This window comes from Lycorma delicatula, chromosome 1 (assembly GCF_047948215.1).
Source record: "Lycorma delicatula isolate Av1 chromosome 1, ASM4794821v1, whole genome shotgun sequence".
NCBI classification, from domain to species: Eukaryota; Metazoa; Arthropoda; class Insecta; order Hemiptera; family Fulgoridae; genus Lycorma; species Lycorma delicatula.
Genome location: NC_134455.1, coordinates 397,819,652 through 397,944,626, shown reverse-complemented (window position 1 = coordinate 397,944,626; position 124,975 = coordinate 397,819,652). Strand labels below are relative to the sequence as shown.

Genomic DNA, 124,975 nt, shown 5'->3' with positions numbered 1-124,975 from the left:
TTCTCTCAGAGTGATTCCCCTTCAGTCCTTTCTCTGCTAGAGCCTTCCGCCCTAGCAGGAATGCACGTTCGATGACCGTAATGTTTGAATGAGCAATGCACTCCCCTTTCTGGAAGGAGTCGCATGTGCTGGCAGTGACATAATTTTAAGATTTAAGGAGGAGTATAGGTTGGTGAGACAGAATTAAAAAACTTTCTTTACTCGGGCTGTTTTTGTTACTGCATCTCGGCTGGATTCATGTCAGGTCAGATTTCAGTTCGTGGTAGTGTGTCAATCATCATTGTTCTTTCCTCTTGTCTTCTTTAGCCTGCCTTTCTCCAAAACCTGCTGTAAATAATTTAGAAATGGTAAACCTTGAATTGAACTGTGGCCCTGAAAAGGACGACAGCTTCCTTAAGCCGTTAATGATTGGTGATGTACGTTACATGTACGGGTTTGCTCCATAAACCAAAGCTATGTCATCATCATCCACAAGGCCTAAACACTCAAGACAAGTGAAATTTAGGCTGGTTGGGTTTATTTTACTTTTGCAGATTTGTGCATCATGAAAATACAACCGAACAATTTGCTGATCTATCCAATTTTCATAACTAGTGCAGGAATTCTTGGTCAAGCATAAAATTCCTCAGGTTTGGGAAGTTCCTTATTTACTAGACTTGATTCCTTGTGATTTTTGGTTGTTCCCTAAACTGTAGATAATATTGAAGTGTCCTAATTTGGTAACTGGAAAGTCATAATGACAAATACCACAGTATAGCTGGTAGTAATTCTAAAAGAGGACTACAAAAAATGTTTCCAATAGTAAAACGACAGCTGGACATTAAATGTATGAAGTCACAAGTTCCCTGTTGCGAAGGAAACAAGAATTTGAAGTTTCTAGGTAAGTTTCTTTTATGGCTTATGATTCAGTACTTTTTGAACAGATCTCGTGTGCTACATCGTATGTCATAACCTTTCTTTTTCCCGTTTAGCCTTCGGTAATTGCCTTTTAGATAATACTTCAGAAGATGAATGAGAATGATATGTATGAGTGTAGTCTTGTACAGTCTCAGTTCAACCATTCCTGAGATGTTTGGTTAATTGAAACCTAACCACCAATGAACACCGGTATCCACGATCTAGTATTCAAATCCGTGTAAAAATAACTGACTTTACTAGGACTTGAACGCTGGAACTCTCGACTTCCAATTCAGTTGATTTGGGAAGACGTGTTCACCATTAGACCAACCCGATGGATTCTATGTCATAACCTCTTTTTTTTTCTTTTTTCCTGTTTAGCCTCCGGTTACTACCGTTTAGATAATTCTTCAGAGGATGATATGTATGAGTGTAAATGAAGTGTAGTCTTGTACATTCTCAGTTCGACCGTTCCTGAGATGTGTGGTTAATTTAAACCCAACCACCAATGAACACCGGTATCCACGATCTAGTATTCAAATCCGTGTAAAAATAACTGACTTTACTAGGACTTGAACGCTGGAACTCTCGACTTCCAATTCAATTGATTTGGGAAGACGTGTTCACCATTAGACCAACCCAGTGGATTCTATGTCATAACCTGTGTTGTTATAACCTTACAGTTGTTGATAACTGATGTTAGACCTCCTTAAATGACAAGCTTCATAACTATGATAAAATTAAGGTAAATAAATTATTTATATTAGATTAAATAAATTACCTTTCATCTAGTCTTCTTTCAGCACGTAAAAACAAATAAAAAAAAACACATTATTCAATAAGCCAAGGTTATATTTCATGGAATGAAATGAGTGAGGGTGCAACTGGAATTTTTCATTTCCTGAGAAATGCTGCGTTTTCCAGGGGTTTTTATTTTTGATTTTGTGATCCTTGTATTTTATTATGTTACTACAAATTAAACTACCACGATTAAATTTATGAAACTTGTGAGTATTAAATTAAATTAGTTGCTGTACTATTACAATCAGCTTAATATAAGATTCCTGGAAATATTTTTTAACAAGACAAAGTTTATGATGAATAACAACGCAGTTTTGCTTCTATCATTTTTTTTACATATCTTTTAAAGAATTTTTTCAAAATATATCTTTGTTTAATAAATTCCAATAAAACAGTACATTTTTCATTTAAATAAGAAATTAATTTTCCCTCTTCTATGAATTAAACAAATTATGCAATATTCTAAACAATTGATAGTTTTAGTTATAAGTAATTTATGAAAGAAATTATTATAATTAAAATTTTACTTGGTACAAAATTTTATAGTTTTTTAACAAATTATGATTATTTAAATTTACTTTAGTAAAATAATAATGTTTTCTCTTTACTGAAACAACAGCTTCTTGAGAAATTTTTTCTAGATGCTTACTCATTAATGTAAACATGTAAACATATAGTACTAAACACACAACCCTCATGCGTAGATGTGTAGAAAGATATTAATGCATACATTTTATGCAAAACACATAACCATGAAACCATGAGAGATTTCAGTATGAAACCACTAATATGTTCTAACGCTAAATAAACAATCTTTGCCAGAAAGAATATGAGTTGGAATCCATCAATTAGATGTCAAATGATGTTTCTTTTGCAGATGAGATATTTTTAAATACCACTATTTTGGATCCTTAATGACAAGATGTGCTAAGGGATGCAACATGTACATGTGGAAAAAAAGATACATGAAAATAAAAATGTAAAGAAAATTTGTTATATGTGAACACAGTGGTATACAGCACTCAGAAAAATCAAGGAACTGTCCAGGTTTCAAAATAGCCAGTGGCGACTCACGTATAGGCACTGTGGAAATGCAGCACCCTTATTTCCACTTGATATTAGTGATAACATTTAATATAACACTGATAAACATAATTTTTGTTTCCTAACATATGATACATGATTTTAATCTGTTTTTTGATTCTGAAAACGAATATGAACTCAGAATCTTTCTATCACCTACCACTTTTGACAAATTTTTAAATTTTAATTAAAGGATTTTTTTTATTTTTCAATGTATTGAAAACTTTTAAGCTCTTATATTGTATTTTGTTAACTCATTATTGTTTAACTTTGTTAACATAATTTATAAGCTATAAATAACAATACTAGACAAAGAATTATATCATAGTCACATATTAGGATATCATATCTAATACTGAAGAGTGAGCCTTCATGGACAAGATTAATCATGTCTGTGCAGGTCAAAACATGTAGCTGAAAACACAGCCATGTTGTTTGTATTAAGAACTGGATTTAGGAATGAATTAATTTTGTTCAGTTTTATTGCTGCCTTAAGTTTGTTAACAGTGCAGTGTCATAATACCTCGAAATTGTGTAATGATGTGGATGCTTTTTATTACGTATGTGGTGAGTTTACTGTAAAATCTATTACAAAAAAAAAACATTACACCTTTAATTAAAAAAGCTTATCATTTGTACTTTCAGTGTAAAATTGGTCAGGATAAGATGTGGCACCTCATATAGTATGCACTAATTGTTCTGTGTATTTAAGAGGTTGGCAGAAAGGAACACGGAAGGCTTTGCCATTTGGTATACCTATGATTTGGCGTGAATACTTTTGTTTAACAAGTGTGTCTGGAATTTCTAAAAAATCTAAACATACTGTAAAATATGCTTCATTGTAATCTGCAATCAGGCCTGTACCTCACAGTGAAATTATTCCAGTTCCTGAGCCACCCGTGAATGTATGTTTCAAAAGCAGCGATGAAGAATCAGGCTGTACTGAAGAAGACAACAATGATTTTGATTTTGAATTATCTATCGATAAGCCACATCTTATATCAAAAGATGAATTAAATGACACAGGGTTAGGGATTCAGATTTATCCAAAAATCAAGCTGAACTGTTAGGACCAAGACTGCAAGACTGGAATTTACTTCAAAAAAGTAAAAAAATTTCAGTCTTTTGAAGCCAACAAAAAGAATTTTCTCTGTACTTTATAAATGAAAATAATTTGGTTTATTGCACAAATATTGATGAGCTTATTTCACTTAGGGCAAATTCATAAACCTGAGGACTGGTGCCTTTTAATAGATTAGTCCAAGTATAGTTTAAAAGTGGTTCTACTACACAACGGTAACAAATATCCTTCGATACCGATCGCTTATAGTATTAATTTGAAAGAGATATACGATGTAATGAAAGACGTTCTTGAAAAAATAAATTATAAAAAAACATACCTGGAATATATATGGTGTTTGAAAGTTAAAGCTAGTTTGTTAGGCTACACTAAGTACATGTGTTTTCTTTGCGAATGGGACACCCGAGCTAGGGATAAACATTATGTTACCAAAGAGAGGAAGAAACAAGACAACTTAATTCCAAATGGGAAAAAATATTATTTATGAGCTTTTAGTTTAATCCAAAAAAATATTTTTACCCTCTCTCCATATCAAGCTAGGACTAATGAAAAATTTTGTAACGGCAATGAAGAAGGATAGTTCCGGATTTTTATATATCAGGAAGAAATTTTTGAATGTAAGCGAAGAAAAATTAAAGTAGGAATATTTATTGACCCTCAAATAAGATAGTCGGTCAAAGATGATGTATTTAACATGCTAGCTGATTAATTTGGGATGTTCCTGGGGCTATTTATAAAAAAACAAGCATAAATGAACTCATTCTAACACAGGTATGGCCATGCAAATTTATAAATTTTACAGATTTTAAATATATTTACCCTTAATTTTTTTTGAAATGTAATTTATTTCAAACTAATGGTGATAGAAAAATTGTATTTACAGATCTGTAATGTACGCAATACAGCAATTCAAGAAATGGTATCACTCTTAAAGAAATATTAAAATTTTTTTTGTCTATTGGTGTAATGAGTCTTTTTTTCTTTAATTCTTTCTTTATACTTGTACAATATGTAATCCTTAAGCTTATTGTTAATAGCCATCCTCCAGTTTATGAAAAAATACAAAAATCTTTGTATGGAACAGTTCCAGTGGTGTGGTGTTTGGCTGTTGTGTGTAGGCGCACATAGGAAACTGCACCCGAGGTTGCGTGGGAGTGAGAGCACTGTAGATCCTGCAGTGCCAACCCTGGCGTGCTGGTGGAAGGTATTTTTTTTTTTTACTCTGCATGTGTATGGAACGTTCCTTGTTCCTTCCCTTTTCTAGTTTAGTTGGTGGAAGGAATATGAAAACGGTTTAATTGTTTTTTCAGTAGTGATCAGAAGATAACAGAAAGTAAGGGCTTTTTGTTGCCAAATCTGTCCAAAAACACATTGGAAGGGCGAAAGAGAAGGTAATTAGTAAAAACTACTTATGTATTGGTTTCTGTGTACATAGAAATTTAAATTAAGGGCTACAGTGTTTTTAAGTGAACATTTTATTAAGTTATTATCTAATAATACTAAAAAATATTATCTTTTTGACATTTTATTATTTATTTGGTTAAACCAAACATGGTTTTTAATCGCAATGCGTTTAAAAACCATGTACCCTATTCTTGAAAGTGTAGAATTCAATTATTATCCTGCTTCTAACTATTCTATTTGATTCATTTTTTTTTTGTTTTTTTATTTTACAGAAAAGTTTAACTGTGGCCTTGAAAAGGCCCAGAAAAAAAAATTTTTTTATTTCTAGAAAAATTTTATATATTTACATGTAGAAATATTTTTTTTTCGAAATTCTTTGAATTGACTTCACCTTTCAGTTATTAACTTTTTTCAAATTTCTTTTAACTACTATCGGGACAACCGATAATCGCCTAAAGGCGTTGCCTCGGTTGGCCTTAAGTGACATGGCGTCGACTGCCTGTCCTAGCTCAGGTTCCTTACGGAACACCCTATCGGGGTCCTTCCTGGATCACGGCAGAATTCCGACCTCCTCTTCTGGATAGCCGAGATTCCCCTCCCCAGGAGGGCTACCCTTCCTACCATACTTGTGGTCCAAGTATGCTCCTCATGCATACCCTCCCAGTCCGCGCGCCCGCCCTGCATACCTTGAGGATCCTTGTTACGTCATTTGAAAGATTCGTTCACAGGGAACAGAGGTTGCAGAAATGCAAAGTCTAGTTTAATTTATCTAAGATTGTTCAAAATAATGCAAACAGCCTTTTTTTCCATCAAGAGAGAGATTTTGTGTTGAGGTGAGTGCTTCGTTTATATATTTATCTAGCTCTAAAATTCCTGCAACTGTTGGGTTTGAATTAGTTAAAATTGGCGTTACTTTTTTTACCAAAATCTTTTCATGCAGTTGAAATGCAGGATTTAATAATTTGTTGTTTGGTTTCAAACCTATAGCCTTGTTCAATGTGAATTCTTCAAACTTTCAGTGAACGTTTTATGTAAGTATTTGGGTATGATGCTACATGTTTAAAGTCTTGTTTTTTTAAAGCTTTCAATAAAATATTTTCAACATCCTTAAATCTATGTTGCAGAGTAGTAATAGAAGATTTAATTTTAGGTATTTGTCTTGTCATTGCTTGTGCCAATAAACAAATTGTTGAAATAGTGAGTCTTTTGAGAACTTATTTCAACAGTGGTAATTGCTGCGATTCGTTTGGTTCAGTCGCAATAGACGTAGGATTTAAATTGTCATGTATTTCTGAAATATAACATAAATGATAATTAGAAGGACCAGAATTTTTTTTCTCTCTAAACATCAACTCCAGCGGGTTTACTTTAATATGACAAGTTAGATTACTAGTCGCCCCAGCAACATAGAATATTGAACTAGATGTGAGTTCTTTTCTGCAGCTCATGCAGAAAAGAACTCACAAAACTCACAAAAGAACTCACTGCAGAAAAGAACATAAGTTTCTACTTATGTAAAAACTAATATTTAAAAAAATAGAATAAGTAAAAAAAACACTAAATAGACACGCAAAGATTATGCACCATGTATTTTGTCAGTCTACTAAGAGCAATCTTGAACAAGACGGTATGTGGTAAAAGAACGTCAATACTAAATGTTGTGCAATGTAGCTTCCCGCCCGAATGAAAAAAAAAGAATAAGATGTATAGAATGTGGTGTGCGTAACTGTTTAAAATTTCCTTCCCTTTTTAGCGATGAGGTTTGTTGATATATATGTTTGTTTTCGTTAAGGAATCGAATAAGAGATTAAATAAGGAGAATCGTTAGGTAGATTAAGAGAACAATAGATAGATTAGATAGATTAGATAGAATAGATTAGATAGAATAGATAGATTAGGTAGATTAGTGCATGCTAAGAATAATAATAACAGAACAGCCTACTAAGTTTACTAAACAACGTATTGAATAAAAAAAGATACAGATGTTTACACTAAGGAGTCGAATACGAGTTGAAAAAAGAATCGAACATAGTTGAAGTGCGTGTACGTTAAAATTGACAATTGTAAAGATATTTAGTAGGCATATATCAGAGTCTAGCAGAAGTATGAAAAGAGATGAACCGCTAAACATAGGTGAAGAGAAAGAGAGTGCATTAAACAATACTGGTAGTGGAGAACAAGAAGAAGAATCGGACGAACGATTCTTTTTCACGATTACTTTCTAAGACTCTAATCAAAAGAATCGTTTATCACACCACCAGTACATAATAATGTAAATTCTTTACGATTACTGATATTTTCTATGTCAGGGATACCAACTTTAACATCAGACAATTTCATTTATTCTATTAAATAGTTTTTTCGTTGTCATTTATCTTTTTCATTATTAACAATCCATGAACAAACTAACATCCACATAAACATGAGCAACATTACTGGTGAAAGAGCTGCATAACATTTCCTGGAACCACACTTTCATGGATTCAATGACAAATAGTTAAAAAAAAAGATGTATTGAGTAAAAATATCAGTACACAGTAAAAACATCAGTTTATATTTTTTTTATAAATTCTTTTATTATTATTTACAGATTTAACATAAATATTAAATCTTAATTTTCCAGTTTTATACAAATAAAATATCTAATTAATGTAATTCAAATATATTAATTTGTTACCAAGCTTTATGAAATTTTTACATAATTTGAAATGTACTATTCGATTGTTGTATCAAATTAATGATTTTGTGAAGATAATGATTATGTAATAAAAATAATTTTCCAAGATTTTGTTACAAATAATAATATGTATATTAGTAGAATATTGTGATTTTTATTTATTATATTACTTTCAGCTACTCTAACTTCAAGTTAAGAAATTTTTGAATTTTCTTTTCAGTTTCTTTTTCAATTATATCTTGTTTAATTTTTGAATATACAATACCAGAATTACTCTCTTCATATAATAGCTGAGAATAATTTTTTTTATCAGTTCTAAAGTTAGATACTTGTTTTTCTATAAATTTGTTATATTCTTCTAAGGTGCTGCATTTTGTATACAAGTCATTTTCATCAGTTTCATATAACAATTCATCATTTGCTTCTTCAAATTCTGGATTCAATAAATTTTCCAAAGATGTTTTTGATAAAACTTCACCCATTATATCATCGATTGAAGTTTTCATTTTACTTAATCTAGAAGTTATATTTTTTGATTTTAATTCTGCTACTCGATCACCCAATCTTATTCTTTGAGAATTATTCATTCTTTTGAAAATGTTACAAAATTTTTCCCTTTCTTCTTTGGTGATGCTATTTTTATACTGTGTGGCAAATTTTTGGAAAGAATCATCATTAAGTTTTAATATATTTACACTAGCATTATTATTACTACTATTAGTATTGTTATTATTATTACTATTATTATTATTATTAGTACTGTTTAAATTATTACTTCTTGGTGCTTTTGATTTATCTGAAAATGATGTGTCTGTTTTTTCTAAAAATTCTACTTTAGGTACTAATCCATCATAAAAGTATTTTTTATAATTTTTATATTTATGTTTATGGAATTGAGGAAACATTAATTTTTTTTTGTACAGCATTTGTAACTCATAAATAAGGGATGAATGAATATTACTTATAAATCTCTCTGCAGTTATATATTTAAAAGGTAGATATATTTTTTTGATATTTGTATATTTATTGACACGGTCAGAAGAATCATTTTTATCAATAATACTGTAATAATTAAATTCTGTCAAAATATTTGATTTCTCGCACAATTCATATAATGTTGTTATCTTACTTTTATCGAGTAGCTGAATAATTTTAATTTTGTTGTTCACCATCTTTATAATTTTTAAATATTTTTCTTGATTAATATCGTTTAATATTTCCATTATCATACTTACCAAGAGATCTATTTTAGTATTTTTTAATTTTATTTCAATAAAATTTTCTTTATTTCCTTGCAGTCTAACAGAGTCTGATTCCAATGAGTATGAAGGTAGCTTATTAGTAAATTCAGATTTTTCATTCTCTTTGAAGGGTTTGGATAATGCTTGATAAATACTTTTCTTTGCATCTTGGTTACTGAACAGTAATTTAATGGTTTAAAATTAATCATAAAACACAGTTTATAAATATAGCATATCATCTTAAAAATAATATGTTGAAATACATGATTATACAGTAAATAATTTTACAACTGTAACAATTATGTAATTTTTTTTATTAGTTATAAAATTGAACATAAATTGAGTTTCTGTAAGGGAAGAACATGCATAAATACTGTATTCCTTTTAAGCATGACTTTACTTTGAAATGATTGGAAAAAGAATTTAATCATGATTGTCAAATACCTTTTCATTTTTATAATGAAAAGGTATTTGACAATATGAATCAATTTATGCTGGGGGATATATAAGAGATTTGATGATTTCTATTGTGTTTAATTATGCCACTAGGTTTATTACCATTGTAACAAATTGATTTGAAGGAAAGACTGCCCTGTCAAAACAAACAAGAAAGTAAGGCAGGAATATCCCCATCATCACCTACATTATTTAATAATATATATTATATAAAGTACTATTTTATATAAATTCTGTTTAATAACCTAGTACAGAATAATATAAGACATAACTTACCATAACTTTTCATTAAAGTACTTTTGTGGGATTCCGCATCCTCAGTCATGACTGAAATAATTAAAATAATGAAAATTGTGTATTGATTTACAAGAGTGCTGCTATCTGTTGCAGTTTTTATAAGACAATTTCCCTCAAATACTGTCTGATGGTTTATCATATTAAAATTTTGTTTATATTTATATATGTAATGTTATATATGTTTGTTTGTCATATGTGCTCACATTTTATTTTATCTGCTATTGGTGCAGAACCAATGGTGGTGCAATGGTGGACCAATGGTGGTGCACCAAGCGGCTCTGCAAGGTACTCTCTCCTACTAGAAGCTGTCTGTTGTCATTTACAAATTATTTAATTTAATTTTTAAACGTAGATTATTTTTATTTATTTATTTATTATTTTTTAATTTAATCAATAAAAAAAGGGATTATTAGTTATATTTACCAGTAACAAAAAGGATTCACGTGGTCCGCTCTGCTCCATAGCAGCAGCTGGACTTTGTAACAACCGCAACCACACACGAACACTCACAAGACTTTTTTTCTGTGGCCTCCGGAACCACCGTAAGGTATTACTTCAGAGCATGACTGTGAATTAAGTGTAGTATTGTACAATCTCAGGTCGACCACTCCTGAGAAATGCGGTTAATTAAAACCCTCCCATAAAGAGACACCGGTAACCACGAACTAGTATTAAAATCCGTATAAAAGTGCCTTTACTAGGATTTGAACCTTGGAACTCTCGACTTCGAAATCAGCTGATTTGCTATGACGAGATAACCACTAGACCAGCCCGGTGGGCTTAACACACACAAGATTAAATAAAATGCTTAATATTCTTACAAACATGAGGATACGAATGCGTGGAGGGTCCAGGGGCTAGAGCCCCCTAGTTCGACAGTCAACTGAGCGAAGCGAGTCCTGACTGAATAATCTTTTCCATAAAAAAGGATGTTGCGTGGGTATGTGTTCACATTTTTATTTTAGCGGGCTATTGCCGCGGAGAGCGCGTTGTGTCCCGGGCGGCTGCGCTCAGCACACGAACGATTCATTCGTTCGAACGGTTCATACTTCCTTTATACGAACGTTTTTCTAAAATTATATTTGCGCTTTAGGAATAAAAAAGGAAAACATTGGGGTTGGAGCTATGTTAAAAAGTCACAACTCAAGAAACAACTAAAAATGTTCATGGTTTAAAGCTTTTCGTTGTAAGTAAAAGTTTTTATTGTTATTAGTAAGCAAAATTCATGAACGTTATTTTGTTACAGTTGGCAATTTGACAAAATCATGTTTAATGAAACATAAACCATGTAACACATTTTCGCGGCGGCTAGTGGGCACGCCTTTTTTCTAGTTTTCTAATATTTAATTTTATGTTATTTTTGTTCACTTCTAATATTTCTAAATCTGTGTTAATTGGTTATGAATTATTAAACAAATAAAATAGTTTAAATACAAATAAAGACACTAGAATGGTTAGACACAACATGTACCCAAGCATAAGGTATGGTTGGGTACATAACCGTAAAACATACCTATACCATAAAACAGTGATTCTCAACCTTTTTAGCTCCACGATCCCCAAAAAGTAAAAAAACGTATCATGAATATTTCGCAACCCTTCAACCACAACCCAATGAAACCTAGTAACTATTTAGCTGTGCAGATAGCGACTGGTATGAACATGCATGTATGAATGGTACAAACATGAACAATTTATAGATTCCAACTTGATGGGTGCGTGCTTCTTGTAATTTGGTCTGCTTGCATAATATTTGCTGTGAAATCGTCATGTTAGAACATGCATATGATACACTTGAATAAGACATGCTCTCAGCAGTATAAAAGGGCTAAGGCAGAGGTTCCCAAACTTATTTTTCTCATAGACCACTTTCAAAATTTTGCTGGTTCCGGTGGACCCCCTGCAGCTACATTTCTACCATATTTCCAGTCGACTGAAAATGTGAAGATTAGATCTAACTATGAAAATTTGCGTTACGGCTGAGTTCCACGAACTAACAGCTTCCGAAAAAAAAGTAAGAATCGATCGGTTAATTTTTGATTGACTGTGCTGTGAGTGGATGTCAAAAAAGTAAAGTAGGCTAATAAAAAAAAATGCTTCCATCCAACTTTACATTTTTGACATCTACTCACAGCACAAGAAAGCAATCAATTCTCACTTATTTTATTTAGAAAACTTCCCATTCAGAGTGGTAAAAAGCAAAAGAAAAATAGTATATTTTTTGTGTTACATTTATTCAAATATGTAATTATTATTGTTATCATATTGCAACGTAATATAATAAAATTGTCGTAATATAATTAAAATTAAACATTAATAACGTAATTTAACTTCTACAATGACAATCACAAAATAGTTACAATTTTAATGGGAGGGATGTACTTGATGGATTGACAGCAAATTATCAATATTTGGCTTCAGTTTTGTTAGGAATAAGCGCAAATCTCCCCGTTCTGTGATATTGAATCTGCTCCTTTTTTTTTTATAAAAGGTTTGTAACGTCACTAAAACTTTTTTCGACAAGATATGGCGAGGGAAACGCTATCAAAAGCTTTCTCGCAATTTCCCACAGTCCATGATATTTTTCTGGTATTTCTGCCTGCAGCCAAAATGTTTGAAACCCTTTTTTAAATTTCACCTTCAGCTCCACATTAGTGCTAAGCTCGAGTAGCTCCTGTTGTAATATCACATTCTCCACTTCCGTTTCATCAAATGGATTTATGATCCGTGGTGGTATTTCCATCTTCAAATCTGATTTTGAAGTCATCATGCAGGGCGATTAAATGTTGAAGGTACGTCTGAATATACTCATAAAGGCGTTCTACCTGTGACAAGTTTGAAAACTGGGAAAATACGCGCCGACTAATATTTTGCTTCATAAATTTCAATTTTCCAAGAAAAGCTAAAATTACACCCTTTGTTTTTATTAAATTGAGACTGTCCCCTTGTAATTGTAAATTAATGTCATTAAATTTTTTGAAAAAATCTGTCAAATACGCGATGTCAGCTTTCAAAGTGATCAGGTTTTCTTTTAAATCTGAATCTTTACCTTCCAGAAACTTTAAACCGATTCAAAAAGTTAGTAAAATCTTGTTAAACATGCACCTTTCGACAACCAGCGTACTTCAGTATGTAAGAGGAATCGTTGGAAGTCTTCATCATTTTCATCGCACAATTGGGCAAATAAACGCGTATTCAATGCATTGCTTCTTATCTTGTTAACAGCATTAATTACAAGTTGAAGCGATTGGTGAATTGCAGTTACCTCTGGTATAATTCTTTTAAGATGGCTTACAAACCCACGATATCGCGCGACCATGGTAGGAGCTCCATCTGTTGCCACCGAAATGACGTTTGTGAATGGAATTGATTTTTCGTTAAAAAAAAATCACTCAGGACATTAAATATTGATTCACCTTTAGTGTCCCTCTCCAAAGTTTTCGCGAATAGTAGCTCTTCATGAATTTCTTCGTCCGTAACAAATCGAACATATACCGATAATAATGCTTCATTACCAGGTAAAGTTGACTCGTCCAGTTGAATAGAAAAATGAGTTGTTTGCACATAATTACGCAAGAAACTTTCAATATCAGAGCTCATTTCATCAATACGTCTTTGTACAGTGTTGTTACTCAAAGAAATTCCTTTGAGTATGTCAAATAGAGATTTGTGCAGAACAGTTTTTAAAACCTCTTCAACAGCGGGTAAAATTAACTGTTCTCCAACGGTGTGCGGTTTTCCAGATTTCGCTAAAAGTAATGAAATATTGTACGATGCCCGGAAGCCATCATCGTTACTTTCAGACGTTGAAACGAACATACTGTGCACGGTAGGTCTCTTTTCATATTTTTCCTTCAATGTTTGAAAATATTTCAAATCTTTACCTATTTTATCAGGATGACACCTTCTTAGATGATCTTCGAGCTTCGATTGTTTCATAGAGTCATATAGGCAATCGCTTGTCCGCCTTTGATGGAAGAAATCCAAATTTTAAATAATCAACACTGTACAGTCGACATTTCTTCTTAGATTCAGCCGTGTTTCGTATCGGTTACCTACCGGTAAATAAAAAAAAAAAAACTTTGTTTTAGTAATCTCAAGGCGGTCTTACTTAACAGGATATGACTATTTTAACAGAATAGGATTAATTAATTATTGCAATGAAATAAAGTACCAGCGGCAAACTGATTCTAATTATTAAAAGCAATAAATCGGTAAGATCATCCATAATAAAGTTTTATGAAAATGGCTGAACCGATTTTAATGTGATGTAAAACATTTTTTCATTTATTATATTTTGATATATTTCTGTAAATTCTATAGAAAATACTTTTAAATAACCAATATTTTGATATCACAACTCTGCGATTTTAATCATTTATTTATTACTTTGATGCACGTTACGCGTATGTAAAGACAGGTACAATTTATGAAAATATACAACGTGTTACAGAATAAGGGTTACAACCGGGAAATGATATGTTCAGGATCAGTTTTTAAGTCGATTCCAATAGTTTTTTTTATATATCTGAAAAAAATTTACACCAAAAATTAATAAATCCTTAAACGGAAGAGATTTCTTTTAGGAATAAGCCTCGCCTTTGTACCTACAATTTTTTTGTAATTTGTGCATTTTTTGTTTACTGACGTGTACAATAAATCGTCAAATAAATAAATAAAATAAAAGTAAGTATAACAAAAAAGCAAGTAAGTACTTACTACTTTTTCCGACACTGGCAAACGCTAACATCTATTCGCTTTACTTTTCTTTTCGAAATTCCGGAAACAAATGAGTAACGTTTATCCTTGGCAATCGTATTTATATTAGTGAAGAATCAAACAAGTTCATGCAAGATTGCTAGCACACACACCACAAGTCGTATTTCGTCCCTTTGCACGTCTGAACAAGCGTTGCGGACGGCGCTTGGCGAGTCTCGACACGTTCGTTGTACTGAATATGGAATATGCAAGTTTTTACAAGTAACAGTCGCTGAGCTTCTCAAAACATTATCTGCCTAGACTGATACGTAAAGTCAAGCCGACATTTTAGTTCTTCACTATCGAAACCAGATGAATTTTCGTGGACCCCCGCTTACGAATTGTGAACCCCCATTTTTTTGTCACGCCAACATAGACCCCCGTCGAGTCTCCCGTGGACCCCTGGGGGTCCACCTGGACCACTTTGGGAATCAATGGGCTAAGAGATTACATAATGTCAGTTTAGTTTTGAATGAAAAGCGTGCATCTGGTGTCTATTTAAGTTTTTAAAAGTGTAGTTTCATCAAAAGTAATAACTGAGGTTTTGGTTTTTTGTGTGCGATAAAACAGTGTAACTTTTTTTTCTTTAGTTAGGTTCTTATGCAAAATGGATATATGTGTGAAAAAACCAAGTGAGCCATCTCAGCCAGTGATTTGATTGGTAAAAGGGCAAGATTACATAATGACAGTTATTTAAATTATGGTTTTACCTCATTGTATAGAAGGCCACAGTATGTTGTTTGCTTTCAAGTCCTTTCCGATAAAAGCATCAAACTTTCCATCAAACTTAATTCGGCTGTTAGAAACTAAACATCTGAGTAATAAAAGCAAGCTCTTGGAATTTTACAGAAAAAAAATTACATACTTTGAGAAATCAACAAGCTTCTATTTGTAAATCAAGCCAAAAGTACTCTTGAAGCATCTTATTTCGTAGCTAAGATGCTCAAAACACTATACAATCGCAGAAAACCTCATACTGCTTGCTGCAATTGATATGATCAGTGGTTTTAATAGGCGTGGAAGAGGCAAAAGATTGAAAAAAATTCCTCTTTATTACTACACAGTATCAAGGAAAATCGATGACATGGCTACCAATGTTCACGGTCACATAATTCAGCAAGAGGGTTCAAATGAATTTTTTAGTATTCAGTTTGATGAATCAACAAGATGTGGTAAATATTGTTCAGTTCTTATGTTTTAAGAAATATGAATGCAGTAGGGACAGATCAATTAAATAAAATATGTTGTTTTGTAAATAAATACCTGGTCATTCAACAGGGTAATATCTTTTCAATATTTTTTATGAAGCTACAAAAAATTATGACACAGACTGAACAAAATATATAGCACTATGTAGCGATGGTGTAAAGAAAAGAACAGCTTATTTCTGAAAAAATTAAAAGATTATCTTATACCAAGGGCAGAATGGATGCATTTTACTTCCTTTATCAACATGCTCTTACCAAAAGATTTTCTGGCAAATCTTTTGGTAAGTTTAAAAATTGTTAATTTTATTAAAAGTCAACTATTACTGAATAGACCGTTTTTCATCGTATAGTTCAAACGGAAGAAAATAAATAAATCTCTTCAGCTATCAAGATAGTTAACGCGGGGGAAAGTGTTAACATGGTTATCGGAATTGAGAGATGAATTGATAATATTTTCCAGGATAACAAAACACCATTCTCAATGATTTACAGTATAATTAAGTATTTATTGTTATTTGCTTACTTAGCTGATATATTTTCGCATTTAAATGGTCTGAATTTACAAGCACATAATAAAAACATTCAATAACAGACAAAGTTCATGCTTTCATTATAAAGCTTGATATCTGGATTATTCGCCTTCAAAGTAAAAATTTTGATATGTTTTCACTTACTTCTGATTATATTGAGAAAAATTTGAATGAAGATGACACTATTATTTACCGTAGTTTGGAGAGCATGAAGATGCATTTGTATGAGCTAAAAATTCAATGGGCAGTGTATTTCTGGAAGATAAAACTGATTTCTTGAAGAAAACATTGGTGCAGTTGCTACTAACCAGTTGAGATTTATGACCAGTTCATTGAAATGTCTGCCAATAAAACGTTACAATTACATCTTAAGATTTAGATACGTTTTGGGTTGCTTGTTTAAGTGAATTTGGTATTTTAATCACAGAAGCATTGAAAATATTAATTCCTTTCACCATATCTTATTTCTGTGAAAAGAAGTTTTTGTGAACGGTTGCATAAAAAATATTTTATATTTTTGCTTTGTGCGTTTCTAACACATACAGATAAAATTTTAAACGAAAAACAAATGCTTGCATCTCATAAATTTATTTTCTTTACATGTATACTTATAAATGTAAATAAAATGTTTATAATAAATGATTTTTTTTTCATAAAATGATTTCATTATTGTTTACGTGTAAAGTTGTAGGCTAATTTCACGACTCCCCCTTCATATCATCATGACCCCCAGTTTGAGAAACACTGCCATAAAAGTAATAAAAAATATATTAAAATAACCAAGAAGATCCAGAATTTATTAAAAGTAATTTTATTATAAGAAATATATTTCAACAAAACTTTTGAATTAAAAAATATTATACACAAAAAATACCTTAACATTTGGGATTTCCACTACCAGCAATTATGTAAGAAATACAGTGAGATCATTTTATTGTCTATAATACAGATACTCACACTTGTGCGATACAACTGGTAGTGTCTTATAGCAAGTGTTGGAAATGTGCACAATTTTCGTGAAGGCAAATCCAAATCCTTTGTACCATCTTTTTCGACACTCTTTGTAGAACATCAGAGCTAATGGAAACATCTAAAAAAATATGGTGTGAACCATTTGCACCGTATTTGCTGTTAAGCCATTACAAATTGTGCGTAACTACATTCCATGAATCAGATAAAATGTGAGTATCTCTGTATTTTAATCCAAAATTGAATTATAGTCTACAGTATCATGATGTGTACGATAAAAATGATATCACTATATATTTACAGGGTTTTCTAGAGTAAATTAGTAAATTACAGGTTTTGTAGAGTAAATTCACTCATACACAGTTTTAATATAGACACGGTATGTTGCTATTCTTGTTATATACAATCTAGTAATAAACAATTAACACTTAATAATACTAAACAGTTTAAATTCTTATAATGAAAATTTAAAATTCACATATGAAATAGATAATAATAGGAATGTTAATTATTTAATTGGGCAACCAAACTGAAACAAAAGTCAAAAAAGTGAAATAAAACTCAAAACTAATATTGACTTTTGTTTTAATAAATTTTTATTATATGATTTAAATTAATTTTAAACCTTATAAGTTTTATTATTTTACCTTTTTATTAAAGAAAATTCCAGGCGATGATAACACAGGCGTTTTTTCACCCCCAAACAAAAAAAAAATTGAAACAAAGTGCAAAGAAAAGATTTAATATAATATAATCATAATATATCAAATCACCCTTGGTCTCTTAAATTAATACTTATACAAATATTATTAATATAGCAATGTAAAATGTATAGCAGCTGAAAATGTTTATGATACTACTTCAATTAATAATATCTATAAAAAATAACTACCTAAACAAAATACCTTACAACAAATACATATTACGACACAAAAAAGTGAAAAAATATACATAAATATTTATACACTGATAATGTCTTTGAACACTAATTTAAAAAAAAAAAAAAAAATTAGGGTTCAAATACAGAGATAGAAGAACAATTGCTAACATGTACAGGAACCAAACAGCAACAGTAACAACTGAAGAACATAAGAAAGAAGCCGTAATAAGAAAGAGAGTCCGACAAGGATGTTCCCTATCTCCGTTACTTTTTAATCTTTACATGGAACTAGCAGTTAATGATGTTAAAGAGAAATTTAGATTCGGAGTAACAGTACAAGGTGAAAAGATAAAGATGCTACGATTTGCTGATGATATAGTAATTCTAGCCGAGAGTAAAAAGGATTTAGAAGAAACAATGAACGAGTCCTACGCAAGAACTATCGCGTGAAAATAAACAAGAACAAAACAAAAGTAATGAAATGTAGTAGAAATAACAAAGATGGACCACTGAGAAAAGATTATGGAGGTAGAAGAATTTTTTTATTTGGGAAGTAGAATTACTAAAGATGGACGAAGCAGGAGCGATATAAAATGTCGAATAGCACAAGCTAAACGAGCCTTCAGTAAGAAATATAATTTGTTTACATCAAAAATTAATTTAAATGTCAGGAAAAGATTTTTGAAAGTGTATGTTTGGAGTGTCGCTTTATATGTTAGTGAAATTTGGACGATCGGAGTATCTTAGAAGAAAAGATTAGAAGCTTTTGAAATGCAGTGCTATAAGAGCATGTTAAAAATCAGATGGGTGGATAAAGTGACAAATGAAGAGGTATTGCGGCAAATTGATGAAGAAAGAAGCATTTGGAAAAATATAGTTAAAAGAGACAGACTTATAGGCCACATACTAAGGCATCCTGGAATAGTAGCTTTAATATTGGAAGGACAGGTAGAAGGAAAAAATTGTGCAGGCAGGCAACATTTGGAATATGTAAAATAAATTGTTAGGGATGTGGGATGTAGGGGATACACTGAAATGAAACGACTAGCACTAGATAGGGAATCTTTGAGAGCTGCACCAAACCAGTCAAATGACTGAAGACAAAAAAAATGTCTTTGAAAATATTACTAAAATAAAGAAATATTTAAACCAGTGTACAAACCATCTGTGTGGAACTTATAAAAATAAATTTAATGATTGTGATGATATTTATATATATTTTTTTTGTCATCAGTCATTTAACTGGTTTGATGCAGCTCCCCAAGATTCCCTATCTAGTGCTAGTCGTTTCATTTTGGTACACCCCTACATCCTCATCCGTAATAATTTTGTTTAAATATTCCAAACGCTGTCTTTCTTTCATTTTCCTATTTAGCCTCTGGAAATTACCAATCAGGTATTACTTCAGAGGATGAATGACGATGATATGTATGACTGTAAATGATGTGTAATCATGTACAGTCTCAGTTTGACTATTCCTGAGATGTGTGCTAATTGAAACCCAATCACCAAAGAACACCGGTATCCACAATCTAGTATTTAAATCTGCATAAAAGTAACTGGCTTTACTAGGACTTGAACGCTGGAATTCAAAATCGGCTGATTTGGGAAGAGGTGTTCACCACTAGACCAACCCGATGGGTTTCCAAATGCGGCCTGCCTGCACAATTTTTCCCATCTACCTGTCCCTCCAATATTAAAATGACTATTCCAGGTTGCCTTAATATGTGGCCTATAAGTCTATATTTTCTTTTAACTATATTTCTTCAGATGCTTTCTTTATTGATTTGCCACCAACACCTCTTCATTTGTCACTTTATCCACCCATCTAATTTTTAACATTCTCCAGTAGCACTACACTTCAAAAGCTTCTAATCTTTGCTTCTCGGGTACTCCAATTGTCTAAGTTTCACTTCCATATAAAGCTATGCTCCAAACATATAAATTTAAAAAATGTTTTCCTGATGTTTAAATTAATTTTTGATGTAAACAAATTATATTTCTGACTGAAGGCTTGTTTTGCCTGTGCTATATTGCATTTTATATCGCTCCTGCTTCGTCCATCTTTAGTAATTCTACTTCCTCTGCTAACTTTGTAATCTTTTCTCTTCCTATTTTTAGATTCAGAGGTTCGTCTTCATTATTTCTACTACATTTCATTACTTTTGTTGTCTTGTTTATTTTTATGCAGTAGTTCTTGCATAATGCTTCATCCATGCCGTTCATTGTTTCTTCTAAATGTTTTTTATTCTCAGCTAGAATTATTATATCATCAGCAAATCATAGCATCTTTATTTTTTCACCTTGTACTGTTACTCCGTATCTAAACTGTTCTTTAATATTATTAACTGTTAGTTCTATGTAAAGATTAAAAAGTAATGGGGATAGAGAACATCCTTGTCAGACTCCCTTTTTTATTACGGCTTCTTTCTTATGTTCTTCAAATATTACTGTTTGGTTCTTGTAAATGTTAGCAATTATTCTTCTATCTTTGTATTTGAACCCTAATTTTTTAAAATGCTGAACATTTTATTCTAGTCTACATTATTGAATGCCAAGTATGTTGGTTTGTTTTTCTTTAATCTTCCTTCTATTATTAATCTGAGCATTAAAATTGTTTCCTTTATCCCTATACTTTTCCTGAAACCAAATTGGTCTTCTCCTAACACTTCTTCCACTCTCCTCTCAATTCTTCTGTATAGAATTCTAGTTAAGATTTTTGATGCATGACTAGTTAAGCTAATTGTTCTGTATTCTTCACATTTATCTGCTCCTGCTTTCTTTGGTATTATGACTAACACTCTTTTTGAAGTCTGATGGAACTTCCCTTTTTTCATAAATACTACACACCAGTTTGTATAATCTATCAATCGCTTCTTCACGTGCATTGCATGGTAATTCTACAGGTATTCCGTCTACTCCAGAAGCCTTATTGCTGTTCAAACCTTTTAATGCGCTCTTAAATTCAGATCTCTGTATTGTTTCTCTCCTTTCATCCACATCGACTTCCTGTTCTTCCTCTAACATCATTTTCTAATTCATTTCCTCTGTATAATATTCTACCCACCTATCTATATATTTATAGGAAAATATTTTTAAAATATTACATATATATATATATATATATATATATATATATATATATATATATATATAGGAAACACAAATAAATCCTTTAAAACTAGATTTCTTGAACATTATAAAAATTTAAATAATATGGAAGACCATCTAATAAACAATAAACATTTTATTTCTGATATAAATTCAAATTTAGAAATATTATAAATTAATAAGGATGACATAAAATTAAATATATTAAAAAACTATTTCATATATAAATAAAATCAAAATTCCAATTTGATAAACTACAGACATTGTTTGAGGGAGATGGTTCTATAAAAACCCCAATAGATAGCAGTACTCTTGTAACTAATATAAAACAGTTTTTTATTTTTAATTATTTATTATGCAATAACTGAAATAATTAGCTCATGACAGAGAAGATGTAGGCTCATGCAAAAGTACTTTAATGGTAAAATTAAGTAAGATATGTCTTATCTCAATATTCTGTACTAGGTGCTATAGAATTTAAATTCTATTATATTTAATGAAATGCATAATAAAAATAACATTAAAATAAAATGATATCACTGCGTTTCTGACATAATTGCTGGCAGTGGAAAGAACAAGGTGTATATATATATATAATGTTATAAATTGACATGCTATCAATTCACATGTCTTGATAGCAGAGTTATTTTTAAGAAATTTTAATTTAGCTAATAATGGTAACTATTAGTTTTGACTTACTACAAAGGTAATGTACCTAAATAATGATAATGAATCAATAGATTTGAAATGTATTTTTTATGTATGAGTTTGCTATTAATCTTGTGTGTTTATCATGGTTTTTGTTAGAAATTTTATTTATAATAATATATAGGCAATCTTATATATATAATTCAATTACTGCATTAAAAATATAGTAAGTTGTTATTAAAAACAAGATTGAAAATAATATAAGGATTATATATAAAGCATGTCACATAATTTGTTTTTTTACTCCAGTATTTTTTATACTTTTAACAAATGTAAACATCTGAGATAAAAACCAACAATAATCAGAGTTATTAACTCTAAGGTTAATGATTTTTATTCATTAGCTGCTCCTATTTATTATCACGAATAATATGAAGGAGTAATTTGTTAATCTGTACATCATCTCATGCTTAATAGGCTTGGTGATCTTTACAAAATTAAATATTAAATCAGAAAAAAGGGATACCACTTTTATTTTCATTGTTAGATTAGTATGAATTGTTGATCTTCAACATGGCTCTGCCACTTTCAGGAATGATTTGTATTTTATATCATGTTACCTATAACCGATTCTAATTGTATCTAACAAATGTAGAAATAACTATCATAACTATCATTTATGAACAATTTTTTTAAATAATTTTTTAAACATACCATTTAATTCTCAAAATTTGAATTGTTAAAAGATGTAAAGCTATAACTTTTTCTGGATCGACTTCATTGTCAGTGAATACATAAGGATAAACTGTCTGTAAAGAAAAGTTTTATATTATTTTTATTTTAAAAAAGGTTAACTGTACTCAAACCACCAAGTAGTATATTATATCCACTGTCTAGAATTCTAATCCAAATAAAATTAACTTACAGTTACTAAGATTTGAATTTCAGAATCTTCAATTTCAAAGATTTACTGTTAAACAACTGATTTGTGAATGATTTTACCAGTGGACCAACACTGGGTTGTTTTTAATAATAAATTAAATTGTTATTGCCGGTAAAAAAAATGTAATTCCTAACCAGGACTGAACCTAGAACCTTCAGGTGAAAGGCAGAGATACTACCACTCTACAAATGCATTAAATAAAAAAAATACTAAAAGTAATTAACAATTCCGAAGAAATATGTTAGGTGTGACTATGAAGAGTATATAAGATGTAATGTATGGTCTGTAACTATGAAAAATTGGATAGATGTAGTGTTGTTTCACTCACCTATGCAGACATTTTTCTAAACAAGAAACATTCTCAAACTTCTGCACTTTAATTAATTATAGTAATTTTTTATTGGGATATATGGGCATTAACTTCTGCAGTCATTAGTCCTGGTCAAATTCGTTGATTTGAATCACCATAAGGTACGTCATATGTAAGGGTATAAAGGGTCCTTACATTTTATTTAAAAACACAAACATTAACAGCACAGAAACATTTAAACACTAACACTGAGAACACTTACAGGGTGTAAAGGACCCTCATATAAAAAAAAATGAATATAAGACAAAACAAAAATAAAAAAGAATGTCTTAACACTACCAACATTATTCATATCTATAAAATTCTTTCCTTTCCCTTCTTTTTAAACATCCCCGCGGCAACTGAAACCATGTTAAGAGCAGCACATCCCCAGGATGCCGTGGTAGATGACTGCAGCTCTAAAAAATTTCACGTAGGACATAACCCATTGGTGTTCCCCCCCTCACATCATAGGAGCAATTCGACCACCTGTTCAGGATAGCCAAAGAACCCCTCATTGGGAAGGCTGCCCTTCTCGGTCATCACCTTTCTGGCTCCAGGCATGTCTTGCGCATACCCTTTACCCCATTCCCTCAGTCCACCCTCGAGTCCCATGCCATCATCAGATACGCCCTGACTTTCCCATTCTTGCATATAGGCGAGCCTGGGCGTCCCTAGGCAAGAGGGCTATCTTTCATCCCTATACATGCCACGCTTCAAGACTTCCTTTTGTATACATAGAATTATGCTACTCACTTAGAGTTTCTTTAACACAGATTGAATTTACTTATAGATTTTTTAGTAGTCCACTGGCGTGAAGATAAGCAACTATTTTTTCTTCATTTCCATTTTCCGAATCAGCAGCAATAATATTTCTTAGTCCAATCTCTTTCTGAGGTCCTCATATATGGTACACTCTTCCATTAGATGCTTGACTGTAACTGCTTTATTACAAACACTGCAAATTGGTCTGTCTTTGCCGGCTAAGAAATATGAATTTGTTATTCGCATGTGACCGACTGGTCACTGCCACTTGTTCTTGGTGAGTCAGCTTCACGTCGCTCTTCCATTTATATGGAGAAGTTTTAACCGAGTTTAGTATTTAATCTTCTCCAATCATTATTTCACCAGTTTCTTATTGTATTGGATAGACAATTTTTAATGCCTGTCACTCATACAGGAATTATATTCAAGTTATCACAGATTGTTGCCTTTCTGGCAGCTTCGTCTACCCCTTTCATTCCCTGCAGTACTGGTATGCCCTGGAGTCCATACAAATACATTGTTGTCCTCGTTGATTTAAAACTTACAAATTGGACAGGATTTTTGCAATAAGGATATACTTAATGTTCTTGTTTCGAATTGCTGTAAGTGCACTTAGAGAGAGTCTTAGTATATTAGCACTCTCTCTTTGCAATAGTGTTCAGAGTAGCGAAGAGCTTGCTGTGTGGCAATATGTTCTGCCATATCTGGCAGTTTCCAAAAACGGGCTTCTCTATTTACATATATGGAGCATCCAACACCATGTTTCGTTTAAGAACAGTCAGTATAAATTTTAATGTATTCTTTGTAACTACTGACGGTTGATGAAAATTCCTGTTTGATGATTACTGCTGGGTTCTTTTTTCACAAGAGAGATCCAGTCTTGAGTTTACTGCTGGTAAAAGCCATGGCGGTATTTCTCTTGTAGAAATTGGTAATGTCTGGTAAAGTAATTTCATATTTTCTTGTCAATCCGGCTGGTCTGGAATAGGTAGCATGATGTTCATATAATGCAGCCAAAGAATGATTGTTAAAAAATTTGTTATTTATATGAGTAAGGAAGACCCATATATTTGCTGCATATCTTAGCAATAGGATCTCTCTTCTGTAACGTAGGGGCATTATTCCGATTTCCGACATTAGACTAGTCGCCAGACTTGTACGGAATGTACCTGTGGCATATCTTATTTCGCTGTTATGTATTACGTCAACTTTCCTAAATGCGACTTTCCTAGTGGATGAATATACAATACATCCGTAGTCAAGCTTCGATTGAACCAATGCTTTATACAGTCCTCAGAAGTATTTCTTTATCTCAGCCCCAATTGAAGTTGGATAAACATTTAATAATGTTTAGGGGTTTTTTGTATTTAACAATCAAGTCCTGTATATGTAATCCCCAAATAAGGGATTTATCTACTAATAGACCTAAAAATCATACATTGTACTTGTTTAATATACGATGGTCAAAACAGGACTTTGGTAAGGAATTCCCTTTCTACAGAAGTGTACACAGCACGTTTTCTCTGGTGAAAATTTTAATCCAATATCTCTCGCAACTTCATTGTGGGCATTTATCGCTCGTTGCAATGTGTACTTCACCATAACTGTAGTGTTGCTGGCATACACAATTGCCAGATCATCGATATAGACACTTTGCTGATTTCTGCTGGAATGGCTAATATTATTTTATTGATGGTGATCATGAACAAGGTACTGCTCATTGGCAAGACCTGTCGTATGCCATTTTCCAATCTTTTTTCTGATGAATATTCATTGTTGACGCGTACTTGGAACGTACAGTCGTTAATATAGTTGGAGTAAAACTGGCAGATTTCCACAAATGCCCCATTCATGTTATTTGAAGCATTATTCCATGCTGCCAGGTCATATTGAATACCTTCTGCAGATCAAAGAAGACTCCGACACAATGTTTTCTTGTAAAAGAGCTGAAGAGCTGTTATATATGATTGTCTCTAAGTTGATCATTTGAAAAGTAGCAAAGTGGTATTGTCGAATATAAGCCAAATCGGTTCATAAATACAATTTTCTGAAATATCTCGACCCCAGCGCCACATAGCGAATCCAAACTAATTCAGAAACCTTCGCAGGCGTGCGCACAACAATTCACCAAAGTTTCATCCCAATTAGATGAATGGCATAGGAATGCATATGAACCAAAAAAATATATATGAACATTCATTTTCATTTTCATTTTCATATATATATATGAACACAGTTGAAAGTTTGATAAAACATTAACAAAATAAACATTATGGAACTTCACAAAATTTAGCCTTTCCTTTTTTCCCTTCTCCCTTTCCTTTTCATTTTTCTCCATTTTGCTTTTTCAGTTTTCATTTTTACCATATCCACTTTTCCTGTCTACCATTTCTCCCTTTCCTTCCCACATTTCTTTCTTATTTCCCTTTCTCCCTACCCCTTTCTTTTTTCTCCTTTCAGGTTTCCATTTCCTTTTCCCGGTTTTACTTTTCCCCGTTTTCCCATATTTTCCCCTTCTTCCTTTTTACTTTTTTCGATTTTTCTTTTCTCCCTTTTTCTCCTGCGTGTAAATTGGTACAGTAGTTTTTTGGTATATAGAGGTAACAGATAGTGCTGATTTTCAATAAATTGATGTTTTTACCTGTCACAGGTGTGACATCTTAGGTGTATAAATAGTAGGTATATAAAAACACACGTGTTTATACAAAAGTCAAAATTTCAAAGCAATCGGTGAAGAACTTTCGGAGATTTAAGATTTTGAACAAACAAACATTTATATATATATATATATATATATATATATATAAGATATAAACATACACACAAAATTTTTCATTAAGCCTTCTGAATTTTTAATAATTAATAATCAATATGAACCCTAATTACATCTATTTTTTATTTTATATTTAATTATGTATTTTATGGTGCTATTTTAGCCAAGATTTTACTATGGTTTCCCTTGATCCATCCAGCAAATGCTGAGGCAGTTCTGTTTTTTATTCATGTGGTAGCTTAACTATTAAAATCCAAGATGAACTGTACAATGTAATATTATGCATTAGTCGTTATAAAAAAATTTACTTATTTCTATCAGTGTTATGTATTTTTATCAATATTTACTATATTACAGAAATTTTAATAGTACAGTATTTTACCTCTATTCTTTTTGTCTACTTTGGATATGATGGGGTCTAGAGAACTGAGTGAATAGTTATGTTTGTATTCTACAGTTAACTATCAAGCTGGAATATAAATTGAACTTGTCAAGCGAGAAATCAATCAAATTTGTGTTTGTACATATGTTAGGCTAGTTAAATTTAAAATCAGATTCAATCCCAGAAAATAGGAGGTCTGTAAATAAAGTAATGAGACTGGTTCAGAAAAACCTTTTATTTACAACGTCAAAATAGTTCTCTTAGGAAGCCAAGCCATGCTTCAAACTGTTTTCAGACTCTTCATAGCAGTGTTTGAACTCACAAACCGGAATATCCTTCAGACGGTCAGTTACATGTTTTCTATGTTCCAAAATGGTGTCCTTTGAGATGTTTTTTTAAAGTCCGGAACAGGAAAAGTCGCAGAGAATCAAATCAGATGAATAAGGTGGTTAAGGAACTACAGGAATGTTTTTCTTTGCCAAAAACTCATTATTTGAGTTTGCTGTGTTACAAGGTGCATTGTCATGAGGCAACATCCAATTGTCTTTAATGGCTGGTCTTACGCGGTCAACTCTTTTCCGCAGTCTTTCAAGAATTTCTTGTTCAACATATTACAGTCTGTCCTGTAGGCAGACACTCTTTATGGACAATGCAGTTACTATCGAAGAAACATATTAGCATGGTTTTAATTTCTGATTTGCTCATTTTTGCTCTTTTGTGACGTGGTGAGTTTAAAGTGTGCCACTCCTTGCTCTGGCATTTAGTATCTGGGTTGTATTCAAATATCCAAGATTCATCACCAGTAATAACATTTTTTAGACTCAACTGATCATACCTACTGTTTTCGATTCTTCTCTTTTCAACTCTCGACTCCTTAAGAAAGATTGCTATGAATCGAATCGAATCGAATCGTAACTGAAAAAGATTTGGTTTCCTATCGCCTACACAATTCGTTGTTGAGAATCGTAAACAGAATCAGTTTCTCCCGTAAACCGATTCTAGATTCTTTCGTTCAGTATAAAAAATCGAATTGAACGAATGACTCGTTCACGATTTTTCCCATTACTATAACAACTAACTTTAAAAGTGCCTACTACATCTAACAACTTGAAAAGAACCCATGCAATTTATAAATAATAATTATCAAACAAATGTAATTTGTATTATGTAAAATTATACTTACACTAATGATTGATTCTTTACAATTACATGTTTCTAGATTCATATTTGATTTACGTAGTGTTCCATCTCGATGGTAGCAAAATCCTGGTGTATGAGTTTCAAACATGATTACTTTACTAGCCTTTTGGTTGCATCAGACAATAAAAAAAGACAAATTAAAAATCAAATATGAATTAACTTTTGGTTAAAAAATGAAATATAGATATTAAGTGTTGTAAAAATAATACTGAGTAAAAATAAAAACATATATATATATAATTTTAAATAGAGAACAAGACTAAAGGTAACTTAAATTAAAAATTAATAACAAACAGAATAAATTTCCGTGGTCAGTGTGTAATTGTTAGATGTTAAATTCTGTTGGAATGATCAAACTAGGCTGATTTTGATCAACTACATCAAATCATATTGTTTCACTTCAAATTTGTCAACACTAAGTTTGCCAACATTATTAACTACTTATGTATAGCTCTGTTAAATTCTAATTTTGAACTATTTTCAAAAGAACAAAGGATAACAACACTACCTGATAAATCATTATCCAGTAAATATTAATCATACATTATTATTTACAATATAGTTGACTGTAATGTAGTAAAATTTTGATTTTTTGGGGTTGGCATTTAAAATTGAACTCTATTTTTATTAAAAAATTAATTTAATCAAAAAATAATATCTTTTATCAAATACAACGACAAACTATTGTTGTCTAGTTTATAGAAAGAAGATCCCTGAACACTTCATTATTATTTTTATAAACAGTGCATACACAAAAGAATACAGTGCATACACAGAAGAAGGTAAACAAAAGAATTTAAAAATAAATGTACATCTATAATGCACTACCTTACCTTATATTAACATCGACTTACCTTATATTAGTTATGGGAAAGACTCTCCATGAACATCCAGACATATCTACACACGTCTTTCTTCTTGTTCTGAAAGACTCTTACAAATTGTTCATGTGAAGTTCCTAGAGGCTTTGAAGTTTCCTTGACAAACATTATATTTTTCATTACCTCAGTTAAATTAAAATTCTATGGGCTTAAATCTGAGAACCCACTGGGCTGGTCTAGTGAATAAATTATTGCAAATCAGCTGATTTCAAAGTCGAGAGTTGTAAGGTTCACAAATCATAGTAAAGGCAGTTACTTTTATATGGATTTGAATGCTAGATCATGGATATCAAGTGTTCTTTGGTGGTTGGGTTTCAATTAACCACATGACTCAGGAATGGTTGACTTGAGACTGTACAAGACTACACTTCATTTACATTCATATATATCCTCTGAAGTAATACATTATGGTTGTTCTGTAGGCTAAACAGAAAAAAGAGGACTTATATCTGAAGAATGAGGTAGCCACAAGCTCTTATTAATGATTTGATCTCTGAAAACCTCTTGCCGTAATTTAATGGACTGCCTGGTTGTACATGTGGTCATGCAGTCTTGTTAAATCCAAGGATTATTCATTTTATCTAAGTTAGCTCTCCTGTGATGTGATGAATGACTACACAATAATGAGCTGAATTTATTGTTTCAGCAGTGAATATTGAACCTGGTATTCTTCTCTTGGATATTGCAATTTATACCCCAATCTTCTGGTCATGTAGAGAAATTTCATGCCTAGAAACTGAATTGTTGCTGACCTAAATGTGAGTTCTGTGCATGCACATACCCTGATAAATGGAATCATGCCTCATGGTTGTTTAGAAAACATAGTCCAAAATCAGAATTGTCTCTAGAAACTATTGAAATTCGCTTTCCACAGATTGTGGAAATCCGACATTATATGAGATGAGATTTGAACTTCTTAGGAGCTGTCATGTGGTGCAGTTGTAATACCACAGATTTACTGTTTAATTAATTCTTGCATGAATTTGTTGGATTATGTTGCATAACAGCTGATATAACTTGCAATTTTTCTTCATCAAGTATGATTGAGTTCACTCATCAAAATTGAGTGAACTCCTATGAATGATTGAGTTCAACAATCCTACAACACTAATTTTCTTAATTAGTGCTCTTGCATTATGTTGATTAGGAACCGGTGTACCTTTTAATATACAGAAAAACAAATCTTTCACTATCTGTGTATATTCATTCACCAGACTCATGGAAGTGTATTCAGTAAGAAATATTCACTGTTCAAAAAAGTTAACACCGTTCTGAATGCAAATGGAAAGATACAATCTCAATCATATAAAGACAACAAACACACAATTAACTACAAAGAAAGAGACACATCTTGTATCAAATTTATCAGCTTAACTGGCTTATGGAAGCAAACTGCACAAACATCTTTGCAAAAAAATGTTACTTGCCCTGAATACAATTACTCAATACAATCATGTTTATATAGATGTAAAATTATCTTTTTTATAAATTTACATAATAAAGTATGGGAACCAATAAATAATTTTTGAACAGTTATTTAAAAATAATGTTGAAAAATTAAGTTAGCAAATAAAAAAAAATGAGTTTTCACAAACACACTCCTAACCTCAAAACGATTTATTTTTTGTTATGACATGATCACAAGTCCCCTTACAGAGAGAGGGGGCTACTCAATTTAAATGTAAAGGGTAAAGTTGAGATAAATAACTTTAATTGAATTGAAAAACAAAAAATCTTATTTCAGGATATTATAACCGTAACCAAAATGAAGCCGATTTAATATTTTTTCACAATTAATTTTCAAAGTGATCTTCAGTACATCTCAGTAATGATGTTATAATAAATGAACTGTTTTGAGGTAGGAGAGAATTTGCTAAGTTTTTACTTATTTTTTTTTTTTTTTTTTTTAGTGTCTTATAGTTGACAAGTTATTTACAAGGTACTGTTAACTATATTTAAAAACAGCTGTGAAAAATATTAACTGATCATTTTGGTTAGGGTTGTCATAGTCTGTTGTTTGGTCTTAAAAATGATTTTTGCTATCCTACACTTTCTATTTAAAATATTTGAGTTTCCCCTCTCCCCACCACCATACAGGGAATTAGCATACTGAAAAATAGATCATAGTATAATTTCAGAAATTTCATTTTTTTGTGTTTAACAATTGAAAAGTTTTTTAATGGTTCCCGTACTTTATTATTTATTAAAAAAATTGATTTTTCTATTAATTTTTCTTTGAGGTGGATTTTTATGTTAACTTACATTTATTAGAAAATAATATTATGTAATAAATTTTAGTGAGTGTAAATTACATCTCCTGAAACCTGATGAATTCTGAAACCTTGGCATCTAAGGGGGAGCAGTTGCTTGCAACTGTTGGGATTGTGAAGAAACATTAAACGGCTTCCTGAGTCTTTAAGTGGGTACAGCGATGCAAATGATTTCATGTAAAAAATAAGAAATAACACTGCTCAACAAAATTCTTTGTTAAATGAGAGTGAATGACTGATTCTTATAGTATTTTTTATGTTGATTTCACAAATCAGGCTCAGTTTTTTTGTAATTGAAATTTCTTTTGAAACAAAAAAATTTATGGTAATCATAATATTGCAATACATTACATGTGCTTTGTACTCTCCTAAAATCTATTTCTTTTGGATTTTCTGCTGTAATTTGCTGTAGGTAGATCCCTCTTTAGATTCCAAAGTCAGCTAAACTTTATGGGTTCCATTTTCTGTGGTATTGTATTTCCATTGTATCTCCTGGTGAAAGCATTCTCAATGTTCATCACTGATAGCGCCGAGATAGAGAAAAAATCCAAATATGAATGAAAGAAGTGGATCTTGAGTGACATGTTACACCCAAGTTCTTTGTAGTTTTGAAGGAGTTCACTCACAAATTCTCTGTAGTTATTGTGCCTTATGGTTTCCAAGGAAGTTGTTCAAAATTATTTCCATACAGAACTTCCAAGTCATTCAAACATTTTTCAAACACCGGATCACTCAGTTTTCTTACTTGTGGTCTAACAAACATACCTTTCTTTATTTTAGCATCGCTTATATTAGGGAATTTGATTTTTAGAAACTAAACCTTGCACCATTATGATCCATTGCTTTAACAACATTTTTGAATAAACCTTGCTTAATGCGTAGTGGAGGAAGATAACATTTTTCTACTTTTACTAATGCCCAATTAACAACATTCTTCTCTCCTTACCTCTCTCTTTGGTCACTGCTCTTTTATGTAATGGTTTTTCCTACCCTTGCTGTCCAATTCACACAAAGGGCAACAGAACTTAGTGTGTCTGTGTTGCAGTCCAAGTAATATCGCTATTACTTTCAGATCTCCACAAATATGCTATAAATATTTTTCATATTGAATCCTGTTCAATACAAGTTCCATATTTTTATAAGAATTCTTCATGTGAATAGTGTGTGCTAATGGTATTGATGGGTATTTATTTCCAGTGTAAAGTAGAACAGCTTTCAAACTAAGCTTGGACGAGTCAATAAAATGTCACCATTCATCAGGATAGTGCATATCCCCCATAGCTTCCAGTAAAGAGTCCACATCATTACACTTTACTAAGTTTTCATACCGAGAGAAGAAATGTTTAAATTCTGACTGTCTGTCATGGAAAGCACTTATTTTAGTGTTTGGTTGTAAAAGAATCCATATCCTTTCAGTCTCGATGCCAGTATTTGTGCTTGATTCTTTGATAAATTTATATCATTTAATTCTGACTGATTAATTAAATGGGGTTCATTATATCTATGTTCTAAACTGTGTGAATCTCTTTCTTAAGTCAGCACAAGATTCTACATTTTCATTTTCATCTAAGTTCCATGTTTCTGGTGGTACTGGAATTGGAATCTTGTCTTGTTTTATCTGTTATCCCAGACATATTTATTACACAAAAATAACAGTCTGTAGTATGATCCTTCAGTTCTCTCCATACCATTGGAATTGCAAATGACTTGTGACAAGATCCATTTAGCCAATCTGTCAACAATGTTACACAAGAAGCACAGCAAATAAGAGGAGCTCAAAATTTGTTCTGATCACCTAATTTACATTCAAATACAGTTTATACTACGTTTTTATCAGTGAAGTTATATTTCTTTTCTAAGACTTCAATGTTACTTCACCACAGATGTAGTAGAAATTTTTTGAATGATTAATGCAACTGCATTAAAATGCAGAGAGCATTAAAAGATTTAAATGGCAGAAAGGCTCCTGGAATAGATGGAATACCTGTAGAATTACTGCACAGTGCAGGTGAGGAAGCGATTGATAGATTATACAAACTGGTGTGTAATATTTATGAAAAAGGGTAATTTCCGTCAGACTTCAAAAAAAGTGTTATAGTCATGATACCAAAGAAAGCAGGGGCAGATAAATGTGAAGAATACAGAACAATTAGTTTAACTAGTCATGCATAAAAAATCTTAACTAGAATTCTATACAGGAGAATTGAGAGGAGAGTGGAAGAAGTGTTAGGAGAAGATCAATTTGGTTTCAAAACTTTATTATCAAGACGCTTACCAAATATTAATCTGCTCGTGGATCCGAACTTTAGATATAAATTTTTATATAAAAATAATAAAATGTTGGACAGGGGAAGAACGAAGGAGAAATTGCCATTTTTTCTAAGGATATTTTTTGTTTAGTTTTACAAGTAAAATTTGAAAAAGTATAAGTATAGTCAGCCAACCATTTTAGAAACAGCCTGTATATTGTACTAATACAAAGAAAGAATTAAAGAAAAAGGGCTCATTATATTAAATGTTATCGATAATATCAAGTGGAAATAGGAGGTGCTGCAGTTCCACAGTGCCTATATGTGAGCCACCAATGATAACACAAACAATTACAACTTTTTGGTTAGTTTTTTTTTTTTTACAACATCAATTGTAATAAAACGCCCATGATGATGATGAGGTAGAGTGTGTATACGAAGAGATTCATGAAGCAATTAAACACGTAAAAGGAGATGAAAATTTAATAATAGTTGGAGATTGGAATGCAAGCATTGGAAAAGGCAAGGAAGTTAATATAGTAGGGGAATACGGGCTGGGCAAAAGGAATGAAAGAGGGGACCGACTTATAGAGTTTAGCATGAAGTATAATTTAGTAATTGCCAACACCCAATTTAAAAATCATAATAGAAGAATATACACTTGGAAAAAGCCAGGCGATACTGCAAGGTATCAGATAGATTATATCATGGTTAAGCTAAGATTTAGAAATCAACTCGTTGACTGCAAAACTTACCCTGGAGCAGACATTGATAGCGACCATAATTTGGTGATAATGAAATGTAGATTGGGGTTTAAAAACCTGAATAAAAGGCGTCAGATGAATCGGTAGAATTTAGAGAAGCTTGAGGAAGAGGAGGTAAAGAAGATTTTTGAGGAGGACATCGCAAGAGGTCTGAGTAAAAAAGATAAGGTAGAAAATGTAGAAGAAGAATGGGAGAATGTTAAAAAGGAAATTCTTAAATCAGCAGAAGCAAACTTAGGTGGAATAAAGAGAACTGGTAGAAAACCTTGGGTTTCAGACGATACATTGCAGCTGATGGATGAACGTAGAAAATATAAGAATGCTAGTGATGAAGAAAGTAAAAGGAACTATCGGCAATTAAGAAATGCTATAAACAGGAAGTGCAAACTGGCGAAAGAAGAGTGGATTAAAGAAAAGTGTTCAGAAGTGGAAAGAGAAATGTACATTGGTAAAATAGGCGGAGCATACAGGAAAGTTAAGGAAAATTTTGGAGTATATAAATTAAAATCTAATAATGTGTTAAACAAAGATGGTTCACCAATATATAATACGAAAGGTAAAGTCGACGATAGATGGGTGGAATATATTGAAGAGTTATACGGAGGAAATGAATTAGAAAATGATGTTATAGAGGAAGAAGAGGAAGTTGAGGAGGATGAAATGGGAGAAACAATACTGAGATCTGAATTTAAGAGACCATTAAAAGATTTAAATGGCAGAAAGGCTCCTGGAATAGACGGAATACCTGTAGAATTACTGCGCAGTGCAGGTGAGGAAGCGATTGAGAGATTATACAAACTGGTGTGTAATATTTATGAAAAAGGAGAATTTCCATCAGACTTCAAAAAAAGTGTTATAGTCATGCATCAAAAATCTTAACTAGAATTCTATACAGAAGAATTGAGAGGAGAGTGGAAGAAGTGTTAGGAGAAGACCAATTGGTTTCAGGAAAAGTATAGGGACAAGGGAAACAATTTTAGGCCTCAGATTAATAGTAGAAGGAAGATTAAAGAAAAACAAACCAACATACTTGGCGTTTATAGACCTAGATTCATTCGATAACGTAGACTGGAATAAAATGTTCAGCATTTAAAAAAAATTAGGGTTCAAATACAGAGATAGAAGAACAATTGCTAACATGTACAGGAACCAAACAGCAACAGTAACAATTGAAGAACATAAGAAAGAAGCCATAATAAGAAAGGGAGTCCGACAAGGATGTTTCCTATCTCCGTTACTTTTTAATCTTTACATGGAACTAGCAGTTAATGATGTTAAAGAACAATTTAGATTCGGAGTAACAGTACAAGGTGAAAAGATAAAGATGCTACGATTTGCTGATGATATAGTAATTCTAGCCGAGAGTAAAAAGGATTTAGAAGAAACAATGAACGGCATAGATGAAGTCCTACGCAAGAACTATCGCATGAAAATAAACAAGAACAAAACAAAAGTAATGAAATGTAGTAGAAATAACAAAGATGGACCACTGAATGTGAAAATAGGAGGAGAAAAGATTACGGAGGTAGAAGAATTTTATTATTTGGGAAGTAGAATTACTAAAGATGGATGAAGCAGGAGTGATATAAAATGCCAAATAGCACAGGTGAAACGAGCCTTCAGTCAGAAATATAATTTGTTTACATCAAAAATGTATCTAAATGTCAGGAAAAGATTTTTGAAAGTGTATGTTTGGAGTGTCGCTTTATATGGAAGTGAAACTTGGACGATCGGAGTATCTGAGAAGAAAAGATTAGAAGCTTTTGAAATGTGGTGCTATAGGAGAATGTTAAAAATCAGATGGGTGGATAAAGTGACAAATGAAGAGGTATTGCGGCAAATAGATGAAGAAAGAAGCGTTTGGAAAAATATAGTTAAAAGAAGAGACAGACTTATAGGCCACATACTAAGGCATCCTGGAATAGTCGCTTTAATATTGGAAGGACAGGTAGAAGGGAAAAATTGTGTAGGCAGGCCACGTTTGGAATATGTAAAACAAATTGTTAGGGATGTAGGATGTAGAGGGTATACTAAAATGAAACGACTAGCACTAGATAGGGAATCTTGGAGAGCTGCATCAAACCAGTCAAATGACTGAAGACAAAAAAAAAATAATAATGCAACTGCAAGGTGTTGTTAATACATTAAAATAACTAATATTGTTTAAAAAGAAACACTTTATAAACACAATGATTTAATTATCGTACACTCAATTTACTGAACAACATATACCCACAAATATGAAAGCCAGCTACAAAATTGAATGTTACATACACAAGAACTCGCACTTCAATGAGAATTAAATATATTTCTCTAAACTGCACGACAGTTTATAGGTAAATATAATAACAGAAATAACTGAGTGGTATAGCAGGATGAAAATAGAAAGAATGCGTCACATTCTTGTTCAGTTTAATTAGCAAGTAAACATGATAACTAATATGTAATAAATCAATGTGACAACAATTAATGGACTGTAATAAACAAAAGCTATTTAGTTGATAAATAATATAATAAAATATGTTCACAAAATGCTATGCTTATGGAGTTCATACAAAATTCTACCTGAAAATAAGAATGATAGTTACAAAAAAACTAAGCCTGATAGAAAAATTCTTATTTCATATTTGAAATTAGTATGTAAAATACAATAAGAATCAGTTATTCACTCTCATTTAACAAATCATTGTCGATCAGTGTAATGACCCACATAACCAACAAATCTTACTTTCTTATGGAATAGAGTAAAAGTGTGGGGAAAAAAATAGGCTTTTTTCATCTAAAGTACAGTAATTCTGACAGAAAAGTCCCTTAATCATTCTAAAAATCATAAATAGGAATTCTAATATAAAAATAGAACAGCTGATTGCAAGCAAACATTTTTTTTGGGGGGGGGGGTTATTTCTTAAGTTCTTGAGTTGACTAAATTAAGTAATCCTGTGTTCATTTCACTGTTATTCTATAAAAAAAGAATAAAGTATGAAAAAATCAGCAGAAACTACTTTAAGTATAAAAAAATCTATCTAACAATTTAAACGAGTTATTAAAGAACTTTAATAATAATTTTCAAACGTAAATAAAAACTGAATGTAATATAAAACAGAATTTTTCTGTTCTTGAGTATTTTTCCTACGTGAATTAGATTATTTACAAATTTGTAACACGTTATATAAAGTAGATAAAAGCTATTACTATTTATTTTTATTACATGACATACATACCTCTGATCCTGAGGTAGATGGTGTTAATGTAGGAGATTCATATTTCAAAAAGCTTTTTCTAAAATCTGTCATTTCATTTACTATTTTATTAGTTGAAAACTTGTTTGATATTTTTGAATAAATTGTTTTATTACCAGTTTCTGATTCCATTTTCTTGTTTAATCTTATTTTCTAATAATAAAGAAAATATTGATTCAAAATTGAGTATTTTTTGTAGTCATTTATATTTATGTTGAAATACAAAACACATATTTTCATTAATTATTGAATGTAAACATATTTAATTATAATCATTTTTTTAAAAATCAATATAGTTTTGTTTAATCAATTTATTCTTATTTGTACAAAGGAAAATAAAAAAAATCAACATATGATTTTTAACAGTAAATTACCTTTGAAAATCAATTTTAATTAAATTGTGATATTCAAATTATTAATGAATAGTAACAAAATAAACAAACATTTTATACGAAAATCTTTCATAAATAACCATTAATTCTTGAAAACTGAAAATACAAGAAAGATACAACAAAGAATTTATAACACTGTTTTATCTTAATTTTTTTTTTTAAAGAAAAATAAGGAAAATTGGTTTCTTCAAAAGTATATTACTTTCCACTTTCATTAGCGCCATCTAACAAGTACCTAATTAACTACAACGACAACTAACTAATTACAGAACGGTTGCGGGTATCATCTTGAAAAATATACTTACTTTGTTTTTCCTAATTAGCCTCCGGGAATTACCGTTCAGGTATTGCTTAAGAGGATATGTAAATGAAGTGTAGTCTTGTACAGTCTGTTCGACTATTCCTGAGATGTGTAGTTAATTGAAATCCAACCACCAAATAATACCGGTATCCACGATCAAGTATTCAAACCGTAAAACAGTAACTGCTTTTAATAGGACTTGAAGCTGGAAATCTAGACTTGATAAGTATACTTGGCCCAGCCAATATACCAGCTTATGACGTCACGAGCAGACTGCGTGTTACTACTTTGTCTGAAAACCCGTCAACTTCGCGTATTAAATCGAAGTATTACTTATCCTGTATGCGGAAATAACTATCATATTTACATTTATTAATTATAAACAATACGTAATTAATTCTTTTATAACCTTTATCTGAACTAAATTTTTAATTATAAACAAAAGCTTACTTGAATTTTCTTTAGACTAATGAAGAGCATTAGACATTCGTTAAGGAATTGTTATTGTTTACAAGATTGTATCATTAAGCATTTTTATATATGTAATAAACTAAAGTGGAAAGAACTGAACACAACACATAAATATATTTTTTGGGCCCCCATATTGTTTTTAAGTCGAAAAATGAAATAAAAATAATAATTAAGCGCAAAAATAATGTTTTGGAAAATAATAATAATATGAGATGTCAGCACGTGACGTCACAAGCTCGTAGATTCGCTGGGGCAACTGTAACATTGTAAACGTAACAGATTGATAGAAGAAATAAGTTGTACAATAATTTTTTTTTATTAAAATTAAGTTTTACTTACTTTTTACTTTTTAAAAAAGTAAGTTATGAAGTTTTAATTAAATTTGTATAAAGGCTGGTTAATGTAATTACTTCAAAAGTGTCTTAAGATAAAAATAAGACATGCAATTTATATTAGTGAACACTAACAAAATAAGCATTTTGTATGCATATAATTTACTTTTTTTAAATTTTTTTGGCTTCAATCATTTAACTTACTACGATCGTCCGTTTCCCTTTATTACTAAGTAGCTTACTACTAAAGAAGTAGCGTAGCTTTACTACTTGAGTGTTTTAAATCGTTTGTAGGCGAGGATTGTTCGGATTCGACCTGGATTCGGGAATCAACCAACATTCTGTTTGTTGCACGACAATGCACCGGCGCACAATAACAAGATCGTACGCGATTTCTTGACTCAAAAATGTATCCTATTGTTTGAACACTTTCATTCGCCTGATTTGTCTCCGTGCCACTTCAGCTCATTTCCAAAACTGAAAATGGCAATGAAAAGAAGCTACTACTAAACTAGTACAGCTACGCTCCAAACTTATACTTTCAAAATTGTTTTCCTGCCGTTTAAATTAATTATTGATTTAATCAAATTATATTTCTGACTGAAGGCTCGTTTCGTCTGTGCTATTCGGAATTTTATATCGCTCCTGCTTCGTCCATTTTTAGTAATTCTATTTCCTAAATAACAAAATTCTTCTACCTCCATAATCTTTTATCTTATTCAATGGTCAATCTACATTATTTCTAATACATTTCATTTCTTTCGTTTTGTTCTTTTTTATTTTCATGCGGTAGTTCTTGCGTAGGACTTCATCCGTGCCGTTCATTTTTCCTTCTAAATCTTTTTTACTCTTAACTAGAATTATTATATCATCAGCAAATCGTAGCATCTTTATCTTTTCACCTTGTACTGTTACTCCGGATTTAAATTGTTCTTTAACATCATTAACTGCTAGTTCTATGTAAAGATTATAAAGTAACGGGGATAGGGAACATCCTTGTCGGACTCACTTTTTTATTACGGCTTCTTTTTTATGTTTATCAATTATTACTGTTGCTGTTTGATTCCTGTAAACGTTAGCAGTTGTTCTTCTGTCTCTGTACTTGAAACCTATTTTTTTTAAATGCTGAACATTTTATTCCAGTCTACATTATTGAATGCCAAGTATGTTGGTTTGTTTTTCTTTAATCTTTTTTCTCCTACTAATCTGAGCGGTAAAATTGCTTTATATGACTTTTTATTCAAAATAAGTCCCTTGTGAGTCAATGCACAACTAGAAGCGTTGGAAAAAGTTATTCGAAACAATTCTGATACTCAACCTTTAAAATTACCGGCAGTATCATGGTCGTAGCCTTCTGGATATCTGAAATCATGTTGAAACGCTTTCCTTTCATTGCAATTTTCAGTTTTGGAAATGACCATTAGTGGCACGGAGACAAATCAGGCGAATGAGAGTGTTCACACAATACGATACATTTTTGAACCAAGAAATCGCGTACGATCTTGCTTTTGTGCGCCGGTGCATTGTCGTGCAACAAACAGACTGTTGCTTGATTCAGGAATTCAGGTCGAACCAGAACAATCCTCGCCTAAAACGATTTAAAACAATCAAGTAGTAACCTGCATTCACCATTTGACCTTCTGGAGCGAATTCTTTATGGATAATATCTTTTGAATCAAAGAAAACAGTGAGCAGTGGGTGTCTTGACACGGCTTTTCTGCGTTCGTACTTTTTTCGGTCTCGTAGATTCTAGACCTTTCCATTCTGAGCTTTGGCTCTTTCTAAATGGCTCGTACTGAAAACACCATGTTTCAACACCTGTTACGATGCAAGATCGATCTTTTTATGTCTCTGCAGTGTTCCACTCAGCAATCTTTTTCATCGTCAGTTAGTGAGTGGGGCACAAGACAATAGATCTTCTCTTTGCTCAAATTTTCATTTAGAATGCGATACACAGTTGTTTTAGGAATTACAATGATCTCCTCAATTAACCTGGTAGATGCACAACGATCATTTAGAAGAATTTCAGCCAAATTTTGAACATTTTCTTCTACTCGAACTGTCGATGATGCTCCTGGACATGGATCATATTCAATGCTCTCTCTACCATCAGGAAACCTTGTATACCACTTAAAAACGTTTTAGTCTGATTGCTTCGCTATCATAAACAGTTTGTATCATTTTAAAAGTGTTTGTGGCACTTTTAACCAATTTAAAACAAAATTTAATGTTTGCCCATTGCTCCATTGCTCCTTTCACGACCGAAGTTCAGTTAAAGTTTTAGTTATTATGAGCAGTCTGTGACGCCAGCGCTGTTAAATTTAAAACGGAAGGTAATCGGAATACCACGCTAGTTAATTCATGTATCTGTCCACAGATCGCATTAGTAGTTTATTTTTTTTTTAGGTATTGCTTCAGAGGATGAGATGAATGATTTGTAGCGTGTGTGAAAATGCCATGCCTGACTGGGATTCGAATCCGGGACCTCAAGATAAAGCCCGAGACGCTACCATTCGCGCCACGGTGGCCGGTATTAGTAGTTACGCGAATATAAAATCGGCCACTTTTCCTGTGGGACGGACTATATACAATATATACACAGGCGTATGAAGAAGTTACCCTGCGATTTTTATAACCTATCCTACTCGTAAAAATAATGGAAATAATTCATATAAACGCATATCCTAAAATGCTTCGTTTACGATTTACGGCTACTAAAAGATTTCGCTCGGATTTTAGGTACTCCTTTGAAATGTGGTTGTACTGAAAATTTTAAGATGTTAATTAACCGATAGAATTAATGATCTCTTATGGTTTTCGACCTGAAAAATCGAATAAAATAGATCTAACGCAAAATTGTATCTTCTTAGACCTATTTTATATTTGTTTGTAGAGCTATTATGATTGACGTACAATAACTATGTTAAATGACTAATAAACATATATCACTTTTAAAGAATTTAATTCTGAATAAAATGGTGCAAAGATAAGTTGAATAAAGCAGTGTTCGAATTTAGAAACAGTACATTAGTACATTTGTTAGAAAAGTATTTATTTAATGTAAAAAAAAAACAAATTCTTTTTTTTGAAGATTTGAAAAATTTGTAAAAAACAAAATATACGGTTAAAAAATAAAACAAACCTGGAAATTACACAAAAATTGCAAAATAAAAATTACGTAGATTTTTTTTATTAATGACTGAAATACAATAAATTATTTGAAAAATTATATTTTCTAGTTGGCAATAAAATAAAAACAGCTGATCAGCGCAATATTGGATTACTGTTTAAAACATTCTGTAAGATACATTAACTATATCACAGTTCATAGTACTCGAGTATTGTGAACTGTGCTGTCGTTAGCACAGGTTTTGTGTGAATTAAACTTTGAACGTAATCGGTTTAGCACTGAACTAATGACGTATTTATTTACAATGGAGGAATATGCTGATATGGTATCAATTTTGGGTGTATATAATAATAATAATAATGCTATAACTGTTGAAGTAGAATATGAAATACGTTTTCCGAATCGCGGGATTCCAGATCCCAAAACAATTAGCACGACTTTTCGCAATCTTTGGGAAACCGGTTTACTGCCTAGCACTCGTACCAGTTACGAATGATCTGTTTAACACGACGTCTTTCTAAGCGGATCGGAGTTTCGCATTCGATGATTTGGAGATAAACAAAACAAGTTTTATCATTGTCATAAACACCTTCAATATCTACTCCCAGGAGACGATTTGCTTCGCTTGGAGTTCTACAAATGGTGGAATACAGATCGACAACTCTAAAAGTATGTTTTGTTTACCGATGAGGCAACTCTTCACTGAATGTAAAAATAGGAGGAGAAAAGATTATGCAGGTAGAAGAATTTTATTATTTGGGAAGTAGAATTACTAAAGATGGACGAAGCAGGAGCGATATAAAATGCCGAATAGCACAAGCGAAACGAGCGTTCAGTAAGAAATATAATTTGTTTACATCAAAAATTAATTTAAATGTCAGGAAAAGATTTTTGAAAGTGTATGTTTGGAGTGTCGCTTTACATGGAAGTGAAACTTGGACAATCGGAGTATCTGAGAAGAAAAGATTGGAAGGACAGGTAGAAGGAAAAAATCGTTTAGGCAGGCCACGTTTGGAATATGTAAAACAAATTGTTAGGGATGTAGGATGTAGAGGGTATACTGAAATGAAACGACTAGCACTAGATAGGGAATCTTGGAGAGCTGCATCAAACCAGTCAAATGACTGAAGACAAAAAAAAAAAAAAAAACATCAATTGTAATTTAGTAGTATCAATTTTAGCCATTTTCTTTTTCATTTGTTTATACGTTTATATTTTGAAATTTACTCCTTTGAGGTGAGGTATACACATTGAGCTTATTACATATCATTTTTTACTTAGAATCTATTGTTTCTTACATTAGAGGTAATCAATTAATTCATATTACATAAAAAATCAAAAAAAAGCATTACAAAAATATATTTGATTACATATAAAAAATTATCTTTTAAAAAAGCTTTTATTTAACTAATATTAACATTAATAAAAAAAGGAAACAAATTAGAAAAACCCTCTAAAAAGTAAAAAATAAGAATTAAATCAAATTGAGAATTTTAAACACAAAAATATAATATATTAACAAATATAAAAATGCACTGAAAAGTAAAAAATAAATTATATAAATATCTAATAAATAACCAATAAATAAATGAAATAATTTTTAAATTTAAAGTAATGAAAATATTTAGTTAAATAAAAGCGTGACGCAGTTTTTATAATTTATTTAAAACAACACAACATTTATTTTTACAACAATTAATCTTCATTTTCAGTAACGGCACGAGGAGGCGGAAAGGTCTGCTGGAACTACTCCAGTTGAGACTGACTAGCTACGAGTAACAATCTGGAAAAATGCACCAGCTCGCTTTCTTTGTACGTGTTCTCACATAGTTCATCTTCGAATTCTGCTTGTAATCTAATCCAAATTGAACGCACTCTTTCTGCTAAAAGTTTATTTTAATTAATTATGAATTTTTATTTAATGAATTCATAATTACAATTACAATAATTAATAATTTTTCAGATTACCGTCAAAATGTAATAACTTTGTGCAAGAATTTTAAACAAAAAAATATAATATATTAACAAATATAAAAATGCAATGAAAAGTAAAAAATATTTTTTATAAATATCTAATAAATCAATGTAATAATTATTAAATTTGAAAATTAAAAATATTGAAAATATTTAGTTAAATAAAAGTGTTGCGCAGTTTTTATAATTTATTTAAAACAACACAACATTTATTTTTACAACAATTAATCTTCATTTTCATTTTCAATAACGTCGCGAGGAGGTGGTAAGGTCTGCTGGAACCTCTCCAGTTGAAGTTCATCTTCGAATTCTACTTGTAATGTAAGCCAAATTGAACGCACTCTTCCGCTAAAAGTTTCATTTTAATCAATTATGAATTTTTATTTAAGGAATTCATGATTACGATTACAATTATAATAACGATAATAATTAATAATTTCTCAGGTTACCGTCAAAATGTAATAACTTGGTTCAAGATTTCTAAATTAAATTTTTATTTTTAATCTTATTAACCCTTAAAGGTCATCTCGGTGCAAATTTGAACCATCAAAGAATTAAAACTTGAGTTATTTTATTACAGATAAATAAAGTATATACATATACTAAACAACCTCATTAAACAAAAAATATATTTTAAAATACAGCAAATGTCTATAAATACTTATTCAAAAATATTGTTATAAAAACTGCGCCACGCTTTTATTTAACTAAATATTTTCATTACTTTTAATTAGAGTTTAATAATTATTACATTTATTTATTAGATATTTTTATAATTTATTTTTTATTTTTTAGTGCATTTTTATATTTGTTAATATATTATATTTCTTTGTTTAAAATTCTCAATTTGATTTAATTCTTATTTTTTACTTTTCAGAGGGTTTTTCTAATTTGTTTCATTTTTTTATTAATGTTAATATCAGTTAAATAAAAGCTTTTCTAAAAAATAATTTTTTATATGTAATCAAATATACTTTTGTAATTTTTTTGTTTTTTTGTATTTTTTAAAGACTAAAAGTAAAAGCTTTTAAAAAAGTAAAAATATTTATTTTTACACATCGAAGTTACATACGTGTACCAAATTTCAATCATTTTCATACGACAGATCAAAAGATATAGCAGTTGCAAGATTTGATTATTCCTAAAGCGAGTTAAATAAAAGCTTTTAATAAAAAAAAACTACAAACAGCTATAAAGGAAAATATAATGGTTCTAAAATTAATGAAAAAAAAAAAGAAATGAACAATTTATACATACATTTATTTTTCACTAAAATAATCTACAAAATAATTGGGATGAGACAAACATTAATTAAATATACACCAACTTACACAGAGTGATTGAAAATCTATAAAAATAAATTCTTATAAGTGTTTTATAAGATTTATAATAAAAATACATATAATAATGAGTTTCATAAACAACATTTTACAGAACCTTACTGAATATAATTGTAATTTAAATCAATAAAATGTGTTTTATTTTTATTTAACGCATTTACAATTTTAAAATTAACTTCAAATTTACCAAGATCCAACTATGCACTGATGGATCATAATAAATTTTATGTGATAAAAAATACTGTACCCGTGTGGGACTTCTGAATTTAAGTCCCACACTTCTAGATGACTTCTAGATGAAACTACAACTTGTTGTTTCTAGATGAAACAACTTCTACATGAAAGGTAGAAATGCTACTATTCTGCCATGGAGAATGGTGACTAAATTATAATGAGAATTAAACATATGAAGTGTAACTATTAAAAAATGAGACTAACGATGCTACCAAAGAACTGTGCATGCACCAGATTGACCACAGCTTTGTAGAGTGAAGCCTTCTCTTCGATTGTTGCCTGGCTTTCCGGTACGAACATTTTTATTATTTTTACTGTTTAATTATAAGCAATTAAAGATATTTGAACAGGAATTTCACTATAATTAATCATTTTCAATACTTTAAAAGCTAATTATTATATACCAGTTGTGTAAATATGAAACCGAAATTTGCCCATAGATGGCCTTAGCTGTCAATGTTAATTACCATCAAACCGCATCATTGATGCCATTTTCTTTCTTTGACAGCTGATAAAGATTTTCAACTCACAACAATACAAGTTTTATACAAGAGCATAATTTTATTTAGCATTGAACATGTCGAGTTTTGTACCTACAAACTACGATTTGCAGACAGCATTGATTTTCTGTTACCATTTAAAGAAAGCTGCTGCAGATTCGCATCGAATGTTTGTCAAAGCTTACGGTGAGCATGCTCTTGGTAAATTGAGTGGCTTAAAAAATCCAAAAGTGGCAATTTTGATGTGAGAATTGAAGAACGTGGAAGACATCTGAAAAAATTTGAAGATGGCGAATTGCAAGCATTGTTGGATGAGGATGACGCTCAAACGCAACAACTTATGGATCAATCAAATGTAACACGAGAAGCCGTTTCCATATGTTTGAAATCCAATCTTCTGGAAAGATCCAGAAGATAGGAAAATGGTTTCCACATGAACTGAATGAAAAACACTAAGAAAACCAAAAAATCACTTGCAAAATGCTGCTCGCCGGGTACAAAAGAAAGTCATTTCTCCATCGAATTGTGATAGGTGATGAAAAGTGGATATATTTCGAGAATGGTAAGCGTAAAAGATCATGGGTAACTCCAGGTGAACCATCGACATCAATTTCAAGGCCAAATCGCTACAGAAAGAAGACAATTTTCTCTGTGTTTGGTGGGAACAGAAGAGTGTGATCTATTATGAGCTCCTAAAACCTGGTGAAACTGTTAATACTGAACGCTACCAACAACAAATAATCAGTTTGAATCAAGCAATGCGTGAAAAACAATCAGAATATCAAAAAAGACAATACAAAGTGATTTTGCTTCACGATAATGCACCATCACACACAGCAGAACCGGTCAAGGAAATGACTGAGGTGTTCAGTTGGAAAATATTTTCGCATGCGGCTTACTCAACAGACTTGGCTTCGTTTGACTACTATTTATTTGCATCAATGGGATATGCAATTGGTGGGCAGCACGTCACTTCTTATGAAAATATAAGAAAATGGTATTGCCTCAAAAGAGCACCAGTTTTTTTGGTATGGAATTCATAAATTGTCAGAGAGATGGGAAAAATGTACAGCTAACGATGAACAATATTTCGAATAAAATATTTTTTATCATTTTCAATCAATAAATATGTACTTTCAATACAAAAATTCCGGTTTCATATTTACCACCTGGTATTATGGTTCCATACGTTTTTAAGGGATTATTTTTATGTTTTATGTTCCCTTTGGTCGTGTGGCCAATTTGTTGGACAATAAAATCAGTATTCATGTATTATGTTAATTATGGGTTGACCATATAAAACCGAAAGCTGTCTGGCACAGTATTATCTGACACATTCTGTGTTTGTTGCACATATTTATTAGTTGAAGGTCTTTGACACACTCATAAGTCTTCAACCTTCCTATTGACTGAGTCTGGTACTTGTGTGTCATGGTGTATTCAACTGAGCAGCATGTTTTTATTGTGGAGGAATAGAATTCAAACAGCTTCAAGTTTGGTTCGTGAAAAATCAACAATCTAAGATTTAGTAAAAAAGTGGCAAACAACAGGCTCTGCTACTAATATGAAGAGAGTGAAACAACCAGGTATTCAAACTCTGAAAGTTGTTGCTGATATAGCGAATCACACTTGCTCTTACAGAATTCTACAGAGCTACATTATTTCCAGGCTACATTAATTCCCAGAGTGGCAGTGGGCTACACAAAACCCAAATGAAACACATCAGAAACCACTCCACGATTTAAAAATTGGTGCACGGTGTGCAATTTCTGGAAGTTGGATCATCAGATCAATATTCTTTAAGGAGACTGTTAATACTGATGTTTATTTAAGACTACAAAGAATTTATACATAACTTGACTCCAGAAGGACTTTCTGACAAAATGGAGTGACTTGCCATATTTCTGATCATCTCACTCAAATCCATCAAGATTTCACAAAGGATAGAACAATCAATAAGGACTTTGGGCCACCCCAATCTCCTGATTTATTGCTATACAATTTTTACTTCTACGTCTATCTGAAAGGGCTAGTCTACAAGAACAACACATGGGCACTGAAGAGTTAAAAGACAATGTATGATAAAAGACTGCCAGGATTCCGGTTAGAGAATCGCAGAAAGGTTTTCTGAACATGATTCGCCACATTGAACTTGGTATAGTAGCTGGTGGTTAGCATTTTGAACAAAGACTTTAAAATTACATTGCAAGATTTCTTTTTTTCAAAAGCACTGTAATCAAGAATCAATAAATGTAAGTAACGTAATATTACTTTTTGATTTTCATTTTTAAATTTTTATTTTCTTGGGCCGGTTTTATTTGGCCCACCTGTATAATTTAGTCATATGATGATGGATCCTTTTCAGCATCTGTTACAATTAAAAAGTCACACATTTTTGTAATTTTAAATTTAAAAAAATTAAAATCTGCAGGTGGCGCAAATGATTTATTATGGATTTAATAAAAATCTCTATTGGGATCGTCTATAAGCTAAGTTAATATAATCTATTTATGCTTTATACATATTGAATTCAATAACAAAACTGCTGGTTTGTTGAAACCCAAGCAAAATCGAAACATGTCTGTTATTTAAAAGAATATTTAATTTAAAAATATTTATCATTTAAACTATGCTTATGAAATAAATAATCTATTTTCAATCAAGGAAGAATGTGTAATAAGTAAAATCTATCACAGTTTAATGATATTCAGTTTTTCTTGTCGTCTGAAAAATTTCATTTGATGGAATTTTATTTGTTTTTGCTCAGATGGTCCTCATTTAAATTCGACTTTAATTTAATTCAAGTTTTTCAAGGAACTTTTTAAACTATAATAAAAAATTGTAAACTATATCTCAGTAGTTTGGCTCAAATCAACATTATGAAATGTAACATGTCATACTTCTTCTTCCAGGTTTAACCAACTAATCAAAAAGATACCATGACATTTTTGAACAATATTTATTTATGTATCTTTCTGAATAAAAAAATTAAATCTTTATTTCATTTTCAAATAATATCATGAAATGTTGATTATTTAATTTTTAATAATTTTAGTGTTGCCAGTAAACATGGGTATGAATTTTTTTAACAGCTCTTCACTTGATTTTTATAGCAGTCAACTAAATCAGCATTAAATTATAGAAAAAAGTCACTAAAGCAAGGAATACTATAACTACAGTATTGAAAATTATCCGAACAAAGGGAATTTTTGTTCAGTTGTAGGGAATTTTCATTCTGTGGCAGACTGCTTACTGTTTGGTGCTTCAGATTATATTGTTAGTTCATATACAAACAGAATTAGTGGTTTTTGTGCTTTATAATTCACTGTTGATTAGTTTTTGGTAACCTTGGCAGTTTCTGTCATAAGTTTGTTATTCGTTTCTGGTTATTACAATGGATGTAACCCCACAAAAGCAGTAAAAAGTTGTTGCTCCGTTCCAACATACACAAGTGACTAAAAAGACAGGTTGCTGAAGAATGTAATGTGGAGTTAGGTACTATAACTGAAATAGTGAAAAGGTTTAGAAAAACAGGTTCCATCTCTCTAAAGAGAAAAGGAAAATGTGGACGGATAAAGAAAACCACGCCTATATAGGATCAATTACTAATAGGAAAAATCAAAATTAATCCAAGAATGCCAGCTGTTGACGTTAATAGAGGGACTTGAGAATCAATGGGACTAAAGTTTCTGATATGACAGTTTGTAAGATTGCTGGCAGCACGAAGGATTGCTCAGAAACCTAAAAAGAAGCAGATACTGTAACACACAGTATCTGTGTGTCACAGATACTGTGTTATCTTTTTGTCTTGTTATGAAGACAGAAAGACATTTTCAATCGGCAAAAAACATAAAGACTGGACTATTGAGATGTGGAAAAAGTTATTTTTTCAGACAAGACTCATTTCTTTGTCCAATGGGAGAGAGTACCCTACATTCATAAGTCAGCAGATGAGAAGACTACTATACCAGCAAACCTGTAACAAGCTCCCAAACATCCAACCAAAAAAATGATTTGGTAATGTTTTAGAAATGACAGGCCTGGAGCAATTATGTTTATGGATGGGATGATGAAATTGGATTGATACATTAACATATACCAAAGAAAAATAGTCCTGCTTATGCAGAAGAACCCAGAACTCATTTTCCAACACGACCTTGCACCATGTCAGATGTCAAAGAAAGCAAAAGGGTTCTTCAAAAACCAATGAGTGCTCTCATGGCCAGTGAACTCTCCCTCATCTGAATCCCATTGAAAATTTATGGGCCATTCTAAAAAGAAGTCTTTGGAAAATGAATTGTAGCACAAAGACGGACCTTATTAGTTCAGTGATACAGGTTTGGTTTCAAGATGAAGAAATCAAAAACAAAGGAGGAGCACACATAAACGATTAAATTTGAATAAGTTTGACTATTAAAAATAACTTATTTTGTTGAAAATACTGTGTTTGAATTAATTTGTTCACCACTGTACATGAAAATATTTCTTAAGACTGTGAACCAGCAACTCATAGATGAAATATAGAAGAATCTTCTTGTACAAATGAATACTCTTCTATTAAAAATTAATTAAATAGTACCTAAAGAAATATACTAACGTAAAAAAAAATATTTAAAAACACATTTTATCAGTTTTAAAAAATATTATTCAGTAAGGTTTTTTGTAACTATTTTGACAACTAGTATAATTTTGTTATGTATGTATTTTTTTATTTAATGATACATTATAATCCTAAAATAGCTATAAAAACACTTAGACTTAATGAGGAAATAAATATTAAATATTGGAATTGGGTAAAAAGTCTTTTATAATCTCCCAATAGATGTGTTAAGATCACGTAACTCTGGTAATATTAATGAAATCTGACACTTGCGAGCTTTTAAAAGGTGATATACCAATGAATATTTATGGAAACGTTATGATTACATTAGTTTATTTATTTAAAAAATTATTGCATTTGGGAAATGAGTAGAAATATGAGGGTTATTTTTTTTCAAGGTCCGATTGGTCACGAAATTAAAACCACAGTGAAAATAAAAAATTTGTTATTTGTAACAAGTACTTACATAGTTACGCTATTTCTCTACATAGTCACAACTTCGATTTAGACATTTGTCATAGCGTGGTACCAACTTTCCAATACCATCGTCATAGAACGGAGCCGCCTGTGTTTTCAGTTATGTTTCTACGCTGGTCTGCAGCTCTTGGTGGAATTCATGGAACTTGGCATGACCATCACTGCAGCCTCATACTGTATGACTCTTCCAACGTCTACGAAGGGTAATTCAGAATAAGCGGAGAGGAATGTTGTCATCAGGCATTGTCTTTCTCCAAGACAATGCTCGGCCGCACACTGCAGCTTTAACAAAGAAGCTCCTGCAGCGTTTTCATCGGGAAGTGTTTGATCACTCACTATACAGCCCGGACTTGGCTCCATCCGATTTTCACCTCTTTGCTCACATGAAATGCTGGCTAGGAGGACAACATTTTGGCAGAGACATCGAGCTACAGACCAGCATAGAAACACAGCTGAAAACACAGACGGCTCCGTTCTATGATGAGGGTATTGGAAAGTTGGTACCACGCTATGACAAATATCCAAATCGAAGTGCCGACTATGTAGAGAAATAGCGTAACTACGTAAGTACTTGTTACAAATAACAAATTTTTTATTTTCACTGCGGTTTTAATTTCGTGACCGATTGGACCTTGAAAAAAAATAACCCTCGTATACAAGGAAATTTGATACACTTCAAAATTTTAATACAAAAATGGGAGGAATTTGAATTGGGCTGTTAAAAAAATTAGTAACATCCATGGTTATAATTTAATATCAATATCTTTGGCACAAAGCTGGTTTAAGCATTTTGAATCTGGAAATTTTGGTATTAATGATTGGTCAGCCAATGATTGAAAATGTTGATGAATTTATGGAAAAAATTGAGTAAGACTGACACATAACCAATTATGATATCAGTAATGAACTAAAAATGACAACAAAACACTTTTAAAGTCTTTGAAGAAATTTGGGTAAAAAAAATTGATGTTAGAATGTTTTAAGACTGAAAAATTTAATGGATCGAATTTCCATCTGTGAATTGTTGCTATAATGAAACGAAATTGTACCATTTTTGAAAAAGATCATTATAGTAGATGAAAAATAAATCATGTATAACAAAAATGTACGAATAAGTTTGTGGTCAAGCTCTGTAAAAGGTGGTGGAAAAGCCAGGATCGATTCCAAGAAAAGTGATGCTGTTTGTATAGTGACATTAGAAAGGAATTTTTCACTATGAACTGCTGCTGCCTGATCAAAGGATTAACTCCAACCTCTACTGTCAACAACTGGAAAGATTACACTAAGGAATCAACAAAATAAAGTGACCAGAACTGTTCAATGTAAAGTTGTTGTCATCCATCACAATAAATTGAATCCCACACTAACCTGTCGAAAATTGAGAGGGCTTCGCTGGGAAATTTAGATGAATCTACCGTACTGTTCTGAACTTTCATCATTCACTGGTTTTGGTTTCTACCGAATGTTTTTAATGGTATAAAGTTGGCTTCAAATGAGGTCTTTGAAAATCTATTATTAAAGTTTCTAATCCAGAAAACACAGATGTTTTACACTGATGGATTATGATTTTACCTCGAAAATGGCAAAAAGTGGTCAATAAAAATTTAACATATTTGGTTAAATAAACTTCATTTGAAATATGAAAAAGTTTGTTTTATTTTTATGTTAATATATGAAGAAACATTTTTCCCAACCCAATGTATTTAAAACGAATTTACTATCCTAATTTGCAATTTTTGATATGTAAACTCTAAACAACGGCATAACAGTGACATAAAAGTAATTCATTAATTAATGATTAAAATCGATACTTGGACACTTCACAGAAACAAAAATTAATAAATAACCTCATGAAAGATATATCATATAATGCATTTGTGGAATGCATCTATTTTCTAAAATCTACAATCTCTTGACTACTTTTAATAGTACAAATAATACTGAATGTCATAATAAAAACGAATTTAGGAATGACAATTACTTGACTTTTCTTTGACAAATTAAAACTTTGTAATATATTACTGAAAGTGAATGAAACACATACAATTTCAAATAATAAAGTATTATAAGTATTTTTAATTTATTGTCCATCAGTATTATTGTCTAAATCCATCCAGTGCAAAGAACTATAAAAAAAAAAAATAAATAAAAGCAAGTGCCCTATTAATTAAGGAACACTGCAGGTATTAATAATGATTTAATGTCATCTGAAATGGCCAATACTTAATGATAACAAATGCCTTTTAATGTAATTAATATCTTTTTAATATCTAATTTAAATTTTGGAGTAAATTTGAATCTGGTGTATGCAACGATGAAATTATGATTTGCTCAGGAAAAATAACGACAAGTTAGTTTGATAGAAGAGTTTACAGTGAATAAAAAATTTTTACATCAAGGGTGTAGATTATCACAAATGTTAAAGATAGGATAACCGTAATTTTAATTAAATGATGTAGAAACTTCAAGAGGAGTATGAGAGTGGATATGAATATAGGTTTTAATAAATATGAATATTTGGCTGTAGGGGTTAGAGAGATTGTTAATGGTTTACTCTGGGAAAGGAAATTACACCAGGTATGATAAGTATTCAGGGGTATTATTTAATAAAGAAGGAGAACCCACCCATAATGAATTTATAAACATCATAATTACATAACTAGAAAAAGGAAAATTGTTAGACTTAAATTCTATTTGGTGGGGTAACAAGATCACCAGAGATGCAAAGAAAATAGTTTTCAACCACAGTCAGAGTATAATGTAGCACAGGCACAGAACAGAAATATGTGACATGAACAAAGAGGTCAAATCAAAATTACTGGCAACAAAGATGTATGAGAAGGACAGAGTTATGGATGATGGTTTAAGAAAGGGTATGCATTACGGAAATATTATGATACATCATAATATCCATGATATTATGGATATACAACAGAAGCAAGCAGTTAAGGCAATTTGACTACGTGAGTATGATGAAATTTCAAGGTTTCACTTTGGAATGAGTATCCATAAGAAAAAATAAAAGGATATCCTAGACACAACTAGAAAGCTGAAGTGGAAGAAATAAGGAACGGAAAAATATAGCAGTGAAAGATGATGAAGATCGATAGAAGTAAAAACTGGTGCAGAGAAAAAGTGTCAGCTGTAGAGATCCACTTAAAATTTCTTTAATGTACAAAAATTTTCTGAATATACAGAAACATTTGGTGGTAACAACCTGTCTCCTGTAACTGGCCTCTGAGGCGCGAGTGGTAGTGTCTCAGCCTTTCATCCAGAGTCCCAGGTTTGAATCTCGGTCAGGCATGGCATTTTCATACACTCTACATATTGTTCATCTCATCCTCTGAAGCAATACCTAACGGTTGTCCCAGAGGTTAAACAAGAAACAAAACCTGTCCTCCTAGGGTTAAGACACCCATCTTTTGGCAATTTTGATCATCACCCTGTCTGTTCCTAGCCTTGAGTTTTACTGGGGTCATCTTATTGACAATCAGACACTGACTACATTTCATAATCAAAACCTAGGTCTCTGTAAGGATATTATCAATGCAAATGTCTCCGTAGACATTTCCATTGGTAATTTATTTTCAGCTTTTGCCTTTTTTGAACATCTTCACGTTTTAATCCTACTTCGTAGGCCTCACAAACTATTAACCGATTGTGCAGAAACAACCCTCGCCTCACTCTAATTAACCAAACAAGTCTATTTATTTTTACAAAATCTTTAGTCGACTGCTAAACAAAACTTTGTTATATCTCGAGTTTTAATTTAGACGAAACGAAAAAAGGACTCAATCTTATTAAATTTTGCTTTTGATTTGAATTCAAATGGTATTGCCATTTTTGTCATGTGATTGCACTACTCCCCACCACAATCTTTGCCATTGCTGGCTCCATTGCATCAGTCTGAGCCGAGCTACAGGCAATTGAACATGGCTGTTACGAATGATGCTCCTGCCAAATGTTCGTTGCGAAATGCGATATGTTTTCTGCAGTCAGAAGGATGTAGTGCTGCTTAAATACATCGCAGAATGAGCCTACTGTAAGGTGAAAACTTTATGAGTGATGGTAGTGTACAGGAATGGAGTAGGAAATTTAAAGAAGGGCAAACAGACATCATGATGAAGGTGGCTAAGAGCACAAGTCTGTTGCTACTGTACGTCTGGTTGAGCATTGAATGATTGAATGATTTTGTCCATGACAAACGGAAGTTTATAAGTGATATTTCTGCAGAAATCCAGGTTTTCTCTATACATAACTGTGACTATAAACCTAGATTGCCAGAAACTGTGTGCAGGTTGGGTCCCAAAAATGGAGTGATGATCACAAAACGCAGTAAATGGTGTCAGCCTTAATGTTTCTCACATGTTACGATAATGAGGGGAAGAGTTTTTAAAGTCTATTGTTACTGGCGATGAGACTAGGATCCAGTATGATACCCAGAAACCAAAGAACAGTCTAAACAGTGGATACACACTTCATTCTCCAAACAAACACTGAGCAACAGGAAAACAATAGCTACATTATGACCATAAAGGTGTGAACCTTATGGAGCAGAGGGCAACAATAATGAAGTAAGTTTATTGTGAATCTTTATGTGGCCTCTGCAGAGCGATCCAGAACAAACAAAGAGGCATACTCTTATCCGGCATGGTTTTGATCCACGACTGCACTGTGCCAAAATGATGCAAGACATTCTCAAATCATTCAAGCGGGAAGTTTTCGACCATCCACCGTATAGTCAAGACCTAGCACCTAGCGATTTTCACTTCTTTTGAGAATTGAAGGCATGGTTGGGCGGTCAACAATTCGCCACCAATGAAAAACTTCAGAGGCTGTCAAGATGTACCTTATCTCTTTGGCAGTAAATTTCTTTGAAGAGGGCATTGGGTAGCTGGTATCACAATATGACAAATGCCTCAATCGTTATGGCGATTAAGTTTACATGTACAAGGAAAAATACTGTATTTTGATTGTGTTATCTATGTTTAGAAGTATTCTTCAACAATATTACTATGATTTTACCACTTCAAATTTACTGATATCACTGTAAAAATACCAGTTTAATTAAATCATCAGTGTTACATTAAACCATAACAGGACTCATCAAATGATGTACTAATTATAATTAATGGTAATAAGATGACATGGAATGTCTGATATGACTTTAATAAAAGAATTAATATTTTTAATTCTATGATATCTCAGGAAAAAATTTCCAAAATTATACAGACATTAACATTAATTTGGTCTGTAAGCTTCTATTTACAGTAATACAGTAAGTAATACAGAAATTTAGCTAATACATCACAGTATTTTTGGTATATTTTTAAATAATTGGTTATTTTTTTACACGAATCTTTAAAATTTGAAAAAATGTTAATATTTCTTGAAATTCATAAGTATATTTTTATCTTTAATTATTCATTTATACAGTAACTGGGTAATAGCAAATAATCATTACGGATGGGTGATAATGAATTTTGTAAGGGTGAAAATTAGACGGAATACCTGTAGAATTACTGCGCAGTGCAGGGGAGGAGGCGATTGATAGATTATACAAACTGGTGTGTAATATTTATGAAAAAGGGGAATTTCCGTCAGACTTCAAAAAAAGTGTTATAGTAATGATACCAAAGAAATCAGGGGCAGATAAATGTGAAGAATACAGAACAATTAGTTTAACTAGTCATGCATCAAAAATCTTAACTAGAATTCTATACAGAAGAATTGAGAGGAGAGTGGAGGAAGTGTTAGGAGAAGACCAATTTGGTTTCAGGAAAAGTATAGGGACACGGGAAGCAATTTTAGGCCTCAGATTAATAGTAGAAGGAAGATTAAAGAAAAACAAACCAACATACTTGGCGTTTATAGACCTAGAAAAGGCATTCGATAACGTAGACTGGAATAAAATGTTCAGCATTTTAAAAAAATTAGGGTTCAAATACAGAGATAGAAGAACAATTGCTAACATGTACAGGAACCAAACAGCAACAGTAGCAATTGAAGAACATAAGAAAGAAGCCATAATAAGAAAGGGAGTCCGACAAGGATGTTCTCTATCTCCGTTACTTTTTAATCTTTACATGGAACTAGCAGTTAATGATGTTAAAGAACAATTTAGATTCGGAGTAACAGTACAAGGTGAAAAGATAAAGATGCTACGATTTGCTGATCATATAGTAATTCTAGCCGAGAATAAAAAGGATTTAGAAGAAACAATGAACGGCATAGATGAAGTCCTACGCAAGAACTATCGCGTGAAAATAAACAAGAACAAAACAAAAGTAATGAAATGTAGTAGAAATAACAAAGATGGACCACTGAATGTGAAAATAGGAGGAGAAAAGATTATGGAGGTAGAAGAATTTTGTTATTTGGGAAGTAGAATTACTAAAGATGGACGAAGCAGGAGCGATATAAAATGCCGAATAGCACAAGCTAAACAAGCCTTCAGTAAGAAATATAAGTTGTTTACATCAAAAATTAATTTAAATGTCAGGAAAAGATTTTTGAAAGTGTATGTTTGGAGTGTCGCTTTATATGGAAGTGAAACTTGGACAATCGGAGTATCTGAGAAGAAAAGGTTAGAAGCTTTTGAAATGTGGTGCTATAGGAGAATGTTAAAAATCAGATGGGTGGATAAAGTGACAAATGAGGAGGTATTGCGGCAAATAGATGAAGAAAGAAGCATTTGGAAAAATATAGTTAAAAGAAGAGACAGACTTATAGGCCACATACTAAGGCATCCTGGAATAGTCGCTTTAATTTTGGAAGGACAGGTAGAAGGGAAAAATTGTGTAGGCAGGCCACGTTTGGAATATGTAAAACAAATTGTTGGGGATGTAGGATGTAGAGGGTATACTGAAATGAAACGACTAGCACTAGGTAGGGAATCTTGGAGAGCTGCATCAAACCAGTCAAGTGACTGAAGACAAAAAAAAAAAAAGGGTGAAAAATGCCACACCTAATAGGGAGTTGAATCAGGAACCTGTATATAGGTAGAGACCACTCGGCATGACATTACATAATATTAAATTAACATGTTTCATTTGCTTTTATTATCAAATTATTTTATTAAAAAATATTCCTTAAATTTTTTTCAATGTATATGATAATATATCCATCTTTAGATAACTTTACACTGCTTACTACAAACTAATTTTTTGGAGTTCCTAGCGATGCAGGATACATCATGGTTAAACAAAGATTTAGTAATCAACTCATTGATTACAAAGCATATACTGGAGCAGATATTGATAATGACCATAATTTAGTGATAATGAAATATAGATTGGGGTTTAAAACCTGAAGAAAAGGTATCAGATGAATCAGTAGAATACAGAAGCTAGAGCAAGAGGAGGTAAAGAAGAATTTTGAGGAGGACATTGCACGATGTCTGAGTAAAAATGATAAAGTAGAAAATATAAAGAAGGATGGGAGAATGATAAAAAGAAAATTCTTAAATCAGCAGAAGTGAACTGAGGCAGAACAAAAAGAACTGGTAGAAAACCTTGGATATCAGAGGATATAATTGAAGAACATAAAAATGAAGAAGGGAGACTGACAAGGATGTTCCCTATCCCCGTTACTTTTTAATTTTTATATAGAACTACCAGTTAATGAAGTTAAAGAACAATTTAGATCCGAAGTAACAGTGCAAGATGAAAAGAGAAAGATGTTATGATTTGCTGATGATGTAGTAATTCTAGCTGAGAGTAAAAAAAAAATTTAGAAGAAACAATAAACGGCATGAATGAAGTCCTACGCAAGAACTACCGCATGAAAATAAACAAGAACAAAACGAAAGTAATGAAATGTAATAGAAATAATGTAGATGGATGATGAATATAATATCTGTTATTTGGGAAGTAGAATTACTGAAGATTGACGAAACAGGAGCGATATAAAATGCCAAATAGTAAATATGAAACAACCTTTCAGTCAGAAATATAATTTGCTTACATCATGGATTAATTTAAACATCAGGAAAACATTTTTGACAGTATATGTTAGGAGTGTAGCTTTATATGGAAGTGAAACTTGGATGATCGGAGCACATGAGAAGAAATGATTAGAGGCTTTTGAAATGTGGTGCTATAGGAGATGTTAAAAATCAGATAAGTGGATAAAGTGACAAATGAAGAGGTGTTGCGGATAATAGATGAAGAAAGAAGCATTTGGAATAATATAGTTAAAAGTATAGACAGACTTATAGGCCATATATTAAGGCATCCTGGAATAGTCGCTTTAATATTAGAGTGGTAGGTAGAAGGAAAAAATTGTGCAGGCAAGCAACAGTTGGAGTACGTAAACAAATTGTTACGGATGTAGGATGTAGAGGCTATACTGAAATGAAACGACTGGCACTAGAAAGGGAATCTTGGAGAGCTGCATCAAACCAGTCAAATGAGTGACGACAAAAAAAAAAATGATGTGCAACTTTCTTGGAGATTGATGATAACTGATACGCTGTATTAATAATATAATTTGTTTTAATTTAAAACAAGAGGTGCTACTGTTGTACTCCCTAAGATATTTCAGATATTATAAAACCATCAGACTGAAAGGGGTCTGCTTGAACATCTTATCCACGAGCCTTTAATTATTATCAATTAAATTACTAACTTATACAAATATAAATTAATGACTGAAAGAATTAATAATTACATAAATATATATTTTTTCTGAATATTTGAATAAATAAAATATTCAGTAACATATTGACCACTGTGCTAATAAAATTTAATATAAACCACCAAAACACAGTAACTAGATATGTTAAATTTACCTAATCACTGTGTGTTGGTGAAGTATTATATTTTATATAATATTATATATATGTATATTATTCCTTAAAGTGATATTGGTAAATCTTCAAATGCATCACTGAACATTCATTATGAGATATAAATAATTTGGGGATCGTTTCATAAAAGTACTAGTTTTATAAGCTTATAAAATATACTTTTTACAAGATCACTGACTGAAAAAGATCAATAACTGAATGTCATTTATAGAATGATAGAATTTATAGAATTTCTACCCACAAAAGCTGGTTCATTTTCATTTGGAGCAATTACCTTTACTGCTATTTTCTATCAACAACAGTATAAATGGGTGGTATTACTGATAAATCTCTAAAGTTGCTAATAATTATATTAACACTGGGGCGACTGTTAATTGAAATTATAAAATTCAAATAACTCATCAAACAGAATCTTATGAAATACTGTCCGTACCTCCAACACAATGGAACTGGGTACTGCAATCCAGTCAGTGTAACACTATTTGTAATTGCTGTGTTGGCATAAGCGAATCATTTTGATTGGTTTCATGTTTGCAGGAACGGCTCATTGTTGTTTATCACTACAATTAAATTCTTAATTATGTTTCTTGGATATGTAAATAAGATATTCTTTCATCAAATATTCTAGCTTTTCTTAGAATTAACCTTTTTACCTAGTCACTTGACGATCCTGAATCCATTTTGTTTAGATTTTCATAACAAAAATTTAGTAATAAAAGCAAATGTGAACTGCAAATGCAAATTTTGTAAATGATCATCAGTATGATTATCCTTACAATTTTTATCATAAAATTTGGGGTCTAAATTATAATGTTTATGAAATAAACACAATTTTTATATTTATAAGCTTAATTTTTATTTTTATGAAACAAGCCCTTAGAGTCTAGTACGGTGTTTAACATCAGGAACAGAATTTATCGATCACAGAAATAAAAATACAGTAGCGAACAAATAAATCTGAACAAAGGGAATTTTTATTCTGTTGTAGGGAATTTTCATTCTATGGCAGACTGCTTGCAGTTTGGTGTTTTAGATTACATTGTTAGTTCATATACAAACAGAATTAGTGGTTTTTGTGCTTTTGTAATTCATTGTCAATTAGGTTTTGGTGACCATGCGAGTTCCTATTATAAATTTGTTATTCGTTTCTAGTTAATACAATGGATATAACTCACGAAAATGGTCAAAGATTTTTGCTCTATCCCAACAAACACAAATGAGTCGAAGACAGATTGGCAGTGAGTGTAGTGTAGGATTAGGTACTGTAAATGAAATTGTGAAAAGGTTTAGGGAAACAGGTTCCGTCTCTTCAAAGAGAAAAGGAAAAAGAAAATCACGCCTACACAGGATTGATTACTAATAAGGAAAAGCAAAATTAACCGAAGAATGTAAACTGTTGACCTTAACAGGGACTTGAGAGCCAATGATAGAGTCTACATTCGTAATTCAGTGGATGAAAAGACTACTATGCCAACACACCTGAAAGAAGCTCCCAAATACCTGGCCAAAAAGATGTTTTGGGGATATTTTACACATGAAGGGAGAAGAGCACTCATCCCTGTGAATATGGGATGACGAAATCGGATCAATATATTAACATATGCCAAAGAAAAATAGTCTTGCTTATGTAGAAAATCCCAGAACTCATTTTTGAACAGGATCTTGCACCATGTCACACATCAAAGAAAGCAAGAGTTTTTCAAAAACCAAAAACATTTAGCCACTCTTGTGGCCATGGAACTCCCCGACCTGAATCCCATTGAAAATTTATGGGCCGTACTAAAAAGAAGACGTGGGAGAATTGTAGCATAAAGACTGATCTTATTAGTTCAGTGATACAAGTTTGGTTTCAAGATGAAGAAATCAAAAACAAAGGACACACAAACTTTTAAATTTGACTAAGTTAGACTTTTAAATATTTTTTCTTTTAAAAATAACATTTTTTGTTAAAAATACTATGTTCGGATTAATTTGTTCGCCACTGTACACGAAAATATTTCTTAAGACTGTGAACCAGCAACTCATAGATGAAATATAGAATTCTTTTTGTACAAATGAATACCCTTCTATTAAAAATTATTGTTTTACCTCAGTGGAATCAATGCCAAAGAGGATTAATAAGATAATCAAAAACTAAAGACGACACATAAATTATTAAATTTAACTTAGTTTGACTATTAAACAATTTTTTCTTTTAAAAATAAAATTCTCTGTCAATGAATTAATTTGTACACCGCTGTAAATATCTCAACGTATTTGATTACATTTTAGAATTTTGGCAATATTCATTCCTTATTAGTATTATTTTGTAGTTAATTTAGTTTATTTGCCAATAATTATATTATTATCTCACTTGTATTCAGATTCGGTTAAATTATTTATCATTTTTAATAATTTTAAACTCTTATTATACTCAAAAATTTATATTTATTAAAAGGCATTTCTTAAACATTTATTTTACAACAAACAGAAATTTATTTATTTTTTATATAAACAGTAAATAAAACAAAATGCATAAATTTATTAAACTTCATTAGTAAATTTCATATAAAACGTAATTAAAAATTCTATGAACTTAACTCTAAAAAATTTAAAAACTAAAAATTATCTAAACCCTTGATAATCCTACGGTATACAGATATAATAATAAATTAAATATATGATAAATTCACTAAAATATGCTTTTTAAGATATCTAAAGTGCTTCTATTAATTTTCATATATGTAATACTTATTTTTATTTTTTTTTATCAGCAAACATTTTTAAACAAATTTACATGTATTGCGATAACAAAATACATAACAATTACAAGATTTACATAATTACAAACAAGTAAAACTTAAATCTACTGTTGTGTTTTAAAGTGCAAATGACACACATGCACATAATAATCATATAACGTAAAGAAAAAATTTAAATAATAATTTAAATTTCTATTAAACTGTAAAAATGGCTCAAAATAATGAAAATATATTTCTTTTCAATAATGAACTTATATTAGGAAAGCGACCACAATACTATTGTGGCCACATCAGTAAAAATTGTATACAAGTTGGTGTTTGATAAATGAATAATATTGTTTTTTTCCAATCCAATTATGCTTGTTTTTAAAAACATTGGCAATATACCTGTACATAAGCTGATGTACAGTTGATTTCAACCGGAAATTATTCTTTATTTGGATTGCGAACTATTAAACAAACATTCTTCTCTATACTATTGCAACCAAATTTCTCCACCTACAACAATCTATGCATGTTTTCTTGATTCTACAAATTAATAAAATCCACATTAAATGTAACAAAGAAAGAAAAAAAATCCTACAAAATTCATAGAAAAGTTTTAATTCTTCAAAGGATCAATGAAGAAACAAAAATTTTGAGATACGTTGAATTGTTCATAAAATGCTGAAAACAAGTACGGAATAGTTAATATAATATAAATTCATACTAAAAAATTATAAATGCAGCGATAAAGAAAGTGAACACAAGTAAAAGAAAGATATTAAAAATGACTTATTTTAGAGATTTTTCAAAAAAATACCTTGACCTACAAAGATCAACAGCCACATGTTACAAAAAAAAATTAAGAAAAAATATTCTACACTAAAATTACGACCATTTACTGTGTTATAATATGCCACACGTTACTCTGATATTTATAAATAAAAGTAATAAATATGCTGTAATATTAAACGATTTAAATAATTAGCAGATCAAAACCTTTCCTTAATAGCAAGATATTATTTTTTATAATTTAACATTCGGTTTGTACGTTTCATCAACATTTAATGTGCATATGATTTATATTAACAACTTGGAATGTAAATCCATACTGGACTACAATATATTTTCTTAACTAAAGATCTTAATTTATTTTCACAATTTATAATTTTCAAATAAAAATGAATAAATAATTAAAACAAAAAAAAAAAAATATATATAACATCATCTAAAACGAAAATGTAACACGTGCACTGTTAGTTCAATACAATTCATTGTAACTGTTTTTGATTTATAAAAGATAATTTTCTTTTAAAAATCTGAATAAAAATTACAACAGATAAGATATAAATTAAGTAATGCACTGAATTTTTCATAAGTTTACCGAATAAATTTACCTCTTCTTGTAAAATATCGTAGTTTCATACGTAGAAAAGACGTACCTTTGATGTCGATACCAGAAGATCATCATCATAAAAATTTGTTTCTATCAAGATATTACCGCTAGAAAAAGAAAAAATAATACCAAAATAGTATAACAGTTTTAAGAACATTAAATAAACATTCACAATTCTATACCTTTTTTTTAACTTTTATTTATAGTTGCATCAACAATTAAAGTAATTAATGACTTAATGTAATGTAACTGTACCGGTAAAATTGTAGTTTTAAAGAATAAATAAAAGTAACTACCTTTATTAGTATTTGAATCTGAGAATTTCGACTTCAAAATCAGCTGATTTACGACGAGTTTACCACTAGACCAACCTGGTGGGTTACAATTCTATACCCTTTTTTGTTTTTGCTGTTTAGCCTCTGGTAATTACCGTTCAGGTATTACTTCAGAGGATATGGAAATGAAGTGTAGTCTTGTACAGTCTCAGTTCGACCATTCCTGAGATGTGTGGTTAATCGAAACCCAACCACCAAAGAACACCGGTATCCACGATCTAGTAAATCAGCTGTGAAAATAACACATGATCCAGATGGATAATGGATAATTGGATGAATGAGGATGATATGTATGAGTGTAAATGAAGTGTAGTCTTGTACATTCTCAGTTCAACCATTCCTGAGATGTGTGGTGAATTGAAACCCAACCACCAAAGAACACCGGTATTCACGATCTAGTATTCAAATCCGTGTAAAAATAACTGGCTTTACTAGGACTTGAACGCTGTAACTCTCGACTTCCAAATCAGCTGATTTGGGAAGACGTGTTCACCACTAGACCAACCCGGTGGTCTACAATTCTATACCTTTTCCCCCTCTACTCCCCTGGGCTGGACCGACTTGATGGTATTACGCCACCCAGGGGAGTGTCCGTTACTCTAATTAGCCCTCCCCACCTACTGGCATGGCAGGTCGGGTTAACCGGTGGCTCTTTTGACGTTTCTTTCATTTTTGTCCTTTATGGCACCACACCATACCTCAATGCCGTGGTGTGGCCCATGGATCTTTTGTTATTTTTTATTCCTACCAAACACACCCAAGGAGTCCTCAGATCATTGAAACCAGCACACCTCAGCATGCTGGCTCTCACTGCTGAGGCTGTCCACCTCACCTAACAAACTAGTACCCCATATTTCTTTCATCTATGCTCTTTTGCTTTAAAACTGTTCTTATGTAATCAGCAACCTTTACCTCACTATTAAGCATATAATCAACTGTTTCCTTCGTCGTTTTCCCTCTAATACCTGCATACTGCCTTAACTCCTGCCATTTGTGGCACCTCAAAATGGTATGCTCAACATCATCTTGTTCTACACAGTACATACACATAGGCTGATCTCTTTTGGCAATTTTATGAAGATATGCATTGAAACAACCATGCCCTGTTAAAAATTGTGTAACATAATAATCCATTTCACCGTGACGCCTACTTGTCCATATTATTATGTCTATTCATATTAATCTACTCCAATTAGCTACCCCTGCATCCAGCCATCTTTGCTGCCATAAGTTATATATCTCTTTTTTTACATCATTATCTGTTCTGCCTAAGTATTTCTCAACTCTGTATTTAGCGATAAGATCTATAGAGAAAACTCCAGGAAGGACACAGAGGGCCTCATAAGAGACCGTTCTGTAGGCCGATACAACTCTTCTAAGAGTACCCCTCTCTGTATCTTCTTCATTCTATCTCTATTCCTTCCAATATTGAATGCTGACCACCATGCCAGAACGGCATACAACACTGCAGAAGTCACTGTCGATGCAAGAAGTCTTCTCTTCGAAGCCCTTGGTGCTCTCTTCTTTGACATTAACACATTCAAACTTCTCATCATTCTTTCTCCACTATCACATATTTTTAAAACATGTTCTGTAAAACGACAGTTCTTCTGCAATGTGACTCCCAAATATTTTAGCATCTGTACTGCCTCTATTCTGTGACTATCGATGTGTATATCAACCGATTCTAGTACCCTACGTCCTGTGAACTTGACATATTTACACTTATTCACAGATAATTGTAACCCTCTTGTATGCAACCATCTAGCTACTACTTCTAGTGACAGGTTTGTCTTATCTTTAACTTCTTCCATTGTTTTAGCTTGTACGAGCACAGCTAATTCTAATAATTCTATACCTACCAAGTAAAAACATAACTATTTTGAGAAAACCTTTTAACAGGTTTAGGGTCTCGCTTTTGCTGACCTTCCTCATTGTTATTTTTTTTAATAATTTTCATTAATTTTGATTTTACTTCAATAATATTTTAACCTTCAACAAAAAAGTATACAAACAAATCAATGTTATTTTCTGCAATAAAATTGAATCAAATAATTTTTTGTTTCTATATAAATTTTAAGTGCTTATAACTACTGCACATCATAATAGAAGACTATACACATGGAAAAAGCCAAGTAAAACTGCAAGATATCAGATAAATTATATCATAGTTAAGCAAAGATTTAGAAATCAACTCATAGACTCCAAAGCTTACCCTGGAGCAGACATTGATAGGGACCATAATTTAGTGATAACAGAATGCAGATTAAGGTTCAAAAACCTGAAGAAACGGTGTCAGATGAATTTGTGGAATTTAGAGAAGCTTGAGGAAGAGGACGTAAAGAAGATTTTTAAGGAGGACAAGAGGTCTGAGTAAAAAAGATAAGGTAGAAAATGTAGAAGAAGAATGGGAGAATGTTAAAAAGAAAATTCTTAAATCAGCAGAAGTGAACTTAGGAGGAACAAAGAGAACTGGTAAAAAACATTGGATGGCAGAGGATGTATTGCAGCTGATGAATGAACGTAGAAAATATAAGAATGCTAATGATGAAGAAAGTAAAAGGAACTATCGGCAATTAAGAAATGCTATAAACAGGAAGTGCAAACTGGCGAAAGAAGAGTGGATTAAAGAAAAGTGTTCAGAAGTGGAAAGAGAAATAAAACATTAGTAAAACAGGTGGAGCGTACAGGAAAGTTAAGGGAAAATTTTGTGGTACGTAAATTAGAATCTAATAATGTGTTAAACAAAGATGGTACACTGATTTATAGAATGAAAGGAAAGGTTGATGGAATATATTGAAGAGTTATACGGAGGAAATGAATTAGAAAATGGTGTTATAGAGGAAGAAGAGGAAGTCGAGGAGGTTGAAAGAGGTGAAATAATACTGAGATTTGAATTTAAGAGAGCATTAAAAGATTTGAATGGCAGAAAGGCTCCTGGAATAGCTAGAATACCTGGAGAAGTACTGCGCAGTGCAGGTGAGGAAGCGATAGATAGATTATACAAACTGGTGTGTAATATTTACAAAAAATGGGGAAAGTTCTGTCAGACTTCAAAAAGAGTGTAATAGTCATGATACCAAAGAAAGCAGGAGCAGACAAATGTGAAGAATACAGAAAAATTAGCTTAACTAGTCATGCATCAAAAATCTTAACTAGAATTCTGTATGGAAGAATTGAGAGGAGAGTAGAAGTGTTAGGAGATGACTGATTTGGTTTCAGGAAAAGTATAGGGACAAGGGAAGCAATTTTAGACCTCAGATTAATAATAGAAGGAAGATTAAAAAAAAACAAACCAACATAGTTGGCATTTACAGACATAGAAAAGGCATTCAATAATGTAGACTGGAATAAAATTTTCAGCATTTAAAAAAAATAAGGGTCAAAATTCAAAGATAAAAGAACAATTGCTAACATTTACAGGAACCAAACAGCAACAGTAATAATTGAAGAACATTAGAAAGAAGCCATAATAAGAAAGGGAGTCTGACAACGGTGTTCCCTATCCCCATTACTTTTTAATCTTTAAATAGAACTAGCAGTTAATGATGTTAAAGAACAACTTAGAACTGGAATAACAGTACAAGGTGAAAAGATTAAGATGCTACGATTTGTTGATGATACAGTAATTCTAGCCGAGAGTAAAAAGGATTTAGAAGAAACAATGAACGGCATGGATTTAGTCGTATACAAGAACTAATGCATGAAAATAAACAAGAACAAAATGAAAGTAATGAAATGTAGTAGAAATAATGAAGACGGATCACTGAATGTAAAAATAGGAAGAGAAAAGATTACGGAGGTAGAAGAATTTTGTTATTTGGGAAGTAGAATTACTAAAGATGGACGAACCAGGTTTGATATAAAATGCCGAATAGCACAGGCGAAACGAATCTTCTTTCAGAAAAATAATTTGTTTACATCAAAAATTAATTTAAACGTCAGGAAAAGATTTTTGTAAAGTATATGTTTGGAGCGTAGCTTTATATGGAAGTGAAACTAGGATGGTCAGAGAACCTGAAAAGAAAAGATTGGAAGTTTTTGAAATGCAGTGCTATAGGAGAATGTTAAAAATCAGACGGGTGAAAAAGTGACAAATGAAGAGATGTTGTGGCAAATTGATGAAGAAAGAAGCATTTGGAAAAATATAGTTAAAAGAAGAGACAGACTTTTAGGTCATATACTAAGGCATCCTGGAATAGTCACTTTAATATTGGAGGGACAGGTAGAAGGGAAATATTGTGCAGGCAGGCAACATTTGGAATATGTAAAACAAATTGTTAGGGATTTAAGATGTATACTGAAATGAAACGACTATGTGAATTGTAGTTTTTATTTCTGAAGAGCAATATAAGTGTTGATTACATATAGGACCAAATGGTTAAATAAATAAAAAAATTATCCTTTTAATATATAATAATAATCTTTTTTTTATACATGACTTACTTTAAAACATTTGCAGGCATCATCTGAGATTCTGGTGCTGCTTCTATAACTGACTGCCACGTATTTGTGGAATTAGGAATGACAAATCCGAATTCAAAGAACCATTCTTCTAAACACCTCCCCTGTACATAAAAAAATTTTATTAAAAATTACACATTAGAAAAGTCAATGAGTTATTAATTGTTGAGTGTGAATAATCAAATGAACTTTATTTACAAATACAATATACTACAGTAATCAAAGAATCATAACATAAATCTTCAGCCCTTTTTATTTTTAATTATTTAATAAAATAATAAATTTGTTATTCCGACTGGTAAATAACAACATATTGAATATATCATGTCAGGAATGGGTACATGTTCATGGAGTGAACAAATTTATATGTTCAGGAATGACAAAATTCAAATGACGTGAGAATCAAGTTACCTAGAACTGATCCTCAGTTTAAATAATTCTGTATTATTAACGTAACTAATATGCCATTAAAACAATAGAAGACAATGATTTCTATAAAAATCGAATCCAATTTCTGATCTAAATATAGATTACTTTAAATCAAATATCTATTAAATTAACAATAATATTAAAAAAAAAATTAAACATTCATTAAAGTATATAGCTATTCAATCTGCTTGGTCTTCTCTTTTTATTGTTTTTATAAGAGTACATTTGTTTTACAATTTTACTTCTATTTTGATTTTATTTCAATAATTTTAACTTTCAGTCAAGAATTAAAAGGAGATTAGGTAAAATATTTTTTGTTTCTATCAAAATCGTTTAAAGCTTATAACAACTGAACCAATGAACTGATTTTCAAAATTAAAGTTTGCTTTTTTTACTACCTTATACGAAATAAATGAAGTATTGTGTTCGTGAAAAATTTCTGTTTTTACATGTCAATGGAAATAATCATTTTGACCATCCCTGAATCCATTTTGACCAGTTTCGGCATGATGTCTGAACATATGTACATATCTCGCATAACTCAAAAAAGATAAGCTATAGGCTGTTGAAATTTTGGATTTAAGACTATTGTAACATCTAGTTGTGCACCTCCTCTTTTGATTGCAATAGACTGAACCAAAAGTGTCCAAAAACGCCCAAAAAAATTGGATCTTGGACTTTTTCTTAACTACAGTAGTAAGCCCTCGTTGAGAGCTTTTCAATGATATATGATAAGTGGTACTTATTTTCATCGGTTCTACGGTTTGCCAAATAAAATTTTAATTAATAAAATATTTGGATCTTACAAGGGGAAGGCACGTCGGTTCGAATCAGACATCAACTACTTTTTTTTTTAGTTTAAATATATTGATTTATTAATAATTAACCTCTGATGGTAAAAAAAATGTTTATGATAAAGAATAATTTAATAACAATAACAAAAAAAAAAATCCTAAGTTATTAATGAAATAAAATTTTGTGTACTTTTAAAAATGTGTAAATGTAATTTAGTAGGCGTAGAAGGAAGTCATGTGGTGTCCATCAGATTTTTCCTTATAAGGTTGTATACTTGCTCGCTGAGCAATTAAATCATCAAACTTAACATTTTTGTACTGGATAAAGAAATTAAAGATTATTATTATTCATTTAACTGCTACCTGCCCATACTAAATAAATTATGTATAAATATATTTCTGTGCATGATATAATTATTTATCTCAACGAAAAGCTAATAACAAATAGATTTTATTAAATTTTAATTCTAATTTTTTTAAATCTCAAATTAAAATATCTTCTTAATAAATATTGATTAAATAAATGCAGATTTTTAATCATTCAAATTTTATTGTCTTCAAAATTTTCTAAAGATTAATTTATTTCTTTTCATTTTTGTCTAAATTCAATTTTAACCTTTACCAAAATTATAATATACATAAAAAATATAATTAAATTATATATATATATATATTCTCCTACTTTCACATCGATGTTTAGGTCATTGCCAGAGGTGATATATGTATACTATAGTCTTGAGTGTTTCTAATTACCAATAAGTCTTACATTTTATACCTTAATATTATTATTATTATTATTATTATTACTAAATCTTATCTTGACCCACATCGTATTACATATGGTCAACATATTACATCTCCAAAAAAAAAAATTACATATAGTAAATTTATTTCTTTCCTACTCCCCTATTTATACAAATATAATTTTTATTTCAAATACAATAGTTTTATATTTTTCTCTAATCCTCCAGTTTTCTGAGCCTTTGTCTAGTCAGTCATACCCCAATTGTCATGTAAGAAGGTACATGAGAACAACCCCAATCACAATGTACAGAAATTTGTCAAGTTCAACCACAGCTTGGCAGTAGTAACAGCTAACAGGACTTATCCAGTCTAATGTAGAAATTTACAGTATTCTATCTACAGAATAAATATTTTTTACAGATAATTTTCAAACGTATCCATTTTTAGAAGTGATTATTTAGTTTTTGAACCTTAGTACAACATACATTAATGATATAGTTTTTAAGTAAATAAATTTTACTTTTTTTTATTTATACTGAAGTAAAATAATTTTAAAAATTAATTTTTTAAACTATGAAATGTAACTGTCAAATATATATTTTTTTATCCATTATTTACTTATTTTTATTCATTCAATATGAGAAACACACTACCAGAAAGCTCAGTGGGAAAAAACCACATCCTCTGAAAATTAATAATAATTTTTTTCTTACATCCATTTCTTTTTTCAAAATTTTTTTTACTTTTGAGGCCACATTGGACCACTTTATCATCCATGTTTCAGTTCCTCTTGAATTACCGTATTAGTCTGGCCTTTTGATTTTCCCAGTATTTCTTCATTCTATCGGATCATTGCTTCCTGATCTCGTCTGTGACCTCCACTTTGTTATGCCTTTCCAATTTTTTAATGTTGAATCTATTGTTTTGAAGTGCGTTGTTAATTTTCATTTATCACAGGCATCCTCAACCCTCAAGCCAATTTCTTGAAGATATCTTTGAATTTCTCTAACATATTTTCCTCAGTTTTTTTTTGTTAATATTCCTTGTGACCAGCTGTTTTAGAATTCGGTTCTCAGGCATTTTTAATACGTGGAAAAAATGGGAAATCCTTCGTTTTTTCATCGTACTGAGAATTGGGTCCAACTTGTTTGTAGACTATTTCATTTGTGGTAATTCGCCACACTCCATCCTTTTGATAACTTTTATTTAAACAATTTCTCATAATTTGCCTTTCTGTTTTACACAATTGGTTAGTTTTACTTTCATTCTCGATCTGAAATATAATCTCACAAGCATAAAGCACACTGGAAGAACTACTGTGTTATAATGGTGAATTTTGGATTTTATTGAGAGATTTTTTATTGTATGTTTGCCAAGTTAGACTTTATGCTCTTTTAATTTTAGTTATTCTGTTTTGCCGTGTTTGTTTTTCCTTCAATCCGCAGCGAATAATTTCACCTAAGTATTTAAATTGTTCCACTATTTTTATTTCTTTATCGTTAACTTTGATTTTGCTTACACAGAGGGACGATAAAATCAAAGCCATTATTTCTGTCTTTTCATAAAAAATTTCCAGGCCAATCCATTGGGAAATTTTTTCTAGGCTGGTAATTTGTTTTTTAACCTCTTCCATATTTAGTTTTGGTAAGGCCAAATCATCAGCAAATCCTAATATATTAGTTTTTATTGAATTTTTATCTGTTCCTATTATTGTTTTAATGGGATTTTCCTTTTGCCAAATTTTAATTACGTAGTCCAGTGTAATAGTGAATAGCAATGGGGAAAGTCCATCTCAATTTAGTCTTTATCAGGAAGGGTTCAGACATCTCCCCTCTAAATTTAACCTTGGACTGTGTGTTTGTTAGTTAATTCTATAATTTTCACCAATTTCATTGGATCTCTAGCACAGTTAGTGTACGAATTCAATCATATGCCTTTTTAATGCTGCTCCAGAAAATTTTTTTTCAGCCTTTACAAAATCACAGTTAAAGTTTTTTGTAAAATAAAAGAACCAAAAAAAAAATCCAATAGAATAGACGGAAGCAGGATAATAATGTAATTCTACACTTTATCACATTAAGATTACAGTACACAGTTTTTAAGCACAATGTGCTTAAATTGTATTTGGTTTAACTGAATAAATAATAAAATGTCAATACAGATAATATTTTTTAATATTATTAGAGAATAACTTAATAAAATCTCCGCTTAAAAACACTATAGTCCGACGGTGCTTAATTTAAATTTCTATGTACACAGAAACAATACATTATTTTTTACTAATTACCTTCTCTTTCGCCCTACCAGCATGTTTTTGGACAGATTTAGTGATCAAAGAGCCTTGCTTTCCGCCATCTTCTGATCGCTACTGAAAAAAACAAATAAATGCTTTCGAATTTCTTCCACTGACTAAACTAGAAAAAGGAACGTTCCGGACACACGTGAAATGAAAAAAAAAAAACAACCTTCCACCAACCTGCCAGGGCCGGCTCTGCGAGAGCGAGCGTGCTCTCTCTCCCTCGCAACATCGCGTGCAGCTTCCTATGTGCGCATGTGCACAACAGCCAAACAACACACCGCTGGAACTGTGAAGCACACAGTTCCATACAAAGAATTTTATATATTTTTCATAAACTGGGGGATGGCTACTGACATTAAACTTAAGGATTGTATATTGTACAAATATAAAGAAAGAAAGACTTATTATATTAAATGTTATCGATAACATTTAATATATTACAGCAATAGTGCTGCAGTTCCACAGTGCCTATACACGAGCCATCACTCTCATGAACTGAAAAGAAGGTGATGTAGTAGTATTAATAAAATAACCAAATTAAATAAAAATTGGTATACCTTGAATAATACTTTTTGTTGCAATCTAAATTTCTCCATAGCTTCAACAGAAGAAAAGTTTATTTCTCGCGATACTGCTCGGCATTTTAAAATCTTTTTAGGCACTCTTGCCTCATGCTCCTTGTCTGGAACTGATCTGAAATAAAATTAATAAAATAATGTATTATAAAATTTAAAAAAAACAAAAGACTTTTTAATTTAATTTTTATTAACTCTGAATGACCTAACATTATAGACACTAAAATTAAGTAAAATTGTATGACAAATTACATAAAGTGATATTGACATTATAATTTTTTTTTTGTCTTCAGTCATTTGACTGGTTTGATGCAGCTCTCCAAGATTCCCTATCTAGTGCCAGTCGTTTCATTTCGGTATATCCACTACATCCTACATCCCTAACAATTTGTTTTACATATTCCAAATGTTGCCTGCCTGTACAATTTTTCCCTTCTACCTGTCCCACCAATATTAAAGCGACTATTCTAGGATGCCTTAGTATGTGGCCTATAAGTCTGTCTCTTCTTTTAACTATATTTTTCCAAACGCTTCTTTCTTCATCTACTTGCCGCAATACTCTTCTTCATTTGTCACATTATCCACCCGCCTGATTTTTAACATTCTCCTATAGCACCGCATTTCAAAAGCTTCTAATCTTTTCTTCTCAGATACTCCGATCGTCCAAGTTTCACTTCCATATGAAGCAACGCTCCAAACATACACTTTCAAAAATCTTTTCCTGACATTTAAATTAATTTTTGATGTAAACAAATTATATTTCTTACTGAAGGCTCGTTTCACTTGTGCTATTCGGCATTTTATATCGCTCCTGCTTCGTCCATCTTTAGTAATTCTACTTCCCAAATAACAAAATTCTTCTACCTCCATAATCTTTTCTCCTCCTATTTTCACATTCAGTGGTCCATCTTTGTTGTACATTATACATTAACTATACTGTATTGTACTATAACTATATTGTACATTATAATACAATCTGCAATCTGAGTATCATTCTTGGATTTATTAATGCAATAAAATAAATGAATATTTTAACAGTATACATTACTGCCTCAAAATATTTATAACATGCCTGAATATTTTGAGCAAGTAATAATTAAATCTACTAAATTTACCTAACAACAAAATACAAAAAGGCTAGAATTTGCTTCTATACTACATTGCAATTAGCTCAATAAGACAATGAAAATGTATCAAATAAGAAATCACATTCTACAATGTACGATCAAAATAATACTGTAACCAATTAAAAGTAAATACAGATTTTATTGTATTGGAATTGTAAGTGTACCTCTGTAAGGAATGTGCTGTGCAAGAGAGAGCAGTACTATTATGACATTCAATAAGTAGTGACACTCGTCCTACCAAAACACAGGCTGCCTGCTACTACAACTACTAAATTTATCAATGACAGTTTATATAATAAACTTATCAATGATACCTGAAACAATTCAATCGTTAGTCTAGTACAAAGTGTGGCTATTAACGAGACTAATTTTGTAAAATATTTTACTTTAAATTTATACATATTTAGTTATTATCCCTTCAATACACACCCCTCCTCTAACGCTACAACGCTTCATGTGAATTTCCCATTGTTTGAACAATGCTGGAAGCCCTCTTCTGTGAGCTCTTTCATGACGCATGTCGCTTTTTCTTTCACAGCTTCAACGATCTGAAATCTTGTTCCTTTTAATGTAGATTTGATCTTGGGGAACAGATAAAAGTCACATGGTGCCAGGTCAGGCGAATAAGGTGGATGGTCTAACACTGGGATGTTATACTTGGCTAGAAACGACTTGACAGACTATGCAATGTGAGCCACTGAATTGTTCTGATGAAGAACCCATGACTTGTTCTTCCACATTTCAGGTCTTTTTTTTCTTATTTTTTTACAGTGTTGAGCAAGGACCTCAAGGTAGTAATGTTGATTAATAGTTTGACCTTCAGGAACCCAGTGAAGCTACACAATCCCATGAATATAAAAAAACCAATCATCATCGCTTCGAATTTTGATTTGCTCTTCAAGCTTTTTTAGCTCTCTGTTAAACTGGGGCCTTCTGTGCATGGATTGATGATCCATGGGTTAGTCTAGTGGTGAACACGTCTTCACAAATCAGCTGATTTCAAGGTCGAGAGTTCTAACGTTCAAAACCTAGTAAAGGTAGTTACTTTTATATGGATTTGAATACTAGATCATGAATACCGATGTTCTTTGGTGGTTGGATTTCAATTAACCTCACATCTCAGGAATGGTCGACCTGAGACTGTACAAGACTACACTTCACTTACACTCATACATATCATCTTCATTCATCCTCTTAAGTAAGTAATACCTGATGGTGATTCCTGGAGGCTAAACAGGAGAAAAAAAGAAGTTCAACGATTGACCCTTGTTTCTGGATCATAATGAAAAACCAAGATTCATCATTTGTTATCACTCTTTCAAAGAAGTCTGGGTAATTTTCAATGGCATTAAAAGTGTCACAACAAACATTTTCACAAGCTTCTTTTTGTTCGATTGTGAGAATTTTAGGCACCATTTTTGCATGTTAAAACTGTTACGTAAGATTTGCCTTAAGCATTCTTTGTCAATTCTTACAGTTTCAGAAATCACACGAATAGTTAACCGATGGTCAGATCGAATCAGATTACCAATTTTTTCAATATTTTTATCTATTTTTGACGTGGAAGGGCGACCAGGGTGAACATCATCTTCAACACCTTCTCGACCATCTTGGAAATGCTTAAACCACTCAAAAAGCCGTGCACATGATAAACATTCATTGCCATACACTTTTGTTAATAAAAGATAAGTTTCAATAGCGGTTTTTCCAACTTTCATATAAAATTTCACGACAATTCTTTGCTCTAATAAAACAAATCATTTTTTCGGTAAAACAAAAAAAAAAACAGATGTTATCCAAATGAAGGCCACGTCCAGACTAATATGTCTACAGAAACTGGAGTGGCAACAATTGAATGTGAAGGCTTCATGCTACACAGTTGTCGGTCATATGAATTTGGCGCATATGCAGTTCTTCTGTAGCAGGATTAGTCTCGTTATTTAATAGCCACACTTCGTATTCTTCCTTCACTTTTGTTACTTTAGAACAGTAACTTTTCCAGTCGTTCAGAGTTACTGTTTTGATGCCCATGTTAATTAGTTTCTTTAAATTATCCAGATATAAGTCACCACAATTATTTTCTCTCAGAATGCATTTTACTTTAGCCCAAGCCAATTCAATCGGATTAAGTTCACATAAATATGGAGATAGTCTAACAACTTCATAATCCAAACCAGACAGATATGCATTGATTTTGTAAACTTTTCCGTTTGGTTTGTGCAGCTATACCAAATGAATGAACTGTTCCTCTCTCATTGATAAATCACACTGTACTCCTTTTCCTAGCAACCAGTTTATTATTTCTAATTTAATTGAGTTTTTTGATGGTACTTTTTCTGTCAAGACGGAATTGTACAGGGCATTATCCATTAAAATGATCAACTGATCATTTGAATTTTTGGTAACTGAATATTTGGTAACAATTTTTCCATCAACCATTTCTCACAGTTGTTATAATTCAGTTACTCAAGATAGTCTCCACTATTTGTTCCAGATAAATATACTGATTCGGCACCAGTGGCAAATCCTTCCTCTCTTCCTATACAGTAATATTATTCAATGATTAGCAGTATTCAAGTTGTCTGCAACTTCAAAAACATCAAAAGATTGCTAACACATTTTTAAAATGTAAAATTGCAATCAGTTTACGTCTAATCCAAGTAAAATATACTTTTCCTGGCTGGCTATTCTTAAGACTTTCATCTTCACCAAATATGTATAATGTAAGAAAACATTACTTAGCCTTTACACTAAAATCTTTTTTTTATTTTGGAATCTCCTCCATTTAAATCCCATTTCTTTTATCAGTTTGAACAGCAAGTTTGGCCCCACAAAACGCAGATGGTTTGTTTCACTACCATAACTAACTAACTTGTAACTTTTGAAAGGTTGGAATAATTGACAAACATAAAATTCTTGGATAATCTGTAATATTACATATTTATTAAAAAAAAATCATCAATCAATCCCTACTTTTCGCTTTAACTTTTTTCACCAGCATAGATAATTTTTGTTGTGAAGTCCCCAGATTTTCTTCTAGTTCTTTCTTATTATTCACCACTTCTTGTCAAAATTTCACTATAAACCTCTCTGATTTCCTAGTGTAGTAAATGGTGCTTTTAGTTGCTTGTGACACAGGTCAGGCATAAGTGTATGCTTTTGCCTCTATCGTACTTTTCAATAATGTGTCTTTTCGCTGTGAATTACTTTGTTTGTTATACGCTTATTTCCCTCTGTTTGAGCCATAATTGACTTGATCTAACGGTAAACATTTATTAAAACTTGTTTAACCGCATTTAACAAAACATAATTTACTCGACAGATTTGAAATTTAATCATTTGATTTTATCCTGAATGACAGAGTGTTTTTACGGGTAATTTTCTTAACAGGACAGTACTAAATAAATTGATTACTTGTTGTTTAGCATTTAGATTTTGTGAATTAGGAAATCTAGCTAATTGAAAATAACGTGGTTGTACATCAATGTAATGTGATAACAGTTGGTATGACATTTATCAGTCATTTTTATGTTTTACAGGAAAGTCACTCAGGACACTTTCTCAATAGACTGGACTTTGGACGTGGTTGTTCACAAGGCTACAACAATTTTTTTCAAAGAAACATTAACAGTAAAATTTATCGACAAACTATTACAAATTACATAGCTTCGCTTAAAACTAAAGAGTGAAAATGCTAGCTATAGAAAGATATTACTACAAGCTACACTCTCAATTTGATTATGAAGTTATGTGAATTTGCAGGCTATGACCTCCAGAGCCTCCCGGATCTCTCCCAAACAGATTTTTATTTATAGGGTCATCTAAAAAGTACCACTTTCAAGAATAATCCACACACTTTGGTTGAACTGAAAGAAAATATTGAAAACAGCACCATTAATATCAGCGCAGCAACATAAAGAAACGTTGGACTGAACAAGTAGAAACAAGGTGATGCCTGCATCAACTGCTAAAGATGAACAATTTGAATATTTATTTTAATATGTGAATGGAAAAATTAACAAAAATGTCTGCTTAGTTTAATTACCATATAATTAAATTACTCTAGTCATTAAATAAATATAGTTTTCTTTAAAAATGAGTTGTGTCACTTTATTAATACTATTTATAAAGTCTACAAAAAAAATCCAAATAATTTTATCATTTATAAGTTCATTTAATTCTACTTTTATATGTAAACATAAAAGAATATTGTTAAAATAATAAAAAGAATTATTAAAATAATAACAGTGTTACATAATGACAAATTCATGTAGAAAGACGAAAAAAAAACAAAAATTACACAATATTAAAAATTAAATTCCTAAAATATTTTATAATATCAGATATGATTTTATAAACTTCAATATGATTCTTTTTTTGTCTTCAGTCATTTGACTGGTTTGATGCAGCTCTCCAAGATTCCCTATCTAGTGCCAGTCGTTTCATTTCGGTATATCCACTACATCCTACATCCCTAACAATTTGTTTTACATATTCCAAATGTTGCCTGCCTGTACAATTTTTCCCTTCTACCTGTCCCACCAATATTAAAGCGACTATTCTAGGATGCCTTAATATGTGGCCGATAAGTCTGTCTCTTCTTTTAACTGTATTTTTCCAAATGCTTCTTTCTTCATCGATTTGTCACACAACACTTCTTCATTTGTCACTTTATCCACCCGTCTGATTTTTAACATTTTCCTATAGCATCGCACTTCAAAAGCTTCTAATCTTTTCTTTTCGGGTACTCCGATCGTCCAAGTTTCACTTCCGTATAAAGCTACGCTCCAAACAAATATTTTCAAAAATCTTTTCCTAACGTTTAAATTAATCTTTGATGTAAACAAATTATATTTCTTACTGAAGGCTTTGCTATTCGGTATTTTAAATCACTCCTGCTTCATCCATCTTTAGTAATTCTACTTCCTAAATAGCAAAATTCTTCTACCTCCGTAATCTTTTCTCTTCCTATTTTTACATTCAGTGGTCCATCTTCATTATTTCTACTATTCTTGATATGGTAGTAATTTTAATAATAATATTATATTATACCTCAAATTTAGCTAAAAATGAAAAAAAGTAAGGAAATCGTAAACGACATGGGATTTTATTTTTGTGTGACAATGCCTGATTGCATATACCAAATTAGACAGTGATAGGAAAAGTATTGTTGGAAAATCTTCAATCCTCCAGCTTCTATGCCGAATTTAGTTTCTAGTGATTATTTTCTTTTTGTTTACTTTAAACAATGGGTTGCATCATAAAGGGTTGATAATGATGAATTGAAGAGTGTTGTTACTACGTGGTTTAAGGCATTCGTGGTGGAATTTATTGAATAAGAAATGAAGAAGGTGAAACACTATGAAATATGTGTTGAAGTTGAAAGCAGTTATGTCGATAACTAGTAAATAAATGTAGATTTTATTTATTAAATAATAAAGTTTGTTTAGGTTTTTCAGTTTTGTCATTGTAAATATTTTATATTTGCCAACACAAATACGCTTAACTAATTATAAAAATAAAACTAAAGTAAACAAATGCAACACTTACAAATCTTCATGACCCTGCCAAAGAATCTGCCCTGTATCTGCATCTCTTAAGTTCATCCAATTTCTACAAAATCTATTAAAGAAAATAAAATAAAAACTAAAAAGTATACAAAAACATACCACGGGTTCACAGCAGATTTTATACAATTCATAGATTTGTAAAACCATAAAAATTAACATATCACTATAAAATACATAGAGCTAGCTATATGCTGCCATTTGATCTCATCAAAACAATGGTTGTAAACCCACCGGGTTGGTCTAGTGGTGAACACATCTTCCCAAATCAGCTGATTTGAAAGTCGAGAGTTCCAGCGTTCAAATCCTAGTAAAGTCTGTTATTTTTACACGGATCTGAATACTAGATAGTAGATACCGGTGTTCTTTGGTGGTTGTGTTTCAATTAACCTCAAATTTCAGGAATGGTCAAACTGAGACTGTACAAGACTACACTTCATTTACACTCATACATATCACTCTCATTCAACCTCTGAAATAATATCTGAAAGGTAATTACCGGCGGCTAAACAGGAAAAAGAAAGATTATATTTATAAAATAAATAAATATAAACGGTTATATTTGTTTATTAGGTTATTTCTCCAAACTAGTTATTATTGAACATCAATATTTCTTGCTATTTTCAGTTATCTCCAGGTGAAAAACTTCCAAACTTTTCTGGTCTGTGGGGGGGAGGAAACAAAAAAGTACCAATTTTTATTTTTTATTTTGAAACATACATATTCCCACCTACTTCTTATTGGATATTAAAAATACATTGATTTTTGGCTGATTGGTTAAAAAGTGTTTTTTTGGGGAGGAATTCCAAAAAGATCCGAACGATTAATTAAAATGAAGAATTATAAACTATAGTGAACAGTTTAGTTTTCATTATATTTTTGCTATTACAACAGCTTATTCATGCTGATATGATCTCTATATTTTTTCTGTTTAGCCTCTGGATGATATGTATGAATGTAGATATAGTCTTGTACAGTCTCAGGTGAACCATTCCTGAGATGTGTGGTTAATTGAAACCTAACCGCCAAAGAACAACGGTATCCATTATCTAGTATTCAAATCCGTATAAAAGTAATTGCCTTTACAAGGATTAGAAGCTTAGAAATCTCGACTTCAAAATCAGCTGATTTGTGATGACGAGTTAACCACTACACCAGCCCAGCCCATATTCAAGCTATACACTACTGTTCAATAAGTTGAAAATACAATTTCAACTGAGAGGTGTAATAATGTATGATTTCTAAACAAGTATAACTGAAATAAGAAAAGACAGTCATTGGTCGCTACATATCTACAAGAGAGAGACTGGAAACTGTGTAAAAAAAAATAAGAAAATAGTATATTGGGAGTGAAGAGCTGGGATAAATAGATAGATACTATTTGTGCAGCAGTGCAGAAAGTAAAAATCATTGGGTTTTTTATTTGTCCTTCAAGAGAAAAAAAGATTTTATTAAAGAAATTTCAATATGATATTTCAATGTTTGTAAACAACGAGATTCACGGGGAGAGGATATCTGGATGGCAATATGTTTTAAACTTCATCAATAGTAACAAGTCTTTTTTTTTTACTGGAACATACAAATAAAAAGCTTCTGAAACTGAAACGTTCAAATTTTACAATTTTCAAGTTCTAACTGTTACTTAAATGAGGAGTGAAGCTTAGAAGGGTAACGGATAATAAACCAATATTATCTACTTTTTACTCACCCTTGTATGTAGAATGAATTTTTAATAAGAATGGCTTGAACAATGGAATACATCAATTATTGTTAATGGAAAGCCAACTACGATGATTAGAATAGCTTGAGAGGCAATGTAGAGCAAACTTTAATAGCATCATTGAATTTACTGATCCTAAAAGCAATAGGCTTTTTAAAAGGAATCATTCTAATACATTAATATTTCTAAAAAAATCCTTTATCTGATTGATACTTAAAATTAAATTATACAGATAATATCAGAAATGAATATATATGATACTCCACAGATATATAAAGGTACTATTCAAGAATTTGCCTGGTGGATCAAGGAAAATCATTAAAGCCTTGATTTGAGCACCATTGCAAAACAGGTAATTAATTACAAAATAAAAATAAACCGATAGCAAAGTCGTAGCATCTTCCTGGCATTGGTTATTTATTCCTATAAATGAAAATTAACAAAAATTTTTTTTTAAATTTAAAAAAGATCAATATTTTTAAACTTTTATTGGCTCCCCCACGACCAGTACTGCCCCAAAGTATTTTTTGGGGTTCACTTGTCTAGGAATACATAAAAAAAATTTTTTTTTTAAATATGCAATACATAAAAATGTGGCTTTTTTCAATTGTCAGTATCACTGTCAGAATGTACTGACAGCCGCTATGGAAGCGAAAATTGCGGGCGAAGAGACCGGGGAACGGGCCCCGAAAAGGAACGCCTTCCATGTGGTCTACGTCGACTCTGGTGCTGACAATGACTTCGCCCAAGTATCGGTAAACGTCTTCTGGAAAATAAAAGGCAACAATGGCTGGGTCCTTACAGGCAGAAATTTACGGCACTAAGTCTGTCACCTATGTTCGTAAAATCTTTGAGTGCAACGGGAGGATGACGGGGCAGAATTATTATGCGACTGTCCCGGGCGGCAGATCTCCATCTGCCTCGGGGAACGAGTCGATATTGAATCTAAGCATAAGACGGATATGCTTGTTCTTAAACCAACAACCTCGTATGCAGATCAATGAAAACAGATAGATCTGAGGTTGCGGTCTCCGACAAGGCGGAAATCCTTTTCATTCGGACCGCATGGAAATTAAAGTAACGGTAGAAAAAAGTAATGTAGGTGCATTTAAGCAGGCGGTCGCTACCGCCTTAAAGGACGGTTGGCTGTACATTAGGACTAAGACTACCGCAGTGAGAATCCGAGATCTCGAGTGCGATATTCAGACAGAGGACTCGGGGAGGTATCTGGACCGGAACTCCACAGAGATTTGCACTGCAACATCAGGACAGGTGACACCAAGGTTGCAATATGCAGGCTGCCAGCGGCACTAGCGGGGACGATTGCATAGAAGAACGGAGTCAGGATAGGAAGAGTTTCGTATCGTGTGGATATCACAAAGCAACCTATGAGGTGCTTTAGATGTTTCAAGATCGGCCACACGGCTAGGGTCGGGGACATGCTTCAACTGTGGAGGCGAGAGTCACAGGGCCTCGGACTGTAAGGAGTCGTCCAGGTGTTTCTCCTGTGGTAGCCACGGGCTTCAGAGGAGCCGGAAAAGATGTTGCGAATGAGAGCCGGAGGAGGACCGGCCCGACAATTGCACGGAAATGAAAATTGTGCAAATAAATTTAAACCATGTTACACTGGTCCACGATCTATTGACCAGGTATGCGACGGAGTATTTCCGCTCTTGTTACCCTAGACGTGAGAAATGCATTTAACTGCAGGCTACCACTCGGCGAGACGGCACTGAGAATATAAGTGATGCATACGCGGCATAAATATATGGATGATAAGGGTGGGGTTGTCGCTCCCTCCAGACAGGAATGTGACGGTTGAAATCTCCAGAACAAGGAGGACACCGAAACTGAAACTAACGCTGAAGAATGGAAGGATCGATTCAAGGCCAGCAATCAAACATTTAGAAATATGGGCCGATTCCAGAATGAAATTCGGCATTCATGCTATAGAAACCGCCAAATCAGAGAGGACAATGAGATTAATCGCTGCCCTCCTACCAAACAGTGAAGGACCGACTCAGTATCGTAGGAAGTTACTGGCCGGAGTCACATATTCCATCAAGCTTTACGGGGCCGACCTATGGACCGACCTGACAAAATAAATATAAAGGGAAGCTTGAAGCGGTACATAGAAAATGGTACTTGAGAATTATAGCAGCGTACTCTGCTACAAGTCTCCACCAGGCCGCGGCCGCCTCCTTCGAGTACGAAGAAGGCGGCCGAGGTCCTGGCGGGGGTCATGCCAATACATCTAGTCACACAATGAAGGAGGAGGCTCTGGGAACAGCGACCCGCCACAAGGGGAGAAAAACGCCTATCATCGCAGATTGAAGAGGAGCTACTTGAGGTCTCGCAGGTGCGCTGGGACCACGGGACAAAGGGCCGTTGGATCCATCACCTTACTGACGACATTAGAAGTTGGTATAGGAGAACACATGGCTCGCTAGTCTACGGTTTAACACAGTTCCTGGCGGGCCATTAAGGTAACAAGTCATACCTTCACAGATTTGGGCTAGATTATGCGGACCTATGACTTGATTGTAACAAGGAGGAAACTCCATATCACAACCATTTTTGCTGTCCAAGGTTTGGAGGTGATCCTAGACGCTTTGGGCCTGGAAGACATGTTCCGTCCCGAGGATATGAGGGGAATCATGTTACAAAGAGCCAGCGAATGGGACAGCAGTAGAAAACTTCTTGAAGAAGGTACTAGACAAGTTACACGCCTGTCAAGAGTCCCGCCAGGGAATAAGACGTCGGAAGGTGCCAGGCCCCCCCCGAGCATGTGGGGGTCGTCCTGGTGCAGTGTGGTACTCCGCATAATGGCGCCTGACGGCGTTACTCTACCCGTCCCGACGCAATGCTCTGTACAGCGGTTCCAGGAAGGTGGGATAAAAAACGCATGCATTCATGTACTGCACTTGGTACTTTTCAAGAAGATGCCTGCAGAAAAAAGGCGATATGTAGTTAGTCAGTCAGTCACTGTAGTTGTTAGATGGTGCCAATGAAAGGAGAAAATAAATAAATTAAAATTATAATCTAACTTTATATAAGGAACTAAATATATATATATATATACATATAATCTAACCAAATTTAAGCTATGCTTGCTAATAAAAGTTAGTGAACGTAGGTTAAGTTTGGTTAGATTATATTTATTTATTATATAAAGTTTAGATAATAGGTTAGATAGATAAAGGTTAGATAGATTATAATTTTAATTTATTTTCTCCTTTCAGTGGCGCCATCTAACAACTAACTGACTTAACTACAGTGACTGACTGAATAACTACATATCGCCTTTTTTCTTCAGGCATCTTCTTGAAAAGTATCCTGCACTTAATATAAATTTGGGTAATGTTTGAAAAATTTTGTGAAAATTGACCATAAAAAACCATCTGCTCCACCCTGTGGAGATATTGACCTCAAATTTCACCAACAAATTGCCCACATACACGAGTCTGTACAAAATTTCATCAAAATCAATTTATCCTGTCAAAAGATATTAAACTTCAAACATACCAAAATACGTATATAGAAACATTACCTACCACTTACTTCTTTTTGTTTTTATGGGGTCCCTGAATCATGAAATGAGTATGCAAAAAAAAAACCATATCTCATTTTTGTCTGATTATTACTACTCTTTCCTTCTTACGGCATACCTCTAGAGCTATGATGCCAGGGAAGTAAAAATAGTAAAAAATTATTTAAAATACATCCCCACAATAAATAATATTAAAATAAATTAAAGAAGGTATTAAATATAAAAATATAACTACAAAACAATTCAGAAAAATCAGAAGATGTAAATTAAAATTATTTGAACACATATTATATACACATTAAATAGAGATAAACAAAATTCAGGATCTTTTTTTTAAATTTTTTGATTGATATTAATTAAAAATTCATCAGTATACTCTTTGTATGAAAGAAAATGTATTGATTGTTCTCTAAATAAATTAATGGAAAGATTTTTTTTTAAAATAGTTCAGTAATTTATTAAAAATGGGCAACAGAAGCAAAATAAGGCTCTTTCTTGTAAGCTGAGTTATTGTTTTCAACTATACGAGAACATTTCAAGTCTGACTTCATACAGATCGGTATTATTTTTATTTTATTTTTTTGGAATAAATGACTATTCTTCAGCAAAGATTACAAATTCATAAACAAAAATTCAGTGATACATTAACATTTTTAATTTACTAAATATCGATCAACATGATTCATCTTTATGGGCGCAATATATAAGACAAAAAAATAACTGAGAGCTCAATTTTGTGTTGAAAGTTTTTCTGACTTTTAGAAGGCGTTCCATGCATGTATAAAACTCAAATGGGGATAGAAGTAATCATAATAAATATTTAATAATGATGACAAGCACTTTATTAAGGTGTTTAACATAACACAATACAGCTTGATTTTAATTGAGAGATGGGATTATTGACGAGGGAGGCATGTTAATCTTTTTCAAACAATTATTTTTTTAACCAGGTCAGTCAAATATAAACCAGATATTTGTTTTTAACATTAGTACAAAATAAAAATGTAAAACATATTTATTTCTTTTCTATGTAATCTTCCTGAAGTTTAAACATTTTCCCAAAGTGTAAGACTGTGGTCCCTTTTTCATAAAAAAATTGAGGCCAATTACATATAAACTCATCTATTTAGCTGTTGCTCTGCAATTGATGTCCTCCCAGTGCTTTTTACAATGGCCCAAACAAAAAGAAATTAAATCTGGCCTATTATAAGGCTTCCCAGTAAATTTCATCCAGTTTAACCTGTCTTTGACTCACAAATATAGTGATTCATCTATGTCTCATTACATTTTACATTATTCAAAGCAAAAAAAATATTCCTTCTCTTCAAAATCAATTCGGGAGTTGCCAGAAAATTCTTACTGGGCCTGTTTTTGACTGGGATTTCTGAATGTAATTTCATTTGATCAGAAGTTTACTTTGCTTTACAGGTGGCATCAGAGTTGTAATGTTAGTTTTTTGACAGTTTGTAAAGGCCAAAACCAGCCTACATCACTTCAGTAACTTATTATTATTATTATTTCAATAACAATTAATAGTTGGCTACTTCTTGACTGTGTTACTCAAAGAGGCTGTAGTAAGTAACATATGTAAGTGTATCATTAATTTTATTGAACCCTCTGTGGTTCATAAAGAACAGTATGAAGAAATTCCTTCCTTCAGGATAGTAGAGTCCTTTATTAAAATTAGGAAATATATTTCCTTATGATATACAAATTACATGATTATTAATCGTATATTATATTAATTTATATAATCCAATTAAGATTTATTTTTTATAACCAAAAATACGTTCTGCAATTGATTTATCAATGTTTTCAGAAAAGATGAATGTAAATATAGATGATGTATCTATGATAGCTTACAATAGGGTTTAGTATTGATGCCCATCCTGTTTAATGTGTAAATGACAGACCTGTCTGTTATAAAGGCCAACATGTTTGTAATGCTGTGAGAACATTAATTGTACAGGCTTTCCTAAAAAAGCAGATGAAGCTAACTGAAAACTTAAGAATGGATAATATTTTATGAAGGGGATGTTTATAGCTAAATCACTGTAAATCTGTCATCCCTATTCAACTCAAAAACCATGATCCAAAATTTTTATTTTTTTGTCATTGACTTGTAATAGAAGATTATTCAAGATATCTGGAAGTTGTTCAGATAAAGGGAGCTGTACCAAAAATAAAGGGGAAAAAACTGAAAAATTGTGTTAACATTAACAAAATGTTTCATGATTTCGGTTGGGGGCTCAATTCTAGACATGCTAAAGTCAATAGCACTAGCTCTGTTCTACACCTCTGATAAGTTTTCATATTTTTAATATAGAAAGTTAAAAACACTGGTCCTCCAGCAAGAAGCTAAGTCTTTTCCCTGTAATCACAAGCAGTCATGGTAAATATGTTGCTTCCCTTTATACATGCAGCCCTTTTTCTCAGTCTATGGACCACTTCTGGCAAAAAACCTTTGGTGGCATAAGTGAAGACTTGAATAATATACTAATTAGGCCAATAAAAAATTTTAATTTAGATATTTAATAATTAATCTTATAAATAGTAGATAATATATTACGATTATGTACATAATAATCATAAATGGGGGCTAAAGGTAGTTAAATTGCAATAATAAAGAAGTGAAATAATTTTTATTTACTAAGTAGAACAAATCTTAAAATAGATAACATTAACTTTTAATGAAGGCGAAAAATTCTAGCTGTTAACATTATTAAAAATGAATGATTTAATTTGACACAAAAATGACTTTTATGCATAAAAACGTGTTTGGAGATTAGAAATATGAAGAATTTGAAATGAAATCAATGGCTTTTCATGAAAAATACATTAAAGCCATTTATTTTTAACATAAAAAATTTTGAATGAAATACAAAATGTATGAAAATATATGAAAATAGTTCAGATGAAAATTTAAACGAGTAACGGAACCGAGAATAAAATAATAAATGCTTACATCTACAAACAATATTATTACATAAATATAAGTAGGATATTATTTAGTGTAATTCATCCAGTTTTAATTTTAATCAACTACTTATAAATAACATACAAAGGAAAACAAAGTAAGTAGCTGAAATTTCCTTATTTAAATACATATACAACAGTGTTTTAGGTTAGCATAATAAAACAACAGATGGAAAGGTTCCATTCAATTTACAAATAAAATGCTGAAAAATGTAATCGAAAAGGATACACTTGAAATCCACTAAGAATATCTTCAGCTCTAGGGCCCATGTCGACATGAATAATTTTACCTAATCTATAAATGTTTAAAAATTTACAACAGAAGTACACACAACACCAGCAAATATCGACGCTACTGTCACTGCACGTCTAATGACAATCGACATTATGTAGAATCGATAATATTCAGAATAAACTAGTGAAACCGTTGTGAATTGTGCGTTAATTCCTAAATAATTGCTGTTTTGATATTTTATAAAAGCAAGAAAAGAGTAAATTTCAGACCTATCAAGTTGTAATATAATCTAAGTATAAAAAATTGTATATTTTTATCTTCATATAAAGTTCAAAGGAATAAAAACCAGTGATTCTTTAAAAAAATAAATTAAAATAAATAATGAAATGTTAGAATAATGTTTAATTTTATAAATAATAGAACTCGCTGACTTTTAAGAGTTCACAACTATTAAAGAACGAGAAAAAATGTTATGTTAAGATAATTGAAGCGCCACAATAAATGAAAGTTTCACTATCAGGTGATTATGCCCATGCAATGAACCAAATCAGCTGGTGTGTACACTTTTGTCTAGTATTGGTGGTGTAATTGTAAGATTGTTTTTTTTTACAGATTTCTGTGGTTTTTAAGAATAGTGTGAAATACAACATTTTATGTCATGTGAATTTTTAGTTTGTTTTTGTAAATATATCATATTTTCGTTTGAGGATTGAAATACATAAATTAATTCCGTATCTGAGAGTTCCAGCCGTTCACAATGAGCTTCCTGTTGTAAGTATCATCTAAAGTAATTTCTTTTTTGTAATTATTTTATGGTTTCTTAGATTACATAATTTCTTTTGTGGATGTGTGCTTTACATTTTTGCTTTCATCATCATTCAATGTTTTCCAGTTTTTAGTTTTTGCTAATATGAGTATGAAAAATAGGAGTTTGCTTGTTCAGTAACAGTTTGTATTGCCCTAATTAGTTGATTTTAAATTATTTACCCCTCGCGTCTTTTTATGTGCCTTTTTTAAGAGGTAAATAAGAGGGGAAAACTGTAAATTAAGAGTCTATTGTTCAATTTGTTAAAATAGTGACCTTTGAAAAATTCTTTTGTTATTGATCTGATGAATTTTAGGAAGTAATTATTTTCTGTTTACAGTTTTTTGAATTTTTTACATTGAATTAATTTTTATTTTAGTGTTGACAAATTTTTTAGCAGTTAATAGTTGTGTTTGGATTATTCTGTAATGACACCGTAGGGTTTGCTGTAGGCTGACTTTGTGTTGACAACTTGATCTTAGTTTTTTCTTTAGAAAAACATTTTCTAAATGATATTCCATTTGTTTATTTAAGTGGGGATACTGCTTAATTATCTTTCAAAGAGCATCTCTCAGTTTTTTAAAACTTTCAAGATTGCAAATTATTCTACTTGATTATTTGAACATTCTTTATGTAATTTATTTTGAAATTAGTAATCAAGTTCATTGCTATGAATACTGTAATGCTTACCTTACTGCATTTTTGCTCTCATTTTTATTTACATCACTTTTTTTTTATCTCTGTTAAGAACAAAATGACCATCCTTTCAGCACAATCTCTCCTTGCATAAATAAATTCCATAACCTTTCATCTTTATTGTTTAAAATATTAGGTATTGTGCATTTTAATGGTTACTAGTGTTAGTTCTATAAGAATGTATACAGCTGTAGAAAAAGTGATAAATGCTGTAGATATTTTAATATTTATTAATGTAGGTATCACTTTGATACCTGTTTATATATGTTGATATAGATATCATTTTGTTTACAATCAAAGACATAACATTTTAGCTAATAGAGTATATTTTGATAAAAGTAATGATTACTGACATATTACAAATTGTTATGGCTGCCAGTTTAAAATCTGTTTCACTGTAATTTTTTATTTATTAGAGAACGTTGATGTAAACTTGTGTACCAAATTATATGATTCTTCAATCAGTTATTAAGGATTAAATTTTTCTTTAAAGAAACAAAATGGGAAACAGAAGGAAAACAAATGGGAAATTACCATTTTTTTCATAGAACATTCTTTGTTTATTTAAAACAAAATTATAAGTAGATTATATATAAGCAGAATATATAAGTTATCAACACAAAGTCAGCCTACAGTGTACCCTTTGGTGTCATTGCAGATTAATCCAGACTACTAATAAACTGCTAGATTTGTCAACACTAAAAAAATGAATTCAATGTAAAAAATTAAAATAACTAAACGGAAAATAATTCCTAAAATTCATCAGATCAATAACAAAAGAATTTTTTCAAAGATTAATATTTTATAAAATGAGTAGCCATGTACACTTTTTTGTGCTAACCTTTATATTATTTTGAGTACATCACTTTTAAGACCCGAAGTGTTAGTAATATGTTTTTCGTTTAGTTTGTCTAGATTTTGTGTATTCTATATGCTTATTAAAATGTAATTTATTCGGAATTACTACTAATAAAATATTTAACGCTGTCTGTCAACTTGTTTCAGTTTCTTATTGTTTAGTTGAATATATTATCCTCTGTTTCTTTTTATCTGCTTAATTTTAATAAAACTTGATTTTTGTTCGTGGAAACTTATTTTGTTAAATTCTACATTTGCAAAATTGTCAACTTCAGTAACAGTGTTTCATTAAGTTAATATTACTAATTTACTATAAATGTAGTAATAGTCTTGTATGCTTCATAAAATCATGTTTGAGTAGCAAATTGTAGAGACTGTTACAAAAACTTACGATTCTACTAATTACCATTCTTTATTTACTTCTTTGCCAGTGAATACTATTTGTGATTCCAGATGTATAAAGACATATTGGGGTTTTAATTTTTATAATATGTCTTGGATGAGTAGTGCAGTGTTAATTTAAGGCGAGAGTCAAAGAGCAAAAAGGATAGTTTTAGTTGCGTGCATGGCCATAGATTATTCCCTATCTTTTTGCTTGCCCGTGCCACTAGCAAAAGATAGTGTTTTCAAAACAGGAAGTTTTCTGTATTTTGCAACTTGCTAAACGTTACATTTCAATGTGCATTTCATAGAAAATTTGACTATGATCCTTCAAGTGACAATAACATTTATCAGTGTCAAAATAAGTTTGAAACAACTGGATATATTTGTAAAGGGAAAAGTAGATTGTGTTAAAGACTTTTGTTGAACATGGGGAGTCTTTTCTGCTTAGTTTGTTGGGAAGGATAGTCATGAACCAGCAATATGAGTGATAACAGGGTGGAATATTTTAAGGAAATGCTTATATATGCATTCATACTATTTACAGCTGTTACAGAATTTGAAGCCTACAGTCTACACAGTACTGCTGACTTTGCAATTTAACTGTTGCTGAATGAAGATGATGACTGTCTTGTTTGTATTATGTTTAGGGATTCAGTCAGCATTTTATCCTAACGGTTAACACATGTAATGTCTGTATCTGGGGTCAGAAAATCCGTGCAAACTATTAAGATGCAAAAGGGATTTCCCAAAATTTAGTTTAATTTAAAGTTTTTCCAAGCTATATCTTCACAACAAGTTTACAGGTCGTTGTTTTTTCCTGAAGAAAGTGTAACAGGAGTTGCTTTATACACAGTTCTTTTCTCAACTGCAAGATGGACGATTGAATTTTATTTGGCAACAAGATGATGCACCTCCTCACTGGTATAATTTTATATGAGATCGATTGAATGAGTTTTCCCCAACCGCTGTCATGAACTTTGTGCAGAGCTTGTTTGTGGTAGCCACGAAGGTCAGCATATCTGATCCTGTGTGATTTTTTCTCCTTTGGGTTTTATAAAGGATTTTTTGTTTATCTACTCTGGCTACCCAGCCAATTTGAGGCATGCTGGTTAAAGTACGAGATGAACTCTCCTGTTGGTTGGATATATGCTGCGTGACAAAAGGTGAACACTGAAAAGGAAAATCTTAACGAGTTACTCTTTCATTTTATTTGTGATTTATTACTGTACTGTAAGTTACTTAAGAAATATTAAATTGCTTTAAAACCGCACTACTGTATTTTGTACACCTGTATATACTTGTGGACGCCCTCTATTTCCTTCATTTTCTAAATGAATCATGTTACAGATGGAATAGTTGTTTTTTATTAATTTATTTATTTGTGTGTAGCTGTAAGGGGAAGCAAACCCAATAACAGTTATTCATGGAAGGTAATAATGATTTTATTAGCATATGAAAAACGCCATGTCTGACCTAGACTTAAAGCTGGAACCTCTAAATGAAAAGCAGCGATGCTATCATTCTGCATTATTGGCAAAAATAATATTTTGAAAGATCCTAAATTTAAAAAAAATCTTAAAGAGATTTTTAAACGATCAAATAAGTTCTTTGGATATTAATTTTTTCAGATTTAAGAAAATAGTAGACCACCAAGCGACATCAAATATCTTTTCCCTTGCATCAAGACTTATACAGACTGTACTCTTTCTTTCATTTATTTGAGTTTAAATAAATTATTTAGCAGAATAAGGGTATCTCTATACATATTTTAAGAGTAAAACCATAATGATTTTTCTCAGTCTATTCATCAGAATGTACATGATGCTTAATTCTATCTGTGAGAAATTTCCTAAAATCTTTTCTCCTTTGTAGTAGAATGCTGATTATCCAGATTGACCTTTGAAAGGCTGAATCTGGATAATCAGAAATCCAATAATTGGAAATTAAAAATGGTTTATCATGTCTGGGCTTGTCATTCTACTGTTTTATGGGCATCACACTTAAAAAAAGTACAGTATTGTATTTCAATAAAGTTAAAAAGATACTCAGAACATACTTATAAAAAAACCAGATAACAGTTATATATTATTAAAAAACCAGCAAGTAGAAATTTTTCTAATAAAAGAATCGGATTTTGCAAAATTATCTGAAAGAAATTTAAATTCACTACCCTACTGTTATATAAGAATATTATTTAAAAAATTTATTAAAAAAGTTACAAACAATGTGTTCAAGAGAAATTGAGTTGTTATAAAAAAAAAATTATTTCTTAAAAAATACAAAAAAATTACAGTACAGTTAATAGAATAAAATTTAGCTACCATCAATAGGTGTTAATACCTTTAAAATCACTGTTTGTTCAAAAAAAAAAAACTGTATCTGTACTTTCTTTAATATTGAATTTTCCTTTATGAGCTGCAAGATCAGTTAATTTTAAACTAAGAATCTTGTAGTTATATTCATTTTGATTCTGTAACGTGCGCCCTAGTGATAAACATTCATGAGATTTTTTGTGATGACGGTAGCCATGAAAATGAGATGTGCAGGTTCACTTTTTCCACCCAGCTGGGCCACATACGTGATTTCAAAAGTTTTTTTTTGTCTTCATTCATTTGACTGCTTTTATGCAGCTCTCCAAGATTCCGTAACTTGTGCTAGTCGTTTCATTTCAGAATACTCCCTACATCCTACATCTGTAACAATTTGTTTTATATATTCCAAACGTTGTCATGCCTGCACACAATTTTTCCCTTCTACCTGCCCCTCCAATATTAAAGCGACTATTCCAGGATACCTTAATATGTGGTCTATAAGTCTACCTCTTCTTTTAACTATATTTTTCCAAATGCTTATTTCTTCATCAATTTGCTGCAATAAGTCTCTTCATTTGTCACTTTATCCACCCATCTGATTTTTAACATTCTCCTATAGCACCACATTTCAAACGCTTCTAATCTTTTCTTCTCAGGTACTCTGACCATCCAAGTTTCACTTCCATATAAAGCTGCGCTTCAAACATATACTTTCCAGAAATCTATTCCTGGCGTTTAAATTCATTTTTGATGTAAACAAATTATATTTCTGACTGAAGGCACATTTCGTCTGTGCTATTTTGCTCCTGCATCTTGCTATTTTATATCGCTCCTGCTTCATTCATCTTTAGTAATTCAACTTCCTAAATAACAAAATTCTTCTACTTCCATAATCTCTTTTCTCTTCCTGTTTTTACATTCAGTGTTCCATCTTCACTATTTCTACTACATGTCAGTACTTTCGTTTTGTTCTTGTTTTTTTGCATGCGGTAGTTCTTGCATAAGACTTCATCCATGCCGTTCACTGTTTTTTCTAAATCTTTTTTACTCTGAGCTAGAATTACTATATCATCAGCAAATCGTAGCATCTTTATCTTTCCACGTTTTACTGTTAATCTGGATCTAAATTGTTCTTTAACATCATTAACTGCTAGTTCTATGTAAAGATTAAAAGGTAACGGGAATAGGGAGGATCCTTGTCAGACTCCCTTTTTTATTACGGCTTCTTTCTTATGTTCTTGAATAAAATAGCAAACAAGTCAATTAAAAATCCAGTAAAAACAAATTGGCGATAAAACTACATTTTTCATTGAAATAAAGCTTTATTTTAATAGTATTTCAGTAGTGTATAAATTTGTTTTTTTTTAAATTGCCAGTGTGGATGTAAGTAGTCTGATAATTGGACATATATGTATCCAAATAGTTTCAAGAAAAATAGATGTTCAGGTAATCAGCATCTCATTGTATTTAATCCTTTGAGCATCTATTTAGTCATGTAACAGGTGGTATATTTTAATTTTTTGGTTTTATTTTGCGAATAGCGTTTTTATGTTACAATAATTATTCTTTTTGCGATTTTCACCTTTCATTTCTAACAACTGCTATATAATTTTTATTTTCCGTCAAACATTTCATATGATATCTCAATTTTTCATCAGTTTTCGTATTTTCATGTATTGTACTTTAAACATTCAGTTTGTTTTCTCATAATATTTAGCTGAAATTTACAGCCAGGTAGAATCTTCTAATTAGATTCTTTGCTTGTTGATTCTAATCCTCTGATGTTTTTCGCGTGTACTTATTGCAGCATTTAGTAATAGTTCTATCATGTCTTCACCATTATTCTTTGCTCTCATATGTGAATATTATGCTAAATTACTAGTCGCATTAAACTTAAATGCCATTTTATTGATAACATTTTCATGAGAGATTTTTTCTTTTTTTTTTAACCACATCTTTTTCTTTGAAAATTTTCTCTTGTGTGGTTAAATATAATTTTTTTTTTCTATATTAAAATAGGATATTTTATAATCAGATCCCTGTACTCACATCCCTATTTACTTATTAGGGAAACTATATGATAATTTATAACTGGAAAATCAATCTTAATTTGATTCTCAGGAAGCTGAAAAGTTGGAAGTTTTATATTTTTATATAACTAACGATCTCTATGGTGAAGTGGCTCTCCTTTTCATCTGGAAGTTCCACATTCAAGTTTTGGTCAAGTATGACATTATTAATACGCTACAGAATTCATTTACATCTATCAATAATTATTTTTGACTAGTACGTTGTTGGTACATAAATAAATAATTGATTTTCCATCATAAATGATTCTAAAACTTTTTCCTCTTTTTGTTGATTAAAACTTAATGCTATTTTTTTCATTTTCAGTTGTTTTGTCATGCAATTACAATACTATTTTGTTAATTTTACAATTTTTTCAATTTATTTTCAATTTCTATCGTGAATTTTTTACAGATCTGAAGTACTTTATTTATTACATATGGTTCATGGATAAAACCTCAATGTACATAAAATTGTTTTACTAATTGCAGTAAATTATTAATTGCAACATGAGGATATTACAGATTTATTTTAGTCTGATTTTATTATTGTAAGAATTCATTAACCTAATTCATGTAATTTTTAAAAAAATGTTTAACTTAATAAATATTTCATTGTATAAAGTTATATAAAAAAAGTTTTATTCAAACGTTACTTATTTTACAAATGTTAGGATTGGAAAGATTTACTATTCTTCAGATAAAAGGAATTGCTAAACTATTTGCCTGGAAGATTTGGAAAAATACTTTTTATCAGAGGATCATCGTTAAATACAAAAGTAATAATAAATATTGAGATGTGGTTGCCATCTCTATTAATTTTTGAAAATAATAATTGTTAATATTGCAGGTATGTGAAGGTATAATTAGAATGTACAGATTAATATAATGATTTTCAAGACGTTATTTCAAAGAATGTTTGTATATATGTTGAAACATATGCATATGATTATGGTTGACATGATTTATATCATTTAAAAACTCTTTGGGTCAGAGATATTGTTATAAAAAGAAATGGTACTTACGTATTAATGCCACCGCAGCTACAGCTTTATTTACAAACAAAGTAATCAATCGGATTTCGGTGGAAAATGAACAGTCTCTTTATTAATTTTAATAAATGGTTATTTATATTTATTTATTTTATAAATATAATTTAACATACGCTCGCTAACCTTGACTAATTAACACCGTAATTTTTTGAGTATTTATTTAATAAATTCAGTAATTATTGCAATTATTTATTATTTAAATAATCAAAACACTCCTGTTAATTAGTCAAGGTTAGCGAGTGTAGGTTAAGTTTGGTTAATAAAATAAATAAATATAAATAACCATTTATTAAAATTAATAAAGAGACTGTTCATTTTCCACCGAAATCCAATTGACTACTTTGTTTTTAAATAAAGCTGTAGCTGCGGTGGCGTTAATACGTAAGTACCAAAGAAATATTTTCAATAAAAATAATTTGTTTGGATATATTATGAGGAATGTTCTGAAAGGTGTTGTCTAAACTTAAGCCCAAAACCTTGTTTGATGTCCTGAACGACTCATTCAGGATATCAAAATAAATAAAAATATTCATGTAGAGCCTCATCTCTTCTTTTTCCTCTGTCTGCATTTTGTGTTTTTTTCATTATATATCTTAATAATGGATTGAAATATTTTAGTGAAATTTGATGTGCATGCGCTCAACAACATCTATAAAATACGTTTACCTTTGAAAATTCCAAAATGGTTGCCGTTAACATTTTTTAATCATTAATAAGTCTGTAAATATTATTTTTATTGAATTAACATTTTTAATTTGAGTAAATATTTTCAAACAAAAATGACATCACAGTTGTTCAAATCGGTTGATAAACGGTCAAGATATGGCTCGAAATTATTAATGTGGATAGTGAAAATTATGCAGTCTGACAATCTTTACCAGTTTGATTAAAAATAATTTAGAATTTCTATTATTAGTAATGATAAAAGAGATAAAATGGCGTACAGATAAAAAATGAAGTGAGACAGTGCGTTTGTCGACATGAACCTTTTTGTTTATTTTGATGTCTTGAATCAGTCATTCATCCAACCCCTTCTGGTAAAACTATATATTTTGTGGTATAGCATATTATATGTAGTTGGGAAATGGTATAGTTAGGTAATCTATTGCAGAAGGCAGTGGAAACATAAGGCCAAATGATGATAAGTACATTTCTTGTAAGACAAGCATTTTGATGTGCTATGTAAAAATAATTATTATTACTGTCTGATAATTATTATTACTGTCTGTTTGATAAAAGTTCATTTTGCTATTTTTTAGGGATGTCATACTCCTTTTTTAAAAACATACTCCATGTTATAAATATAAATAGAAGGAAATGTTAAAATGTATAATTTAAATTTATAAAATAATTTGTCATATTTCTTGGTTGGATTTGCGATTATATTTTTTCCTGATTTTGTTTGATGTTATTTACAGTATGAGTTATTTTATTGACCTTCATTATCATAATTATTCTTGATTAGAATGGTGGATTTGCTATCGTGAGTGTATTTGTTTTATATTGTTAAGTGCAACAAAAACAATGGTCATGTTCTCTAGAATACTCTATATTAAGTAAATATTAGTGTCTCTGAATGCTAAATACAGAATTATTACGAAAAGATGGCACGGAAAATTTACAATTCATAGTAAAGATTGTGCAAATGTATTTTGTGTAGCTAAGATATAAATTTTATTCTATTAATTTTAGTTTAATTGATAATTAATAATGCTATTTTGAATTATTGTTTTACATATCTAAAAGTAATCTTTATTATATTAAGTGTTATTGATGATGATGACAGTGGAAGCCGATCATCAAAGACATTCAAGCCAAAGAAGAATATTCCAGAAGGTACACATCAATATGATTTGATGAAGCATGCTGCTGCAACGTTGGGTTCTGGAAATCTGAGATTGGCTGTACTATTACCTGAGGGTGAAGATCTCAACGAATGGGTAGCTGTTAATAGTAAGTTGTTCCTATTTTCTAGTCTATTAGATTATCTGTCTTTCTGTCTATGTGTGCTTGTGCGCATCTGCGTGCACATGTGCTCATGTAGTACTTATTTGTGTAATATATACCTGTTTTTTAACTTAAAGTATAAAACGTGATTCAAAGGTATTCTAAACAGGTATATTAAAATATAAAAAATAAACAATCACTACAGATATTTATGGTTGCCTTTTTTCCCCCCTGATGAAGTTCTATTATTCACAAATATACTGTAATTATGTTTTTTCTGTTCCTAGAATATCTGCTAGAATTGACTTAATGACATTGACATTTTATTCTTAAATTTTTTTATTTACTGCCCCTTGTACTTCAGTTGAGTTTGTTAAAGAAAAACAAAAATTTTTTAATTGTACGTGTTATGTTTTTCCCACTAGATAACATCACTGTATATAATGTATATCAATATTTTCAGTCGTATTTAGAGCTGTAGTTCAAATTTGGAAGCCAGGTTATTAAGATTTATTTTATTTTGTTTGAAAATAATGAAATTAAGGTTTTGCATTAAATTTTCTGATAAAAATGGAATTATTAACTGTAAAGTGGGGAAGATGTTAGAGAACGCTATTGGTGAGTATGTTATGTCAATACCAAGACTTTATGAATGATACAAACAGTTTCAAGAGAGCCGTGAATACATTAGAATTGGACATTTTAATAAAGTTAACAGCCACTGAAAATATGGAAAAAAAAAACATTTTGGTACACGTGAATCAATTTTTACACATTTTGGTGTGAAATGAGTTGCAGCAAAATTTATTTGAAAATTTTTGAATTTTTTTCAACAAAGCAAAATTGCAGGATAATTGTTCGCCGACATTGCTGTTGGTTCAAAATTATCAAACGTATTATAACAGGTGGCTGGGACGTGAGTGTACAGTTATGATATTGAAACAAAGGTCTAATCATCCAAATAAAAGTTTCCTCAAAAACCAATATTATTAAAAACATGCTAAGTTCGATAAATAGATCATTAAGGTTCTTCTTTCTTATTTCTTTTTCACTGTAATGGTCATCCATTATAAGTTTTTATTACAAGGTTTTACAATTGGCGAACAGCATTACTTAACATTTTTACATAATTTACATTATTTAGATTTAGATTTTGCTCCAGTTTATACTTCACTATTAATCTGTGTTTATTTAATCAAAAATAAAACCTTACTGACGTCAAATTCTCCTTATTCTTGAGACATGACATCTTGCAAATATTTCTTGTTCTCACTGATTAAGAGAACATTAAAAGGATAATAATTTCCAATAATAGATGATATAAAGAAAAAATTGTTACATGAACTTAAGGTTATCAGAAAAATTATCTTTCTGATAACTTAACGAGGATCGGAAGAAATGCGTAAGTGTGTCGCCTTTCAGCTGTATTGCTGTGAAGGGGATAATATTACTATTTAAGAATAATAAGTAAATTCTTTTTGATTAAAAAAAAAACTGTTATTCCGTTTCATAAAAACGTTAATTGTTAATAATTTCCCCCAGACCTGAATATCTCGTGTTTTTTTTTTTTTTAATGTTTAGTATAATAATAGATTTATAAACAAATATTCAGAATACTAATAGTTTTTTATCTTTGTTTTTAGCTGTTGACTTCTTTAATCAAATAAATATGTTGTATGGAACAATAACTGAATTCTGTACAGAAGAAAGTTGTCCAATAATGTCTGCAGGACCAAAGTATGAATACCATTGGGCAGATGGGCATACTGTTAAAAAGCCCATTAAGTGTTCTGCCCCAAAATATATAGACTATTTGATGACGTGGGTTCAAGATCAACTTGATGATGAAACACTTTTTCCATCTAAAATAGGTATGTTTAACGTAATTTTGTGACCCGGTTGAGTTTTGAATATTAGTATCTTTTCGTTGTGTTAAAATTGCTTAGAAAAAGTATCGCAACTTTAATGTTACATTTTGTTTTTGAAGTTATATGTACTGAATATGTGTATAATATATGTGTACTAATATTAATATAGTTCTAAGAATTTTTTAGATTTTCCTAAAAAATATTTATATGAAGTACTACACCACACATAAAATTGTGGTGTTACTTATTGTTGGCAATTTATTACTGTTATGTTGTTTTGTTACTGGTACTTTTATATTGTTACATTGAGCTGATGATCATCCTGTTATTATTTATTGTATCTGGTTTCTAAATAAGTAATTGTTACTGTTGTTTTTTTTTAAAATCTATCTTGGACGTGTAAGTCATATATATATATATATATATATATATATATATATATACCTAGATTGTCCTAGAAGGTTTTGATCCTAATAATAATATAGAAAGACATTTTTTCTGTCAAATATAGTTTTATTTTTCAACAAAATCGCCTTTCAAGTTGATACACTTTTTCCAGTGATATTCTAACCTCTTTAACCCTTCCAAATAGTAGCTAGTGTCTTTCTCCGCAAAATAGGTGTTTATGTATGTGGTAACCTCCTCGTCCAATGAAAATCTCTTTTCTCTAAGCGAAACTTTGTGGTTAGGAAACAAGAAAAAGTCACTTCAGACCAGAGCTGGTGAATACGGTGAGCGGTCAACCAATTCAAAGTGCAATTCATGAATTTTAGCAACGATGACTATCTAAGTGTGAGCAGGTGCATTGTTCTGATGGAAAAGCACTTTATTCTTCTTCAAATGTGGTCTTTTTTTTTGCAATTTCTGCCTTCAGCTTGTCAATTAATGATGTGTAATACTGTTGCGTTATTGTTTTAACTATTTGAAGATAGTTGATAAATAAAATTCTGTTACTATTAAAAAAAAAAAAAAAATTGTCGCCATCACCTTCCAGGCCGATGGAACCGTTTTAATCTTTTTCGGAGCAGGTTCTTCCTTTGCAGTCCACTGTTTTGACTGTTGTTTCATCTCAGGAGTTTAGCGGTTAATTCACATTTCATCTAAAGTTATGAATCTACTCAAAAAAATTTGACTCATTTTCCATAAACTGCTCCAGCAGGGCCTTGGAAATGTTCATTTGAATGCGTTTTTGGTTTAAAGTGAGCAAACGCTCACTTTATGTTATGTTAATACATACCAAACACGTTACCCATAGCCTCTAACCTTAATTCAGCAGTCATCCTGTACCTTTAGATGCAGATTTCGCTGCTAAAGATGCATGTAGTCAACCATCCTTTACTACCCGTGTTACTACATCTGACTTTTATTAACTACATCAAACATGCGCTTTGCATGAGGTGGCAAGACGACTGGATTACCACATTTGACAGCAAATTTCGTTATATCAAAGATACTATGTTGCCATCGGATTCTTCCGATAGGAAAATTCGCCAAGACGAAGTGGTTCTCTGCCGATTGCAGATAGGACATACGAGAGCTACACACGGGTGTCTGATGTCAGCAGTAAACGTACTAGTATGACTGCAATGCAACTGCTACTTAACTGTGTGCCAAATTCTTGTGGAATGCATACAATATGCGACCTTGCGTTGTAAATTTCAATTGCCTGGGGATTTTCATCAAATCCTGGACAATAATAAAGAAGTTTTAGACAGAGTGTTATTTCTTCGGGGTGCTAATATCTTATATATTTTTTAATACTCTTTTTCATTTTTTTTGTGATAGCTGTATGTTTTTGTGTTTTAACATTTAAGTTTTTTTTTTGTCGTTTTTTAATATTTTAGTTTGTTTTGATTTTAAATTTCTCCTTTGTGTTTTCGTTTTGTTTTAATTTCTTTTACACTATTGTTTCGTGTTTGTATTACATGTTTTGTTTTGTGGGCGTTTATTTAAAATTTTTAATTGTGATATTTGTTGTTTTTTACACTTATATCATGTTCGGGCAATGATGATGCGTTTTTCACCCAGTAAAATAGTACGTTTGGTGACGTTTTTCGATGATATTGTTGATGGTTGCAGTTTTTGGGTCGCGAACGCTCATCATCAACCAAGCTGATACAACATGTTTAAATTCAGCCGCCCATCTTTTCAAATCTTACACAAATTAAAACGATTTGCGTAGGTGTACTGCTTTTCAAATGCAAGTTTCAATCGCGGGACGATATTCAATGTTTTCCATTTTCTCAAAAACACTTATAATGATATACTCAAATGATTATCAGACAACAACCGAGCGTCCAAAATGGCTGAAATTTTAGCGAGTACCTTTTAACACATGGACGACATCATTCTGTAACTTTTGTGACGTGTGCTGCCATCGAAGCTCAAAACATTTTATACAACCCTCATGTGTAATATATATATATGTATGTATATTGCATGTTTGTGAATTGGCATATACCGTTAATAAAAAATAGATAGGCACGAAATCCATCCCTGTATGAGTGGATGATTGTTATAGGTCATGAATGTTAAAAAGATTGAATTAATAAGACCTCTTAGCAATACAACAATTACATTTTGTCAATGTTTTATGTACCTTCAAAATATAGTTACATTGAACATGAATACTTTAAACTTGATCGTTTTTTTTTTGTTCAAAATTTTTTCATGTACATTCTATTGAAAGCAGTTCATTTTAGTACAAAACATTTATCATTTGTTGAAAATATAAATATTTTGTATGAATTATTTGGTATCAGTGTTAAATTTTATTTTAGTTTTGTGGCTTATGTAAGGTTATATTGATCATTCTGTATCTCTTAAAAAAAAAAGTATAACTGATTAAATATATCATATTTTATCATATATCTTCTGATTGATACATAAAATTTATAAATATCTGTGTAGTAATTGTTTTTAAAGTCTAATCTAATCAGATCAGTATTATTCGTATTTTAATGAACAATTTAAAATTTTTTTTATGTTAGGAAAGAAAGATATAATTTTTTTATCAATGTAGAATTGGTGCATTTTTATTTATTTTTTTTGCAATTTGTAATCCAGGAAATATGATGTTTTAAATGTTATTTATTACATATTATTTATTATTCTATTTTTTTAAGTTTTTTTTTTTGGTATTAGTAGTTTGATAATTAAGTATGTAATCTATTTACAATTTTATGAAATAATTTTTCATTTTTATGAGTTATATTTTTATTTGAAAGTATCGTATAATATCTTGCAAGAAAATTTTGTAGTATGTGTATTTTTTTATGTTCCTTTGGTAGTTAGATGTTTTTACCTATTGTTTTGTAATTCTAATGAAAATTATCGTAGAAATTTTGTAGTTTATAAAAATATCTATTAGTCTGAAAACAAGGAGGAGATTATAAATTATTGTATTTTATTCATTATTAGGGGAGAAAGTCTTCTGATTGGGTATATTTAAAAAAAAACAAGTTTTGATTTTAAAAAGTTTTCTTAAAATATAATTTTCTTTTTAAAGTACAGTTTCAACAGAAGTTTTCTTAGGGTTGGTATTAGAGACTTCATTTGTAGGTGGATAAGATAGATGTCCTATTCGTCCAGTAAAAAAAAAAAAATACTCCAGCATTTGCCGCAGCATTTGCCAGGATGAAGTTTCTGGCAATCAATAAATTTTACCAGTTATCGTTTATTTATTATTTTCAGACCTTTAAGAAATAATTGTTATATTTAGCCTTGTATAAAAAGTAATTTCTACAAATTCTATTTGCAAATTGATAGTAATTTTATTTTGTCGATTAATTTTTTATATCGTATTTGTATTTATATCTTAAATTTTGTTATCTTATTGCACAACAGTGGTACATTATAAAGTGCTTGGTTGAATTTGTCGCTTCACTTTATTATGTTTTCAAGTATTTATGAAGAGATATATTACAAAACCGATGACTTAAGTATATAGATGTGTTAAAACTACCGAGTAATCGTATTCTTTTTAAATAAATAAATCTTTTATTTGATCGGTATATAATAATACATTATATAAATCGTGTCAATATAAAAATAAATTATAAGATAAAAAAATTGATATGATTAAAGTCCATATTAATTATTTAAAATATAAACACGTTAAATAGTTGTCAAGATAAATATATTAAATTAAAATTGAAAATTACAACAAAATCATTCACAATTTAGAAGGCATTATTAGAAATTATTTTGAGCACTTATTATATATACATTGATTGGGATTCAAAAGACAGTTTTTTTATTATTATTATTATTAGCATTTTTTGAATAAATTAGTGGGAAGTTTAGTTCTAATGGTTCAGTAATTTAATAAAAATGGTAATGTAAGCTTAGTCAAAGTAATGTGTTGAGTTATATGAAAACAATTCCCTTCCATTGTCTGGTTTGGTTGTGGTGATGTTATTGTTTCATAAAAAAGAAATAACGGGTATTCCTTAAAGCAAAGATTGCACATTCATAACTATAAATGTAACATTAATATACATTCATATAAATATAGATATAGGATAAGTTAATATTTCTAATTTTCTAAATATCGGTCTACAAAATTCATACTTGTGGGATAATGATCTCAGCTCATTTTTGTATCTTATAAACTTGTACTGATTTTTTGAGGGAGCCCTCAAGAGATGATGCTATATTTTAAACAGGAATATACTTAAGCATAATAAATATTTTTAATAATCATGACAAGCGTATAATTTTATTGAGGCATTTTAAAGCAAAATAGTACAATTTAATTTTGTTGTAAACGAAATCAATATGATCATCTTGGCAGAATTTTTCATCTAATAAAAACACTCAGAAAAAACTTCAGTTGGTGGACAGCAGAGTACTATCATCAGTAATGCAAATTCTATCCATACGACCATCAATGTTATGTCTACCTGGAAGTACAGTGCCGTGGTTTTATCTGTATTTGAAGTTAGATGGTTGTAATTCATCCACTAAATAATCTTTGGACTGGTATCATACAATAATGTAGGTAGAGGTAAATTTTTTCAAACCTTTGATTAATAGTTAGTACAGACTGATGACAAAGATTGTTGTAAATGTATTGGCACATATGTTGGCGCAGGGACTGAAAGCCAGGGTACTAGCATTTTGCATGGATTGGCCTCTGTTACAAGGAAATTAAAAAAAAACATTGTCATTTTTTATATGTCCTTTATGTTCAGAATTAAAAAAAAAATTAGGGTTCAAGTACAGAGAGAGAAGAAAAATTACTAAAAGTTACAGGAACCAAACAGCAACAGTAGTAATTGAAGAAAGAAGCCGTAATAAAAAAGGGAGTCCGATAAGGATGTTCCCTATCCCAGTTACTTTTTAATCTTTACAGTTAATGATGTTAAAGAACAGTTTAGATCTGGAGTAACAGTACAAGGGGAAAAGATAAAGATGCTACAATTTGCTGATTATATAGTAATTCTAGCCAAGAGTAAAAAAATTTAGAAGAAACAATGAACGTCATGGATGTAGTCCTACGCAAGAACTACTGATGAAAATAAACAAAAACAAAACGAAAGTATGTAATAGAAATGTAATAGAAATAATGTAGACGGACCACTGAATATAAAAATTGGAAAAGATTACGGAGGTAAAAGAATTTTGTTATTTGGGAAGAAGAATTACTAAAGACGGACGAAGCAGTAGCGATGTAAAATGCCGAATAGCACAGGTGAAACGAGCATTCAGAAGTTTTTTTTGTTTACATCAAAAATTAATTTAAATGTCAGGAAAACATTTTTGAAAGTATATGTTTGGAGCGTAGCTTTATATGGAAGTGAAACTTCGACGATCGGACTACCCGAAAAGAAAAAATTAGAAGATTTTGAAATGCGGTTCTATAGGGGAATGTTTTAAAAATCAGGTGGGTGGATAAAGTGACAAATGAAGAGGTGTTGCGGCAAATTGATGAAGAAAGAAGCATTTGGAAAACTATAGTTTAAAGAAGAGACAGACTTATTGACCACATAAGGCTTCCTTATGGCTTATAATGGCTTCCTTATGGCTTATAAGGCTTCCTTATGGCTTAAGGCTTCCTTATGGCTCCTTATTGACCACATAAGGCTTCCTTTAAATATTGGAGGGACAGGTAAACTGGAAAAATTGTGCAGGCAGGCAACATTTGGAATATGTAAAACAAATCGTTAGGGGTGTAGGATGATGTATAGTAGGGGGTCTATTACGTGATGATAATGATACGACTGGCACTAGATATAATCTTGGAGAGCTGCATCAAACCAGTCAAATGATTGAAGACAAAAAAAAATATGTCTTTTGTGATATATAAAAAACATGTGTCATAAACTTCTTCCTGTAGCTTATTTAATTATTGAGTTTTATTCTAAATTATATATTGATGTTATCTAGGCCCACTTCCTGTTGTATAGCGACTGATAATAGAAAAATCATACATGACTAATGTGCTATTTGTGAATAGCTGTTAACACAACATGCAATTCTAAGAATTTCATTTAGCTAATTTAATTTACTGTAATCATTGCACAGTGACGAACCATATATCATACATTACTTGTATGGGAGGTGGAACAAAAACAAGTTACACCCTTGCCATGTTCTTCAACTGAAAGGGACATATTAATGTCGTGGTGGCAGCACTGGTTGTGTTGTTATCTTCATGCTTCCCAGACAGCAATTTTGGACGACGTTCAGTATGTGTGTAGTGTCATTGTCAATATGGCATATCCTCTAGAGGTTTTGTTCAGCATAGAAGTGCATTCAGTAGTCCTGATTTTTGTGGGCAAAGTATTACAGTTGTGAAATTCATCGCCAAATTGTTGCATACAGTGAGATTGCAGTGTCATGCCCCATGATCACAAAATGGTGCCAAAAGTTCAGAAACAGAAGAACAAATGTGAGTGATGAACTGTGTGCTGGGTGACCGTCAACTGCAAATATGACAGGTAATGCCGAACTTGTGAATGAAATGATCTTGAGTTACCGGTGCATTAAAATTAGAGAGATTGCAACTGAACTTAACATCAGTTAGGTAGTGCATTTGCGATTATTCAAGATCAGACAATCAGCTTGGTTTCCGTAAGATGTGTGCACGATTGGTGCCACTTCTGTTGACAGACAACCACAAACATCATCAACGTTTTGTGTCTGCTTTTTCTTTTCTTCAACATTATTCCAAGACTGGTCCACAGGTTTTGAAACAAATCATCACAGGGATGAGAGCTGTGTGTTTTATTACACTCCTGAGACTAAATGAGCATCACATGAATGGAGACACAAAAATTCACCGCAGCTAAAAAAAGTGAAAACATCCTCATAGTTTAAAAGGTTTCACTGACAGCCCTTTTTCGATTCTGAGGGAGTTGTTTACAGTGAATTTATACCCTGCGGAACAACAATCAATGCAAAATCTTACTGTGGGACTTTAAAAAAAACTGTGTAAAGCCATTAAAGATCACCGACCCGGAAGACTGAGTAGTGATGGAGTCGTTTTTTTACACGACAATGCTACTACTCCTCATTCTGCTCATGTGACAAAGGATTACTGCAAAAATTCAAATGGGAAGTGTGGTCTCATCCATCTTACAGCCCTGACCTAGCACTCTGCAATTAACAAACTGTTTGGTCCTCTTAAGCGAGACCTGGGAGGGTGGGAGCATTTCGCTAATGATAATGAACTGAAGGAAGTGGTCCTTAAATGGTTGAAGTAAATCAGACAAAATTTTTATGAGAGTGGAATTGAAAAACTTGTCACAAGGTATGAAAAGCGTTTAGAAAAACTTTGTGATTATGTCAAAAAGTAGGTAAATATGTGTAGTTTTTTGTTCAAAAAGCCTTATAAATATATATGTTCTTTTCATAGAGGGGGTGTAACTTGCTTTCTGATCATCCCTTGTATTTATGCAGTACTATTTTGAACAATGGAAAATTCGTATAGAGCATTGTAGGGATGTATATTGAAGGGGATAATAACCAAGTATGTATAAATTTAAAATAAAATATTTCATAGTATCAGTCTCGTTATTTAATAGCCAGCCACTCCTCGTATAATGTACTTATTTTGTAGATAGTATGTTATTCCAGAGTAAATTGTATGTCTAAGAAGTTTTACGTGCACTATCTTTTAATATCCTTGTTGAACCTACAGTACACAACAGTATTGTATTTTTGTATTTCATCCTTTTTATTTATCATTTTGCACAAATATTCAATTTTTAAAACCAGTCATATTTAATTTGCAATTAATTTTTTAATGCTGTTGGATAATTTTAAATTCTACTGTGTAAGTTTTTGTTTTATTTTTTTGCAGGTGTCCCATTTCCAAAGAACTTTTTATCTATAGCAAAAACAATACTGAAACGGCTATTCAGAGTGTATGCACACATTTATCATCAGCATTTCTCAGAAGTTGTTCAGCTTGGAGAGGAAGCACATCTAAATACTTCTTTTAAGCATTTCATCTTTTTTGTTCAAGTAAGAATATTTTTAATATTATTATAATTTATTGCAAAATTAGGGAAATTTTTTCTTTAAGAATTTTAAATTACATATTACAAACGTACGTATCGTGTTTTATATGAGGATTACTATTTATATTTCTGGCCTTGGCAACAGTAAGTGTTACCAGGCGCCATCTGACATTTCCATTGAAACTTGACATTGTTGAACATAACCTTATTCAGGACATTTTGTCATTTGAGCGCGATTTGTGTTGTTTACAGTAACTTGAAAAATTCATCTCGGGCAAAAAATGGAATTAATTCGTGAACATTTTCGTGCAATTATTTTTCATAACTTTGAAATCAAGACAAGAGTGCATCGATAAACTTAATTCTTTATATGGTAATAAAGCACCATCCTACAGCACTGTAAAAAACTGGTGTAACAAATTCAATCGTGGACGACGTTCGCTCCAGAACGAATTTCATGAAGGTTGTCCAAAATTGGTTGTTGTACTAGAAATCATCGATGCTGTGCATGAACTGATGAAGCAGGATCGTCATGTGACATACTGTGAGATTGAAGCATCTTTGGGCATTCGTATGACAAGCATCAATAAGATATTGCATGATCATTTGGTCGTAAAAAAGATTGGTTTGCGTTGGATCCCACATAATCCGACAAACGCTCAAAAGAAGGCTCGTGTCGATCGGTGCAAGGAAATGTTGAAAAAATATGTTCAAGGTGCATTAAAGGTGACGAATCATGGATCTATGTATATGAGTCCGAAACAAAACAGTAATCTACCGTATGGGTCTTCCAAGACAAGCCAAATCCAACAAAAGTTGTTTATGGAAGAAGCACATCGAAGCAAATGGTTGCCTGTTTCTTCGGCATTACCAGTCACGTGGTGACAGTGGCATTACAGCAACATTGGATGGTCAATTTTGAACGGTACATGACCGTTTGTTTGCCAGAAGTCTTTGGAGAAATTCAGAAAAAGTCGAAGAAGAGGCGAATCATTCTTCATTATGACAATGCGAGCTCTTATACATCGGCTCAAACAAAGGAATTTTTGACCGGCCAAAACATCAAATTGATGGGTCATCCGTCGTACAGCCCTGATTTGACAACCAATTACATTTTTTTATTCCCACACATCAAAAAAAAAATTACGTGGTCTACGATTTTGAAGAAGTGGTTGTTGCATTCAAAATTCTTGCAAATGTGTATTGATCTTCAAGGAGAATATTTTGAAACAATAAAACCCATTTTGATCATAAATATTTGTTTTTTCATTATTAGGCCAGAAATATAAATAGCAACCCTCGTAATTGATATTATTTTTATTTTGAAAGTAGCTAACTTATTTGTGATCAAATTTTCTGGAAATTTCACATTTGCTACTATATGAAAAAGTAGATTTTCGGTATATTCACCGGGTGCATAAGATGCTTATGGAAAAATCACAATTTGAGATGGTTGTACAGCGCACTGAAATTTTTGAAATTGTACAGAGAACAAGGTGATGATTTCTCCAGCCGTATAGTCACCGGGGACATATCATCGGTGCCATATGCAATGCGTAAAACAAAATATCACTCTAGGGAATGCAGATGTACTTTTTTTGCCCAGAAAGATATTTATTTTAAATGAACTTTTGTCTACATGTTCTTCCGAGTCAGTTTTAATATTTCTCGTCAATTTTATCGTGTCGATAAAGTTTTACTTGTAGATTTCGTCCTTTGAGGTTGCACAGCCAATAGTGATGTCTATTGAGAAGTGCTGAAAAAATGTTATTTGACCCAGAATATACTTACCTAGGGTGTTAGGTACGTGTTGCCCGTATGCTGCCGCTACAACTATTCTATTTTCCGGTGTTGCTGTTTGCCTTTAATTATTTGATTTTCACAATTATTTATGTTTTACTAATAAAAAACGGGGGTGTGAATCATCTATTACATTTTACATGTGTGCTTTTTTTTTCAGGAGTTTAATTTAATCGAAAGAAGGGAGCTCGCACCTTTACAAGAGTTAATTGAAAAGCTGACCGCTAAAGACACTACACGATGAATAAACATGTGATATCTCTCTAGTCTTTCAAACTGGATTTATCTTCCTTGTCACGCTTACATTACCTTACTGATCATTCTTAATTATCTTTTAGCGTAACTTAATATGTTTGATGTAAAGATAGAAGTATAACTTTAAAATGAAGTACATATTTTCAACACTTGCTTTGTACTTTGCACTCTACACTTTTGTAGGATGTTGTTAAAATTTTATCACATAATTTATCGATTAATGAAGTACATGCAGACTTTTCTTTTCTTTTTTTTTTATTTATACCGCAATTACATTTTCATTGTTGTTTAACTCAGTATAATTTATTCACTTAGTAATAGTTTTTGACTAACTTAAAAAAAAAAAAAAAAATGTGCTGTTGTCTGATCTTTATTTGATAAGTTTCAGCTATTTAAAAGTGCCTCTGTGTTTGCAATAAAATGTATTAAAATTTAATACATAAGTTTTCAAAATTTTTACTATGTGACTGGTACGGCACAGAATATTTTTTACAGAATATTAATGTACATTTATGGTATTAACCTTTCTTTCTTTTTTTTTTCTTTTTTTTTTATTTAATGTTACTTACTCTTTTATTTTCTTAATACTTTCTGTTATGTGATTCCTTTTTTTTATATATTTGTATGATATGTTAGTGCTTTAGTTGTTATTATTTATTATTTAATCTTTTGTTATTTTTTTTTTTATTTTTTTTTTTTTTTATTATTTATTAAGTTTTATTATGGATTGCACATCAGTTTAATATTTAGTTGGCTGTTCTGTATATAACGAGGAAGTAAGTACAGTTACTTAAAAGTTGGCCTAATAAGAATGTTTTTTAAATGTAAAATAAAATTGCCTAAAATTTTATAAAATATTTTTCTGTGGAAAATACAAGTATTAAGGTATTATTACAAATGCAGAGTTATGTATTTCAGTATGGTGCACTTAAATGTAAAATATTTTGTTAAGAACTTTCAGAAAAAAAAAAATTGTATCATAAGATATTTTAAGCAGTCCATTTTAATTGTTTGGGATATTACATTTTTTAAATATATGTAATATTATTCTTCACAATATTTTTATGAATAAAGTGGTACCAAAACCTTTATATAGTATCTTGAGTTTTTTTTTTTTTAAAACCACTGCTTTTTCTAAATTTTTTGTTAGAATTGTATACTATGCATCACAAAAGTAAAAAGCGCTTATCTTTGAAGAGTTAAATCTTCATAAACACTTTTCTGCATTATTTTTATGAATTACAATTTATTTATAGAAAATTTGTTGGAATTATGTATAAAAAGTACCTTTTTTCATCACGATAAATCTTAATTCCTGCTGAAGTGAGGCGAGTATAATTCATAGTTTCTGGACAGAAACAGGTATACATTAATTTTTTAATCGCACCATCTGTTCTTGTCTTTTCTATGGCCAGATTGGTTAAAACACTCGAAATACAAAAGGCAATAATTGATTTGCTTACTATTAGAGTAATGAAGTTCACTATTTATACGAGGGATATCTCTAAAGTAAAGACCGCTGGGAAATTTCTCTCCTTAAGTTTGGCGAACCTGTTTTGTTCAAGGCCATGGTAATAGTAATGTATACACTGTGTTGTTTGTAAGTTGTCGCCTTGTAGTATCTTTGATTACGTGTGAGTTATTATGTTATAAAATGAATAAGAAAATCAATGTCGCCACAGACTGTGAGTATGTGGTCATATGTTCTTTAAATCATCAAAATGTTAAGCCGGTTAAAATTCATAGGCGTACTACAGTGATAATGTAATGAATGAAAGAAACGTCCGATAATTAAGTAAATTATTTAGAAATAACAGAATTAATGTGAATGAACATTCGGGGAGGTCATCGATAATCGCTGAGGATTTGTTGAAATGATCGAATGATGAAATCAGAAAAGATCGTCGCTCAACAATTTCTGACTTGGCCCTTCTTTTTGCTGATGTTTCAAGAGCCATTACCGGTTGCATTTTTCATGACCTTCAGAAAGGTTTCTGCACGTTGAGTGCCACACATAACAGAACCTCACAAAAAAAGTTAGAATGGGATCTGCTTTCGAATTTTTGATGCGCTACACAGAAAAAGGTGATAAGTTTCTTAATTCAATTGTTACTAGCGATGAAACATGAATTTCGTATTACGTGCCAAAGAAAAAACGACAGTCAAGTGAATGGCATCATCCTCAATCACCAACCACACTGATAAAGGTGGTCCACAGCTATTTGGACACCAAAAATCTTAAGGTTTTAAGGTTGGTGAACTTGTTTTGTTAATGGCCATGCTAGTAATGTACACACTGCGTTGTTGCCTGTAAGTTGTCGCATTGTAGTATCTTTGATTACATGTGAGTTATTACATTATAAAATAAATAGGAAAATTAATATTGCCACAAACTGTGAAATAGGTAGTCATACATTCTTTAAACTATCAAAACATTAATCCGGCTGAAATTCATAGGCATTCACAGTCTTTTGGAATCGGTTTTGAATACTACTGATGACTTCACGCCACATGGAAGGACTATAAATGCAGAAGCTGCTGTAAAACTGTATGTAAGTTACGGCACGCCATTCAGAATCTGCAACGTGGACAGCTGACCGACGGTGTTGTCCTGCTGTACGATAATGCACATCCACATGTTGCGGGTCTGACACATGATTTACTGAGAACATTTGGATGGGAAATTTACAATATAGTCCAGACTTAGCTCCTCCCGATTACCATTTGTTTGGGAAATTGAAAGAATTTTTGAGTGGTAAGTGATTCGTGAGCGACAATGAACTAAATGCTGGTAATCAGTGGCTAAATGAACTGGTAGCAGAAGAATATGATGAGAGTATATTGAAGATGGTGTATTGCTATGATAAGTGTTTTAATTTATGTTGCGATTATATAGAGAAGTAATATAAGGTATGTAGCTTAAAGAGAAATTAAAAATATTTATAAAATTTTAAGAATAAATTTTTTTACAATGAAACGGTCTTTACTTTAGAGATAACCTCTTGTATATATACCCCATATAGTCAAATTATATATCACTTGTAGAGTGATAAACATTAGTGTTGTAATATTGTCATAAAATGCTAATTGAAACTAGCTTCATATTTTTATTATTTATAAACTATGAGTTGTGTATAATGGGACAGATTTTAAAAAAGCTCATGAAAATATTAATCACTTTCTTGCGAAAAGGACCCACAATTTCCGACTTTATTTAATCAAGATATGGATAAACAAGATTTATTCCGTAAAAATTTTTCTTGGTGCTAATTATCATTCAGTAGTGAATAGCGAGTCATACAAGTATTATTTAATCATTCATAAATTTGTTTGACAAGTAGCATTGTTGTAATGGAAAATTTTAGCTAGCACTTGGTAGCACTGTAAACAGTTCCAACTAATATTTTAAAAAAGAAAACTTTTAATTGTGGTTATAGAGAGAGAAATATTATTTTCAATTAACGAGAAATGAAATATAAGATTGTCTAAAAAGATATCCTTGCAGAAGTAGAAAGGAAATTTGAATTAAGATTTGCTAACCGATGAAAAGAGCCATACCATACTACACCTCTTCCCTTGTTGATTTAATCTTCAGTATGAATTTTATCAGAGCATAAGTGAAAGAGAAGATTTGTTGACAGAATAAAAGTTCAAATTACATGGTGTTTAAAAATTTAATGCATAAACTTTATTACGAAAGGTGAATTTACACTGGTATAAAAGTATGAGCCTGCTTGGAAAGTTGTAGCTTGACAAAGAAAATGTAAGATTTTTCAGAAATTTATTTTATCTATTTATTTTGCAATAAAATTCATGTAGACCAACAAGTTTTTAATATTTGGTATAATGCAATTTATTCAGCTCTGCAAAATAAGTGGTTGTCTAAGTTTTGGCCTCATCATTTGAAGTACAGAGTGGCCAGGATGTCACCATATCCCTGAAAGTTAGAACTAAAAAATTTGTAATGAGTTATACAAATATTATTACAAAAACATCAATTGCTGAAGTTAACCAACCCTAAAACAAACACATTATTATATCGCATTTTTTTAGATAAAAATGCAATATAATTAATTAATTATTTTATTTACTCCTTGATACATAGTTTATAGTCATGATACCAAAGAAAGCAGGGGCAGATAAATGTGAAGAATACAGAACAGTTTAACTAGTCATGCATCAAAAATCTTAACTAGAATTCTATACAGAAGAATTGAGAGGAGAGTGGAAGAAGTGTTAGGAGAAGACCGATTTGGTTTCAGGAAAAGTATAGGGACAAGGGAAGCAATTTTAGGCCTCAGATTAATAGTAGAAGGAAGATTAAAGAAAAACAAACCAACATACTTGGGGTTTATAGACCTAGAAAAGGCATTCGATAACGTAGACTGGAATAAAATGTTCAGCATTTTTAAAAAATTAGGGTTCAAATATAGAGATAGAAGAACAATGCTAACATGTACAGGAACCAAACAGCAACAGTAACAATTGAAGAACATAAGAAAGAAGCCGTAGTAAGAAAGGGAGTCCGACAAGGATGTTCCCTATCTCCGTTACTTTTTAATCTTTACATGGAACTAGCAGTTAATGATGTTAAAGAACAATTTAGATTCGGAGTAACAGTACAAGGTGAAAAGATAAAGATGCTACGATTTGCTGACGATATAGTAATTCTAGCCGAGAGTAAAAAGGATTTAGAAGAAACAATGAACGGCATAGATGAAGTCCTACGCAAGTACTATCGCATGAAAATAAACAAGAACAAAACAAAAGTAATGAAATGTAGTAGAAATAACAAAGATGGACCGCTGAATGTGAAAATAGGAGGAGAAAAGATTACGGAGGTAGAAGAATTTTATTATTTGGGAAGTAGAATTACTAAAGATGGACGAAGCAGGAGCGATATAAAATGCAGAATAGCACAAGCTAAACGAGCCTTCAGTAAGAAATATAATTTGTTTACATCAAAAATTAATTTAAATGTCAGGAAAAGATTTTTGAAAGTGTATGTTTGGAATGTCGCTTTATATGGAAGTGAAACTTGGACGATCGGAGTATCTGAGAAGAAAAGATTAGAAGCTTTTGAAATGCGGTGCTATAGGAGAATGTTAAAAATCAGACGGGTGGATAAAGTGACAAATGAAGAGGTATTGTGGCAAATAGATAAGAAAGAAGCATTTGGAAAAATATAGTTAAAAGAAGAGACAGACTTATAGGCCACATACTAAGGCATCCTGGAATAGTCGCTTTAATATTGAAAGGACAGGTAGAAGGAAAAAATTGTGTAGGCAGGCCACGTTTGGAATATGTAAAACAAATTGTTAGGGATGTAGGATGTAGGAGGGTATACTGAAATGAAACGACTAGCACTAGATAGGGAATCTTGGAGAGCTGCATCAAACCAGTCAAATGACTGAAGACAGAAAAAAAAAAAGATACATAGTATTAATTTTAATGTTCCAGTGGGTCTGTGTGTTTGCCCTCATGTTGCACGCACAATTCTATATCTCATGCCCTCTGTGACATGCAACGGAGCACTTCTGGTGTTACATTATTGAAGTTGCCCTTCACAGCATCATGCAATTTGCGGTGTAGTGACATGCAGATAACAAACATGTGCTTTAATAATATCCCATAATGAATTTTTTGGTTTGGTGAAGTCAGGACTTTGTAGTTGCAATGATATCAGAGCGGGTGATGCTGGAGTACCTCAGCCAATCCAATGTCTTGGAAATTTTTCCTTCAGAAACACATGGATTGATAGAACAAAATGAGCAGGTGCTCCATTTTCCTGTAATCATACTCGTTCCAGGAGATCCTTTGCTTGAAACTGTGGTATTAACTATGCCTCCAAAATGTCTAAATAAGTTTCTGCATTCATTGGCCTGCCAATAAAATAAGAACCAAACAAATGACGAGCAGTCATTCCAGCCCTTATCAGGACATGTAGTGGATTTCTTTCCGATTCTGTCACGTAATAAGTATTTTCTTTTGCCCAAAACAACATATTTCTGGCACATGAACTGCAATAGATTGCACATTTGTCAGTAAAAAGCACCTTTCTGTGGTGCACTGCAGCAGGTAATTTTTCTAATAGAACCCGGCAGGATGCAGCGCAACATTACATGTCTGCAACTGACAGTTCATTAATGAACATCAGACGAAATGGCCTAACTTTCAAGTCCTTATCATATGATCTTGCATTGTCATCCTCCATGGTGTACAAAGTTTAGCTGACTATGAGTTGATTTCACTGGGGATTGTTCATTTATATCAGTGGCATCTCAATGTGGACAGGCTTGTTACTATGAAATATAAAAAGTCAGAGGGCAAAAGACGACTCCCGTTAAAGGCCATTAGAGCTAGGAACTGAGAACGGGAGTGGTGTGGCGACGGGAAGCGTCACAAGGCGATTGTCTTCCCCTACGGGTTTGGGGATTGTTCAGTGGAAACTGCAACAGCAGCATATGTTTCTAACCATGTTAACTTTCATCCACTCTGCGGCCTATCTTTAACACTGCCTAATTCAAACGCATGTTGTTCCCAAGCCAACACTGTTGCTTTTCATGGTGGGAGCTTATTAAAGCACTGCTGAAATATATCACTAATTAGCTTCATTGTTTGATTCGTATGTTGTTATTCATGAACCCAAACACTTATCACTAACCACTCGTTCAGTCATTTTAGCACAAATGTCTTTCACTCAAAGTGTATGACGTACTCAGAGCTGTAAAAAACTGTTGCCAACTGACCCCAAAGAAAATACTGTATGTTCTAAACACAGAACCTAACTCATATTTTACATTAACTTTAAGGGGACTGTGACTTCCTGGTCACGTTAAATCTTCATCCAGCGAGCCATTTCTTCATGTTTGTGAGACACCTCATGGGTTTCCCTTGACAAGTACATAACTCAGTTTCTTACCGGTCATGGGGTCGTCAAGGGTAGACTGGCTGGATTCAGCATGGTGGATTTGGGTCTGTGCCCGCAGTGTGGAGTCCAGGATGATGCCTTCCATGTGTTGTATGAGTCCACTAAATACGATCTGGAGTACAAGAATGTATATTGAATGTATTTAGTATTTTGATGAATGTATATCACAATGCTGCTAAAGAATTGTGTAATCAATTATTTTTAACCACTTGTGTTACTACTGATGATTTTATTAATTCTATTAAACAGTCTGAGGAAAGTGGCGAAATGACTGGAATGTTACAGTAAATAATAAACTCAATACATTGAGGATGTTGTGCTTCCATGGGCCCTCATGCAGGTATAACTGTCGAGCAGAGGTTATTATTTACGATTGTCAAATAGGCCACACCAAACTTACTCATGGATACATAATGAATCAGACCGATGCACCCATTGGTATTTGCTGTGACTGCCAATAACAATACACTACATCATCGTGGACTTTGTGTGTTGTGTGGCATTGCGTCATGAATCAGGAACTAATATTTGAGATATTCTAGTTAAAATAATATGATGATGTTATCGAAGATTATGTTTTTTCTTAAGGTCATGCATCTACATTTGACTCTAAATCATTGTAATATGTTTTTTTTTGTAATATTCTATTATGTTTCTTATGATGATAACATAAAAACGTTTTTCGCCCTCCCAAGAAAAAACTTCGTTTTACTTTCACCTGTCCCCACCCACATTGATGATGAATCCGTGTTTCATTTACTACTGAAAAACATTGAAGAAACACAGTACAATTATGATTATCTTCTTCCAGGTAGTGTATGAGCACTACAAGAATCCCAAAAAATTATTGTCACGATTTTACCTGCAGATGGAAAATCCATTTTTGCTTTGTTTGGAGCATTTTCACCTGATCCTGTTTATTGTTAGGTCTCGTACATAATGATGAATCCATATTTCATCTACTATTATAAAATATCTAAGAAACTAAACGGAATCAGGTTTAAATAAGTGAATTGAGTTTAATACCTTACAGAGGTGTTTAATTAAATGTTTTTTTCGGTTGACTGTTAACAAATGTTGCACCCATCGAACAGATATAGATTTAGCAATTTACTTTTCAACTTATTGTTGAAAACAAAGAGGAAAAACCTTAAAGTGAAATCTAAATCTTTTGTTTATCCGTGTTAGTTTTTGAATAAAGAATGTAGAAGTAATAAGAAGAATAAATGAAGATAAAACAATATTGCAGGCTATCAGGAGGAAATGAAACCAGTTCGAGCATATAATTAGAGGAAAAGGAATTATATATATAGTTCTTGAAGGATCCGTTGAACTTGAAAAAACAAAAGATGGAAGAGGCTGAAGTTAATAAATGATATAGAGTAGCGAAGGTTATGATGAGATGAAAAGAAAATCACTGGATAGAAACAGATGAAGACAACAGTAGTGCCAGGGACCTGCCAACAGGCAGAACACCATATGAAAATGATGACTCAAGAAGATTGGAGAAAGGTATTATTTTCTGTTGAATCCCAATTTTATGTTTCAGTGAATAAGAGTACGGTACAAGTTGATCATAAAAAAAAAACATTCACCAAACCATGAAACATCGTCTAAAAAGTATGTTTTGCTATTTTTATTTAACCGGGTAAGATCAATTGTACTCTGTGAAAGTATGATAAATAATGAAAAATATTTATTATTGGAGGGAAAGAGTGTTAGCAAAGTTTACAAGACCATTTATGGATCTGCTGTGGTTTCAGTACAATGTCTCATTTCAAAAAAAGTAACCAAATATTTTCTGGATTAAGGATAAAATTTCCGACTGAGTTATGAATTCCATTGAAAAATTCAGATCTATTGATAAGGATTCTGATAAATGGGATTTCATGATGGTGATGTCATTGCTTATGCAGGTATGATTCATGATACAGAAATTTGTGAAAAATGTAAATTACTGGTTAATTCGATACCTAATGGGATTAAAATGCTAATTTAACCTAAAAGGGTTGATATTAACCACTAAAAATCATTTTAATATAAGTTATTTTATTTGTTTTATCACTATAAAGAAATAAACTATTTTTTGTTTCAGCTAATTTGCACAAGGCAACTTTGACTGCAGTTTTGATTTTTAGTGTTTTTTAATTTTTCTCTTTTATCCTAGATAATGTTCAACAGATATAATTTTTTTTACTAGTACTTCATTTATAAAGCATAAGTCATTAAGTGGTATTTAATTAAATCTAGATAATACTAGCACTACAGTATAATTTTACGAATTATACATGGTAGTTTTCGCACTTCTTTGATTTGATTCCAGAAATATGATACATTCCAGGAAATTTGATGTGCATACTCATTTTAGGTAGATTTCATAAGAAAGCTACCTATTGTAACGAGTACTGTGATTCGACTTCCAGAAAATTTTAACGTATCTGCATTTCATATACCCCAGACGCTAAAACCACCGTCAGTTCAAAAGTTTATATATATGTATATATATATTTCACTTTCTTGTGGGCACAATAACTGTCGTAATTTTGTGTCAATAACTTCCAAATTGATACATAAAATATAACAACCCAAAATCTCAGTCCAGTTCATTAATGGGCAAAATCAAAACCATGGAGGTGGAAATGGGGAGGCTTTTTCAAAAAAAACAAAATATTACTATAACTTTCTTATTAGGTAAAATACTGAATTCGTTTAAAGTTCCTACTATTCTTTGGATAAGGGCCTAAAACTTATGAAAGTAAAGTTTTTTGATATCGCCAACCATTGGCTCAGGAGATGGAAAAATTGGCTTTCGAAAACAAAAAAATTATACCTCTCTTAATAGGCACAGTATCAAATCGAATTAAATTGGTCGTTAAACCTCTAAACATTACTTACAACTTTTGTCTGAAACAATTTTTGATATGACCTACCCTTATGGTAAGGGATGACCAAGATGTCGCTGAAATTGTAAGATGGGGCTTATCGTACGCTAAATATGTGAAACTTTTTTTCACATGCAACTATTGTCGTATTAAGTAAGTTTGAAGTTTTTCTTAACTTTAAGGTGGAAATTTTTTTTATCCCCAACTTAGCACTGGTGAAATCTACCTCCACCTTCTGGTGTGCTGAAAGGGATTTTTTATAATCGGCCATTACTTGCAGTAGTGTAGTGATATATATATAATCGTTTATTCAACACTTTCAGAGACATTTTTGGTTGGACAGCATTGGTGGCCATCTGTGATTAAAACAGTCTCCAGTAGAAAGTACAATCCTACTTTCAAAAGCAAGTATTTCATCAAGTTGTCAGTTTTATTTTATGCTGGCAGACTCGATGATGTTTTGCCATTGCTAGACTTCAATATATGTATATATTTATTCTGAATCTGAGTCAATTCGGACCATTAATGAAATTTTCCCAAATATCAACTTCAGTGCCATCTAGTAGGTCAATTTTTTCGCAGAGGTATTTTCATAAAAGTAACGCATCAGTGGTGGCTCGTAACTAAAATTAGTGGGGGGTGATGCTCCACAAAATCTTTTTCTGGACCTTTTCAAGGCTACAATTAAAGTTTTTTTGTAAAATTAAATAACCGAAAAAAATGAGTCAAATAGAATAGCTGAAAGCAGGATAATAATCTAATTATACACTTTATCACATTCAAGAGTATAGTTCACAGTTTTTAAGTACATTGTGCTATTTTTACACAGACTTGAATACTAGATCGTGGATACCGGTGTTCTTTGGTGGTTGGGTTTCTATTAATTACATATCTCAGGTATGGTCGAACTGAGAATGTTCAAGACTACACTTCATTCACAGTCATACATATCATCCTCTGAAGTATTATCTAAACGGTAGTTACCGGAGGCTAAACAGGAAAAAGAAAGAAAGAAAAGAAAAAGTACATTGTGCTTAAAAATATCGATCGCTGAGGCGATCGTTTATTGCACTGAAGCTGTGAGTCGAGTAAAGAGAAGTTGTGATATTTGTCTGGTGTTAAGCTATTTTCAAAGTATTTTGATTAAAATTTAAATCAGATATTTCAGAAATGCACTGGATTAAATACTTACATATAAAGGCGCAATCCTGCAACATTTTCCAATAAAATAATATAAACAGGCCTATTATACAGAGTGAGCAACATAAAACCGAACCCATAACGTAACCGCTGCAGAATTGGTAGGTTATGTTGGAATGAAATTTTATGAATGATACAGATAAATAAGAAAAACGTAATTTAAATGTTTCATTTATTTACCTTATTGTTATAAAAGATGTTCAAAAAGACCACTCTAGGCATCGATGCACTTTTGTGCTCGATTGATGATATGTTGAGAGTTGTTTGACGCAAAATGTTGTTGTTAATTGCGTTGATTTCTGGTTGAATGTTCACTTTCATTTCATCAATATTGTGGAGATTAAATGCATAAACTCTGGGGAACGTGGAAACCACCGTCCTCTGCTGACAGCTCGTTCATTTATGAAAGCTGTATGAACGGAATTCAGTGAACCGTTTGATGTGTGACACGTTGCTCTGTCTCGTTAGAAGAAGTTGTATTCTTTCTCATTAACAGTTAATTGCGCATACAATTCTTCGAAAATTGTGAGGTAAACTTGTGTACGGACAGTTGTCAAAAAAATATTGGTCCCAGTATTCAATTACCGGAACGGCACACGAAACACCAATTTCCTTATCGTGAAGTGGATGCGCTAATATCTCGTGAGGATTCTTCGCCATCCAATACCTGGTGTTCTGCGAATTAACACGGCCCGATAAATGAAATTTCGTGTCTCCTCTGACATGAAATACGACATCAGATCTACCTGTCCATTAACAATGTTTTCGAGAAGCCAGTTACAATAATCAAGTCGTTTCGGTTTGTCTGTCTCCTTCAGTTGTTGCACAGTTTTAACGCGGTACAGTTTCAATTTTAATTCATGAAGAATTTTACGATAAGTTGTGTATTTACCATCAGATTGTTGGGATAACTTGCTTAGTGATTTTTTTGGATTAACAGTAATTTAACTTTCAATATCGGCAATAGCCTGTAGAGTCTTAACGAAAAATTGCCTATTTCGTTTTGCATTTGAAACGGAACTAAATCGTGTATGCTACTCTTCGCTGGGATACAGGCATTCGGAAATTTTTTTACCAATCTTTACGTGATTACTCAAAGGGTCCAGGCCTCAACTACATCTATCCTCTCCGAGATTGAATAAGGCATTTTACACAAACACAACTGCACTGCAACAAAACGTATACTCCACTGACACGTAACCACCTGAAAAACGGCAGCAACAATTTGTAGTAACATATGCATCCACTAGTCGCGCTAGTTGTGTGAGATTCTTTCATAAATAGCGTTGGATAACGGTTTCATTATGGGTTCGGTTTTATGTTGCTCACCCTGTAAAATAAGATAAATATTATTAATAAAATAAAATATTAACTATAGGTTTTACAGTTTAAAACATTATAATTATTATTAACATAACCGCCTCACCGAGGCTAGGAAAGTAGAAACTTGGCTCAGGACACCAGTGATTTCATTTGGCTGTTACTCATAAGGTCTCGTCTGCTTTATTTACCTTGTTATAATAACTATTTAACTTTTAATAATATCGGCTTTGATAGTAATGTTTTCCTTTACTTTTTTCGATTTATATAACATTTAAAAAAATTTTATCTACCTGTATCTATTTATTTCCTTCATTTTCTTAATTACTTTAAACTTTTTTCCTAGATATCATCATCATTAATTGATTGTGATGCATAAACTCATTTGTGTGTGAGTTCATCTATTAAATTATTGTTTGATTTTAATATTTCTGCTCTAATCATGTGTAATATATTTGATAACCATTCTCTATTTCTTGGCCTCTTTTGTACACGATTTTAATTTACAATTTTTAAAAATGTTTTTACTGATATTTGATAGATTTTATAAATTTCTAAAAGTTCACTATTCCGACCAAATACTATAATACATCACAAATTAGCTACTAGATTACATTACAAATGAGTCTTTTTAGGACGGGCAGATACTGGTTTCTTCTAGTGCGGAGCCAGCTTTTATAGCGTGGACGAAGTCGAGTGAGGCACCAGGTGCTGTGTGAGCCGTACGGAGACGAGTGAACTGTGAGAAGCTGTGGTGATTAATGATACATCATCTAATACG

At 31.5% G+C, this 124,975-nt stretch overlaps 2 protein-coding genes across 3 annotated transcripts; one reads left to right on the top strand and one right to left on the bottom strand.

The window, feature by feature from the left end:
- Nucleotides 1-61,257: 61,257 nt before the first annotated feature.
- On the bottom strand, nucleotides 61,258-89,496 carry PrBP (Prenyl-binding protein). Its single transcript, XM_075353932.1, has 5 exons — nucleotides 89,345-89,496; nucleotides 80,853-80,915; nucleotides 74,158-74,293; nucleotides 69,317-69,438; nucleotides 61,258-64,642 (listed from the first exon to the last, which is right to left on the bottom strand). Exons 1-5 carry the CDS (start codon nucleotides 89,383-89,385, stop codon nucleotides 64,561-64,563), a joined length of 444 nt encoding a protein of 147 aa, XP_075210047.1. The 5' UTR covers nucleotides 89,386-89,496; the 3' UTR covers nucleotides 61,258-64,560.
- Nucleotides 89,497-89,877: 381 nt separating this feature from the next.
- Nucleotides 89,878-112,959, top strand: mats (MOB kinase activator-like 1). Of its 2 annotated transcripts, none has more exons than XM_075353930.1 (5): nucleotides 89,878-90,121; nucleotides 99,289-99,476; nucleotides 101,114-101,341; nucleotides 109,647-109,810; nucleotides 111,767-112,959. In XM_075353930.1, the coding sequence occupies exons 1-5, from the start codon at nucleotides 90,108-90,110 to the stop codon at nucleotides 111,848-111,850; spliced, it is 678 nt and encodes a 225-aa protein (XP_075210045.1). In that variant the 5' UTR covers nucleotides 89,878-90,107; the 3' UTR covers nucleotides 111,851-112,959. The 2 variants fall into 2 exon arrangements, with proteins under 2 accessions (XP_075210045.1, XP_075210046.1); XM_075353931.1 differs by having other exon boundaries at nucleotides 89,880-90,121; nucleotides 99,310-99,476.
- Nucleotides 112,960-124,975: the final 12,016 nt, after the last annotated feature.

What these genes read in the sequence shown, in the direction of transcription:
- mats (XM_075353930.1), top strand. An exon ending in CGAATGGGTAGCTGTTAATA is followed by an intron (nt 99,477 to 101,113) that starts GTAAGTTGTTCC and finishes CTTTGTTTTTAG; the next exon opens with CTGTTGACTTCTTTAATCAA. An exon ending in ACTTTTTCCATCTAAAATAG is followed by an intron (nt 101,342 to 109,646) that starts GTATGTTTAACG and finishes ATTTTTTTGCAG; the next exon opens with GTGTCCCATTTCCAAAGAAC.
- PrBP (XM_075353932.1), bottom strand. Translation starts at nt 89,385, where the DNA reads ATGGGCCCTAGAGCTGAAGATATTCTTAGTGGATTTCAAGT. An exon ending in AACAAAAAGTATTATTCAAG is followed by an intron (nt 69,439 to 74,157) that starts GTATACCAATTT and finishes TTTTATGTACAG; the next exon opens with GGGAGGTGTTTAGAAGAATG. An exon ending in ATGCCTGCAAATGTTTTAAA is followed by an intron (nt 64,643 to 69,316) that starts GTAAGTCATGTA and finishes TTCTTTTTCTAG; the next exon opens with CGGTAATATCTTGATAGAAA.